Source organism: Macaca thibetana, chromosome 5, assembly GCF_024542745.1.
Source record: "Macaca thibetana thibetana isolate TM-01 chromosome 5, ASM2454274v1, whole genome shotgun sequence".
NCBI classification, from domain to species: domain Eukaryota; kingdom Metazoa; phylum Chordata; class Mammalia; order Primates; family Cercopithecidae; genus Macaca; species Macaca thibetana.
The window spans coordinates 99,647,425-99,791,603 of NC_065582.1; the positions used below are offsets into that span (position 1 = coordinate 99,647,425).

At 39.0% G+C, this 144,179-nt stretch overlaps 1 protein-coding gene across 2 annotated transcripts; it reads left to right on the forward strand.

Moving 5' to 3' along the window:
* The first annotated feature begins 2,766 nt into the window (after positions 1 to 2,766).
* Positions 2,767 to 72,420, forward strand: GPRIN3 (GPRIN family member 3). 2 transcript variants are annotated; one of them, XM_050790443.1, is made up of 2 exons: positions 2,767 to 3,183; positions 61,844 to 72,420. In XM_050790443.1, the coding sequence occupies exon 2, from the start codon at positions 61,970 to 61,972 to the stop codon at positions 64,298 to 64,300; it is 2,331 nt and encodes a 776-aa protein (XP_050646400.1). In that variant the 5' UTR covers positions 2,767 to 3,183; positions 61,844 to 61,969; the 3' UTR covers positions 64,301 to 72,420. The 2 variants fall into 2 exon arrangements, with proteins under 2 accessions (XP_050646400.1, XP_050646401.1); XM_050790444.1 differs by lacking the exon at positions 2,767 to 3,183 and adding an exon at positions 3,268 to 3,940.
* The last annotated feature ends 71,759 nt before the right edge of the window (positions 72,421 to 144,179 follow it).

Consider the following 144,179-nt stretch of genomic DNA (forward strand, 5'->3'; position numbering starts at 1 on the left):
GAAATGACAAACTTCCATATATCAGTCTTTCTACAAATGCTTTGAGTACAAAAGGCATTCAATAGCGTTTATTGATTTCGTTTGATGGACTGATTTAATGTGTATCATCACTCTGAAAACTATGACCCTGTTGAGAATTTGGTGCTGTACTCAATTCTGCATGAGTTTTGAATCACCTTGTTCATCATGGAACTGTGTACTGTTTGAGTTGCAGAATTTTTAAAACCTTTGTATTGCTAAAGAGGTCCTTTAATTGTATTCAGGATGTCCCTCAAGGATCATCTCAGAGTCAATCAGACCAAAAGCAGCTCTACATCTTACATGTCTTTTTCGTGATCATAATCCTATGTGTCCTTTTCATGACTTTTTCATGACTTTGGGGTATTTCTTGCCAGTACTGATTTGTTATTGTTGTATCTTGAATAACTTTCCTGTGTATTTTTGAGCTGTAAAAACTTCCCAGCAGTCTGAGAAATGAAACAGCGGAGAAGGATGAATAAGGTCTAGTAGAAACGACAGTGTAAGTACTAAATGTGGTTTTGATAGGCAGAATAATGACCCTCCCCAGTGATATCTACACCCTGGGACCTATGAATATGTTACTTTACACGACAAAGGGACTTTGCAGATGTGATTAAGAACATTGAAATGGGGAGATTACTCTGGGTTATCCAGGTGGACCCCATGTCATTACAAGGGTCCTTCCAGGAGGGGTGCAGGAGGATCAGAGTTGGAGGAGATGAGGCAAGAGAAGTAGAAGTTAGAGTTCTCCAACCAAGGAATGCAGGCCACCTCTAGAAGCTGGAAAAGACAAGGAGGTAATAGGTGATCCCCTCAGTCTCCAGAAAGAGTGCACAGCCTCTGCGGGCCTTTGATTTCAACTCTAAAATATCCATTTTCAGATGTCTGACTTCCAGAACTGTTAGCTAATGAATTTGTATTTTATTCAGTTAGTGGTACTTTGTTGGCAGCAACAGGAAATGAATACAGTAACATAGTAAAAACAGCCCTAGACAGAACTAGAGCTTGGTCACAATCTAGTCCCTACAACTCATATAATATATTCATTGTGTAATCTCAGGAAAATCACCCTATCTCAGTTTCCTTTCCTGTAAAGTGAAATTATATCTGCCTTACAGTGTTGTATAAAGACAAATAAAATTATTCACATGAGCACTTTGTAAAGGGTTTCATCCTATACAAATGTTAGGACTAAAATTTTGGCTTAGTTTGCTTAATGAGGGGGAGAACTGGAATAAAGACATCTGTGCTTAGCATATTTACGATATGAATACGATGATGACATAAATATTATGCCACAACCACTCCTGTAATAAAGATGTCCTTTGGGAAGCAGCCTAGTGTAGGGAAGACGACCCAGCTCCCTTCATCTTCAACCAAAATGAACACGGCTAGCCCGAGAACCCAGACGCAGCCTGAGAATCCTTCTTAACCCACCTTCAGGAAGCAGCTATCAATTAACTACACCCGGCATAAAAGAAGAAACTTATTTAAAATCCCTGATCTAGTGGCTTAGAAAGTTTGATCTTTTGGCCAGTAGCATGGGCATTACCTGGGAGCTTGTTAGAAATGCCTATCCTGGGCTGGGTGTGGCTCACGCCTGTAATTCCAGCATTTTGGGAGGCCGAGGCGCGGGGATCACCTGAGGTCAGGAGTTCCAGACCAGCCTGGCCAACGTGGAGAAACCCTGTCTCTACTAAAAATACAAAAAGTAGCCGGGCGTGATGGTGGGCGCCTGTAATCCCAGCCACTTGGGAGGCTGAGGCAGGAGAATCGCTTGACCCCGGGAGGCAGAGCTAGCATTGAGCTGAGATCACACTACTGCACTCCAGCCTAGGAGACTGAGTCTCCGCCTCAAAAAAAAAAAAAAAAAGAAAAGAAAAGAAACTAAAGAAGCGTTTCTTCAGTCCCTACCCCAGACCTATTGGATCACAATCAGCATTTTAACAAGACCCCCTAGGTGAGTGCTGTGTACTAGTTGAGAGGATATATTTTGGATTGGTTTGAATCCCAGCTGAGCAGGTTACTACTGTGCGACCTCAAGCAAAGTGTTTAGATCATCTAAGTCAGTTTCCTAGTCCACATAGTGAGGCACCTCAATGGGTTGTAGTAAGAATTAAAGAGGCTGAGGCTGTATGTAAGGCATTTTGCACAGAGCCTTCCAACAAATACCCAGTTAATAATGAAACTCTTTTCATCAGATCATTTCGCACCATCTACAGCTGCTAACCATACTACACATCCATTCAGAATTCTGGAGCTGCTCAACAAGGACGATTTCCAAAGCCCACAAAGCCCTCCAAGCCCATGGGGTAGGGGGAAAGGGGTGGGGACAGGAACACTGTCAGCAGTGCCTCTCGGAATACGCAGGATACTGTACATTTTGCAAAACATATTACTCATCGGATGATCTTGCTTTCAGATCTTCACTGCACGTGGCTTTACTGGAAACCTTCTGCTAGAGTCTAGACTCAGCCATGGAGTCTGGTGACCTGTGGGAGGGAGCAAGGGCCAGAATGCTTGTTAAATCGCTCTGGGCCCCCAGCCCTCTTCCTTAATCCCTTCTTAACTTTCCATCTATCTCTGGTCTCCAGGGGTGCAGAACTGCAACCCACCAGCCCTTTCCCAGCTCCCCGGCCCGGCGCTCAGCAGCCTGGGCTGCAACACTTTCCCCCAGGACCGGGAAGGCGGGGGAGGGGGGTTGGAGGGGGCGGAGCTCGGCCGCCTGCTGCCGCCGCTGCTGCTGCTGCCGCCGCCGCCGCCTGCAAAGCTGTCGCCCCTCTCTCGGATGCTCAGGCTGGCCAGCGCTGGACAGATGGGTGCACCCCGGGCCTGACGGATGAACAGTCGGGCAAGTGAACTCTCACCTCCAAACTGGCTCTGCGCCCGGCTGGGGCGGCGGCGGCGTCTGCAGCCCCGCGGTGGGGGCAGCCCCCTAGGTCTCCGCCAGACTGCTGCGCGCCTCCTCTGCTCTTGGCATAGTAATTTCAGTTCCTGAACGCACGGAGCTCGCTCCGGGACCGGGCTGAGAAGGACCTCAGCTCGCTGGCCCGCCGGAGCCATCGGTGTGGCGCCGAGAGACGGTGCTTGGGATATGCGACGGGGAGCCTCCGCCACAGCGCAGGCAGTGGCCCCGCCGCGCCGCGGAGCCGGGCAGAGCAGGTAGGAGACCCGCGGCCGTGGGAGGAGACGCCCCCTGCGCACCTACGCCCGGCGGCCAGCGCAGGGGACCGGAGCCTGGTGGTGTGCTCTGGAGGGATGCGGAAGGGATTCGATCCCACATTTTGCCCAGGGATCCTTTGCCTGTTGCTCTTGTCTCAGTCCCATCCTGCGCTCTAGGAGGGGCAGTCTTTCTGGCAGGTGATGAATTTCTCTGCAAGGTCATTGCTCTCTTAGGCTCTGGCTTTGAAGGTAAATGGGAGAAGACGCCTGCTGATCGTGGGCAGGGGGATTTATAATCAATCCGGTCTGCACACTGCGAATATTCGAATATGGGGGGTGTGTGTGTGTGTGTAACATTTATCTCATTTTCCTATGCTTATCCCCTTTAAGGTCAAAACACCATAGAAATATATATTACATATGCATTTATATATGTGTGTGTATACACACATACATACATTCGTATGTATATAGGTTTTCTTGAGGTAGGCAGAAAGAAGAGGAAGGGCGGGCAGGGGTTGATAAAGGGAAATCGTTGTAGAGACCTGTTCACTAATAGAGGCGAACTTTGGAACCACATTAAATCAGGGTAGAGACTAGAGGTGATAAACAGTTCTTTCAAGATGGGCTTTAGAAGAGGTCTGAAGGAGCCTGTCAGCCAACACACACAGATCTTCATGCTCTCCAGGCAGATGGAGACGATGTAAGCAACATTTCAGACGCAACAATGGATAGTGAAAGAGGAAAAAAAGGAGAGGTACTTAATATGCCACTGGGAAGTGATTTTTGGGTGGTGGGAAGGCATTGAATCCAGACCAGGTTTCAAGGGCTTGCTGGAGGGGCGTTGGGAGAAATCACCGCTTGGGGTGTAGACAGTTCAATGTTAAGACGATGTGAATGTCCACAAAGCAGCCGAGGAGATGAGCAAAAGGCCTGGAGGGGGAGGGGAGAAACGGAGCTCTGAGCAGTCACTCAAGAAGCACCCACCTTTGAGTAAGGTGTCTTCTTCCTCTTGGTTAAAGCAGTACTTGGATATGCGCCATCTAAATATTTTCACAACACATTTGTTTAAAGATCCATTGGACTATGTTTTTACTTTGTTTTTGCAAGGTATCTGGGTCATGGTGGGACTGGAAGAAACTGAAGTGTTTACAACACCAGCAAGATTTGGAAGAGAGGGTTGATTAAGGCTTAGCTTCATGAAATATTTACACATCTCCTGCGTGGGCTTTTGTTTGCTCTTGTTGGTGCTGCTGCTTGATAATGCTTTGAGTGTACTTCTCTCGTATGTGCTTATTTTCCAGTTATAAACTATTCTTTCTTTTCCCATTGTGCTCACCATTGGCCTGCCCTGAGTAACAATTGTGGGAATAAAGGTACATGAGTCACAGCCCAAAGCAGAAAATCTCTGCTGCTATCTGCAAAAGACAGGAGTTTGCATTAGAGAATGTTCTTTTGAAATAGAAGCAGGAAGAACATTTTTTGAGTTTTTGTGTGTGTTTAGTTTTTCAAGTTTTGTGTGTCTTTAATCAGGGGAATAGGTTATTGACTCAAAAGAGAAAAAAAAACCCAGTAACTGCAATTGCAAGTCTAGATGTTATATGATTGAAATTTATTTTGGAAACAGCAGAGGAACTCATAGAGAGCCATGTACAGTGTATTGTGGTGTGGTGAGCCTTCACCTAATCACTAACTAGACTTCTGCGAAAATGATTAGGACAAAATCACAAGTGCATCAGCTTCACATGGGAAGTAGAGGACTGAAGCGTTATATGAGTCAGATCAGTGTCAATTGGAGGGCAGGCTGGATTCCAGCAAGCTGTTTTGAAATTTGAGTGTTTTAATTGCCTCAAAAGAATTGCCCAATATGCTTAATTATTTGTTCCTGCAACATTTTCTTAATTATGCCTCAACATACTTAAAAGACTATATTTAGATCTAGCTATCCTTCGCCATTTGAATTTCCAGTCGCAAAATCTGCAGCCTGCAGGAAGCATGGAAATATTGGTCCTGGAATCACAAAATTATAAAATATTGGGCTCAGAGAAGGAGGACACATTATTCTAGCCACAGCTCATATTTGAGCTCTTTCATTGGCAGCTGCTCCTGCCCTTTATGCACTCATTTATTCACTTTTTCGTGAATATATGTTGATATATTTAATCCTGGACTAAACATGGTCCTAGATTGTGGAATAGAAGAATAAACAAGACATAGTCTCAGCCTGCAAAACTTGGGAGGGATACTGCCAGCAACCGCTGGTGGAGTGCCCTGACGGGGTGCTGTGGAGGCCAGGGTAGAGGTGGAGAGAATAAGGAGAGTTTCCCATGGACCTGAAAGATGAGAGGACCTAGTCCAGTGAAGAGGAGAGGAAAGGACATTCCTGGCGTAGGAACCAAAATAAGCAGAGACCAAGGAAAATACGCAGCTCCAGGTGGTTGAAAAACAGTGTGAGTACGTAAAGATGGCAAGATGAGAATGGAGAGGGCAGCAGGATCCACCTACAAACTGAAGTCCTAAAGGCCTGCCAACTCATCTGGTCAGTAAACCATTTTATCAGGGTGACTTAGGTGAATGCATTCATTTTAAGGGTCTATGGTATTCAGATTACCCAACTTTATATTCTTCAAATATCTGAAAACTGTATTTACCTTAATTTACAATAGACTGCTTAAACGGGGAAAAGTCTTAATTCTTTTTGGCTCAAATATTTCATCCACAAATGTCTACCACCTACTTTGCATATTAGAAAAATAAGAGAGAGAATGGGGGAGCAGAGGTTTGAATTTTATACAAATGAGTTATAAAAACTCAAGGATTCTTATTTTTATGAGAATAGAACTCAGGGGAAAAGAATTACAAATAGTATATATTCTAAGTATTTACTTGTCCTAGATGACTCCAAGAGGCAAATGTATGATAGTGTAAAAAACAGACTGAACAAACAAGTAACTCAGAAACACAGGCTAAAGAGACCCCAAAGGCCACATACATTTTTAAAAATTATTTTTTAAATGAGAGAAATAGTACAGTAATCCCACGGTAATCATTAAGTGCCCTTCAAGAATGGTGCTTTTCAAACCAACACACTGTGAAGTCAGTTTAGTGGGTCCGATCAGCATTTTTATTTTTGAAAAATAAAAGACTGAAACAGAAGAGTAAGTATTGTTCATGAAATTCCTTAAATATATATAGATATATGTGTGTATGTGTACACGCCTGCATAATGGACTGTGATGTAAAATGTATACCTCGTTATACATTATGTTCCAAAAAGTCTGAAAGCTCCTGCTTTAAGTGATACAAAGAAGAGATGCTCCCAGTTTGCAAGATGCCAAGAGCCGACCAAGAGATCTGACAGATCTGATAGACAAGCATTTTCCGCAATATTCTGAATAGCATAATTGCCTGATTGAGGAAGGCAAGACTTATGATTTACCGACTGCATGGCAGTAAAGTCAAAGAGCAAGATCCTTGGGTACTGAATTAGTCTGGAAAGACTTCAAGGAGGAGGGCAACCTTGAGTTAGTTTATAAAAGACGGATGGATCTGGATGGGCAGTGAGGAAGGGGTGCTGATTTTGTGTCTATAGAAGGAGGAAGCAAAGAATGAGTGGAGTAATGGCAGTTATATTGAAGAATCATTCAGAAAAGAAAAAATAAGTATCAAGTTGGGGGAAGAGAATTGCAGTAGAATTTCTGATGGACTGAAATATTACATGAGTTACTTTTTAAAAAAGTAAAATTCATTGTGTATATTTAAGGTATATAACATGATGTTATAAGATATATACATTGTGTGTGTACGTGTATATATATATATAGTAAAATGGTGACGGTGTCTGTAGTGGAACCAAATAACGTATACATCATCTTTTATATCTACTACTTTGTATCCTTTGACCTGGATGTCCCCTTTTCCTCCCTGACCATTTTCACCCGGTAATCACTGTTCTATTCTCTATCTCTGTATATTTGACCTTTTTTGAGTTGTTAATTATTTTATGACTAAGATCTATTTTCCTAATACTGCTACTTTAAGAAAATCTAGCCAGAGTGGCCATAACATCATAAATCTGCCATTTCCTGCCATCTTTTTATTTGTTTTGCAGTAATTTACTGGTTAGGCCTTGTTCAGTTGAATCTTGCTGTTGAACTATTGACATTACGATATACACCACATTGTGGCGTGATTATTTCATTTCTCAGAATGCAACTACAATCATTGGCACAGAAGGCAGAGGTGGTCATGTGAGGAACTGACAGGCTGTGAAGATGAACCAGATCGCTTGGTAGCCATGAGCTCCTGAAGGAAGGGCAGCATCTGCCATATTTTCTTTTCGTCAGTTGCTCTGTGACTTGTCCGTCTTCTTAGTTCGATATTTAAATATGTTTGTATGCATTTTTAGACATTTTATTCTTGTGTGTTGCTGTCCCCTAACAGTTATTCTGAGGAAAACAGTTATTCTGAGGAAAAGTTAGAGAAGAAAACCTTTACTTGTGTTCCTGAACATTTTCTTGGTGGGCTTCATTCAGCTCTCGCTGTCTTTTCTCTGGAATAGAACAATTTTGTGATATTGACACCCTTTTAAATGAAGCTATGCCTTTAAACAGAAGAACAATGCCAGTTAATTCAGAGATTCATCTGCTTGAATTAGTTGGAGTGCAACCAAATATGGAACTTTGCTTTAAAAAAAAAATTACTTGGACCTCTTTCTTGTCCTTATCAGCGTGTTCAAATTAGTGATAAACTAACTTTTTTCACATAAGCATCAAGTCTGGAATAATAAAAACATTTAGAGTCTGCATTTGGATTGAAATTCTGAAATTACTGAATTTCAGGGAGAAAATGTATATACTCTTACAATTTAAATCACGTACTGTCTTGAATGCCAGTGAGAAAAGTTTTCACAGCTTTTTAACTGGGCATATTGGAGTTGGCAACATAGTAACAGCTTTCTAATTGTTCATGTCGGTAATTAAATTATGGCTTTATTTTGAAGCTAGCAGCATAATCTGGGACCCCAATTATTATTACCAGGCAGTTATAAATGACCTTAATCTGAATCTGAATCTGAATCTGGAGGTGGGGCTTAGAAATCTGTATTTTTATGAAGGTCCCAAAAGGATTCCAGTACCCAGATTTGGAAACCATTGCCTTTATTTACAAAGAAATAAAATGATTACAGATGAGTCCCAAGGAAGTTAATAACTGTTTCTAGTCACTAATAGAGCTGAAGCTAAAAATCCAGAACTCTTCTTTCTAATTCCCCATTAATTCTTGGCTAAGGGGAAAATGACCAGGACCTGAAGACAACGTCCAAGAGTCCTCTCCATGGTGAGGGAGGAAAATCAGTTACTATGCACCCCTTCCTCCAAAATTGAGAGTCAATTCAGTAAGTCTGCCTAAATGACAATGCCATGATCTCATCTCTGTCCCAAGGGTCTAGTGTAGCAGAAATATCGTGGGGAACAGCTGGGTGATCTAAGACAAGACAATTTATTGGCCTTACACACCAGATTCCATTTAAAATTTTTAATTCTTGGATCCTAAATAGTGCGGATATCAAGCCACCTCTAGAAGATTGGTTTAGTCAGGATTCACAGCCTTGTGACTCTTACAGAAGCAAGAGAACCCTAAAAAAAATTCTGGAGGCTAGAGAGTAAAAACTCACAGTGTCAGGCATCTCCGGGGACCTCAACATTGTTGCTAATTCAGTAATGGACAGACGGAGATCTATCTCCAAAGCTCCTTTGACAATCACATTTGCATCTGTTAATTTTCTGGAGGAAAAAAGAGTTACAGAGAATTTTTTTAAAACTTGAATTGCAAATAGTCCATCCAAGTGGGAGATCTGGTTTATGAAGAATAATCAGATGCTTTATGTTAATAGATTCCTGATTGTTTTTCAGAAATCAGTTGTTAATGATTTCTAAATAGTGTAAAGTTAAAATAACCGTATTGTGTCTATGGGAGACTCCTCTCTTTCTTTATAATGTATAACTTTGGTTAAATGAAATGCCTGAGGGAGTAAAGTGTTTGTGTGAACTATATTTTCTGAGTAATCAGAGCATTTTTTGTTTCAATTCTTGTCGACAGTTTTTCTAAAATGTAACAGCCTGCAAATATTATCAAGATTCAAAATTTTGCATTGCCTCTGTGTCTTTATTCTGAATTATGACTGTATAGGACAGATACGCTGAATATAACATAGAAGTTTTTCTTGTATTTCTTCCTTTTTACTCTGTAATGTGAATGTGCTTTCTCAGCATACATTGAAAAAAAAAATTGTTGTTCAAAAATGCAAAAGACATTTGACTCGTTGTGAGTTCCACTTTCCTGGAGTTTGCTCTCTGCTTTTGCCATGACATCACTTTGAAATGCTCATTCCTTCACTCCACATTAGTTTCTCAATCCACTCAAAGCATGGCTTACAGCTCCGTGATTGCAGCAAAACTTTGGTAATCCTTAAGACCTGTTTCTAATTTGTTTTATACGTAGCATGATTCTTAAATTTATACTTAGTCGTATTGTTAATTAAGCATGCCTTTCTTTGAATTTTTCTACAAGGTATTTCTCCCTGAAAAATGCAGGTAAAAATGAAGCAGCTAAAATTTTAATTGTTAATTAAAATTAACAATTTTAAATTCCAGTAAAAATTTTAGTCAGGGCTAAAGTTAGTAAATGCATATTCGTTTTCACCTGCATCCTTGGTTGAGTAAAAATTGCTTATGACAAGTGGGTATGAATGATTGTTCTTATTTTCATGTCGAACATGTTCTGAAAACAGTCAGAGAGCAGAAGTCTATCATTGTCAGGGTAAGGGGCTGAGCTCTGATTAAGTGAGTGAAAATGCACTTACAGTCTCCTTTCACATGAGGGATTGTCTACCCAAGTGGATTCTCAGAGTAGAAGAAAGCTTTGCTGTGAGCATCTGAGACACTTGGTACACTTCACTTTACTTGTCTGGGCCTCAGATTTGGAGATGTACGTACCAAATCAGAATTGAAAATTGGCAGTCTGTGGGCCCAGCAGGAAAACTGTGACCTTCAGGTATTTATTTTTTAATTAAGCCATTGTTTAAACATCAGATCTATTATAAAAAAAAATGAAGCCCTCACCCACATTCTCTAGGCTGGAGCTGAACAGCAATATATATGCTACTTCATTATTTTGCTGTAGTCCCCACTTCTCAATGTCTCACTGACATTGAGGATTTATATAAGTCACTTGTGCCTAACAGCTTCACTTCGTTGTGTTACTACCTCAAACCTGTAGGTACTGAGTCTGTAAAGTCTGGACTACTTAGGTGTTCTCTAAGTACCATTGAGCTCCAAAATGCTATGACTATACTCATGAAATGGATGTGTCTACAAAGCCAAAAGGTAATGCACCAAATATAGTTAACCCCCGTGAACCATAGTGAGGGTCTCAAAATTTTACAATATCAAAATATGTAGAGTCTGTGAAAGTTTAATGAATTAAAATTGAGTTAACGTAGTCTGTTAAAGAATAACAGAGTTTTTCATCTGTGTACTTGCTTGCTTTTTACTGCACCACGAGTGGTGAGTAAAAAATATTAGCAGTTTTAACAATAATGTAATTTATTTTTTCTTTACCGTAAAGACCAACAACTGAGATCTCACATTGGATTGCTTTATGTACTTTTAAATGCACCATATCTTTATCTTATGTATAATTTTTAACATATAGGCCAAACTTGCATAGATAGCTTCCTGAAAGTCCAGAGTATATCTCAATCTTTCAAGTAATGCTGCATTTTATTTAGCAGGCCTGGCAGTTGAGATGAACTTTCAGGAGTAGCATCAACTTGTGTCCCAGCTTGTATTTCTGTATAGCCTAGAAATGCTCAGTTATTGATTGCAGTAGGCAGTGTTTGCAACCCCTCTCTGAGGCTAGGCAAATCACTGCACAGTCTGGCCACTTGTGCTATGTTAATATGGCTAAAAAATGAGATGACTGCATCAGGGTTGATTTATTCATGTTGCAAACAAAGACAAATGCCCTTTTGAGGCAACAAGATGGAAAACTCAGGCAGATCTCTTCGATAGGGAAAGCTGTCTTCCCAGCGCTCTGAAATCTCTCATGCCTTCTCAACTTCTGCTGCCACTTTCCTTCCTCATGCACACTTCGCGGCATACCACCCCCACTTCGTGCCTCCTACTTTATTTCTAAAAACATCCCCTCATCTAATTATTAATCCTAAAGTGTCGGTGCTTCAGCAACTTCACTTAAAGACAGTGCCGAGAATAGTACCGATCGAAACGAACAGAGGACACAGTGCCACATTGACTCTGCGCTTTCTTTGGAGAGAGTGGCATTTCCTTATAGAATGGTGACCGTGTTTAAGTATCAGGCGTCCTGTCACCTAAAATGAATTGATAATATATAAAAGACCATAGGTGTTAAAAGCCTTTAGAGATGAAGTTATTTTTCTGAAAGTGCCATTTAAAACACAAATTTAGTTCACTGAAATGTTTATGTTCTCTTATGAAGAAACTGTTCTGCTATTCCCCTGGTGGCTATTTTGATGTTTAGAACTATAATGATAGGTTTTTAAAAAATCCTCCCTGTGGGGTTTGTGGCTTTTGAGTGATGAAATCTGAGTGTCCGAGAGGGAGGGAAAACGTTAATAACCTGAGCTGGACTGGATTGAGGGCATCTCAGCTCCTTTTACTTTGCAGATTGAATCAAGGCTTTCCTCCAACTGGAAATAGGAATTTATTTAGGAGGTGAGAGATAGAATGTGAAATGGGGTTGGCAGAAGGCCCTGGTTTAAGAAAGGTGAATTCTTTGGATCATTTAATAAATCTGTATCAAGCACTTTAGATATATATATATGTGTGTGTGTGTGTGTGTGTGTGTATCCCTGTTCTGTGTGCTAGGGGCTCAAAATTGAATAATACATAGTCTGAACTCTCAAATAATTCCCAGATGATGGGAATAAGCTTAGTAATAAATATAGTTCAACAAAATTAGAATGAGCTCTTTTCCTGGTCATGATCTCAGAGAATTCCCCTGGTAGCCTAACAACCTGGGTCCCTCCTCTGTCCTAACCAAGAAGCCCTGTACCTCTTTCTTCCTTCCTGTATGCTGAGCAATTCAGCTTCATTTCCGTTCCTCTTCACAGCTTCACCACCTGCTTGCCACACCTGGGTTCCTTTCCTCCCTGCCAGGCTAACTTGAAAAGTATATGTCTTTCCCATACTCCACTTCCTTAATGTTGTAGAAAATAAAGTCACAGACACGTGCATTTTTGACTTAATGCTGTTAAAAACAACTAAGAAGCAGAGGGTAGCAGAAGTGACAAAAATGGAACAGATATAAGATGTAGAATTCTTATTAAGAGTCTGCTGGTCTGTGTACTACAAGCAATTTCTTTCTCCTGAGGGTACCAGAACCTCAGTGTAACTTCATTTCCACCTTCTTTCCTATTCAAGAAAATATCCACACATGCCAGTGAGATGAGTGAGAGTGACATTATTATAGAAATAACTTGATTTTTGAGGTTAATATAATTCATTAGAGAAAACGGCTCTAAATTATACTTTAATAAATAATTTGCTGTCATTGGTGCTTTATCATTGCTCATAAACTCTCTGTGATACACGAGTGTATTTTAAGACTGTTTAACGGCCACTGTTTTAGATAATTGCTTAGACTCTCAGGAAGCTCTTCCACCGTTGGGGAATGATCTTGAGTCAGATCAGTGTTGGGGAATGTACCCATTCCAATGGTACTCTAAATACCCAGCTGTTTACATAGCTGCTCTGTGAAATACCCCATGCCTTCTTGCTGTCTTTTTATCCTGAGGAGGTGCTCACCACTCTCCATTGGTCTCCCTCTCCAGGGCTTCAACTTTGGAAGTTTAAGTGGTAATTCATGCCTCTGGAATGCCTAGTAAGTGATTCCATCTCTGTGTATTTTCCCCGACTGGGAGGAGAGCCTCCTTTGCTTTGGAGCGCAGAGAATGGTGGTGTAGGGGAAATAAAAGAAATGGAGCCTCCATTGTAGAATTAATGATGATGAGTGGAAAAGAATGAAACACCAACTAAACGCATGCAGGAAGAGGGTTTAAAATTCATTAAAGAAGGAACAAGAAATAAAACAAAACAAACAAAAAAACACTTGAGGCACTTTGCCATCTTGATTCTAGAGCATAAGAGAACCCTAACACGTGTATCCTTATATATCCATCTACTTTCCAAAGGAAATGGGTGAGGGTTAGACTACAGATATGTAAAAATCCTTCAAAATTTTATTCTTCAGGCTTATCTGCCACTGGCATCTTGCTAAAACCACTTCTCCTTTAAAGAAATCTCTGAGGTTTGTACTATTAAATAATAGCACATTAATAATTCACCATTCTAGAGATGAGGAAATAGATAACTTGCCCAAAGTCCCACAGATGGTAATGGAGCTGTGTCAATTCAGTTGTCCAACTTCAAAGGCCGTGAGCTTCACCACTTTGCTGCACTGCAGGACTCTGTTGGTGATGCAAATCACAGTGGGTCAAAATGTAATGACTCAGTACGATTTTATGAACTTCTGTCTTCTATCTTGGATTTCATCTTGTGTTGCCTAAAAAACAAATGTGAAAGCTTCTAAATCAGCAATAAGACATTAAAAAAAAAACAGGATGAGTTCAAGGAAGGTATTTTAGGTTAAAATTTTATAGAGCATTGCATAGGTGATAAAATTGGCAAACATAACTTTTTATCAAGATACCAGGTAACACGTGTGTTCAGCAAACAACATTTCTTTGTTTCTCAAAAGAAAAACCAATTGCTTTTCTTATGACACATGTGCGTGCACACCCACACACATACACACACACACACACACACACACACAAACAGAAAAAACAAACATGTGTCTTTGTTTAACTGCCTATGGACTTTGGACCTAGAAACTATTTATAGAACTAGTGTTTCCGTGATTGATGTTTTAATCATAGACATTCATTTACTTATGAAAGTTAAGCGATTCCTTATTATAGCTTACAGCTAAGTGTTCTCATTGCAAATGGAATACTAAAAAATAAAAAGGTAATCCACGCACAGGAGGCCCATTTGAGACAATTCCTTCTTAAAACTATAGTTCTAATGAATTAATGGTACTTGGTAGGAGGATGAATATACCTGTCTGTCCATTTGGAAGGTGAAAATCCAATAACTGAAAAAAGCCATGATTTTTGCCTTAGTTTTTGAGTTCCTTAATAAACGATTGATTTTTTTTTTCTAGTAAAAGAAAATGGACAGAAGTCACCTAGAGGCATTAGTCTTATAACTGGATCCTTTGAATCACTCTGGAATATCTTTACCACCTCATGTCATTTCAGAATTCAAACTCTTTGTTCCCGGAGGTAACACAGTAGAGGGCACTGCTTTTCAAAGTGCAGATTTCCGGCAGCGACCTGTGAGAGGATTTTAGGTGGTATACAGACTTCCTTTTGATTTTAATACTTATGAATTTATTTAAATATAGAAATATGTTCAGAACACATTTCAAAATATATTTTTAAAAATATATGCTATGAAAAATAATATAACCAATACATCAAACCTGTAATTTCACAGATATTATTTTTTAGGACAAGGCTAATGTTTTCAACCAGTGCACTAGTTAAAGTCAATTTAATGGAAAATTGAGTTTAAAAAAAAGTGGTTTAGATAGGAAGCACATGAGGCTAAAATCATGAAATGGGTACACAAATGTCACAGTCCCTGAGAGTGGTACATGAAGTCATTTCATTGCCCATGGCACCTCAGGTTCTCTCTAGAAATGAGAGGGCTGGTCCAGAAATCCCTAAGATCAATTCTAGCTCAGATGCCCCACCACTTGTTTTTTTAAATCTTACTTGTTTTCTTCTTCATTCATGGGCTTATTTTCTGAATTTTAGGCCCCTTCTGCCGTTGTTGGAACCCAAACGGGCCCTTCTTATCTCTCCCTCTTCATCATCACCAAGCATGTATGCCTTCATTCATTTACGCATGTAGTCATTTAGCCCTACACTCTAGGGAGAGCTTATGGACTAGGTAATGTGGGCATGCAAGAAAGCTACAGAGTTCTAGACCTCTGACTTCTGGGTAAAATGAGTATATTTGTCTATGTTTCACGTTGAAGTTAAAGCTGTTGAATGAAAGGCCTGGACTTCTGCCATCATTTTGTCTTTGCAGTTCTTGAACAACTGAGAGATCTTCAATGGAAGGCCCCTTCATTGATAAAATGCATTATCAAGGCTCATGTTACAAATTTAAAATGTATGTTGAGGTCCGTATGAGTGCATAACATGTGAGAATGGAAAAAAGGGGGTTCTACATTTCATAGCTAGAAATGTCTAATTCTTGGGTCGTTTTGAATACAAAGGGAAAAAATTAGTACTTTCGTTATTTTGGAGTAGCTGTTAATACATCTTTGATCTGTTAGAAATCTTTATACGTCTGAGTCATATGAGGAATTTTAACACTTGTCAGTTTTTTGGGCTACATTGAGAGGGGAATCAAGTTTCAATACTGCTTATTGCTTTTTCATATAATTAAACTCCGAACACGTGGTTAGGGTATATGATTATTTTTCCTTGGGAATTTGTCCTTGAGAAACATTGTTAAGATGTTTTACAGCATTTGAGTGTGGTGAGTATAAATTGTCACAAACATTTATGTGATGTCAATGGAACTGTTTTATGCTTGCCAGCAATTCATAAGATTTTGCTATAGTGGTGAAAAGGATATAGCAGTGGTTTCCTGCTGGAGTTTCTATATAATAGTGAGAAAAGCATCAGAGGATGTAGTTGGTTGTGGTTGTTTGCTCATACCCTGCTGCTCTTTTCTTTTTTGTAAAAAACAGGAAGCTGAAATGTGTTCTTTACTTAGTTCAACTGATGTTTAATAAGGACTTATCTGTGTGCCAGTATGGGAGGATGTAAAAATGAGAAGATGCATCTCTGCCTTTAAAGACCATAAAATCTTCAGAAATTATGTAAAACATTAGGAATTTAAGTAAAAAGTTCGAAGTGCTTCATGGCAATATTTGTTTATTCTCAATGCACATACATTATGATAAAAATTGATTAACTGAAATTGGTTTCAATTTTCTTTCTTAGAGGAGGTGGGTCTCATTTTGTTGGCAAGGCTGGTCTTAAACTCCTGGGTCAACTGATCCTCCCACCTTTGCCTCCCAAAGTGCTGAGATTACAAGTGTGAGCCACCATGCCCAGCCTGTTATCGAAATGTTAATGTTTAGATTTCATCATGAGTGATACAACTTTCCAAGTGTCACATTAAAACATATTTCAAAGAAACAGCTAATTCACTCAGGTAGTTTTTAACTCATTTTTACACTGAAGTTCAAATTAATTGTTAGTTTTTCTGTATTCTCTGGTTATGGAGCAGATTCCCAATTCCTCAGCTTACCAGTTTTGAGAGGAATTGTGTGAAAGAGCATATTCCAAGTCCCTATTCCCAAAACAAGAGAGAATAAAATAACATACTTAGGCTCAGTACGTTAGTACTATTTCATTTGACAGTATCATACATTTTAAAAAAAGAAAGGCATGCACAAAAGAATATTTGTAACCCAGTACGTATTCTGAATAGAAATGATTTAATGGAATCCCTATCACTTAGAGAAGCAGAACCACTATGGTAATATGGAATAATGGATTTAGTTTCAGTTTTAGACCTTGCACAATTGTGGGAGCTTTGCAGTTGCTTTCACATCTGGTATGGAGCTAAAGTCATCATAGGTTAGCAGAGCTGGCAATTGGGAAGAAAAGCTGAATTTGAAGTAGAGCTGAGCAAGGGCAAACTAGAACCTGCAGGAGAATATGAAACCCATAAAGATAAACTGGAACTTGTATTTGACTCATACTTCTCCGTCCTCGATGACCCTGACTTGAACAGCCTGAAAGGGACTGGCACTCTTCACTGCAAAGCCATTCATGCACCTGGCCCAGAAACCAAAAGAGGAGATCTATGGGGAACCAAAGGTCCGGCAGCCTGGCTGCTGCCTAACATGGACAAGGTGAGCTGGGAGGTCAGTGAGCTGCACTTGTTGACTACACTGACCTTCAGGGCAGAATGCTGCTGTTTCACTTTTACCTTCCAAAGGTCACACAAATTTCCCTTGTAGCCAACTGGAATGAAGAACGATTTAGGAAAGGGCATTCTGGGAATGAGTTTCCATCAGATCTAGACAGTGATACAAAACCAACACAGAGGATGCTAGCCCATAAAAGGAGAAATATTTGCAGTCAGGAAATCTCTTACTTTTAGTTCTCCAAGAAACCTTCCAACTGAAGGATAACTAATCCATGCTGCTCATGAACTATGTCTAAGAAGTTTTCTTCTGTAGACTTCTATAGACTATACACAACTAGAACTTGTTGGTTTACTTCCATTCAAAAACTGAAGTTTCAGAAGAAGTAGACATTAATGTAAAGAAATTCCAAGATGCATGTCATTTACCACTGAGCTCATCTCTCTAAAGTATGCATCATCCTGTGATATAAGTTAATGAGATTAACTCCCATGTGGCTGGTTGATGTAGTGACAAACTTATTTTCTGCCACAATAGATTCTAATCTCCATTTTTAGATTTCTGTAGGTGCTACAGAAAGTTTACATAATATAATGTTACAGAAAAATGAAAGTTCAGTTAAGAAGTTGCCTCCCCCATGTTTCTTTTATTTATTGTTTTGTTTTGAATCTCTTGCTTGTAAGGATGTATGAATTGGTGCTGTATGAAGTAGTGAGCTTACCAATGGTGGAAGCCAGATGCTATAGCCAGGATTCTTTCAATAAATGGGAGATTGGCCTCTGTATCTTCTGAGAACCTTTCCGTTTTCAAGATTCTTTGAGTCTTCATCAGTGACTCTCAACCTCTTTTTTGCCCCAACTCACTTGACAAATGGTATGTACAGATCAAGTCCCCTCTGTAATTCCAATTCCTTCTCTCTCGCCTAAAAAACACATTGAAATATATGTGATCTAATTTGTGAAGTTAATTAATTAATAATTCTTAATTTCTTACTTAAGTACCAGTGATAGCAATCTTGTCTTCTGTATAAGCACAAGAAATTTATTACACAAACATTTCACAATCTCAAATATGTTTCCCAATTTAGCCCTTGGTAAAGCAAGAAAACAGAAATCTGTTTTTTCAGACATATAAATGAAAATGGAAAAATTCATGAAAAGGGAAGGAAGTATATAGTTTTATTAAAATTCTTTTGGTGTTCCACAATTGACAAAATTAGCCAATGCTAGGTTAGCCTTTGGATGTATTAATTGTGTCACTGTATGTATTAATCTAATCTGATCACACAGAAGCATTTATTTAAGTAGCATGTGTTATTTGCAAAACCCTGCACTTGGGATGGGGTGGCAGAGCTTCACGTATACAAGGATGACTTACCCACAAAGAAACCTTTAGTCTAGTGGGAGAGCTAATACAAATAACCAAATGAAGGGAAAGGAGGAAAAACTGAATGTGGGCTGAGTATCAAAGTAGAAATATTTTGGTTCTAAAAAGATGAAATGTTAAAATTCCATCCCACGCTATATACTAAGAATGGCAGAGAAAAAGCAAAAAAAGCCGGGCGTGATGGCTCATGCCTGTAATCCCAGCACTTTGGGAGGCTGAGACAGGCGGATTACTTGAGGTCAGGAGTTCGAGACCAGCCTGACCAACATGAAGAAACCCCATCTCTACTAAAGATACAAAATTAGCTGGGTGTGGTGGCGCATGCCTGTAATCCCAGCTACTTGGGAGGCTGAGGCAGGAGAATCGCTTGAACCCGGGAGGCAGAGGTTGAGGTGAGCCGAGATCGTACCGCTGCACTCCAGCCTGGGCAACAGAGCGAAACTCTGTCTCAAATAAATAAATAAATAAACCATATACTAAAAAGAAAAAAAAAAGCCCTGACAGTACCAAGTGTTGGTAAGGATGTGAAGCAACTGGAACGCTACTATGTTACTAGTGAGAATACAAAATATGGTAGAGAAACCATGGAAGATATTTTGGCAGTTTCTTATAAAGTTAAACGTTCACTTACTATACGACCACTCCTATTTAGCTAAGTGACGAGAAAACCTATGATAACATAAAAACCTATTTATAGTGGCTTTATTCATAATCTCCAAAAATAGGAAATAACTCAAATGTCCCTCAACTGGTAAATGAATAAACGAACAGTGGCACATTCATGCAGTGAAACAATATCCAGAAATAAAAAGGAACAAAGTATTGATATGCACAATAACAGGGATGAATGTCAAGTACATTATGCTAATTAAAGAAGCCAGACTGAAACAGCTAGGTGCTTTTATATTTATGTGACATTCTGGAGAAAACAAAACTATGCAGGTGGAGAAGGAGGTCCGCATTAAAGGTGAGGAGAGTTTGACTACAAAGTGTCATGAAGGGGAATTTCTTGGTGGGGGGCAATGGAAATTATTCTGTCTTGATTGTGGTGGTGGTTACACAGAAGCGTTTGTCAAAACTCATAGACCTGTACGCCAAAAAAGAGTAAATATAACTGAATGTAACTTGTGTTAATTCTTAAAGAAAAAAAAACCAGTCCCAAATCATGGTCAGGAATATAGCGAATTCCTACTTCTGAGGTCAGAAAAGCAGGCATATGGAGGAGATGTTAATCCTGCTCTCTGTTTATTGACTCAGAAAAGTGTACTCTCTGAACAGATTTGCACTCTGATATCCAGAAATCTTGGGTTAGTTTCTGTCTCAAACGTCTCTTTAAATGGATGGAGGCAAGTATCATGGGACCCTGGATGTCAGCTGACAGTTCTGTTGCCTAAAATAATGTTATGTTCACCATCTGGTGAGCATGTGTGGGAGTAGTGTGTGCTCACTGTGTCCTCTGCTGTTTGTGTGTGAATGGAGCATGCGGCAGGCTCTCCCCAACCTCATACTCTAGAAGCTGAGAAAAATTATTTATTCCAATAGTGTTTATTGAGGTCTTGTTAAATGAGAAGTCCTGTACTACATGCTGTGAGGGCTAAATAGGGAGCTCCATAGAGTCCCTATCAAAAATGGAGCTTATAACATAGTATGAGAGATAAGACATATGCCTCAATAACTGTAATCCAATCAGATTATGGTAAATCCCATAATCGAGGTTTCCTCACTGTTCTTTGGCTGCTGAGAAGAGAAAGTCCTCACTTCCGGCCGAGGGTGTCAGGAAAGGATTATTTTGTGGAGAGTATGGCATTTGTTCTGAAACCTTTAACACTTCCAGCAGATCCTAAGCCCTATGAGAAATGGATGCTTCCTGCCTTATTCACCGGCTTTTTTCTGTACCTAGCCTAGTCCCTGATACACTATTGCTCCATCAATGCTTTGGTGTTAATTCATGAATAAAAGAAAGAACAATCAGCATTTTCAAAGGCAGAGAAGACATTCCAGGGGGCATGGCCTAAGCAGAGGAATGCAGGCAAATGCTTCAAGCATATTTGAAAAACTAAGAGTAGGGCCAAGTGCAGTGGCTCACTCCTGTAATCCCAGCACTTTGGGAGGCCTACACAAGAGGATGCGTTGAGCCTCAGGAGTTTGAGGCCAGCCTGGGCAACATGGCAAAACTCCATCTCTACAAAAAAATACAAAAATTAGCCAGGCATGGTGACACCCGCCTGTAGCCCAGGTCTCACTCTGGCCGCCCAGGCTGGAGTCTAATGTGCGCCACTGCCCTCCAGCCTGGGTGTCAGGGTGAGACCCTGTCTCAAAAACAAAACAAAACAAAAACACTGAGAATAGTTCAGCCTGGCTGGTGTATGGGAGGATATGGGAAGCAATGTTTCAAAATGGTGTTGGAAACAAACTGGAGAGTGCCAGGTTAAGTGATTTGAACATTTTTCAGTCTAAGAAGCTACTGACAGATTTTTGAACTGAGAGCGATGTGATCAGATCTGTGTTTTAAAAAAGATATCATTTAACAATGATTATTAGACAGTCACTATTAGTGATTACATAAGCTGCATTGGAGCAGTGGAAAAACTGTGTCTGAGGCAGCTATACCTCACGCATGAAGGTACAGGCAGTTGTTGGACTATTACACCTGGAAAACAGGAATCAGAAGACCTGGGATCAAGTCCTCACTTTGCTTCTACACTGTGTAACAAAATTCATACATTTCTGAAACCTCGGTTTTTGTATCTGTGAGGTTAGTGTGGAAATTATAAGAAATAGTATCTGTGGGAGCTTCTTTAATTTTAAAGAGCTATATAAACATAACAGTTTTTGACATTTGAGTCTCAGATGTTGGAAAGATAGTTGCAAATGTTTCTGGAGAGATGCCATAGGAGTCAGTGACTCTGTGACTCTAGGAGCTAAGGGACAGAAGCTGTCAAAATGACTTCAGGTTTTGACTCGGAGAACGCTGGTGCCATGAACAGAATTAGTGATGTCAAGAGGGAAAGTTTGTTTTGGCAGAATGATGTTGAATCTAGTGGTGGATGTTATTTGGGACCCTGGCAGAATATGCAGGTCAGATATCTGGTCCGCACTTATTATATAATAGAAGAGGACCAGGCACGTGAGGAAAGGGAGATGCCTGGATTGAGAGCAATTAAGGTCAGTACCATTAGATATCCTAAGATTAGACGAGATTATCAAGGACAAGAAAGAAGAGGCCTAAAGGAGAGAATTTTCAGTAAAACCGACATTTTGGGTCCAAGAAGGGATTAGTTTGATCTCAGGCTACAAAGGGATGATCTGAAAGTGGAAAGAAGTCGACATAGGAAAATGTCAGAGAGGTAACCAGTGGTAAAAATGATGCCATGAGTTCAAGGTGGTTGAAGAATAAAATTCTGTTTCTTGATCTTAAAACTGAAAAACTAATGCCTGCCTGTGGGTTTGTTGTGGAGCGTAAATAAGGGACAGTGCTGAGTGCCATCTCTTATATACAAGAGGCCAAAAAGTAGGAGCTATTATTAGTACTGTTATTGAAATTTATTCTCATTTTTAACGTTACCCAGATCTTGTGAGGGTTATATGTGATGATTCCTTTTTATTTTAAGATAAATCATAGGCTAAATCTGCTGCATAATAATATCTCCTGACCTTAAAAGGGTAAAATGTAGTTCAGCCCCAGTTTTAGAAGAACTGCATACTGTTCTGACAAGAGCATATTGTTTTTCGGAAACTCTCATGAGAGTGCCCTGCATGGAAAAACAAATTCCCCTCGTCCGGGCCAAAGTTGAATCCTATCAAGGTACACAGATTAAGAACAACTTGCTCATCAGCTGCCTGCTGCCCTCATGTAGAATATATTAAACCTGAATTTCACTCCTGAAGGTGGCAATGAGATGCATTTATGCAAACTTAATTGACCCAGAAAATCATTTGTGAAAAGGAAAAAGGTGAAAAGAATATTGGTTTAATATATACACTTTCGACAATTTCTTATAAGTGAGTGACCAAGACAGCATAGAACGACCATCAGATCTATTTATGTCGTATTGATTATATTTTATTCTTGATCTAGAAAGCCGAGCAACAGCTAGTTGGCTTTGCAGAGAAAAAAACAAAAAACCTCTCTTTGGAATCACATGTCTTTTCTCAAATCGGCCACCTTAAAAATGTATGCAGTTAAGATGTCACAGAGAGAAAACAGACACGGCTCAGAGACAGCTGTTACTGCTTTGGGAAAAACTATCCAGCACCAGGAGCAAGATTCTGTGCTCTGCACGAGCCCTCGAGGCACCGAAATTAGATAGTACCTTATTCCATGTGTTCAAATGATCAGTCAAAACTCATGAGCACTCCCAAGAAAACTGATGAAAACAATTTTTTTTTTGTCATTATCTGGTATAAGTTTGCTGGCCTGATGCTGAAAATATGCACATTTTCTTCCATATTTGCAGGGATCAGTAAAAATCAAGATTATCATGGCATCAACCTATCAGTCTTTCTTAACTTTAGGATTTATTATGATTTTCCTAATATTCAATAATGCTTCTGAACACCCCCAATATTTCTCTCTTCTCTTTCAAATTCCACATTTTATTTAATGGAGTCATTCATGTTTTACTCATTTCAGGGTTAGAACTTTGAAACAGTTTCTGGAATTAAATATATTTCCTTAACCTGGCATTGAAGTCTATTCATAACAGGCTTGGGTCTAGAACTGAATTTCCTAGTGAGTATCCCAAGCCCCAGCCCATTTTCTCCCCACCCCAGCCCTTCCTGCATATACTCTTAAGTTCCTGGTAACAGTGTACCACAGGGACCACAGTAAGTCTGTACCTCCCTGCCTTTGAATCTTTCCTTAGCCTCTTTCCTCTGCCCAAAGGCTCAGCTTTTAAAACCCAACTCAAATATTTATCCTGTGCTAGGAAATAGCACACAGTTCAATTTGGTCAGTTTCATTGTATTAACCACAGGTTGTAACATACAACCCCAAAATTTCAATAGCTTAAGGAAATAAAACTATATGCATTTAAAAAAAATCTCTGCCAGATACCTCCAAAATACCTTTTAAATCCATCCTAATGTTAATTAACTATTTGCTTTCTTGCTCTCTCATGGCATTTTTCTCTACATGTCTAGTACAAGAGTTATTTTTCATGGTGTACCTTCTCTGAAATATTTAGTTTTGGAGGCCAGTTTTGTATATCTTGTATATATCTTTGTATAGCCCCCACAGAATTTAGCACAACGCCTTATACATAAGAAGCCTCAATAAATAGTTCTTGAATTCATTTCAGTTTTCCATTGAGTTCACTACTGAATTCCTCAAGATTCTGAGGCCAGAGTAGTTGTTTTGTTTTTTAGAGACAGGGTCTCCTTATGTTACCCAGACTGAAGTGCAGTGGCTATTCTCAGGCATGATCATAGCTCACTATAGCCTCAAACTCCTGGGCTCAAGTGATCCTCCTGCCACATCCTCCCAAGTGCCTGGGAATACAGGCACATACCACTGGGTCCAGCTGGAGTAGTAGAATTCAAAAATAATTTGCTTTCTAAGTATTTTGGGGGTACTACCTTCTAAATCCTTGTAAGATTAATAGTTGTTTCTTTTTGTGTGTTTTAAGTGTCTTGGTGTCTTTATTATAATGGGAGAAAGAAAATGTTCTCCAGTAATTGGTGACTTTTCTTCTTTGAGAGTATTGTTTTCTCAAAGGAAAAAGAGAAAATTAATGTATAAAAAGGTATGTACATAAGAAACAAAAAAATTGAAATTGGAGTCCCATTCTAAAAAACACAAAGAAAAAAGGCAAGAGAACTATAAACTTGTTTAAAGTAAGCTTTCTGAATATGATGAGGTAGATTCTCTGATGAAAAGAAATACCCGCTGTGATAAAGACACAGTGTAGGAAAGCACCAGCAAAAGGCAAACTTGGCTGAAAGGGAAATACCAAAGCTGTTCCCAAGCAGGTCCTAGACAAAGAACAAGCAATCAAAAAGTTGAGCACAAGATTTTGGGGACCATCATTATACCATAGTTGTAATGAACTCCGTCCACCTGATACCATCTGTACAACTTTAATAAGACCATCAGCAAAAAATACAGTTTAGTTGAAACATTCTTATATTTTGCAAGTTGTTGTTCCTCCTAACTTCTGCCTCCATTCACTACCATTGTTAAAACAGTCAGAGAATAACACAACTATTCAAACATTATTTTTCTTAATTTTTATTAACAAATTAATATGTCGTCTTAGTTTATGTATATGTACATACACATGTAGTTGAGTAACCTCTGCAAAAAGGAAAATGTCTAAAATTTAAAGAAAAGGATATGTTCCACAAAAGAAAAAAGTGAGAGAGCTGATAATCTGTGCAACTGAGGAAGTCAAGCTAGAAAATGACTAATCCAAATGAAGAGCTAGTATATGGCTTCTCTTTCCCCTGAGGATAAATTAAGCAGTTGGAGGAGCATAGTTAGAGATTCAGGCAAAGAATGAACATTCTAACAAGCTACTTTTCCATTGTAATTCCCTCCCAAACACCAGTTCATGAGCCAGTTCTTCTTGGATACACTGATTTACTTTACATGCCTTTCCCCATCTCTCTCAGTTTCAGTTTGTTTACAGAAGAATATTTTAGGAGTAATTACGGAGAAAGGAGATAGTAAAATTTGGGAAAAGTAAAAAGAAGTGAACTGGGTGACAGAACAGGAAATTGAGATACTTGTGATGCAGCCTGAGGCGTCCAACACATTTTCAGAATTAAAATGGCATGTTATAAAGCATGATCTTTTGGTTATTCTATATTGTGGGATCGATGGGGTTGAAACCACCAGAGGGTTCTTCCTGCCCACTGCACAAATAAAGACCATGGCACTGCAGTAAAGAAAGAGTTTAATTGATGCGAGGCTGGCCATGCCACATGGTAGACAAAGTTATTACTCAAATCAATCTCATAAAAGCTCATATGTTAGGGATTTTTCTTTTTTTTATTATTATACTTTAAGTTCTAGGGTACATGTGCACAAGGTGCAGGTTTGTTACATAGGTGTACATGTGCCATGTTGGTCTGCTGCACCCATCAACTTGTCATTTACATTAGGTATTTCTCCTAATACTATCCCTCCCCTGCCCCGGTGTATGATGTTCCGTGCCCTGTGTAGGTTAGGGATTTTTCAAAGGCAGTTTGGGGGAAGGGGTGGAAGTGGCTAGGAAATGGTGCTTGCTGCTGATTGGTTGGGGTGGAGATGAAATCATAGGGAGTCAAATCCGTCTGTCCACTTGAGTCACTGCTCTGTGGGGCCACAGGAGCAGTTTGGCAGGACCAGGTGGAGCCATCAGTGTCAGACATGCAAAAAACCTGAAAAGATATCTCAAAAGGCCAGTCTACATTGGTGATGTATTTGCAGGAGTAATTGGGGAAGCTGCATATCTTATGACCAGCCTATTAGCAGATTTCAGGCTCCTCTCCTTTCCCTGGCCTGATGGTCTCATTATTCTCATTTCAACTATAACCTAAATGTCTTCCAAAGTTAGCTAGGCCTAGGCCTAAGTCCAGGAATAATTAAGGCAGCTTGAAAGCTAAAGGCAAGGAATGGGGAGTTGGGTTGGCTAGATCAGATCTCCCCCACTGCCATAATATTCTCACTGATACAATTTTTGCAAAGACAATTTCAGGGTGAGAAAAGGGAGCTAGGGAACGGGCAGTGAACTTGGAAAGTAGGCCTGGTGGTGAGTTCCTGTTAGTAAGAAAGCCCAAGTAATTATACTACCATGATCACTAATATTATCGCTGTCACTGCTAGCTAATCTGTGTGCAAAGCTCTCTTCTAAGAGAGCGTAACAATCCTAGAGGTAGGTGTTATTTTCACTCGCAGGTGGCAAGTGTTACAAACCTTAGGCACTGGGGAGTCAACTAATTTGCCTGAGGCTACACAGCTTGCAAGTGGCCAACCAGATGTGAACCTGAATAATTTGATCCTAGAGGCATTGTTAACCACCGTGCCTCTCACACAGAGAAATGTTTCCAGAAGGTAAGGGACAGTAATTCTGAATGGCTGGCAGTCCTCCAGCATGTGGTCTTCAGCCTCCTGTCTCTGCTCATGCGTTCATTTGCTTTAGTGGCCTCTTCCACCCACCCATTCCTTCACCTGGCTGACTCCCCATCCTTCAGGGCTCATCCTGCCCAGGACACCTTTCCAGAATCCTGCTGAGGCTCTTACCTCACCAGCTTGTGGTGGGTACCCTGTGATTCCATCTGTCATAGCATTTACCTCAGCACAGTTGCTTTTCTGCCTTGTCTTAAAACCTTGGATCCTTCCATTCTTTCATCCTTCACATTCAATCAGAGGGCACAGCTGATTTGACCTTTTCAGTATTTCTAGGTCCATCCTTCCCTCAGTTCCTGCTGCCGGTGCCCTACTTCTCACAGTTCCACTTACAAAGCCCCCCGCAGTCTTACTTTGTCACTCCCTTTAACCCTATATCTTGCATCCGGAGCTGCAGCCATGCCAACTAAATATTGTTCCAGCCCCACCCCACCCTCAACCACTTCTCCAGCAGCTGCCGGTTTATCTGTTCATGCTTTGTCCATATGCACCTGAAATGCCCTTTCCTCACCACTGGTGAAGTCCTGCTCAGTTTTCAAGGCAGCATTGCTGTTGCTTACACTCAGAGGCCTTGGGTGGGCCTTCTCTTAGATGTGCCAGCATTGTGCACTCCTAATTCCCTATGCCGAGCTCTACCGAAGGGTTCACAGTTATACTGTAGTCCAGTCTCCCTTTATGTTTCTGCCTCCCCCACTAGACAGGAAATACCTGAAGGTGAGGACTGGCCGATTCTACCCACCTTGTGTGCACCATGATCTGTGTGATTACTTACTCTGTTCCTGGTATTTTTTTCCTTCCCTGTTTTACAGCAGATCTCCACTGGTTCCCCGGAAGCCTTCCCTGATTGCAAAAGTTGGAATGAGTCATTCTTCTCTTGTGTCACCATTGAAATCTGTGGCAATGAAATCACCTTTCTCCCCAGTAGATGTGAGCCTCTGAAGGCAGGGATTCAGTCTTTGTGGCTCTCTAGTACCTACCACAGGACTGGCACATTGTATATGCTAAACAATTTGGGATAGGCTAAAAAGTAATGTTTTATGTTTGTGCTACATAGGCCTGTTGTTTAGCTGCATGAGTTGAGTGAATAAGAAAAATAATTACTCTGAAGGCCTGGCTTTACTTCATCTCATAGCCCTCAATGAAGCAAGGGATTTTACAAACAAAACACTAAAGGCCTTGGCTATCTTTGTTAATATTAATAACAATTGGTCTTTTAGGTCCAAACATATGTGCATAATGTTCTTATCACTTTCAGAAAAACAGTCCTCCATTACCATCTGAGGGTAACATAATTGCATGTGTGGCAAGTCATCAAATTAGTGAATTCTTACAAGTCCAGCTTATTATATGTTTATGAGGCAAATTTCCACAGATTTGTGAGGTCTTCAATGTAAACTCTGAGACTGTGATTCATAGTTCCCATGACAGCAAAGTGGGGACAGCTCACTGAGCCACCTCGGGCCACGAAGAGGTAGTTTTTACTGGGTAAAAATCCCATACTTCTGAGAAGTGATTTGTCAGACTGATGTTCTACACCAGGGTTGTCCAGTCTTTTGGCTTCCCTGGGTCACATTGGAAGAAGAATTGTCTTGGGCAACACATAAAACACACTAACACTAACAATAGCTGATCAACTTAAAAAAAAATAAATCACATAAAGTTTCAAGAAAGTTTACAGATTTGTGTTGAGCTATGTTCAAAGCTGTCCAGGGCTGCATAAGGACAAGCTTGTTCTACACACTTTGGATCCTTCCTTTCCTAATGAGCCTTATAAACCTGTGAGTTTATCCCAATAATAGATGCACACCGCTGAAGCAGGTGACAGATTATAACCCCTTGAGGGTCAAGGTAACAAGGCATGTTGGAAACATTCCTGACTCCCAGTATCTTATTGTTTACAAAGGATATTTCTGTTTTTTAGATACTCATATGACATTGATTTTTGTTATAAACTACTATTCAAAGCAGTAAAATAAATTCGAAGCAAATAATTCATGATTTGAGATAGCATGAACATAATTCTCATCATTGCTAGTGAATATAATTAACTTCAGTAATAGAAACAGCTATTCTTTTATGTTACAGTAATTTCATTGGCAATGCATTATACACATTGGCCTTACATGAGATTTTATTTTTCCTATTAACATGTCCACTCTACTTAATGATTTGTAATACTCCATTTGAATGAAATAAAAATCACACTTCTTTTGAGGCATGTTAACATTCACCAAACAGTAACTGTACTTCTTTTTCTTCTTGCCAGTGCCATGCAGGATACTGAGACTACCAGGTAGGCACCTACTCACTCTCTACAGTACTCTTACTAAAGAGACCCAAAAAAAAAAAAAAAAAAGCTGACAGCATAGCAGTGCATTATAATAAAGATCTTCAGAATGCAATGAGACAACAGAGGAAAGACTTGTAAATAAGGGGGAATGGTTTAGCGATGGGAAAGTGCAAGGAAGGCTTCCCATAGAAGAAAATGCTGAGTCGTGTTGAGATTATTAGCAATGCAAGAAAGAGTAGAGAGGGTATTTTAGTTTCCTAGAGCTGTCATAACAAAATACCACAAACTGGATGGCTTAAAACAACAGAAATGGGTTCTGTCCTTGTTCTGTGGGCTAATGATCTGAGATCAAGGTGTCAGCAGGGTTAGTTCCTTCCAGTGGCTCTAAGGGATAATTTGTTCCATGTCTGATGTAGATTGGATCTGTGTCCCCGCCTAAATCTCATGTTGAAATGTAATCCCCAGTGTTGGAGATGGGGTCTGGTGGGAGGTGATTGGATCATGCGGGCAGATTTCTCTTGCATGGTTTAGTACCATCCTCTTAGTGCTGCCTTCACGACAGTGAGTGACTTCTCTATGAGAAGTGAGATCTGACTGTTTAAAACTATGTGGTGGCTGGGTGTGGTCGCCACACCTGTAATCCCAGCACTTTGGGAGGCTGAAGTGGGCAGATCACGAGGTTAGGAGTTCAACATCAGTCTGGCCAACATGGTGATACCCGGTCTCTACTAACAATACAAAAATTAGCCAGGTGTGGTGGTAGGCACCTGTAATCCCAGCTACTTGGGAGGCTGAGGCAGGGGAATCACTTGAACCCAGGAAGTGGAGGTTGCAGTGAGCCGAGTTCACACTATTGCACTCCAGCCTAGGTGACAAGAGTGAGACTCTGTCTCAAAAAAAAAAAAAAAAAAAAAAGGAACTGTGTGGCACCTTGCTCTCTGTCTTGCTCCTATTCTGGCTATGTGATGTGCTTATCCCCGCCTTCACCTTCCAACATGATTGTAAGTTTCCTGAGGCCTCCCCAGAAACCTAGCAGATGCCAGCACCATGCTTCCCATAAAGCCTGAAGAACTGTGAGCCAACTCAACCTCTTTTCTTTATAAATTATCCAGTGTCAGCTGTTCCTTTATAGCAATGCAGGAATAGCCTAATATAATGCCCCTCTTCTAAATTCTGGTGGTTGCTAGCAATCCTTGGCATTTTTTGGTTAATAGATGCATCACTTCAATCTCTGTTTCAGTTTACATGGGACTTTCCTCCCTTCTTGCTGTGTGTCTGTGTCTATGTCTGTGTCTATGTCAAATTTCTTTCTTATACGGACACCCGTCATATTGGATGTAGGGCCCACCCTAACCCCATATGACCTTGTCCTAACTTGATTATATCTACAAAAATCTATTTTCAAATAAAATCACATTCACCAGTTCTAGGCAGACCTGAATTTTAGGGGACAGTGTCCAACACAGTAGAGAGCATTCAAGAAACAGGAAGCAGCATGGAAGAAGGCAGAGAGGCTATGACATATTTGAGCAACCATTAATCCTTCCTTATGGTTGTATTGAAAGACTCTGGGGGACCTAACAAGAGGCATGAAGCTTAAGAGGCAACAGAAGCCTCATCTCACTTGTGTGCCAAACTCAAGAATTTGAACTTCATCTTGAAATATGTGGGTACCATAAAAGGACTTTAATTCTGGGACTTACATGATCATATTTGCACTTTAGAAAAATTTCTCTGGCAGCAATGTAGAGAATTGAAGACGGTACAGATCGGAGGCAGAGAGATCACTTAAGAAGGCTTATTTCTGGCAAGAAATGATAGAGCCTACATTATATCAGTAGGAAGACTAGAGAGGAGGTGGGTAGATATAGGAGATACTACAAAGGAAGGGTCTATAAGATTTTGTGTTTAGTTGGATGTGAGGAATGAGAAGAGAGAGGCGAGAATGGCTTTGAAGTTTCTGGCTTGGATGAGAAGATGAAGATGACATTTGCTGAGATAATTAAGAAGGAAGAACATGCTTAGAGGTGAAAACGGATCAGTTTTGGACATACTTAATTTGAGATATCAATAGGACTTCTAAATGGAGAGTTGCTATTTTGGATATCGATAGGGAGCTCTGGCTGGAGATGAATTTTGAGATTTATGAACATGTAAGTAATTAGGTCCTCCAGGTTGAGTGTATAGAGTGAGAAGAACAGAAGGTCTGGAAAATGCCAACATTTAGGAAATGAACTGAGAAAAAGGAACTGAAGAATGGTGTTAAGGAGGAGACTTCTGTAGAGAAAAGAGGAAAACCAAATAAAAGCCTAGTGCAGATAAGAGCTTCCAGAGGACAGAGTGGTCAGAATATCAAGTGCTGCAGAGAAGGCAACAAAAATAAGGAGAGAAACATGTTCATTTGTTTGGGCAAAGTCCAGTGATTGGACTTTGAGCAAGGGCAGTTTCACTGGAATGGCAGAAATGATGAAGAAACAACACGATAGTAGATTTTGGAGTGACTGTGCAAGAAGTGGGGAGTTTGGGGATTGTAGACTGTCTTTTTAAGAAGTCGAGTTGTGAGGAAAGCAGAGCTGTACAGAAGTCAGTAGCTACATGGCCCAGGAAAGACTTTTCGCTGATGATAGAGGCTTGAGCACACTGTCGTCCAACTGAGGTGGGAACACATGGACTCTATAGAGTGACCATGTTGGCAGGGCACGGGTGGTGAGACAGGAAAAAGTTGGGACATCTCTTCCAAATAAAAGAGTCTACTGAGGACACGTTTTAAAGGCAGTTGAGGAATTTCTCACACAGCTGTCATTGTGAGCTATTTGTTAATAGGAAATAAAAATCTCCTTTCCTTCATGCTCCATGTAATGGGCAGTGTTTTGCTGTCCAACCTCCCAAATTCATTGTTTTCTTTTTATAATCCTCCTGTCTTCTGTAGGGGAACTGGTTCTTCCCTCTGCGCTCAGCATTTGGTGAAACTGCCAGTCAAGGTGCCCTGCCTTCTCCTCGTCAAGGATGAATTGGGCCTCTCTCCCAGGACTTTGGATCTGGAGCCTTTAAATGGAATCAAGGGTTAGGGAGATGAGGGTGATTAGAGTTTCTTCCAGTGACAGGCCTCTTCCATGACCTGGTTTCTACCCTCTTTGAACCTGCTTCCATAGGTTTCCCCTCAATTCTGTGACTGCCCCAGATCCTTGGACACGATGTAGTGCCTCAGACTCTGGAGCTACACATCTTGGATTCAGATCCGTATTTAGCCATACCCTAACTGCACAACCTGGAGCAAGTTACTTAACTTCTATGTGCCTTGATTTCCTCATCTGTAAAGTGGGGCTAATAGCAGTACCTACTACATAGGCATTAATCTAGAAATTAATGAGTCCAGTGCTTAGAATGGTGCCTAATCAAAGTAAGTGCTATAGGTGCTGGTTATTGTTATTCTAATAAATTCTTCTTGTCTGTATGCTAGCCAGGATATTTTCTTCTGTGTGCTGCCAAAGAATCCTAATGGATGCCTCCTTTATTCCAAATTAGTAACATTTTATTGTACTGAACTTGAAAATGTAGACATAATTAATAATTTTATAGAAACTGATTATTTTTGACAATTTGGAAAAAGAAGGAGAATTTAAATATGTCATTATAGCTGTGGCAAATGAACGAAAGCTCTCATTTAAGAATCAGATAAAGGCAGTTAATGAGAGACACTAATGGCATGTTTTTACAGAATTTTGGAGAACAAAAATAAGGGAGAGATTTTTGAAAAATTTTTGAAATATGGTAGCTCATTAGCTGTTCATAGAAATGAGACAGATAATGATCGATCCTTTCTTTAAGTTCAGAACACAGTAGAAAATACAGTGAACTGGAAATCTGATTTAGAACACATGTCACTCATGTCCCCGAGAAGTTCATTTTTCTCACTGAGCCTCACTTTCCTCACTCAGAAAATGCCAACTTCTGTCTGACACTGAGTTTCAGGGTAGTCGGTTACATAGCAATATTGCAGCAATAGCTAACTGATACATGGGGTTATAAAGCGGTGGGATTAGGAGAGATCACCCAGAGAAAATAGAGGGTAGTGAAAAACACCAAGGAACGGATCTAGCTGAGGAGCAAGAACTACCCAAGATGAACCAGGTAGAAAGACAGAAGAAAACAAATAGGCTGTGTGGGTCATGGAGGCCAACAGAAGCGCATATTTCAAAGATATTTCAAACATGCACATGTTGCTAAGAGATCAACTAAGATGAGGGCAGAAAGTCCTTTGGATCCCTCCACATGAAGGTCATCAGTGACCATAGCGTGAAACTAGATGGACTCCAGTGATGAAGGCTGGACTTCCTGAGTCAAACAATGGGCAAGTGGTGACAAGACAGTGAACCCAGAAGGCTCAGATATCCAAAGGCAGAGGATGAAAAAGGAGTTTGGAATTACTAAGATGTTCACGTCAGGTGACTCAGCAGTCAGCTGACAGGGCAGACATGGCAGTCTCCTTGTTGCAGACAAGCAGCCTGAAGGTCAGCATTGTCCACTGACCCTATAAGGTCCTGTGACAAAAGAGGCAAAGCCAAGCTGTAGACCTGGTGGGTGGAATGAGGGTCAGCAGCCAGGGATAGTGAACAGGAAACATTCAGCCTGCTTTCCCTGGGGGTCCTGGTCCCTTCCCTGGCATGCCCAGTCTGTGGACTGCAGACCTCTCCTTGGGGATGGACTTTCTGCTCCTGCAGGTCACTCATGCCTCCCACCTGGACAAATTCTATCAGTTTTCTTGTGAATTTAGCCCACAAATGAAGGGAATACTGGCCACTGTGGTTACCATTTGGGCCTGGATCTAAACTATTTTGAGAAGTCAGCCATGACCCCAAAAGCTACTACAATAGAAAATAGATTGTTCTAAGGCCACAGCACCCTCCAACTTTAATAGTTCTAGGAGAAGAATTCTTTGTTTGTACTGAAGACTCCTCCCAAGATGTGTATGAGAAGCTCGTGTATCAGAATAAATAGTTGAAAAGTAAGAAAAGACATTAAAAATTATCTTTTTGATGTAAATTATTATACATAGGTCCACCTAAACCAGCATACTTGACACATATCTTTATGAGCTTTCATTTCATAGGACACATCCTCCTCCCACCCTCATATAGGAATATTAATTATGCGTTCCAACTAGAGCTTCAGGAGCTCATCACATCCTGCTAGATTCTCAGCAGGTGAAGCACCACCCAGCCAACATGCCCCCTCCACAAATGAGAGTAGGAGAAACGATGCCATCGACTTTGAACTCCCATCATGGGGTAATAGGAAAGTGGCTGGGAAACACTGTACTGTGCTAATATGCCTGACAAGAATAATGGTCTCTAACTTCTTCCTTCATTTCTTAATGGTTTGCAATGCACTCACATTATCTTCTTCTTTTACTTTTCAAAGCTTTCAGGTGAGGGGAGGCTATATGTCTCACGTGTAAAAGATTACCTGTATTTTCTGCAGAGGAACACGAGAGAGTAGCTAGTTTTTCAAAAGAAATTGCTGATGGTGTCTTTTTCAACTAGTCTGCATATATAAATGATAAGCAAAAGCAAAATTCAAAATCTAGGTGATAATTGAAGTGACTAGTGCAGTATTAACTAATAAAAGGGGTCTGTAGTTATGAAAGATTACATTAAAAGATAAATTAGAATATCATCAGCAAGAACTATAATAATCTTACTAAAATAAATATTTTAAAGACACCTAAAGAGCAGTGCATAGGCAAGTTGCAGAATAAATAAGAAGAGAAGTAAAAATTATATAAAATAAAATTGTACATGTTATCTGGTGCATAGTAGGTACTCAATAAGTATCTGTTAAAGAATGGCCAGTCTATTCAAAATTCATTGTTATCATCAAAAAATACCCTATATTATTTGCTGTGTGCCAAGGGACAAGATGGGCTCTGGGCTCAGAGAAAAGTACTACTGTTTATCCCAATTCTACTAATTATAGCAAGAATTTCTTGGAATTCAGTTCTCTTGAGGCAGGTAAAACTCGCAGAACCTTTCCCTGAAATTAAATCGGCCTGGCCTAGGTTAATTGTAGACATTATTCATTATGGAACTGGGAGCTCCACATAAAACGGGCCCCCGTTAAGGTGAGTTAGGCAGATTGGAGTTTTTTCTTTGTGAAATGTGTTGGCAAATATTAACCCATCTGATCAGTATCCCAGACTGCATTACCATGACGGCATTACAGTTCGTCATTGCTGGTGACGTGGACAAGGAGGCAAACAAAGGTCTACTTCATTAAAGGAAGGAAAAAATAACAACTGAGTCAAAGGTTACACAACCATTTCTTGGGCAGCTCTGTGCAGGGCTGGTAGGAAATGGGTGAGAGGAGGAAGGAGAGCTGCATTCTGCTCCTCCAAGAGTGGATGCAATTATTATCTTGTTAGCCAGGGCACCGAACTGCCAGAGCAGATCTTACCCAACTGTCAGGGAGTCTGTTCTGAAGAAAGAAGAGGAAAACTATCCTTTTGTCTTTTATGTCTGTTTTGATTCTCTTTTTCTACTGATTCCAAGATACCCACATAACCTAAGGTCAAGGAATGTGCTAACTCAATCCAGCATTGACTGGCTGCTGGCTCTCGGCAGGGTACTATTATTTTAACATCGATTAGAATATCTTGACTAGCAAAATATAGACATTATCGGTAAAAATTTCAAATTAGATATGCAGCTTTTGTTCTATTACCCAAATCACAGGGCCAAACCTGTCTTGCAATTGAGCCTTCTTTGCAAACAAGGTCATTGCTTTACTCTTAGGGTAATTGCTTCCCATCCATACCCTGTGTGTGGGCTCACATACCATACACTGTGCACATGCGTGCGCTTGCACACACACACACACACACACACACCCCACACACAGAGTTATTTGGTCCATTACTGGAAAATATAGAAGCTACCAGAACACAGTGCTTGTCAAAGAGGCTGAAGCTCTTCTGGCCACATCCACAGCTCCTATACCCATCCTGCCTCAGTGTTCATATTTGGTGCCAAACACCGGTCATCCACACCTCCTCGTCTACCTCATTTACCTGTCAGTAATGGGTCTTTTCTGGAGTAGGACAGCAGCTACCTGTCATCATTCCCCTCCCTCAGTGCCAATCTAATTAGCTCTGAAAGGTTTTCAGGAAGGCAGGCAACACTGGAAAGACAAGGGGTTGGGAGAGAATTGCTGACAAATGTAGTCCTTTCTACCCTTTCCCACCCATAGCATCATCCCAGAAGGCCCAATCTCTGCCTTATCTTACAAGTTCCTGACACCTGTAATTTTTTTAAAGCCTTCCAGATCATTGTGCTGCACAACTAAGTTTGGGATCCACAACCTAGGCCAACCTTCTCATTTTCCAGATGAAGACACTAAGGCTCCAAAAACATCAAGTCTGTGTCTTACTAAATAAGTGTTTTCCCCATTGCCCTGTGCTGCCTTGCTGCAAGTTTTCTTTTGGACATGCCTTCAGGGACACGGTGAAAATCAAGATGATTACTATCAAATAATTACCCTTTTGTCCAGTCAGTGCAAATATCAACATAGTCAAAAAGGCAAGTAACTTTTAGTACAATTATGAAAGAAATTTTGACCTCACAAACCCCCTGAAAAGAGACCCTGGAACCCCAGAAAAGCCCAGGAACTATACTTTGAGAACTTCCAAATAGATAATCAGCCTCCTTGCTGTTATCCTATGCCTTAGTAAGGATAGCAACAAAAATAAATGTGTTTCATCTCAATAAGCACAATTAAACACAAACATACTTCACCTTGACAACAACACAGTTAAGCAGCACTTTGGGGTTATTTTGTCTTCTATCACCAATTGTTTATTCGGCGTGCTGCTGTCTGTGCTAGATTGTTTGTCATGAGAGAAATGACACCACTCATCGGGCAGAATCTTTGTCTGTCTTAGTCAAGCCCTCTTCCCCCATTTGTCTCATCCTCTCATTGTCTGCCTTTCCCACTCTGGAATTATCATTTGTTTAGACATCTGCCTTTCTGACTTCATAATACGCTTCTTGAGGGCAGAGTCTATGTTTACTCGTGTTGTATCCTCAGTGCTCTTAGTATACAATTATTTAATTAATTGGACTAAATTACACTGACATTGGATATAAACAGTGAAGAAGATCTACCATATGGAAGGAGGGACACAGACCATAACATATCAAGTCATGAGTGTTTTACACACAGGTCATTTCTAGGGGGTTCGTGAGGTCATATCACAGAGATTTGCTTGCTGGAATAGAGCGCCTGTGAAAAAAGTGTTTCTGTAATCATGAGGCATGTTTTTGTTTGTTTGTTTGTTTGCTTGCTTGTTTGTTTTTTGAGACGGAGTCTCACTCTGTTGCCCAAGCTGGAGTGCAGTGGCCCGATCTCGGCTCACTGCAACCTCTGCCTCCCTGGTTCAAGCAATTCCCTGCCTCAGCCTCCCGAGTAGCTGGGATTACAGGTGCCCACCACCACACCCAGCTAATTTTTGTATTTTTAGTAGGGACAGGGTTTCACCATCTTGGCCAGGTCTTGAATTGGTCTTGAACTCCTGACTTCGTGATCCACCTGCCTTGGCCTCCCAAAGTGCTGGGGTTACAGGTGTGAGCCACCATGCCCGAACTAGGCACATTTTTTAACATTAGTATATGTTCTAGCAATTACCGAGGCAGGAATGGTGAGATTGTGTTGCCATACATATATTTGACTCCAGATTAACTACTTTTTGCAGCTTATTGAAATTCTGTATCAATTAATGTTATGTTCTAAATTGATGTAATATTCTGCTTTGTCATGAATATGACCTTCAGGAGACGTAAACCCCAATTTGTAGATTTAAGCTCCAATTTTTAGTGGTGATTGGATTCAAGTTATAACTGAGGTTATCAATTAACTTGAATTTGGGATTGGTAACACATTTACTAAATTTTCAGATGGCATAAACTTAGTGAGATTGCCGTGTAATGTATTTACTGAATGTTTCTTAAATTAAGAAAAATAAATGATCTAAAAAAAAAAATGTGGTTCACTCCTTCTTTCTTGTTTTCAACACTTCTAAAGCTCTATGTGCCAGTTTCTGTGATAGCAGAGAGCCCAAGCTGAACACATGGTTACCTACTTGGATGGAGCTCTGAATTAAGCTTGCTGTTTTCAATCTGTGGGTCACTATGGATGTCAATTTGGAGAGTTTCAGTGAGCATTTTAAAATGGAATAGAATTGAGTAGAAAATATGAGAAGGTAAGTGTTGTTTTATTAACACTGGATTTTGGTAAAATAGGTAGGTGGTTGAATATGAATGTGTGTACTGGGTTGTTATATCATTTTTTTTTTACACTGGATGGTGCCAGAAAAGCATGAAATCCACTGGTATAGCTGATTAACAGAGAAAGTTTGTGATAGCCTAAATATTCCATTAAAGCAAAAGTTCTACTAACCACAGTCATTTTAAAACAATCAGAAACATACCATCAGAAAAGTACCAGACAAATTCAGGGGAAATGGAAGTTTGAGTTAAAGGCTCAGAGAGTAATGGAGAATGTAAAAAGAAATTTCATTTTCATAAATTCTAAACTGATAAATGCAGTGATAATCGTGATTGCCACTCTGGTATGACTGATCATGAATCTTCAAAAGGAAATTGCTTATGGAGTCAGCAGAGATGTATGTGATATGGTAGGCATGATCCCACTCAGTACCCAACACCAGCAATTGCCATTTTGTGAGTCCATTGCCTTCCTCTTTCCACTCATTTCCTGCAGTCTTTTTCTAGAAACCCAACTTTTACAGCCTTCCCACTAAGATCCAGGCCCCGTCTCCAGGTTCTTGTTTCCTCCACCACCCTTCATAATCCGTTAGTCTGTCTTAGTTCTTTCAGGTTGCTGTAACAGAATACCACAGACTGCGTAGCTTACAAACAGCAGAAATTTATTTCTGGAGGCTGGAAAGTCCAAGGTCAAGGTGCCAGCAGTTAGTGTCTAGAGAAGGCTCCCTTTGTGGTTCATTGACAGCTGTCTTCTTGCTGCATCCTCACATGGTGGAAGGAGGTTTCTGGAGTACTCTGGGGTCTCTTTTACAAAAGCAATAATCTGAGAATTCATTAGGTCCCTGACCTCATGACCTAATCACTTCCCAAAGGACCCACCTCCAAATAACCATCACATTGGGTTTGAGGTTTCAACATGAGTTGTGGGGAGACACAAATATTCAGTCTGTAATAGAGAGCAAGTTCCGATCATTCTGGCTTCAAAACATGTATTGCACTCTTGTCTTTCTTTCTTTACTGCCCTTCTCATTGCTTGTCCAGGGGCTATTGTTTTAACCATTTGTCCATCTCCTTTATTCCACTATCCCCAATACAGCCAGCCCTCCCTATCCATGAATTTCACATTCATGGATTCCTCCAACCATGGATCAAAAATATTACTCAAAAAAATAAAAATAAAAAATAGCAATACAACAATAAAAAATACAAGTTTTAAAAATACCATATAACAACTCTTTACAGAGCATTTACATTGTATTTGGTATTATAAGTAATATAGAAAAAATGTAAAATACATGGAAGGATGTATATAGGTTATATGCAAATACTGTGTTTTGTTTAATGGGCTTGAGCATCCATGGATTTTGGTGTCTGAAGAGGGTCCTGGATGATGGTATGTCTATACCATGCACTGTCAATGGGTCTTTGATCCTGCCATTCCTATCATGGTACCATGTCAATAAGCTTACAAAGAATGCAGGCTCTAAAGTTAGTAGTATTTCTTACTAGCTATTTGACTTTGGGCAAGTTGGTTAAATTTTCTGAGCTTCAGTTTCATTGACTATAAAATATGAGTTAAATGAGTTCTACCTCCTAGGATTATTGTGAAGTTTCAATAAAGATAATGCTTATGAAATCTTTTTTTTTTTTTTTTTTTTTTTTTTTTTTTTTTTTTTTTTTTTTTTGAGACGGAGTCTCGCTCTGTCGCCCAGGCTGGAGTGCAGTGGCCAGATCTCAGCTCACTGCAAGCTCCGCCTCCCGGGTTCACGCCATTCTCCTGCCTCAGCCTCCCGAGTAGCTGGGACCACAGGTGCCGCCACCTCGCCCGGCTAATTTTTTGTGTTTTTAGTAGAGAATCCGCCCGTCTCGGCCTCCCAAAGTGCTGGGATTACAGGCTTGAGCCACCGCGCCCGGCCTATGAAATCTTTAGAACATAAAAGCACCTAGAGCATAGTAACTGTTCAACAAAATATGTTCCTACATCATAGTATATTGCTAACCTCTAGGATGGGGTGTATACTCTTCAGGCCACTAATCAGCTTCCCATAGTCTGGCATTCAAAACACTAGTCAGATCACATTGTATTCAAAACACTAGTCAGATCCTTCCGCTTCACAGCCTGACCATGGTTCCTATCCCTCAGCATTGTAGCCTTTGACACGTTTGTCTTCTCTTTCAGTCGCCACTTACACAATGCATATTTATTCTTCTAGGCTGCACCAAGTTCCAATTTCTACATAGTACTTTTTGTTTTCTGTCATTCACTTGGCCCTTAGCAATATGTCTAATTAGTTATTGTTTCTCCTATGTGTACCTTGATGCATGAAATTTATAGCAAACCAGCCTGGGCAACCTGGTGAAACCTCCTCTCTTCAAATATGAAAAAAATTAGCCAGGTGCAGTGATGTGCCCCTAAATTACCAGAGAGGTATACATTTGTCTGACAACTTTGATAAGTTACTTGATTTCAGTTAACTCACTTTTGTTTTTTTGGCTTTTTTGTTTGTTTGTTTGTTTGTTTTGGCAAAAAAGAGAATTGAAGAGAGATTGACTTCACCAGATTTTTTATACCGACCTTACAAGTCATGAACATTAATCTACCATCTTCATTCCTGAGAAGCTGTAGCATCACTAGACAAAGGGAAGTCTTCTTATCTTTATTTCTCCTGTTCCTTTTCCCCTTTTTATGGTGAATAAATTCATCATATCTGTCTTGTCACTTTCTTTATACTTTTTAATATCACCATGTATTCTGTTTTGGCAACTTTAAAATGGTAATGAATCGACAAATCATGCTAAATATTTTCTCCTTAAATGAGAATTAAAGATACTCAAGCTAAGAGAATTAATACTCAAGATTTGCATATTATTCATTGAGTAAATTAATCCAACAGTTGAAAACATTATTTTAAGTTAAAAGGGCATTTATTCTCTTAGTTCCTCAAATATTTGATACAAAGCTTAGTGTAGTGGAATCTTACTGTTACAGGAAAATATTCCAGTCTTTCCATAAACATTTTTGAGCACCAGTTATGTGCTCAAACTACACAGCAAGAGATTGGATTACTTTGTAGCACCTAATCATCTTTCTTGAAGATGAAATGGAAATTCCTACTGCACAATCCTTACTTTTTTTCAACAGTTGACTAGGCTTGAAGAACCGTATTTTGTCTTGTATAGGAGAATATGGTTCTAAATCATGGTATCTTAACCTTAATCCAAGCAAAACGTCAGTTAGATATAATCATCTCTTGTATCTTGCCTGCTCTAGTGAACAATTTCTGTAATAAATTTCACAGTTGAAGGATTAAGCCTTAGAAATGATTCATTATGAAAAGAGTGAGTACAAAATACACTAGCCTTTTGGAGGAGGTAGGAGAAAGACTGTGCAGATGGGGCTTGTAGAGGGGGCGGTGTGGACGTTGTAACACAGATCTAGTTCTGAAAAGATACCCTGAAAGAGAAGTTTAGTATTATACTACCATGGTAATTTGCTATCTCCTTCATAATTGCTTCCCACATTCAGCAGGCTAGCCTGCTGAAGATTTTCATTATTGCTCAATTTAAGTATTCATCTAATTTGTAAAGGAAACCCAGCAGGACCATTCTAACAGGAAGAATGAGAAGCAGGAACAACGGTCATCTTTGAAAAACATTATTTGTACTAGAGTATTAAACATTGTTTAAAAAAAGCAGAGGAAATTTTTTTCCTCGAGGTACCGATGAGTAACCTAGAAATATTTGGAGATCCCTTCTGCAAGGGAATAAATTTGCCATCCCACCTTTCATGAACTTTCATAGCCATGCATATCAATCATACCTCAAACTCATGAGCTTCTCCTTTTTCTCCTTCCAGCTGATATTCTTAAAGTTTATCTTAAGAGTCATTCAAGGGTTATGTAATACTTCACTATTTTTCTTGCTTTCATAGCCAGTTCCTCAAGAGAGATATAAATATTTAGCAACTGGCTTTCTAGGGGAAAAGTGCCTGAATTTAGAGGGTTTGCCAATTTCTGGGGTGTGAATATTCCCACAGTGGCCCAGTTTCAGGCTACCTACATGATGTCACTGTCATGGCGTTGGGAAGAGATGAACACAACCAGCTCTGTGAGCCAGCTCCACCACACAGTTGGTTGTGGGCCTGCTATTCCCATCTTTCCACACTTGTATACTTTAGTAGTGGCTTCGGAATTTTTACATAAAAGGGAATTTCAGGATCAACTCAGTTGGAAAGGGAGGCTTCATGGGAAGTACACTGCTTTTATTGGATTATACATCTATTTGAAGTGAGTTGGGGGGGGATTCGGGAGGGGTAGCAGAGCTGCCCAGCCTGTGCTCTTTGCCTACCCTTGGCATAGCTACCCATAGACATCTTCTAGTCTAGCCTTTTTCCCTGAGCTTGAACCATCTTTGCAACCTCTTCAACATTCTCCTAATCACTCTGCTTTGAAATCTTAGAATCATCCCTGATTCTTTTTCTAGCCTTGCTTCCTACATGCCACCAGTCATTAAATGCTGCCAATGCCACTTCTGTAATAATTTCCATATCTCTTCTCTTTGTATTCTTACTAACAACATTGATGGATTCTTTCCTATCTCTTGTATGGAAATAGCCTCATAGTTGATATCTCTACCTGTGGACTTTCCCCTGCTAATCAGTGCAACTTTAAATCTGCTTCCTCTGTAAGTTTTCTAATTGTTTCACTGGTCTGTTGGAAAACCTCTAGTAGCTTCTTATTGCCCACCACAAAAGCCCAAACTTGTTGAGGCTATTAAGGCTTTCCAATTTTGGGAAATAAGATAATTTCCCAAACTATCTTAAATTCAATTCCAAGGGGTAGAATTACTGGCTCAAAGGGTATAAATATTGGTAATATTCTTAATGCGTTGGTTAATTTGTGTTCCCATAAGCAGTGCTAAGAATACTGCACCCCACCCTTACAACAAGATAAGATGTTTGGGAGATAAGATGTTTGTTATCTCCCAGTAATAGCCACTTTTGTGTAACTACATCCCGGTTTTATGGTTTTACAAATATCACCCAATCTGATAAGTCAGGCACATCTAGGTGAGTGCTAGATGATAAATGTTTCTAGTGATACCTCTGCTTATGAATATACTATGCTGAAGCTTTCAGGACAACCCACCCTTTCCTGAATAAGTGAAATATTCCTCCAACATCTGCACCTTTCTTTGTATAGGTTTCTCTGATGTCCTCCCTCCTGTACAGTTGAAATCTTCCCTATTCAAAGTCCAACTCAAATGCATGTAGTACTTATAGACATTAATAACAAAAGAAGAAAAAATAGATCCTAAAATCAGAAGTAAAAGAAACTGTGGCATCTATATGGCTTACACCAGAAGCCAGAGATGGACTGGGGCCCAGACAGGAAAGAATGTTAAGGACCAATGAGGAGCAGTGAAAAGCAACTCCTAGAAAAGGCATTTTAATGCTGTTGAACCAGAGGCATCATGTGCCTCCATGTCAGGGTGACAGTGAACCTTCTAAAGCTGGTTAGTACTATCAAGCAGCAATGCATAAGAGTACCTCAACTAGGCAGGTCTAATCCCAGATTTCTTCCCAGATATCTAGTAGAGCCTAATTATATACTTGATACGAGTGTGTGGAACTGATTTAAACCAAGTAAGAATGGGTGTAATACTGGAAAACCCAGAGAGTGCATTGAGATAAAACAAGATTCAAAAGTGCAATTGCTGAGAGGAACACGCTTCTCAATTTTGCACCATGAGTATTCTTAGCGGTGGTTAACTTGGAAGATTTAACAAGGATTGTAAAATGGGAAACCTCTTGGCTATGGGGTTCAACTTGGTAGGAATCTTGTTTTCCCAGTCTTACCCTTCTTTACATTTCGCTACATTTTACACAGTTGAAATAAGACTATGTTTCCAGAGTTTTTCAAATACAAAAGAATAGTTTTAAAAATCACCCATAACCCCACCATATGGTAACCAACTGACATTTAGTCTACTTCCTTCTAATATTTTTTTCTACATATATATTTCTCTACATGTTATGTTAGGTATAAATTTCTTGCAGTCTATAGCATCACAATTTATTGATATAATTTATCAAAAATTAGTAAAAATGAAGAATTATAAAAATGACACATATATTCCTAAGGTTTTTCTTTCAACTTAAAACACTTGAATTTGTATCATTCACTAATGATTTAGTGAGTTTATATCATTCATTAATCATTTATAAGGCCAGATGTCTTTGAGAATGGATCCATTGGTTGGAGTTTTGGTTCATCTTTCTTACAGAAACTCACTATGGAACGTCAGTATTTTTCTGCTTCCATTTTGTTACAATGGAGAGAGGCAATCATAATTAAGAATAAGAATGTTAGGTGTTCACAACGATTTTCCTATCTTTTACAGCTGTCTCACTCACCCTTAATTCAATAGTAACTTGGTTTTAGCAGCCCGCCTTTGTCAAGTTTTCCCAAACCATTCAACTTCATTTCAAAGGAACAAGAACACTTTTTGAACTCATGCTTCATCCTCTTTATATAATATAACTGTAGTCAAATTATGTGGTGACAAGAACAAGAGTAAGTGCCATGCGTAAGTTTATGAAGAGCCACTTACTCTTGGTCTCATGCAGTATCGGTGACAGGTACTGGGCCAGCCTGCCAGAGAGAGGTCCACTAGCTACCACGATTCCTTGAGTCATGGCCTCCTCAGGAAGTCCTACCTTGGAAACAGAAAGCTTGTCTGTCTGTTAGGGGCAGGTTATTGAGAAAGTTTCTTCTGTATAACTCTGTAATGAACTTGATTGTTCATAAACTCTAACCAGTTATTTTGTTAACTATCTTAAATTCAATTCCAAGGGGTAGAATTACTGGCTCAAAGGGTATAAATATTGGTAATATTCTTAATCCGTTGGTTAATTTGTGTTCCTATAAGCAGTACTGAGAATACTGCACCCCACCCTTACAACTGAACATTATTCTTAATCTTTGACATTAAATATACAAAAATACAGAGCTTTGTGTTAATTTACTTGAGTATGGTATTACATAACATGGTGGAGCTCACCCATGCGTGCATTTCAACTTCTCCTAAGAAGTGGGTTAAAAATTGTCATATCTTATCATTTCAGTTACAAACTATATTACATTGCAACAAAGTAAGTAATGAAAAACAGCATATTGATTCTGTTATAAAATATTGGCAAATAAATTCTATTAGGCCTATGCCAAATAAAAAGGAGGGGCAAGGGAAGAAGGGAAAAAAGGAAGGAAGGAAGGGTGGAAGGAAGGAAGGAAGGAACGAAGGAAGGAAGGAAGGAAGGCAAGCCCAATAATTCATGGTATATTATAATAAATCAGCATCAGCTGAAATTTTATTGGAAGAGAAACAGTATTTTAACGTTTAGCTTTGTTCTAAAGCATAGTAGTCTGCAAGGTCAACATATGTTCCTAGCCACTGTTACCCTAATGAACTCATCACAAAGTTTTAAATGTTCCAGAAAACGTCCAAGGAGCAAATATAGTTATAATAACTATTCCCTAGGTTAGAAAGACAAATTTGAAAGAATATTATTTAATTTGGGGTATTTTTCTGTAAATGTATTTATTATTACATTTTCCAAAGTATTTTAAACAAAAAGAGGTATTGTAATCAGTTGCTTACAAGTCCCCAAATAAGATGTACCCTATCTACAAATAGAATTAGAAATTTCCTGTCTCCATAGCAGATGACTTTAGAGGAACAGAATTTATTATCTAAATTAGCCCCCCAAAACATTGATCTATATCCCTTTATATTAAAACCATATCTTAAGTGAAAATTGAGAGTAGTGTAATAATACTTATGGTGGCATTATTGCTTAGTATTTGAACTATAATTATTCCCAAAACACCCAGGATGTATGATTACCTCACCTATATATGTCCTCAGAGAAAAATCTATCTTTGAGTGCAATTAGTCAAAGCTAACTGAAAACCATAAAAACTGTAGAGTACTACAAATGCAGGCTAAAACACAAAAGGCAGTATTTATTCATTTAACAAGTGTTTGCTGAGAGCTTATCATGGGCTGTTCCCTGATCTAGGCACTTAGGGTATCAATGAGCAAAAAAGGACGAAATCTTGCCCCTTGAAGCCTGCATTCCAGCAGGGGAAGACATTTCATATATAATACTCACAATAAATGGGTAAATGTTTTGGTATTTTAGGTGATTAATGTTATGGAAAAAACTAATAAGTTCAGCTGGGCTTCAGAAGTGGCAGAGAGTGGAAGTCAATGGACTTGCAGTTTGAAATAGCTTGGTCTGCAGGAACCTCTTTGCAAATGGATGCATGCGCAAAGCCCTGCATAATCCCTCCACCTTGTGTCTCTAATCTTGCCCCTTATTCTCTCCTCACCTGGTTGGCTCCAGCTGCCATTCTGAACTCCTCACTCTTCCCCATGAGCCCCTGCACAGGGGCTTTGCACCAGCTGCACCCTCTGCCTAGAACTCTGTTTCCCAAGCATGCAGGGAAGAGAAGGCAGCCAAAAAATAACCAAGTATAAGGCTTAGTTTGTTTGTGTTGTTGTAAAGGAATACCTGAGGCTAGGTAACTTATAAAGAAAAGAGGTTTATTTCACTCACAGTTCTACAGGTTGTACAAGAAGCCTGGCACCAGTATCTGCTTCTGGAGAAGGCTTCAGGCTGCTTCCACTCACGGTATAAGGCAAGAGGGAGCCAGTGTGTGCAGAGATGAAATGGGGATGGAGGAAGGAAAAGAGGGACAGTAGGTGCCAGACTCTTTTTATCTATCAGCTCTCATGGGAACTAATGGAGAACTCATTCATCTTCAAGGGAGGACATTATTCACAAGGGATACACCCCCATAACCTAAACACATCTCACTAGGCCCAACCTCCAACATTGGGGATTAAATTTCAACATGAGGTTTGGAAAGACAAACATTGAAACTACAGAAGAGGCAATATGTGCAAAGTGTCCTGAGGTTGGTAAAACAACAAACTGATATAGAAGAAGAGAAATGGAACAATTGCTGCTGTTTGGTGTTATCAGAAAAGATCTTGGGGCGAAGTTACCTTTCAAAAATGCTTTTGAAATTTACCACTTTTGTCTGTATTTTCTTTTATCCACATACATCATGAGTTCATGTTTATTTCCCATTCTGTACTCTTGGAGACACTTAACATGAGTTTGGGAGTCAGACTTGGTTTTGAATTTCAACTCTGCTACTTAGTAAATGCACACCTTGGATAAGCTGAAATTCTCTGGGCCTCAGTTTCCTCATCTGTAAAATGAAGACCATAATCCTTCTTTGAAGCTTGTTTTCAGATACATAAATAACACACAGAGTCTGACAAATGACAATAATGCTGCAGGACTTTTTCCTTAGTTCAGCTAAAGATGGAGTTCTTTGTCCAACAGCCACGAAAATTCGGGCTCGCAGACAATTTGAATGGTTAGCAAGACAGGGTTTTACTGAGTGAAAAGGAAGAAAAGGGGGAAAAAGGGACTCTCCCAAGGCCTGAGTCCCTACTAGAGCACTTCCTGCCCGGCGTTTGAATCCCAGGTTTCACACAGGAAGAGGAAGGGCCAGGCTCCTCCCTGCCGCAAATGGTGCAGACTTCCTGGGGCTCCACCCCAGTGCACGTTCCCTGCAGTGCACAGGCTGGTTGGAGATTCTCTGGAGACCCCCTTCCCACCTGGCTATCTCAATAAGAGAACATACCAATCAGAAAATGAAATGGATCAGATAGCGAAGGACATTTTTTAAACTGTGCCAAAATATACACATCTTATTTTGTAGGTGAATGGGGAACCATTAAACTTTTTTTTTTTTTTGGTACAGACAAGTGGCATATTTGTTTGTTTTACAAAGGTAACATTAGCAGCAAGTGGAGGGTAAGTGTTTAGCATTGACTAAATGAGGGCAGTTAGTATAATATTGCGCTTTCATGAGATATGATAAATTCAGTTAAGCCCAGTACTGACAGAAGAGGTGGATTTGATAACTGGCAATTAAAATATGTTTTTCTAAATTTTGTAGGTTGACATTTAGTCAATTCCGAAAATACAGACTAGAGAAATAAAAATAAACGCCGTTTTTTCTTAATCATTTTTATTGATGTTTTGACTTAATTTCGTAGTTGTTTGTCTAGGTCATCTTTGGATTTATTGTTTGAGGAATGTATGATTTGAAAACCAACTGCTAGAGCTACCAGGAATAGGAAAGTAGGCGGGTGGCGGGGAATGGGCAGGGCAGAGAAATCAACTAATAAACAGGAGTCAGAAAGTCTGGGAAAAGTAACTTAAGTAAACTTTTATTTTGTGACCTAACAGACATTACTTTAAAAAGCATTTCTCAGCTGTTGACTTTGAAAACTACTCACATTGCCCAGCTTGGAGCTTTTAGATAACCAAGATGGATAAGGAAATTATGGTTTCCTTAGTTGCATGGCCAGGCTGACCTCCCCGTACAGCAAAGAGCAGACGAAAAGGGTGTTGAAGCATAGACCAGCACTAATCCATCATCACTGACAGAAACTTCGGAGTGCATGCTTGCTCAGTTTTGCCTAGGTGAGGAGCACCAGATCTTAAATTTTTTATTATTTTTGAGTAGGTAATAAGTTCATATAGTTTAAAATTCCAAAAATACAAAAGGATGTTAAGCTAAAACTGTTCCATCCATTCTGTTCCCCAGGCACCATTTTCCTTCTCTGATAGCAATTTTTTATTAATCCTTGCAGCAATATTTTATATATCTACAAGCAAATATACTCATTTTTCTCTTCTTAATACAAATGGTAGCATACAAAATATGTCTGTATCTTGAAATTTTGTTATTATTATTGGATTTTTGTTTTGTTTTAGTTGTTGTTTTACTTAAAAATGTATTTTGGAGATTATTCCATATCAATACTTTTTTTTTTTTTTTTTTTTTTTTGAGACTGGGTCTCACTCTATCATCTAGGCTAGAATGCAGTGGTACCATCTTAGCTCACTGCAACCTCTGCCTCCCAGGCTCAAACAGCTCCACCACCTCAGGCTCCCAACCAAGTAGCTGGGACCACAGGTGCATGCCACCATGCCAGGCTCGTTTTTTTTTTTTTTTTTTTTTTCATTTTTAGTAGAGATGAAGTTTCACCATGTTGCCCAGGCTGGTCTTGAACTCCTAAGCTCAGGCGATCCGCCCCCTCACAGCCTCCCAACCTCCTAGGATTACAGCGGGAGCCACCTCACCCAGCCCCATATCAATTCTTAAAGAGCTTCCTCATTATTGAATATGGCTGCTTCGTATTCATTACATAAAAATAGTATAATTTTTATAACTAACTCTTATTAATGGACATTTAAATTGCTTCTAATCTTTTGTTATTTCATGCAGTGAAAAACCTTGTGCATATATCAATTAGCACATTTATTTATTTTACTCACAACATTAGTACCTAAGGTGGAATTGCAGAGTCAGTGTGTATACAACCTGGTATTTTTGATAAACATTGTCAAGTTGTTCTTTATAGGAATTATACTAATTTGCATTCTCACAGGTCAAGTATGAGAAGTGCTCTCTTTGACTGGAGAGCCGAAAACTATATCATTAAGTCATATCCAGCTGGAGGAAGTTCTCTTACATCAACTCACAGGCATTCATTCTAAGGACGTTTCTGTCTATCAAAGGTGAATATGCTCACCTCCTGGATTGGTGGTTCTCTCAATCAGAGACAATTATGTCCTCCCAGAAATGTCTGGAGACATTTTTGATTGTCACAGCTGGAAGTGGGGGCACTACTGGGATCTAGGGAGTGGTCAGGGAGGGGCTGCTAAACATCCTACGGTGCATAGGACAATCCTCCTTTCTTCCCTTCCCTGCCACAAGCCATCTGGTCCAAAATGTCAAGAGTTCCAGGGTGAGAAACTCTACCCTAGATTAACATCTGGCTCCTCTTGATCATATTAAATACATCTCACAAAGCTTAGGATTCTCCACTGTAATCTAAGATCTCTGCTGAATAAAATGATAAATCCTCTGTACTTCTATAGTACATTTAGGGGAGTTGTGTTCTGTTTCTTTTATAACACTTTAATTCTGTTTAATGCAGGAAGTGTGAGCTCCTTGTAGACATAAGTGTATCTTATTTATATTTGTATACTGAATATCTGGCACAAAAAGGCAGTCCGCTTATTAAATGAATGAATGGATGTCAACAGTATTTCTTAATTGTCTTTGTGTGATTTAAGGGGTTATTTTATCTTTAATCAAAGACCATTCTTTTTCACCCTTACTTGATTCACCTTTCTCTTATTTCAAATGTTCACTTTTCTTTAGACTTACATAGGGGCAACTTTTTCTAGCCTACAGAACTTTTTCTAGCCTGCAGAATACAGGAAACATCAATTGAATTAGAAATATTGGCCTTTTCCCTGATTTGAACATCTATAAAGTAGTTTATTACCACCGCATTAAGTCACTTAATTATATACATTCTTGCTCACTTATAGCTTCTGATTGAATTTGTCTTGTCTCCTCAAAAAGATTGATATCTCCTTAAGGGCAAAAAGCAAAACCTTTATGTACTCGCGATGCCTAACTTAATGTTTTACAGACTGTAAAGCAAGAGAGTGATGGGTTCCTTCCTTCTCTCCCTTGCTTTTTCAATCACAACTGACAGACCAAACCTGAAGATTGCAGCCCCGGCAAAGAAGCTGTTCATTCTCAAGAGCAGAGCACCCCAGATTCTCTGAGGCAGCCTGGTTCTCCTTGCAAACAGCAAATGGGGAGCACAGAGCAGGTATAGACCACAAGACCCTGAGGAATCTGCTTCACAACTTTGCCTATTCCTCGGTTTCTCCATATTCTCTAAGAGTGGAAGAGCCCTAAGGCACCATCTCAGTGAACAGCTCCTTTTCCACTTCGATTCCTCACTGCATATATATTACCACCAGACATTTTTCCATCCTCCAATGTGATTAAAGACCCAAGTAGGGCCAGGCGCAGTGGCTCACGCCTGGAATCCCAGCAGTTTGGGAGGCTGAAGCGGACGGATCACCTGAGGTCAGGAGTTCTAGACCAGCCTGGCCAGCATGACGAAACCCCGTCTCTATTAAAAATACAAAAAAATTAACCAGATGTGGTGGCACATGCCTGTAATCCCAGCTACTCAGGAGGCTGAGGCAAGAGAATTGCTTGAACCCGGGAGATGGAGGTTGCAGTGAGTTGAGATCACCCCACTGCACTCCAGCCTGGGCGACATAGCGAGACTCCATCTCAATTTAAAAAAAAAACAAAAAACCCAAGTTGGGGAACTAGAGGAAAGACTTGGTGGTGTCTGATGTGAGCTAAAAGCAGAAATCACCAATAAGGTTCTCAGCCTGTTACAGCGCAGCAGGGGTCTCCCACTTAGATGTCCACCTCTGCATTTGGAAGACGCCTTTGCCAAAAGGCAAGCAAGTGGAGTGGAAGACTTGTTTTAATGAGAACCTGGAATAGTTGGGGGTGGTAGAAGGGGGCAATGTGGCAGCCAGGGAAAACGGTAGCAAGATCAGTAAGGTCAAGAATGCAGCAAGGACAAGAATACTTGTTCATAAGGCTGAATGGCACTTTACTGGTGCTAAATATATCCTGTAGAAAATTGGGATGCAGAGCAGCTTTGATCATATCTAACACAGGATTTTAAAATGCAAATGCAAAAACATGCAAATGGAAGCTGCTAGCTTACTTCTATTAGCATGTTGTTTAACCACCACTTAGCCCTGAGATCCTGTTGCATTCTCTTTGCAATTAAAATAAGCTTGCAATTGAAGTCCTTCAAAGCTGAGCTGCAAAAGAAGAAAATATTCAGATTTGAATATTCGTCAGGCAAACCAAGTAGATGATAAGATCCAGCTTGATTAGAGAAGGTAAGAATAACAAACCTAAATGTTTTCATCACCTCTTCTGGAGAAGAGTTCAAGCTTAAAAAAAAAATGTTTTTGTTGAAAACGGAGCAAAAAAGTCTATTCCTCTCACCTTATTGAAAGAGAATAAAGCGCATTGTGGGTTAATTTTCAAGTTAGCTAAATGTTACCTCTTCAAGTGATAGTCTTTAGATTGGGGTTTGGGGGAACATGTAGTAAACTTATTTAAATGTTGGACCATGTAAGATGGACTCTGCAAAATGTATTGCATAATTCCTGCCTCCATAGATAAATTATGCCAAAATACTAATTTTTAAGAATAATAACTCATGATTGTTTATTATATTCTAAGCAGCATCCTAAGTGTTTAACTTATTTCATTTGAGCTCACAACAAGTCTTTGAAGCAGGTCCATTTTATTTTGTGACGTTTTCCAGTGCCACAGAGAAAAGGATACTAATGTACAGCCGTGGAAAGGCTGCCAGTGACAGGGCTCAGAATACATTACCCCGAAATAGGGCGCCTTGGCAGAGTGACTATTTTAAGCTGAAGGAATTTGAGAAATGGCAAGTACAGGAAGGACTCTCTCGCCCCTTTCTCTCCAAAGCAGGTCATAAGACCCTCATGTGAGGGGCGCCCTCCCCATAGCCAGAGGGAATCCAAGTGAAGGAACAGGCTTTGCTAAGTTTCCTGCAGTTTACTACTCTTAGCTCCTGCCCATCTGTCTTATCACATTTTTCCATGATTTTCCATTCTTCATCAACCCTACTATAAAAATGCACAGGTTTGGCCAGGCACGGTGGCTCATGCCTGTAATGCCAGCACTTTGGGAGGCCGAGGGGGCAGATCACGAGATCAGGAGATGGAGACTGTCTTAATTTAATTTAATAATTGTCTTAATTTAATACTTAATTTAGGAGAGCTAAATAATTAAACATGAGGCCAAAGTACATAAGAAAGCAGCAGTCTTTTGTTGCAAATATGCACACACTCTCCGGTGAGGTTCTCCGGTCCTCAGGTGTAGGGGGCCAGGGAAGTCACACCGGCACTCTTGGGAAGTCACACCGGCGCTCTCGGGAAGTCCCACCGGCGCTCTCAGGTGAGGTTCTCCGGTCCACAAGTAGGAGGGGCCGAAGAAGTCACCCCGGCTCCTGCCAGCAGCTGCGGACTTTTATGCATTGGTACTGGAAGGGGGAGGGCAGTGGGCAGGATAAGGGCGTGATAGGGGCGTCTCCATAGGCGTGGCCGGGTAAGCTGCGATCTCTTCGGATTGACATCACCTGGCGCATGCTCGGTTGATCTGCATCTTGGCGGGCGGGGTAGCTGCATTTTCCCGGGCGGGGAAAGTTGGTGAGGAAGAACCCGGAAGCAACATGGATTGTGCCTTCTTGTTCACCTTCCTCCTTCTTGTCCTTTCTCCCTCACCCAAACAGAGACCATCCTGGCTAACATGGTGAAACCCCATCTCTACTAAAAATACAAAAATTACCTGGGTGTGGTGGCCTGTGCCTGTAATCCCAGCTAATCGTAAGGCTGAGGCACGAGAATTGCTTGAACCCAGGAGGTGGAGGTTGCAGGATGGCGCCACTGTGCTCCAGCCTGGTGACAGAGCAAGACTCTGTCTCAAAAAAAAAAAAAAAAAAAAAACCAATGCTCAGACTTAACCATTTCTACAAGTCTTCGTTTCCTTATGAAGGCGTCTATGTCACATAAAGCTATATTAAATACAGTCATATGCTTTTCTTTTGAAATTCTTTTTCTGGAAATTCTTTTTCCTCCTACCTTCCTGGGTTCTCAGGGCTCCAGCCAGAGAACCCAGGAAGGTAGGAGGAAAAAGAATTTTCCCTCCCCTACAACACCAAGCGTAAACCTTCTAAAATGATCTGCAAATATGTGTGTGTGCACACGTACATGCATGTGATTCTACAGGGTTCATGGTTTTCATCAACTTCTCAGAAGAGTCTATGGCTCTTAAAATGTCCAAATTGGATTAATCATTATGAAGAGCAGGAATTTCTGTATTGCCTAATTGACCTTTATTAGCTTGGGTTAGTAATAGGTTTAAAGGAGTGTTCCTCTACCGCTATGCTTTTTGAGTTTTCTGTTACTGTTCCTATTGTCTGATGATGCTGCTTGCCCAAATCATTGAGTTTGCCTCCACAAAAAAATAAAAATAAAAAAAGTCTCTCTTCCCTGTGTAAAACTGGTGGACAACATGGACTCAGGAACCAGATGGTCTGGATTTAAATTCCGTCTGCACAACTCACTAGTGGTGTGACCTTGCCTCAGATTCCAGATCTGCAAAGCAGGGCACACAGTAAGACCATCCTTATAGAGTTGTTCTAAGGAGTAAATGAGTTCACATACAGAATAGTGTCTGCAATGGAGAAAGCAAGAAATAAGTGCTTGCTGTCCCATGATTCTAATCTGTTGTGAATTTAGAAGCCATCTGTTCAAATTGTATTTGACAAAAGAGGGGGGATATTTAGGGTCATCATGCTTCTTAAAGCCCTTTTTTTTAACCTCTTAGTTTTTATCCAGTCCTGCTTACAGTGGAATTCAGTAAGATAACAGGTCATGCACTCGCTTTTCTAGAACAATGTTGAAAAGACAAACTGGATGGGGAGAAGGGATGCAGCTTGTTTCTCGTGAGCCTTTTATTAAAGTAACCATTATAATTGAAAGTCTGCATGACACTGTTAGTAGCACTAAGCAAAGCAGCCTTCCTTTCTCTTCAGCCATTCTGACTTGCTTTAGCCACAGTCTGAAAGGACAAAACAATTTTTCAGCTAGTGTCTTCAAAAAGAGCATTTTAGGCAGCTGTTAGTGCCAGGGTATGATGTTTTCAAAGAAAGAAGAAGGGACTGCTCTTCTCAGCCTGTGGGTGTTTCCTGGGATTGAATCACCTCTCCTTGAAACTCTGCACTGGCACAGTCTGCTGGGTTCAGAATGCAAATGACCCAGGCAAAAGTTCCCAATTAAAGGGAGCAATTAGATGAGATTGAATAGGATGCCAGATGATGTTTTTTCTTTACTCTTTTCTTGAGGATTAGTAATCTCTTACTTTTTGCCTTGCTGTTCTCTGGGGGTCTTTGCATGAGCTATCTGATTACTAAAAATGGCTGTCCAATGTCTGGAAAGAAAGGTGCTCACTGAGGTCCCTGTAACTCTTATTTAATATCAGTAAGGAGGCTTGGTGACATCCCGGAGGCCTTGTTCTAGCAGTGCAGTGGTTCCAAAGTGGGCTAAGGTAATTGCTGCCCACAGGATTATCACCATGACCTGCACTGCATCAGCCTCCTGTCGGTCCAGGGCCACCACGCCTCTCCCCATCCTTTCTGCTTAATGCTCTTCCCATCAGCGTGGCTTTGGGGGAAGTCACAAAGGGTTCAGATTCCCTGCTGCCTCTCTTAGTAAGTGCAGGTGTCTGTTATGAAAATAGGCAGTGTGGCATAGTAGCGGAACTCATTATTTTCAGAATGGGCAGTGGCAGTGTCAGCTTTCAACAAGCTGGCTGGACTTTTCCTAAGGTGACCAGTTATGAATGTCACTGTCGTGGATGTTAATGCCAACTAGGCTGCCCCTGGATTGCAAATAACTTGCAAATAGAAGGTTCCCTCTCCTCTAGGGAGATATATATAGATATATAGATATCTATAAAAATTTAAAAATGTTTTCTTTCTTTCCATTTTCTTCTCAGAGTTACAGTTAATAAGGAAGCAGCATAAGAAGGGCCCAGGCATTAGCATCCATTAGAATTCAGTTCAACAAGAATTACAGGTATTCCACCTTGAGTGGGTTACTTAGCCTCTGGGCCTCAGTTTCCCTCCCTGTAAAAGGTGGATAATGTTTACCCTGCAGTCTTGCTGTATTACCAGAACAAGGCTTTAAGTCTTTGCTCATGATTTGAAGGATAGGTGCCAAAAGAGTCTGCTGTTAAGGAGACAGTGCCCATTAAACTTAAAGGCAAACTCACTTAGAGTACCATTAGCTTCTGTGTGATTTCTGCTCAATTCAGGAAGAATTTATAATGTTACAGCGAGTCTTTTAAGAAAATCCTTATTTGCTGAGCCCTCCTCTCAACCAGGTCTTGACTTTAGGCATCTGTGTTCATCTTTTGCAGAGTCCAGTTTTAGCAAGAATCTTGTTAAGCCAGTTTAGAGAGAATTCCCCCTCCCTGACATCTGATCACTTTGGTCAACCATGCTTTCAGCAAGAATTTGTTAAGTGGTTTAGTAAAAATCCCCCTTCACTTGATGTCTCCTCTTAGTAATTTTAAATCCACTGACACACCTGCCCCCCACCACAACCCTCTCCTTGGCTATATATCTCTACTTGTTCTTGTTGTATTTGAATTTGAGGCCCATCTCTCTACCCTATTGCAATATTTTTGATACCCATCACAAAAGTCCTGAATAAAGTATTCTTACCATTTTAACAAGTGTCAGAATAACTTTTTCTTTAACATAGATAAAAGCTTAAATTACCAAGGTTTCTAAAAGAGGCTAACACTTATATGGTGCTAAATATGTGCCAAGATGCTGTTTGTTCTAAAGGCCAAATCTATTCCTCATGACAACCCAGTGAGGCAGTATTATTATTATCCTCAGTTTATAGATTAAACTGGGGCCCTGAGAGGTTGAGTTACTTGTCCAGGCACACAGAGCTAAAGCTAGGTAGTGAAACTGATATTCTAATCCAAGGAGTCTGCCCCAGAGTCCATGTTCTTAAACACAATGTCAGACTGCCCTCAGAGGCCTGAAAATTAGAGTGGAAAGTCTACTTTGTCAGTACTTTTAGCACAAGGTCTTCAAACCCAGCTGCACACACAACCCCAGCTAAGTAATGTTAACAAGTGTAGCAGGACTCCTGGGGAATGGGTCACTTGGAGAGTCCCCGCCCATCAAGAGGGACAGTTCTTCTCAGTGCCACCTAGTTGATGCCATCTGGAAATGCAAACCTTACAATAAATAGAAGCAAGGGAGAAATCTGGATTTGTATGAAAGATCTCTTCAATTCAAAAGAAAAAGAAGGAAAAGAAAGGGAAGGGAATAGGGAAAGAGCTCCATCACTGTGGAAAACAGTGTGGCGATTCCTCAAAGACCTAAAAAGAGAACTACTATTCAACCCAGGAATTCCATTATTGTGTCTATTCCAAAGGATTATAAATCATTCTGTCGTAAAGACACATGCATGTGGATGTTCATTGCAGCACTATTCACAATAGCAAAGACATGGAATCAACCTAAATGCCCAACAATGATAGACTGGATAAAGAACATGTGATACATATACACTATGGAATACTATGCAGCCATAAAAAAAGAATGAGATCATGTCTTTTGCAGAAACATGGATGGAGCTGGAGGCCATTATCCTTAGCAAACTAATGCAGGAACAGAAAATCAAATACTGCATGTTCTCACTTTTCAGTGGGAGCTAAATGATGAGAACACATGAACATATACAGGAGAACAACAGACACTAGGGCCTATCAGAGGGTGGAGAGTGGGAGAAGGGAGAGGATCAGAAAAAACTAACTAATGAGTACTAGGCTTAATATCTGGGTGATGAAGTAATCTGTGCAGCAAACCCCTGTGACATGCGTTTACCCGTATAACAGACCTACACATTTACCCCTGAACTTAAAAAGAAGTTTAAAAAAAGAGAAAGAAGGAAAAAGAAAGGGAAGGGGAAGGGAAAGGAAGGAGGAAGAGAAAACCATGCAGCACACACACTCCACACACACACACACACACACACACACACACTGATGCAACACACCCTTCTGTAGAAGGGACTTATTCAGTCTGGGAGCCATCTGTTTGCATCTTATTTTTAGTCCAAGTTATTAAATCTTACCATAATGGACTCTGGTTGATGATAAAGACACATACTCCCCACTCTAAACCAACAAGTAGTTATACTTTTTAAATGTCCGATTTGTCTTGTCTGACCTACTGGAGCCCATAGATTTCTGCCATTCAATGAGGGAGGGAAGGAGGGTTGGTTCAGAGCTTGGGGGAGTCTCTTCTGGGCTCGGGGAGATGCTGTGACAATTCCATTAGCAGACAGATTGGAGAGTAGTATTGATTTGTTATCTATGCATAAATACAGAGATTTCGAGTGCCAGGTGTTAGCCAAGCAGTTTGGGCTTTTCTTCTTGATCTTCAACTGATGGACAATTAAACCTCTATTAGCAAAGCAAATGAAATAAAACACTTTCAAAGTTAAACTAACAGTTAGCTGTGTGTTGGAAATGGAAGTGAACACAATGGACTTCTGAGAGTTTTGTGAAGTCATCTTCATCTAAATCTTTTAACTTTCAGTTGCTGAACTTTGAGCTGCTCATGTTTTATAGTCCTCTTTGGCGAACAAGCTTCCTTGACACCAGCCTTACAACACAGGAGATATTCTGTGTCCCTGGCTTTATGAGACCTTCCAACTTTTCATAGCAGGTGTTCAGTGTTCTTGGTTTTACTTATCTAAACCTGGATTACAGATACATAAAGTTTAATAAGTAAGATAACACCATTTTCTCACTTCCAAAAGCACTCTTCTACATTGTGTTTTTATTAACATTTCATGCCATGGATCAAATTTTCCTGTAAGTTTGACATTTGGCAGAGCTGCAATAATGGCCATTTTGGAGGGTAACAGGATCAATGAACAACTTTTTATACACAAGACCCTGCACTCTGTCCTGTAGAGTCAACAGAAAAGAATCAAAAGGCTTCTTTCTTTTCCTTCTGGGGCTTGCAGTGTTTTTGGAAAAATGAGGCATTTATGTAAGTAATAATGGAGAAAAAACAGTGCATAAAAAGAACAATGCAAAGGACACAGATGACCAACTAACCTGGAGGAGTTCTTTTTTAAGAAAAGAGAGACTTCATAACTTGAAGTCTTTAGAGGGCTTCAGAAAAAAAATGGGATTTAAGTGGGGCCTTGAAGAATGGGTAGGTTTTTTGAGGATGAGGAGGGCAGACTGTGGGAGGAAAAGTATAAAAAACGCAAATGCAAAAGAGAGTGAAAGACTGGCTGAGGCAGGGCAAATGATTTTGCAACAGAATACTGGGGTAAGGAAGAAATAGAAGAGAAACCTAGAGAAATGGTTTGAGCAGAAAGCAGGTAAGACCAGGGATGGGAAAATATTCAACCTATTCATATAAAGAATGAAGTTAGAAGGAAGAACTTGTGTAGAGGAGAAAATACATTCTATTTATTGTTAGATCTTATGTGATAATAGGTCTGCTGGATTACATTGAGCTAAAAGATAAAATTGTGTATTTTCAAAATCTGGGGCCAGCCGGATTTGATTTTGCCTTATTTTGACACTTCGTAGCCTGAGTGAAGATCATACAGTTTGATGTATTATTCATCATGTGCAAAGAAGTAGAATCCGTGAATTTTGGAGCTGGAACGATCCTCAGAAATCATTTAATTCATTTTGCCAGTGAGTCAATTTGGGGTTCAGAAAGATTAAGTGATTAGCCTAAGGTAACATGACTTATTAATGATAAATATTAAAACAAAGTCATCCACTAATTTCTGAGCCATTGCTTTATCCACATGACCTAGTGTATAGTTACCTTTCTAAAAAATGCTTATAGGCCAGGTCCATGGGCTTACACCTATAATCCTAGCACTTTCAGAGGCTGAGGCAGGAGGATCACTTGAGTCCGGGAGTTGAAGACTACCCTGGGCAACACGGAGAGACCCTGTCTCTACAAAAAAATTAAAAATTAGTTGAGCATTGTGGCTTTCACCTGTAGTCCCAGCTACTTGGGAGGCCGAGGTGGGAAGATAGCTTGAGCCTGGGAGGTCGAGGCTGCAGTGAGCCATGACTGCATCCCTGAACTCCAGCCTAGGTGACAGAGCAAGACTCTGTCTCAAAAAAAGAAAAAAACTTTATACATAAACACACACATATCATTTTACATAATCATATGCCCTAAATCATTTCAGATTTTTTAAATTCATCATTTCTCCACCTTTGGGTACTTTCATCTCCCCTCTCTGTCCCCAGCTTATCACTCCCCCTCTATTTAATAAAACCTAGTATGTCTCATTCCAAATGTTTTTAGAATTTATGTTATCATACACAAACACATGTGTGCCTGTTTGTGTGCACACATATGCAGTGTTTTAGGTCATTGTTTTACAAAAATGAGAATGTATATGCCGTTTTCTGGACCTTGTTTTTCTCATTCAGTCATACCTTGAGGAAATCTCTTCCATGTGAAAAGTTATAGCTGAATATTTACTTTACTGGTTGCCTAATACTCTGTAGTAGAAATATGTCATGACTTATCCTATCATTCTCCCTATTTATAAAGACCAGTCTGTTTTTATTCTATAAATAGTACTTCAGGAAACATCCCCATATTCATATATGTTGGTGTTTTTATTTCTGTTGATAGAGTTGGTATCATTGAGTCAAGGAAATGTGTATTTTTAGTTTTAAAAGTTAAACTGCCTCCATAAGAAAGCTGTAACAATACATATTTATTTGCACCTACAATTAATAAAAACACTTCCTTTTGCTAGGTCTCCCTAGGGCTTACTATTAAAAGTCTATTTTTTTTAAAGTTTTTGCTGATGCAACTTGTGTGAAGTAAAATTGCATTGTTACTTTATTCGCATTATTTGACTACAGATGAATTTGATCGTCTTTTCATAAGCTTGATGGTTATTTAAATTTCGTATCTTGTAAACTATGTTCTTATATTTGTTATCCATTTTTTCAATGGATTATTTGGTCTCCTTGTAAATGTTAAAGAGCTCCTGCTATATTATAGGTATTTTTGCCTGCCCTCTAGGGCTATACACTTTTTGTTTCCCCCAAACATCTTGTATTTTTTATGGCATCTTTTGTCATGCCATAAAATTCAGGTTTTGAATATTATTTAGTCACCTATGTTTATGTTTTCTCCTACAGTGTGTCTACCTTCTCAGAAAAAGCCTAGCTCACCTGTCTCTAGTTTACATTTATGATTCCTAGGTTTTCTTATATGAGTTTATTTATTTATTTTATATTTTAACCTTTAATCCACTGCATCCACCTAGGATTTATTTTTGGAATTGGTATAATATAAAGATCTACTTTTCTTTTCTTCCAGATGAATAAACAGTTTGCCAGCTCCTTCTGTGAAATAGCTCAGCCTTTCACCACCAAATTGTAATGCGTCTTTTGTCATAGATTAAGTCCCCATTTGTATTTGGATCTGTCCCTAGATTTCCTATTTCACATATCTGTTTATGCCTATTTCAATACTTACTTAACGATTTAATTAGAGTGGCTTTACAGGATTTTCTGATATCTGCTAAATCAGATTACACCAGTAACTTTTGAGGTAGTTAGCAAACTTTGGTAGATACAAGAAAAACCTATTTGCTAGACATTAGCGGGATGCAAGCAGAAACTAATATATCCGAATAACATTTTTGTAATTATAATTTTTTTCAAAATCTTTTTCTCGTCTATTTTTATTTATTTTTTTCTTCTCCCTCCCCACAAGGCCTATTTTTATATCAACAGATATAGGAAGAAAAGTTTTTAATGTGCTCTTATAAAAATGACAGTTTGGTTTATTTTTCAATCCTTAAGCGACGCAGTGTATTAATGATGCTGTTTCCTTGATTCACAGACTGGTTCTTCAGAGGAATCATCCCTGACTGTGTCATCACTCTGAGCTCTGACTGCACTCCCCCTTCCCTACCAGTGGGAACACTACCCAAGAGAGAGCTCTGGAGTGCTCCTGACGAGAAATTCCATGGGGACTGTACCTGACCCTCTCAGATCAGCTAAAACTTCCCTGATTGCAGCTTCCGGAAAAGAAGAGGATCTAGGAGAGCCACAGGCTGCCTCACCTCAGCATCGACCAGCTCACCTGTGTAAGAATGCCAATGGCTTTTCAGGTGCCCCTGCAGAGCCAGACCTCAGCCCCAGGGCAGCTGCCGAAGCCCTGATGCAGGCTTGTGAGCATGAGACCACCCAGCCAGGTATGTCTTCTCCTGGTGTCTTCAATGAAGTGGAGAAAGCACCCGCCACATTCAACTCTCCCGGCAATTCCCAGCTGCCAGGGAGCAGCCAGCCCGCAGCGCCAGCCCCGAGTTCTGCAGCAGGAAGGGATCTTATACACACACCATTGACAATGCCTGCCAATCAGTACACCCGCCAGTCCATCCCAGGTGATCAGCCCAATGCCATCACCTCATCCGCACCTGAAGATTCCCTGAGGAGATCACAGAGAACCTCAAATAGAGAGCAACCTGAGAAACCAAGTTGTCCTGTGGGAGACATCCTCAGTAGCAGCAAAGATCAGGTGTCCTGTGAGTTTCCTTCCCCAGAAACAATCCAGGGAACAGTGCAGACTCCAGTGACAGCAGCCAGGGTGGTCAGTCACTCATCCTCTCCTGTAGGTGGACCTGAAGGGGAAAGGCAGGGAGCCATCTGTGACTCTGAAATGAGGTCCTGCAAACCTCTAACTAGAGAACCTGGATGTTCAGAGAACAAGCAGTCCTCTGTCACTGCCTCGGGCCCCCAGGGCACAACTTCTGTGACACCTCAACCAGCCCCTCTCACTAGCGAACCTTCAGCATGTCCCCCAGGTCCAGAGAAGGTGCGGCTACCAGTACAGCATCCGATGTCAAGGTTCAAAGAAGCCAGTACGATGACCAGCCAAGCTGAAGGTGAAATCAAGGAAGTTCCCAGCAGGGCTTGGCAAGATGCGGAGGTGCAGGCAGTGGCGAGTGTGGAGAGCAGATCCGTCTCCACCAGTCCCAGTATCCTCACTGCATTTCTGAAGGAAAGCCCTGCTCCTGAGCATTTCGAACAAGAGCAGCTGCGTGTCATTTGCCACAGCAGTGGGAGCCACACACTGGAGCTCTCTGACGGCACGCTAGCCCCCCAGGAGTCCAGCCAGTGCCCTGGCATCATGCCACAGGTGCACATTCAGGCAGCTGCAGCTGTGCCCACCGCTTTCCAAAGGGAAAATAAACTAGTGAGCCTACCAGGTGGGGTCCTTAAAACCTCGTCAATCAATTTGGCCTCCAGTAATGCCCAGCATCTGTGTAAAGAAGATGGGAGGTTAGCAGGAATGACTCCAGCAGGGGAAGAATCAACTGCTAAAAAGCTCGCAGGTACTAATTCTAGCTCCCTGAAAGCTACCGCCATTGACCAGATTTCTATCAGTGCATGCAGTCAAGCTGAAACAAGTTATGGATTGGGGAAATCTGAAACCAGGCCATCTGAGTTTGCAGAGAAAACCACAAACGGCCACAAAACAGACCCAGGTTGCAAACTATCTGACTCTTGTGGCTCTATCAGCAAAGCTGACCATTCTGGGAGCTTGGATCCCACTAATAAAGGAGATGCAAGGGAAAAGAAGCCTGCATCTCCTCAGGCAGTAAAAGAAAAAGAGTCTGCTGGCACTGATACCTCCGATACCAAAACCCTACTGCTCAATCCTAAATCTCAAGAAAGTGGAGGCACAGAATCAGCTGCTAATCCTACACCCTCCCCAATTAGGAAGAACCAGGAGAGCACCTTAGAAGAAAGCAGACAGACCAAGACAGCCACCAGCCTGAGCCTGCCATCTGATCCCATGGGTGACTCCAGCCCAGGTTCCGGCAAGAAGACCCCATCTCGCTCGGTCAAAGCCAGCCCACGCAGGCCCAGCCGCGTCAGCGAGTTCCTCAAGGAGCAAAAGTTAAATGTGACAGCAGCTGCTGCCCAGGTAGGACTCGCTCCGGGAGATAAGAAAAAGCAGCTCGGTGCAGACTCCAAGCTCCAGCTGAAACAGTCCAAGCGTGTCAGGGACGTCGTGTGGGATGAGCAGGGAATGACCTGGGAAGTGTATGGTGCGTCCTTGGACGCAGAGTCCCTGGGAATTGCGATCCAGAACCATTTACAAAGACAAATCAGGGAACATGAGAAATTAGTCAAAACTCAAAATAGCCAGACCCGGAGATCCATTTCCTCAGATTCTTCTTCAAATAAGAAGCTCAAAGGAAGGCAGCACAGTGTCTTCCAGTCCATGCTGCAGAACTTCAGGCGCCCCAACTGCTGCGTCCGCCCTGCCCCTTCTTCTGTGTTAGATTGAAAGGGAGTATTTATGGGAGTTTGTGTATAAATTTACGGTATTCACATGTGTCCCTCTATGTCAAAGCTTGCTTAGTTTTTTGCTGCAAGACTAGGAAGAAAAAGCAAGTATTCGCTATAGGAAATTGCTATTAAAAATTGTTAGATCCTTTGACCTGGAGCTCTATAAACAAAAATGTCATTTCAGTTTGAAAGAAGGAACAAGAGAAGAGAAACAAGCTTCGCTGAAGGTTTGCAACCTTAATAAATTGAAAATAATACTCACTGGGTTTTTAAAAATATGATGTTGTTCGTAGAAATAGCATTATTATTATATCATTATACATGTATTATTTTGTATTACTGCCTCAGTTTAGCACACAATAGTATTCCCATTAAAATCCCTGCTTCATATTGAAAGTAGCAAAAACACTATTGGCAAAAACATTGTTATAATTTCTAGTCCTATTGCAGTAAGAGTGCTGTAATCACACAAATTTTAAATAGGTGATAAGAACCAGAATGAAAAAAAAATGAGAACAAATTTGACTCATTCCTAGGCCAGACAACGTTAAATAAAAGCAGTTAAATGTGTAAAATATGAAATCTGAATTGATGTTTGTAAACATCTGCAGACAACTCTTTTTATAAACCTTCTTATAGCTGTTAATAAATATAAGAAAGTTATATTAGGAACATTAGCTAAGCTTTTGACTATGAAAACTGCCTACATTAAACATGGATTTATATAGACACATTTTCTTGCACTGAAGGGGCAAGGCGCCTCTCTGTGATTCTGACCAGACATATTCATATTTTCTTACCCTAGAGGAAGTACATGGGACTGAATTCTTAAAAAGCGTCATCAAATTAGGGATAATACTAAATTGATATTGTGCAGGTGTTCTCCATTCTACTGAGAATGCTAAGGTTCTGGTAAGGAACTATAAATAGCAGATTACCAAACACTGCTTTTTCTGTGATGATAAAAGCCTCATAAGTAACAAAAACAATGTTTAATTTAGACTCCTGTAAACAGGATGCAATTTGTGATTTTTTTTTAATTGGGTTCAGTAACTTCCAGTAACAAATGTGATCAACACCAAATTAGAATGTGAGCTTCTTTACAATTTTTGTACATAGACTACTATCATCTAATTGCTTAAGTGTATACTCTGGAGTAAAAGGGTAACTTCTGCAAACTTACTGATTTTAAGAGAAATATCCATAATATCCTTCAAACCCAATGAAAGAAGAGGCCTTTACGAAAACATGGCTTGTGATTTGGGTGGATTATACTTCCTGGGACCTTGGCCCTGCCGTGTCTCCAAAAGAGATGCGTGTCCCAAGACACATGCGTGTCCTCCAAGGCACTGGCCTGGATGAGCAGCATTGGCTTGAGAACTGGAGTAGTGTGGAAAGGAAAAATGAACAACGGCCCTGGGAAGGCTTCCCTTCTGCAGACATTGTTGGGGGAGTGCTGGTCTCCATTTTGCATTTAGAAAACCAGACTTAGATGCTGGAGGGGCACTGGTTGCCCTCTTTGAACTCATTCCTCGGAATGAGCTAGAAAAGAGTATCTAACCATAGGTATTCTCTCTAGAGACTCATGTGTCCCGTGGGTACAGTCAATTCACGGTATCTGTTCTGGCTTTTTTCACTTTAATTCTGTTTTGCACATTCTGAACATATGCAGGAAAAAAATCATTCCTGAACTTTAACAGCACAACCTATACTCGGCACAACCTAAAAAGCCTTTGATTTATTCTGAAGCAGTTTAACTGTAGACAAAGCTTGCATACGTGGACCAGTATTCCTCAGAGCCTGAGAGCTGTTACAGTTGTTATATTTGGAAATTAGAAGGAATTTTTTAATAAGGCACATTTTTCAGTTTCTTACCCATTGGTGTCTATTAACAATACTATGTAATGCGAAATTTCCATCAAATTACCAAGCAAATTACTATTAATGATTAGAGATTCAGCCTAAAACTCTCTCTTTGGGCCTTAAATACCCATTTGTAGTTGTGTTCGTGTCACTTCTGTCTCAGATGCCTCTGCCAGGACATAATCTCTCTGCTAGTTCTCGCTAGCTGGCTTCTCCCTTCCACATGGGCATACATGCTGTGTATACACAGAGTACAGCCTGTGTACACAGTAGCAGCTGTCAACAGTGCCTACTCCAGATGGGTGGCCCCAGGTAATCCTCTGCTGTGAAGTGGCTAGAACAGGCTGTCCCTGCATTAAAATAGGCGAGAATAAGGAATTTCGCATCTGGTAATAATATTTATTTTCATGACTTTAGAGTAACCACATGATTTGTAAACAGTTAAATGAAGCAGAGGCCTGAGAGAGTTGTAGGCATTTGTCTCACATTAAATACATTAAAATTGCTAGCTTTGCTATTGTGGTTATGCCTCTCAAAACTTTAAGAAAATTTGTTTAATGTGCTAAGTTTAACTGGTTTTCTTTGGTGCTGGAACCAAATTATTCACTTGTACAACACTCAAGAGATTGTCACAAAATATTACAAAAATATTGTTTGTTTTGTTGCTCATTAAGTCCTATGGAACTAACAGTTTTTAAGGACAATAACAGAAATATATATTCAGATGGATAAATAAGATAGGGACCTACTCAAGACAGCAGCATTTTTATATTGTGATACCTCCCCTAAGTTACTCTCACAATAAAACCTTATTTGAGAATTTTCCTTCACTTCAATCTAGGACATAGCATTAGGCATTTAGTATACCTTATTTGTAAAACCTAAGGTTCATTCAACAGATGAAGTTGCAAAACAGTTTTCGTGGCAGACTCTTTGAACTTGCTCAGTTTTTTCCTTACTTTACCTGCATGACACACATTGGGTTGAAAGTTGTCTGGTTTTACCCTTCATTTCTCTTAGATATGATTTGGTTCTTTTTCATGCATTCTGTTGTGAAATATATGGAGAAAATATTTTATTGAATCAAGAAATAGAAAATATTCCTTAAACCAGTAGTAAAAAGATGAGTTAGAACTCCATGTCTGGAAGACAATTCAACATTTAAAATATTAAGATGCTCTGCCACTTAACAAGTGAATACTAAAATTTTTAATTTAAAGATTGATTGTTCTATTTTTATGACCATGAGAAAAATGTGGCAGCTTTAGCTGTCATTTGTTTATCTTGAATGCTTTTCTAATTATGTATTTCTGGATGATTGATTTCGAATGCCACAGACCAACTACTTTACATAGAGTAAAATATTGATTAACCTTTGTGCTTTGGGTCACTGGCAAAAGTTGAACAGATTGATAAGTCAAGGTTAACCAGAAACCTTTTTGTTCACGTCTGAAATGAAATATTTATAAAATGTGTTAGTATGTTTCCTGCCTTGATAAGTTCATCTATATTGAATGTAATTTGATCTTTGATGATTTTTTTAATCTTGAGAATTCTCTGATACTGTTTTGATTACCAGTGTTCACCGTGTTATACAGTTAAACATAAAAATTGAAATAAATTGAACTAAATATGCATGTGTAACATATACCTTAGAGGCTGGATTTCAGAACCAAATTCATAATAGGAGCTTACTGTCTTAAAGTAGAAAGCAGAAGAGGAAAATAGCGTTTGTTTGTATTATAGCGTATTGAGGTTTCACTGTTCCTAGCTTATACTAATGTTTTTCCTCTCATTTCTGGGAATGCCTGTCATTCTGGGAATCCCTATATATAGCATACCAAGAACAGAGTAAGATGTTACTTTAAAATGTGTTTACAGAGGATATGTGCAAGTGTGCTGTTAATATAAATTGTTTGGCCTTTTCTGCATCCACTTTGTTACTGTTTTGCTGCCAAAATGTGAGAAATGTGTGTCTTCTCTTCCTCCTACATATTGTGCCAAGTGTTTAAAATTTTGTCTACTCCTAGTAACACATAATTCACCACATCCCTTGTCTACTTTTATGAATCAGTATAAAGAAAAACAATACATTAGGATAAGGTTTGCATATATGTGTATGTGTTTTTATTGAAAACTGGGCACTTGTAGCCTTGTGTAGCCCTCTCCCTGCCTGATTTACTAATTATCTGTAATGCTGCCATGGAGATGATGCTGTTTACTCTCTCCTGCTTTGTTCTAAGTGGTGTTTGAGAAATGAGGCCTGTGAATTTCCCTTTGTGATAGAACAGTGAACTCAGCAGTATCTTGGATGAGTGAGTCGACTACCGTATTCCCACACTGTTTTTGTCTACATGGTGAAATCAGAAGTCAAACATCCTCTTCAGTGTTTGTTATTGTACATATGTATCTGAGCATTTTGTTTTCTGTTAGCAATGCTTCTTGATGTTGTGCGTGGCCCTTTTTGGTTGATTCTCTCCAAATTCGGGTCAGCTGCTGCCACCTGGCAAATAACAGGGGATATGCTGAATCTCCTGTCCATCCTTGTAACAATATCCTTCTTAATGAAATTCTTCAACTGGCTGAGCAATTGCAAATGTCATCTGTCCAGATACATGGGCTTAAGGATGTCTACAAAACTTGAGACATTTTTGCAAATGGGAAAAAATAGTCTTGTAAATACTGAAACAGATTTCCATGAACTTTATCCTACTCTTGGAAAGAAAACAATTCTCCTTGGCTGCAGAAATCAAATAAGCTGGGTTTGCAATGTCCAAGGACATAAATGAAGATGGATTGAAGTGGAAAAATTCTGTCTCCCAAGTGATCAGTGACATCTGCCAGAGGTCATTACAGCTACTTTTAACTGCGAACAGTCACCAGCTAAACTACTCACTTGCCACAACTAAATAACCTCTCTCAAAGTAAATCCAGTACATCTGTATATATGTGTAGAAAGCAGCAACAAACAATCCTGAAACATTACGTTTGGCTGTTAGGCAAGTAAAAGTGATGATAATTATAAACATCATTCAAATAACCATGGACCTTGGTGAAATGACTTGTAGTGGCCAGAATGGTGCAACAAGATGTTATTTACAAGTTTTTTTTAAAGACACAAATATCTCAGATACTAATAATGAGAATAAAGACTGTTGAATATGAAATTAAAGTCAAGCAATAATGTGCCAAAAAGAGGCAGTTATACCAGCAAATGCATCTATTAGGGGCACACCATTATATAATGATGGTTTGCTTTATGAAGACTGACTGTAACCCACAGGATAAAATAAGCAAAGGCATAGTTTCTGCTTTCTTCCTGGAAAAACTTGTTTAGAAGCTTCATAAAGAGGTACAGCACTAATGATCATTAGTAAGGATACAGTTGGCATCTATGTTTTTATGCGAGCCCAGAGTGAAGAGGAGCCACTCAAAGTCTTGCTGGCTTAAAACTCAAGACAGCTGCAACCAGAAGTTTTGTTGAAATGGAGACTTTAAACTTATGGTAATTACTCTTTCTGGACACTAGCATGTAGAAAGCAATTCAATTAACTCTGCCCAGGGGATTACCAGCTTTAGCTGTGAAAAAATGGGCTCCCAGATGTAAAATCACTAAAACATGAGTACTTGTATCCAAAGAGGCTTCAAATGATGCCTTACAGAAAATGATGCTCCAGATGGGCACTTCTAAATGCTAACTCTTCATCAAGTATCTTTCTGGATTCAAGCTCAAAATTAATTGGCTGCAAAATAGTAGGAATAAAAAATTTTACACTTTAGAAAAAGATACTGATGATCAACCTGCATGGTAATAATTATAATGAGATACCCCAGTGATTTAATGATGTTAGAAAGAATTAAATGGGAGAGAAATGCTAACAACTTTATCTCTTAACTATGGAGATGTCGTTCATTTATTTCTGGGGCGAAAATTATAGCTTGCTTTTTGACATCGCTGCTAGTATTGTTCTTTGTTGCTTTAAAAATTGTCTTTCTTTAGAAAAACTCTTGAACAGTTAATTCTTTTCTGATTCATATCATTACTTTTAATAACATGTAAAGGCTGTGTGTAGAGCAAACTATATAAAATGAGTAGAAAGGGCTTACTCATGTTAATGGCATCGTTAATGATTTTAGTTTAGATTCCTTAACATTTGTTTTAGATCACATCTTTAAGTAACTTATTTTTCCTAATGTTTTCCATCATGTCTTAAAATGATGCTGGTATATCCAGAGATTGCAGTATTATAGTCATACTCCCCAATCCCTAGAGGAGAGGGGAGACTAATTCTTGTTTTAAGGGCCCCTGGAGATTCCTTTTATTAAGGTTGAAAAAGGTCAACACAGCCTGAAAACAAGAAAAATATATACTAGCAATTACTAAATTTCTAAATGTGTGTATCTCTGCTTTACTAATGTGTGAACAATATGTCGTGCATAATACTGTAGCTGGTCATGGTATGTCAATACATTCTGTGAGTTTTACAGTCTGAGTGATCAGTTTTCTATTTTTATGTGTAGAAAAAAGTAACTTGTCCTATCCCATTTAAAGGCCAATTTCTGTATTCAGGCAGGCACATGTAAATACGTGAATAAAGCCAACAAAAGTGTGCACATGTATTCAGTAACAGAATTTGTCCTTTTATTTTTGAAGGTCAGAAAGGGCTGTTTGATCTGTTTTTTTTTTTTTTAATTGTCTCCTTGAGTAGGTAACATAATTATCACAAAGGCTGAATATAGTAATCAGTACATTGGCATATTATTAAATATGCCAGGGCTAATTAACCATGCCATTAGTCACAGGTAAGGTCAGTTCTTTGACCACTGGGATAATTTACATTCCTCACACATCCTCTCTGTGTTAAGTGTGTGACTAGGATGTACATACTATGGGTGTGATTGTGTACATACCTTGTATGAATTATCTAAATCCTCAAAGCAGTTGCAGGAAAGAAGGAAGATGAAACAGTTGTTCAAAAGCCTCAAAAGGGCTAATCAATATATATTTTCATTTTCTACACATAAAAATGTAAATAGCTTATCCACATATATATGCACACATAATACATTTTATTTATACTAGTATATTCAAATAAATCACAAATTAAAACCACTAATTGAAAGCTACATATTTCCATGACTGCTCTGTTTTGCAAATATTATTATTGGATCAGATGCCCCCCATTTAATGGTGTTACTCCCTGGTAGCAGATTTTGTGCTTAGAAAAGTCCAGCCTCTGAAGCACAGACTGGTAACTGAGTAGCTACAGAGAATTAATGCTGTTCTTTAAGCACCTAATTTTATATCTGGAAATGGTAAACAGTGATGAAAACCAATTATGTTTTGGAGACTCCTTTTGGACATGTATCAATGTGTTGATTTGCACAAACCAATAAAAACCCTACATTTTTTGGAAATGGATCCCTAGATTTCAAGCACGTATAATCACTCGAAGTGAATATGATCACAGGCATTCTTCTCTTGAGCTCAGCAAAACTATGCACTATGATTACCAACACCGAAGAGAAGTCAAAGATTTAAATGGAGAAAAATTGCAGATGATGTTGGTGAGATAATAGGATATGAGCAATGAACCCATGGGTGGGGTTCCAGGGCACTTAAATTGCCTCATGTCTTGAGTTCCTTAAGACGGACTCAAATAAAAAATTAGTATTATCAGTAACAGGTGATACTGTGTGGACTAGGTAACAATGTTAGAATCATTAGCTGGCAAGTGTCAACTCTGGACAAGATTTGTTAGCTTATCACAATTCCAACCAGTTAATTGATATTGTTCGAATTTATCTCATTTCTTCTGAAAGGAAGTGCTCGATTAGGGATCAAAAATTCTGACCTGGTTCTTAAAACCTAACACAATTTGACCTTGAATCCTTGACACTAAAAATTACGTTGGCTGGGTATCAGATTGAAAATACGCATGGAGGCTGGGCGCAGTGGCTCACGCCTGCAATCCCAGCACTTTGGGAGGCCAAGGTGGGCGGATCACCTGAGGTCAGGAGTTCAAGACCAGCCTGGTCAACATGGCAAAACCCCGTCTCTACTAAAAATACAAAAGTTAGCTGGGCATGGTGGTGTGTGCCTGTGATCCCAGCTACTTGGGAGGCTGAGGCGGGAAAATCACTTGAACCTGGGAGGCAGAGGTTACAGTGAGCCAAGATCATGCCATTGCACTCCAGCCTGGACAACAGGGCAAGACTCCATCTCAAAAAAAAAAGAAAGAAAAAGAAAGAAAATATGAATGGAAATACCAGAATCACCCCTGAGAGAGAATTTCATTTGGCAAAGTACAAACAACCACTTCTCAGTAGAAAGTTAAGAATCACATTTAAAAACATATTCATGTTTTAGAGAATGAATGTGCCATCTTTGTATATTAAATAAAAATAAAAGATTAACCAGATACAAGAACACTACAGTTACAACTAGAGTGGCAGTGTTTTTTAACTAATAAAAGTATAGATGTTTGTAAGTGCAGCATACCTGAAATCTTGATGTTTGTCCATACGTATGGTTGCTTAAAAGATAAATTTATTTGATTGTTTTTGGAAGATGTGTATTAATTTAAATAATACCCAGAAAAAATATACTTTAAAAATTACAGTTTTCAATATGAGAATCATTTATGTGTATAAATATTCAACTAAGAAAGATCAAAAGTATGGTATAATATTAAATCACTGAAGAAAAAATATTCAAAATGGAAAGTCCATTTATGAATGTATTAATATTAAAATCTAAAGTTATGTTTTTTATAATGTCTATATACAAAGGTCATAAAATCATTTCAGAAAGTTCTCATCCTCCAGATATTGACTAATAAAACTTATTTCCTAGAAAAAAGAAGGAATGTTATAATTTATACAAAGATGAAATAAGATTTTGGAATGGCATATACTTACACCTTCATTTTGGATTTGATTTTTGAATGGATGCTTAAAATTCTGAAATTCAACTAATGACTTAGTTTTACCCTCAAAAAATTTAGAATATGATTTTTGTGCATCTCACTTTTCATAATAAATGTAATGTAGATACAATTTATTCTGGGTTTTGTTGATGTTATTGTTGTTCCCATTGCTATCGAAATCGTTCTTTTAACCATGGATGCGCAGAATCAGTTGATTTTCCACGTGACACACTTCTGCTAGGAATCTGCAGTGGAATTGGAAGTATTTTCAATGAAAGAACATTTTTCTTTAATTAAAATAGAATTCCCATAGAATCAACAATGCCTCCTGGTCATCAAAAGCGAGGTTTTTCCTGTACTTGGCATAGCAGAGTGTGTGTGTGTTTGTGTGTTGTGTGTGTGTTGTTTGGTGAGAATGATGAGAGCTGAGCATTGTGAAAATACAGGTGGGGGTGGGGTAACAGGGCTGGGTAGGGGTCCAGGGCACTTAGATTGCCTTATTGTCCGGGCTTAGATGCCTCTTACCCAGAGCCATCTGTGTAGTTCCAGCCTTTCTGCTTACTCCTGAGAAGATAAATTGGGATCCTGCAGTCTGGATTCCTAGAAGGAGATGGAAAGCCCAGCCATATGCCCCAGTTTGACTTGACCAGTAGTAAAATTGGCACTACAATTTCATCCCTTTTTACTTCCTTGAATGTCTTCAATTCATCAAGGGTCTATAAAGAAGGAGAGGTACAAGATATATGGAACCCAAATCTCAAAGCAATGATTTAGTGAATTTTCCATGAACTTTAAATAGTGATTGCTTCAAAATTTCCAAGAACCATACTCTCCCTCCAACTGCTGTGTGTGTGTATAAATGCACACTATTTTAACCTAAAATGGTGCCCTGTGGCTGCCATTCTCTAACTCTTGCATACTTAGACATTTATTCTTGGCCAAATTAAACCTCATCATTTCCAAAGATATAAATGCCATGCATGAAGAAGTTAGATCCTGCAAGTCTCAGGAGGGCTGAGATAGTTTGTCTTATGCCTATAGCTGTATATGTCCCACCAGCAGGTGTTTGTTTCATTAGGTGCCATTTCCAGCCAAATGTTCTCATTCTTCACATCTTCAATGTTGAGTAGCAAACAGAAGAACATCCTTCTTAGCATAATCTTGCTTCACTGGACTGATGGCGAACTCAAAATACCTCTTGTTTCTTGTGAAAGATTTGCCTTTTGGAAACAATATAAGATCACTTTCGGTCAACCACCCTATCTGAGTTTATAGCACCCTGGGCTGCTATAGTAAAGGATCATAAACTGGGAGGCTTGTAAATAAATTTATTTCTTACAGTTTTGGAAGCTGGGAACTCCAAAATCAAGGCTAATTTGGTGTCTGGTGAGGGCCTACTTGCTGGCTCACATGCGGTGCCTGTTTGCTGTGTGCTCACACAGTAAAAGGGATGAACGGTCCCTCCCGGGCCACTTTCAAAAGGACACTAATCTCACTCATGAGGGCTCTGTGACCACCATCTAATCACCACCCAAAGCCCCCACTTTCTAACACCATGGGAGTTCAGATTTCAGCATGAGTTTTGGAGGGATATAGACATTTAGACCATAGCACACACATTCTTAATGAACTTCTGAATGCCAACATTAAATTTTCTTCAACACCATTCTACACAACCACTGAGCTAATTTACAGAGCTCTGAAATATTTAGACCCTTGTAACTACCTTAGCAATGTTCTGAAGCTGGTTTTTCTAAATATATCACAGAGGTCTAACATAGTTGAAATTCAGATTGTCTGGATGGAAGCTGAAAGTGCTTGCAGAGATTTCTGGTGGGAGTACTGGCATCTCAAGAATAGTATTTCCCTACGCCTTTTTTAGTCCTGATTGACACCTCTCAATCAAACTACAAAAGAGCCTTGACCTGCCGTTACAAGTAATAATAAGCAGAATATCATTGCCAAAGATATTATAGGTGTTTAAAAGCAAGATAAGACTTCTTAAAGGACTCAAAAGCATTTGCTTGTAATCTATGTTTTTTTAGCCCAAAGCCAAAACAAAAAATAACGCCTTTGTGTCAAATGGTTTTCTGGGCACTTCCACCTATGTCTCAACCTTTGGATGTATAATGTATACATGCATGGTTTCTCAATTTTTCAGTGGCACAGATACTTGAGACATATAAATTGGATGATCACCGAGATATTGTGGTAAATATCTGGGCTTAGAATCAAAGGAGCCTGGGTTCAAACCTCAGCTTCAAATCAAACAAGCTAAATTCTTTGGCTGAGTAAACCAAAACACCTCCATCCAGACCCCACGTCCAAATTTCAACATGAAATTTGGAGAGGATAAATATCCAAATTATTTCAGTGCATTCATCTGGAAACTAAGAATAATAATGCTCACTTTGCAAATTTGTGGGAAGTAAATGGCACAGGCAAAATATTGTTCTTTTCTTCTCTTACTCTGAGTTTTGCTTTCTTCTACTTGAACTTTACCACTCTACTGTTAAAAGCCTTGAATTTTGCCATTTTATTCTATTTAATAAACTTAATAAATCTAGATAATACTAAGAATTTTTCCCCCCCTCAGAGTCTCGCTCTGTCACCCAGCCTGGAGTGTGCAGTGGTGCAATCTCAGCTCGCTACAAGCTCCACCTCCTGGGTTCACACCATTCTCCTGCCTCAACCTCCTGAGTAGCCGGGACTACAGATGCCCACCACCACACCCGGCTAATTTTTTGTATTTTTGGTAGAGACAGGGTTTCACCATGTTAGGCAGGATGGTCTCGATCTCGTGACCTCGTAATCCACTCGCTTTGGCCTCCCAAAGTGCTGGGATTATAGGCGTGAGCCACCACGCCCAGCCTAAGAATGGTTTTAATGTATGACTGTGAGATACATAAAATGTGACTTTAAAATTATTTTCTCTTTTGTTTAAAACATGAGGGCAATACATTGAAACATGTAAAATTGTCAGACCTTTAAGAATTAGGAAAACATTTTAATTAAATTTAACTAGGTCACATTAAATGTGATTTCTAAAATATAAAGTTAAATACTAATAAAATATTACCAATTCAAAAAGGGAGGAAAGGGGAACAAAATTGGTAAATTTACCTACATTAACATTTAAAACTTTGATAAAAAGACTTCATAGACAAATTGAAAGAGAAGTCATGTACTGGAATCTAGAAAATAGAACACCTACAAATTAAAAAATTGAACAATAAAATAGATTACTCAAACTATATAAGCAAGCATCATAAACATATGAAAATATGCTAAACTTCACTAACAAATCTCTAATCCCCACAGTTTAATGTTGCTGGGGGAAACTGTCCAGATTCATGGGAGTTGAATTAAGAGCTTTATGTGCAAGAGTTAGAAGAGAGTCCTTCGCCTGTATTAAGAGATCTTCCAGTTGGAGATACCTGGTGATGTGGGAGTGTGTGTATTAGTCTGTTTTCATATGCTATAAAGAACTACCCAAGACTGAGTAATTTGTAAAGGAAAAAGACTTAATTGATTCACAGTTCAGCATGGCTGGGGAGGGCTCAGGAAACTTACAATCATGGCAGAAGCCTAAGGGGAAGCAAAATACCTTCTTCACAAGGTGGCAGGAAGAAGTGCCCAGCAAGGGGGAAAAGCCCCTCATAAAACCATCAGATCGTGTGACAACTCACTCATTATCACAAGAACAGCATGGGGGAAACCACCCCCATGATTCAATTACCTCCACCTGCTCTCTCCCTGGACACGGGGTTATGGAGATTACAATTCAAGATGAGATTTGGGTGGGGACACAAAGCTTAACCATATCAGTGTCTGAGTGAGGCCCATGAGAAGAGTTCAATGTAAACACCTGCCACAGGCAGAGTACAGCACTCAGGAAAGTGTGACCTTTCCAGACCCTCCTTCTTCCTCTCCCTCCCTGGTCTCCAACCAGATTATTTGGCAGAAATGGAATCTCTAGGGATGGAAAGAGAAAAGAATCAGAATCACAACCCTCTCCCCAGTGTAGGTCTATAGGGCTGGTAAGGAGGGAATCCTAAATTATAAGCAAGTATTACAGTATTACTTACATGATTATTACATGAGAGTTGGCATTTTAAATTTGAATTGAGACTATATTTGCAATTTTGAATGACCTGTGGCTGAATCAAGAAGTGTATCCAAAACTGAAATAGATGTTGTCATTAATGATGACCTTACCATGATTATGAGATCTACTTAGCCCCTAAAGGCGTGTACATTTGTGGCTCCTGCTAGTCTAGAGACCCCAAAGTTACCGTAGGTTTTAGAGGTCAGCAACAACATCAGATCCTCCACAAGGAGTGGAAAGAAAGAGGGCTGCAATGTTTTTAAGGTCCACTGTGGTAGGCAAAACCTGAAGATGCTCCCCAAGATTCCCAGCCTCTGGCGTACACACACCTTTTCCCAGTTATTCAGTCACTGCTGGATGTAATACAGGTTGTAACTGGAGAGATTATCTGGGTGGGCCTCACATAATCGTATGAGCCCTTTAAAAGACAGAGTATTCTCCCACTGGTTCCAGAAGAGGAAGTCAGCAAGATGCTTCAGCTGGCCTAGGAGAAAGCAAACATCCCTGTGAACTGCCTACAGAGGCCACATTTGCAGGAATTGCAGACCACCTCTAGGACATGAGAGTGATCTCGGCTAATAGCTAGAAGGGAAACAGGAATGCAATTATACAATTGCAAGGAAATCAATTCTGCCAACAACCATCTTAGAAGAGGACACCCAAGCTCAGATGAAGACTGCAGCCCTGACGGTCACCTTGATTTCAGCCAGAGAAATCCCTAACCAGAGAATCAAGCTAGCATGTGCCTGGACTACAGAAATTGTGAGAAAATGAATTTATAGTATGTTAAGTTGCTAAGTTTGCAGTAGTTCATTGTGTGGCCACAGAAAACTAATACAACACCATTCAACTCAATTAGGGATTCAAAATTCCCAAAGATCAATTTTGTAGTAAAGGACTTGCTTATATCTATGCTACCCAAACCAGGACACACAAATCTTTCTATCCTGATGCATCAATTTTACTGAAAAATGTGATGGTAGTTTTAATGGGTAAATGCTGAGGTCATTTTAATATTGTAGCAAACATAAATTTATTGTACTAGATATCTTTCATTTGTTCTTCTCTATCCATTCTTCACCCTTATTCATCTTGTCCTATGCACTTGGAGGCTGACTTGCATAGGCAGATTCAACAGGCTCCCTTGCCATCCTGCTATCTATTGCATTCAACCATTCAGAAGTGCTGACTAGAGATGGTGGCAGGGAGAAGAGTAAGGTTGGAGCATTTGTTTCCTGAATCCCCCCCACCCCTAATAGGATGCCTCATGTTGGCCATGTCAAGCTCAACAAAGTCAGAACCCCTGCCAGGCAGACCTATACATTAGGCTGGGTCCTGGCAACTCCTCCTTCCCCTTGATTCGTCAGACCTAAGAGTGATGTGCCTGACCCCAGTGTGTTGCTAGACAGTACTGTGCTATTACTTTGTGACTGCCCTAAAACCTACCTATACCTTTATAAATAATCTCTTTATAACACTCTCCTCAATTACCCAGTTTGAAAATGACAGCTGTCTCCTGCCAGAAGTTGACTGATACAGGCATCAAAGGACAAATTCACAGTCTTCAAATGATAAAACATGAGATTTTAGACAGATTTTTATTTGGCTGTCTTTTTTCATCAATTCCCCTTTACCCTCCAGTTTTATTAGTTTACTATTCTCACCCACCTTTAGTGATAACACTGCATAAAATTTGAAAAGCATTTCTTTGTGTAAATAGTATAGATCATATGTATATATGATTTTCGTTACTATATAATAAAATGTCATTTTCAGTAAAAGAGAAGCTACTGATGTAAAGTAGGTACTAACTTGTCACAGATGTCTTCATGTATAAATATTTCATGAAACTGTATGCCTCATTTTCCCCATTCACAAAAATAGGACAGTTAGTACTATTTGTCTCTGGTCACAACTAAATTTATATATAAATTGTATCAGTCTGTTTTTCCACTGCTAATGAAGACTGAGTAATTTATAAAGGAAAGAGGATTAATGGACTCACACTTCCACATGGCTAGGGAGACCTCACAATCACGGCGGGAGGCAGATGAGGAGCAAAGTCATGTCTTACAAGGAGGCAGGCAAGGAAGACAGCATGTGCAGAGGAACTTTCCTTTATAAAACCATCATATATGATGAGACTTATTCACTGAGAAAAGCACCAGAAAGACCCACCCTCATGATTCAATTACCTCTTACTGAGTCCCTCCCATGACACATGGGAATTATGGGAGCTACAATTCAAGATTTGGGTGGAGACACAGTCAAAGCATATCATAAGTGATTATGCTTTGATATTTTGTCCAGACTGTTTCAATTATTACTAATAATGGCCCAGGCATATTAAGTGTTTACTACACACTAGATATTATTCTATGTTTCTCGCACATAGAATGCTGGGAGGGGCTGCTGTGAAGGTCACTGACATGCCCGTGCCCTGGAGACATTTTCCTCATGGTCTTGGTGATTAACATTTGGCTCCTCATTACTTATGCAAATTTCTGCAGCCAGCCTGAATTTCTCCCCAGAAATGGGTTTTTCTTTTCTATTGGATTGTCAGGCTGCAAACTTTCCAAACTTTTACGCTCTGTCACCTCTTGAATGCTTTGTTGCTTAAAAATTTTTCCCACCAGACACCCTAAACCATCTCTCTTAAATTCAAAGTTACACAGATCTCTAGGGAAAGGGCAAAATGCCACCAGTCTCTTTGGTAAAGCACAGCAAGAGTAATGTTTACTCCAGTTCCCAGTAAGTTCCTCATCTCCATTTGAGACCAACTCAGCCTGGATTTTGTTGTCCACATCACTATCAGCATTTTGGTCAAAACCATTTAACAAGTCTCTAACAAGTTTCAGACTTTCCCACATCTATCTTCTTCTGACCCCTCCAAATTCTTCTACCCTCTACTACCCGGCACTGGGTAATTTATAAAGGAAAGGACTCACAGTTCCACACGGCTGGGTAGGCCTCAGGAAACTTACAATTATGGCTTAGGTGAAGGGGAAGCAAGAACCTTCTTCACATGGCATTAGGGGAGAGAAGTACAAGGAGAGGAAATGCCAGATGCTTATAAGATCATCAGATCTCATCTCATCAGAATTCACTCACTATCACAAGAACAGCATGGGGAAACTGTCCCCATGATCCAATCACCTCCCTCCCTCAACATATGGGGATTATAGGTCACTCCCTTGAAACATGGGGATTGAAACATGGGGATTACAATTTGAGATGAGATTTGGGTGGGGACACAGAGCCAAATCATATCAATTATTTATTATGCTTCACAATAACCTACAATGTAAACACTATTATTCTTATTATTATTATTGTGTCTATTTTATAGATGTCAAGCCAAAATGCAGAGAGGAGCATATAGTGAGTAAATGGTGGCACCAAGACTCAAACCACTCGCGCCTGGTGTTATCATCCAGGCACCTAACTAGGCACTGCATTATTGTATATTGACATGCTGATTAAAAACAAAAATAATTATCAGGATGTTAAATACTACCTGAATAAAACCTAATGGTTTTCTCCTTGTGACCTACCTGATACATTCTCCTATCGACCATTACAATGTTTTAGTAACTCAATGTTTTATTAACTCAGAGAATTATTTGATGTCACAAATATAGTAACAACTTTCCCTAAATCAAGGTCAGAATATAAAAAGGGGAATAATTACTTTTAGAAAGTAAATAAGGATCACTCAAATATATTTCCTCTAAAAAGTGGCAGAAAAAAAAAAAAAAAAAACAGATTAAGCCATCAAAATATCCACTTATACTCTATGCAAACCTTACATTCACATTAACAACAATTTTATGTCATGACTGCATAAAACATAGGAAAACACTAAGAAACTATGTAAAGATATAAAGAGAAAGGCTATAAAATTACTTGTCCTTTTCTTGGGAAAAGAAAACAACATATGAGTGTATGAAGGGATTTTATGTTCAATCTGAAGTACGATTGTACAAATTAACTAAAGGCTATGTATTGTCTCATGTAGCAAATAAGATTGTGGCAAATGGGATTACTTTCTACCCTCACTAGTGTTTTGATAATTAAGTCAAATTTTTATAAACTTTATATATGCAACCCATGAACAAGCCTTGAGCATATTTGAAAATAATTAATAAAATTATTGGAAGGTATAAATAAATTTTTAATTTTACCACTAGGCTCCCTGATGAAAGAACTGAGACCTAATGTAATTTCCTTTTTCCCTCGAAGGAGAACTGCTCATTTAAAGATACTAATCTTAGTAACATTGGCCCAAGGTAGGGCTTTAAAGTAATTATGAATTTATAGGTGTTGCAATCATTTCATTTTGTGACAATTTTTTATCTATTTTCAAAGGCGGCACATTGCAACAAGACAGGAGCCAGCAACACATCTGACACAGGTGAAGAAGGAAGGTTTGATTGCGGTCATCACATCACAATGCATATGTATCTCAAAACATGGTGTGCACGCTTAAGATACAAAATTTTTATTTGTTAATTATATCTCAATAAAGCTAGGGAGAAATTTTTACAAATAAACATTTTTATAAAGGAAGGAAAGGAAGTCACAAACACAATGCATTAATACTTACTCTTTGGGAAAAGTATCAGAAACACTAAAGAAATAAGCACTGACACAGATGACTTGCTATATAACTGGTCAATTTAGAAAAAACAAGAACAGATCATATCTCCTTCTGAAAACTTTCCAGGGCATAATAACCAGCTCTGCCTATATTTGGGAGAATTTTTCTACACTAGATCAAATGTCAACCTGAATCTGAATTCTAGAACCCAAAATGGACTCAAACAAAATGAAATTAGAAGAACCACTCTTTTACTCAATAGACACATAGTAAGCACCTGCACTGAACATGTGTTAGGAATTTGAATGACCCTCAGCTCTTACCCTTCTGAGGCTCCCAGATACATAAACCACTAAACACAGCAATATGAGAAAGGCGATGGCAGAGCCATTATCAGTTACTTTAGGAGCCCAGAAGATGAGCACTTGTCTGCCTATAGAGTTCAATCATGAAAATAAAGAATGGAAATAGAAGAACACAGTACATACTGTCTGTGTGTATATTTGCACTCCTATATATTTATAGTTTCTTATATTATAATGTCATAAATTATTTGTCACTGGACACATAATACCCACCACATAGATAAATTTTTACTAATGTAATTTTTTCAGGTCACACAATTGATTAGATGTGATACTTTTAAGTGGACTGTAATGTGAAAAATCATTGCGTGAATAAACACTGAAAAGAAAAAATGTATGTATTATATAATATATATATAATATGAGGAGATGATACAGTATGATATATGACATGAAGAGATGAACCTTCGTTATTCAGAATCCCTGAATCATATTTGGAGCCAGTAGTTGAGGAAGGTGCTTTTTTTTTTTCCTACAAAACGTATAAGGCTCATTGTTTCCTTTTGCTTTCACCTATTGTGTTTGTGATCTATGGGATATACACATAACAAAGAATGCCAGATGTCAGTACAGGAAAAAAAAATGGCCTCCCAGTGTTCAATGTTTCCTAATACAAAAACAATAAATCACATTATATTCTTGAGTGGAGAAGTCATGTGAATCAACACAAAATTGGTCTAAAACAGGAATCTACTTCTCATCATGCTCATCTTGGGGGTCCTCTTACTTGGTTCGCCTTGAAGTGCTCTGTATCCTCACATCCCCACACTAGGAACTACAGTGTAGAAGGAGCGTTCTCACACAGCCATCAGGAATTTGGTATGTCAGGATTTGAGGCAGACACAATTTAGTGACTGCACTCTTGTGACAGCAGATACCAATGCATTAGCAGCCCTGTTCAGACAACAGGGCTCCTCACTGTCCATGTCTTGCCTGGTTATTGATGAACATTAAAGAAGCAACAGGAATGAATAAGAAATTATGCCATTGGTCTAAATCTATCCAACACATCCTTTCGAGTTCTCAAGAGACAACACGTTTATTTTTCCAACCTTGTTCTACATGGTCAAAGGTTGTACAGTTCTTTTTCATAATGCTTATCTGTGTTTAGTGCATGTCTTAGTCATGGAAAGAAGCAAGGTTATGGTGGCCTGGATTTTCTTTTTTAGTCTCTACTATTCTCTTGGGATATTGAAGAATCTTCAAAATCAAAATTATCCCAGTTTAATTTAAAAGAGCCAGAGAGAAATCCTCTTTTCACAGTTTGACTATTCAATCTATAGATTTCATAGGGTTTCTATCCCTGTAACATGAATAGGAGTAATGTTAAAATCTTCTAAGCCCACATGCTGCCTATAATATAAGCTGACACCTTAAAAGTGTTAGCATTTGTAGCTGTCAACACCACTCCTTGATGTCCCCTGCACCTGGCACAGCACTCCTATAGGTCCCTCCAGTAGAGACAGGCAGAAACTACATCCCATTTATGAACTAGCACTAGAAATTGTATAGCATCCCTTCTGAGATACTCCATTAGTCAAGGCAGTTACAAGCCCTGCCCAAACTCAAGGGGAGAAAACAAACCCCACTCTGAGGTGTGTTAATCGCCTTGTAAGGAAAGCATGCAAGTTTGATAACTATATTGGTGCCGCCATCTTTAGTACATAAAATCTATGCTGTCATGCCCTTCCTCCAAAGGTAAGGCGGGCCCAGTTCTTAGAAATATAATGACCTTTCTTTCCTGGTTCAGTTGGAACCAAAGACTTACTTTACTCAGCTGTAGTATCAGTAACTAATAACTTTATATCATTCATGAAAGTTCAGCTAGAAATGAATAATATTTAAATTAAGAATGCACTGTTTAAGACTGTCTTCTTGGCAGTTTATTGTGAGGTTAAGTCTCTCGAACTAACTTCCCTAATGAAACGGGAAAAAAAATTTTTAATAATTTGGCAAAAATAAATATTGAATCCTAAATTTAAATAAGAGAAGAGAAGGAAACAGTAATTAACTGAAATCATTTATACCACATCGTTATCTAAAACCTAGTTGTTGATAAGAATGGCATAACATTCCATTTTAATTTTCAAATATAAAGTTAATTAACAGAGATTTCTGGACTATGGACTTTAATAAATTATCAATAATCACTAACAAAATAAGTATTTGAATATAAGTGCCTTCTAGGTGTTTGAAGTTCCTCAAGCCGGTGGAGGGGGAAAGGAGTGTCCTCATATATTTCTTAAGTGTCTTAAAGTTTTCCACCTTCAAATGTCTAAATTTTTTCTCTTTTACAATAAACTTTCAATTAAGCAACCGTAACTTCAAGCCTTTGTCTAAATCATATTAAATTCTGAACAGACACGTTCCAACATGATCGTTGATCCAACTCGAGAGCAGGGAAGCAAAAAGAAAATCTACGTGGATATATCTTCATTTCTGTACCCTGCATGAAAAAAAAAATGTAGTTACAATATCACCAAGGTCTTCTCTGGAATTTGAGACCTCAATAAAAGTCTTCTTCGTATCCATGGATTAGAGAAAAAGAGAGGGAACTGCTCTACCCTAAGCGTTGGAACCTGGAGTTAGCCTTGCCCAGGGAGTGAAACCCAAGAAACGAAGCCTGGGGTTGCCTGAGAAAAACCAAGCTGTGACTGCCCTCTGCTGGACAGGTGTGAATGACCTGTCTCTGAAACTCCTTGGTAGGCCCTAGAGGTAGTTTCCTTCCACGCTCGCTCCTGCCAACTGTGAACAAAAGTTCTCTGAAAAGGAATTTAAAGGAAAGAGACTTTATTCCAGTGAACAGTTTGCAAACTGTTGAGACACAGCCTTAGGTGTAAAACAAAGGTGGTTCCAGAGAACAAAGAAAGAGTGTGAGTTTTGTAGCAAAAGTTTCAGCCCAGCTTCCCGAGCAGGTCCTTTATGCAAACAAAGGATTCAACCCTTCTTATTTCTGATTGGCTGGCACAGCTGAGTTCTGATTGACTGATAAGAGCCGGGCTCTGACTGGTTGGTTCAGGTGAGTTCTGAAAGTCCCAAAGTTTAAAAAAAAGTGTGGCTTTTTGTGCAACTCAGAGTATGTGTGTGACCTTTAGTCAGCAAATAGCTCCTTGGCTCTATTTTAAATTTAGGTCCAGTTAGCCACTTGGGATTCATTTTGAAGGACTGACTCTTTCAAGTTCACATTTGTTCACACAACTAAGCCCATAAATGCCCCATCGGCTAGTTGCTACAGCCTCCACCCTGTCTGCTCCAGCCTGCCACCATGCTAGATCTTTCTTCTCCTTAGGTGTGTACTGTGACTTCTTAATTAGTGGTAAGTAAGCCGTAGATCTTTGCTTTCCCTATTAATTGCCAAGGTGACATTCTGCCACAAGCCTGAGACATCTGTCTCTTCACCAATTCCACCCAAAACACTAAAGTAGTTTATCTGTAGAGATGAGATGGGCAAAATAGGCTACAAGCATAGCTGATCACTGTACAATCCACTCATGCCTCTGAGTTATCTTCTTTAACACACAGCTATTCTAGAATGGAATAGAAAGGATCTGTGCCCTACAAGAGACCCATGCATGAATGGTAATGTGTATGCTAACTAAAATAACGTATTTCTAAAGAATTTAATTATAATTGCATAATTATAATTACTTTTGCCCTAGATTGATACATTTGAAAAAATAAATTATTTACATAATTCAAAAACCTTGAGCTCTTACCTCTCTTTGGATTTGAATGACCATACATCATGTTTTAAGCCAAAATTTATCTGATTTATCACGCTCATCTGTACAATTATCAGCTACCTCCTTAATCATATTTCCCATAGCTACTTCCGAGAAACCCTGGGGAGTTACACAAATGACCACAAAACGGTAAAATTGTATTCTTCCCCGCCTAGCTTTTAGATGGTTTCTGCTGTCTGCAAATCCATCGTGAATACCATTACCACAGCTCCAGGTACTTTCTGGGGATTGTCTGCCAAGCCCTGAAGTTGTCTCCCTGACTTTCCAATGCTGCAAAACTCTTGAGCTAATGAACCCTGTAGTTTCACTGCACTTAAGTTAAACTCAATTCAGCACATAAGGAAAAACAATGGTGTCTCTATGTAAGGCTCAGAGAAAGCCCATAAACATTGGCCAAACTCAGAGCTAAAAGTCCACCTCCTCTTAACCTCTCTATCTTATGGTCTCTGCTGCCCCAAACTCATCCTCTTTATTATCTGGAGAGAAAAAGGAGAAAAAATCTCTCCCCCTCCAAATTCTGTTCTCCCACACACATTACTTATTAATTCACTGATAGGTCAACTCTCTTGGTCAACCAATTTATTCAATGAAGTAGATGGAGGAAAAAGTAATAAAAGAAACTCTTGCTGGTGATCAAATTTGAGAACCCTGAGCTATGTTATGCTTAAGCCCCCCTACACGACTTTTTTTCTTGATGATACAACTTCTGACATCAACTTGCTCACCAGGAATGTGGAAGTTTTTCTTATCTAACTTTCCTGGAGTACTTTCTCCCTATCACCATTCCTACCACTACCACTTCCAACCAATCCAATACTTATTCTCAATTTTTCCTCCCTTGTCCTGTCTAGTAAGCATTACATATCTTATCTATGAAGTACAGTTTGTCTCTAGGTAGTTCTAAACTGCAGGGATTTTTTTTTTCAGCTTGCGAGACTAATTTTTGTATTTTATTGTCTAAACTCTTCTTATTTTTCCTACCCTCAGATGTCACCAAATAGCAATTTAAGAGTTTGATGCTGATAAGCCTCTTTATGTATTAAAAACATAATATTTATAACTTATTGAGTGTTGCAGGAAGTCAGGGACCCTGAATGGAGGGACTGGCTGAAGCTGAGGCAGAAGAACATAAATTGTGAAGATTTCATGGACACTTATCACTTCCCCTGTCAATACCCTTGTGATTTCCTATGCCTGTCTTTAATCTCTTAATTCCGTCATCTTCGTAAGCTGAGGAGGATGTATATCACCTCAGGACCCTGTGATGATTGCATTAGCTGCATAAATTGTTTGCAGAGCATGTGTGCTTGAACAATATGAAATCTGGGCGCCTTGACAAAAGGAACAGGATAACAGCAATGTTCAGGGAACAAGGGAGATGGCCTTGGACTCTGACTGCTAGTGAGCCAGACAGAACAGAGCCATATTTCTCTTCTTTCAAAAGCAAATAGGAGAAATATTGCTGAATTCTTTTTCTCAGCAAGGAACATCCCTGAGAAAGAGAATGTGCCCTGAGGGTAGGTCTATGGATGGCCCCCTGGGGGCGGCCATCTTTCACAGTAGAAGCCAAAAGGATGAAATAAGTCCCAGTCTCCTGTAGCACTCCCAGGCTTATTAGGAAATTCCTACCTAATAAATTTCGGTCAGACAGGTTGTCTGCTCTCAAACCCTGTCTCCTGATAAGATGTTATCAATGACAATGCGTAGCCAAATCTTCATTAGCAATTTTAATTTCACCCCATCCTGTGTTCCTGTGATCTCGCCCTGCCTCCACTTGCTTTGTGATATTTTACTACCTTGTGAAGTATGTGATCTCTGTGACCCACACCCTATTCATGCACTCCCTCCCCTTTTGAAAATCGCTAATAAAAACTTGCTGGTTTTACGGCTCAAAGAGCGTCACAGAACCTACTGACATGTGATGTCTCCCCCGGACACCCAGCTTTAAAATTTCTCTCTTTGTACTCTTTCCCTCTATTTCTCAGACCAGCCGAGCCACTTAGGGAAATAGAAAAGAACCCATGTTAAATATTGGGGGTGGGGTTTTCCCCGATAATTGAGTGCTTTAAAGATATCATCTTATATTGTGTCATACTGTGATCAATACATTCCTATCCTCATTTAGATAATTTTTTTAATGGAGTGATTTATTCTTTAAAAATATCAATAAGATGACAGAGCAAGGACTCAAAACCAAATTTGTTTGTTTTCAAGTCCATACTCCCACATTTGTGCTCAGTAAAACTTGAGAATAAGAAAGGAAACAAAAAGAGGTCTCTGCAACCAAAATAAATGTCACAAGGTCCATGTGCTAAAGCTCATTAACTTATCCCAGAGGGAATTCCTCAGACTCGTAATCAGAGCCTATTCAGTCTAATCCTTATCACAATTCTAGATTATCTGTTTTCTAAATCTGTGTCAGATAGGAAACAGCATGTTGAAAGCACTGAAATTAATAAGAGATATAATTAGGCCAGGCGTGGTGGCTCAAGCCTGTAATCCCAGCGCTTTGGGAGGCCAAGGCAGGCAGATCACAAGGTCAGGAGATCGAGACCATCCTGTCTAACATGGTGAAACCCCGTCCCTACTAAAAATACAAAAAAATTAGCCAGGCGTGGTGGCGGACGCCTGTAGTTCCAGCTACTCGGGAGGCTGAGGCAGGAGAATGGTGTGAACCCAGGAGGCAGAGCTTGCAATGAGCCAAGATTGTGCCACTGCACTCCAGCCTGAGTGACAGAGTGAGACTCCATCTCAAAAAATAAAATAAAATAAGAGATATAATTAACAGATTTGGCATAAGGAAGAGACATGAAAGCTACAAAAATTAGTCTCACAAAGTGAAAAACAAAATCTCTGCAGGAGAGACCTACCTAGAGGCAAATACCTCTACACTCTAATATCAAATGAGTGTAATAGTTGATGTTCATAAGTCCTAAGAACATCTTTTTGGTGTTCTTATACCCCACTTACAATAACTCCATTAAATCTTCCAAAAGACAAGAATCAGCAGCCCTGTTTTCCCATTTGTAATCTTTTCTTTCTTAAAGATAACTTTCTGCTTTAAATATCGTAGTACCATTGTTGGGAAACAATTGTTTTCACCCAACATGAAAACTTAATATAGGAAGACACTCAGGATTTTATGTTAAAGACTCCATGCAATATAAATCCATTTTTTATAAAGCTCAAAAAGAAGCAAAACAAAACAATGTGTTGTTTAGGAATACGTGGTGGGTAACAATTTTTTAAATGCAAAGGAATAATGACCTTAAAATTTGACATAGGGCTGGCAGGGCACGGTGGCTCATGCCTGTAATCCCAGCACTTTGGGAGGTCAAGGCTGGCAGATCACCTGAGGTCAGGAGTTTGAGACCAGCCCGACCAACATGGAGAAACCCCATCTCTACGAAAAACACAAAATCAGCCAGACGTGGTGGCTCATGCCTATAATCCCAGCTACCTGGGAGGCTGAGACAGGAGAATTGCTTGAACCTGGCAGCAGAGGTTGCAGTGAGCCGAGATCGCGCCATTGCACTCCAGTCTTGGCAATAAGAGTAAAACTCCCTCTCAAAAAAAAAAAAAAAAATTGAGATAGTGCTTCCATCCTGGAGATAAAAAGGAGATGAATAAGAGAATAACCCAATTTAAAAGGACTTCATATCTAAAACACCAAAAGCATTGGCAACAAAAGCCAAAATTGACAAATGGGATCTAATGAAACTAAAGAGCTTCTGCAAAGCAAAAGAAACTACCATCAGAGTGAAAAGGCAACCTACAGAAAGGGAGAACATTTTGCAATCTACTCATCTGACAAAGGGCTAATATCCAGAACCTACAAAGAACTCAAACAAATTTACAAGAAAAAAACAACCCCATCAAAAAGTGGGCAAAAGATATGAACAGACACTTCTCAAAAGAAGACATTTATGCAGCCAACAGACACGTGAAAAAATGCTCATCATCACTAGCCATCAGAGAAATGCAAATCAAAACCACAATGAGATACCATCCCACACCAGTCAGAATGGCAATCATTAAAAAGTCAGGAAACAATAGGTCCTGGAGAGGATGTGGAGAAATAGGAACACTTTTACACTGTTGGTGGGAATGTAAACTAGTTTAACCATTGTGGAAGACAGTGTGGCGATTCCTCAAGGATATAGAACTAGAAATACCATTTGACCCAGCCATCCCATTACCAGGTATATACCCAAAGGATTGTAAATCATGCTGCTATAAAGATACATGCACACGTATGTTTATTGCGGCACTATTCACAATAGCAAAGACTTGGAACCAACCCAAATGTCCATCAATGACAGACTGGATTAAGAAAATGTGGCACATATACACCATGGAATACCATGCACCCATAAAAAAGGATGAGTTCATGTCCTTTGTAGGGACATGGATGCAGCTAGAAACCATCACTCTCAGCAAACTATCACAAGAACAGAAAATCAATCTCCACCTCCCAGGTTCAAACGATTCTCCTGTTTCAGCCTCCCAAATAGCTGGGACTACAGGCGTGAGCTACCACACCCAGCTAATTTTTGTATTTGTAGTAGAGATGGGGTTTCACCATGTTGGCCAGGCTGGTCTCGAACTCCTGACCTCAGGTGATCCACCTGCCTCAGCCTCCCAAAGCGCTGGGATTACAGGCGTGAGCCACCACACCTGGCCAGCAATTTCACTCTTTAGTGTCATAAAAACGTGCACACAAATATTCATGGGAATATTACTCACGTTGGTCAGAACCTGGAATAACCCCAATATCAATGAGTGAACAGATAAAATGGGATCTATCCACAAAATAGATAATTATTCAGCAATGAAAAGGAATGAAGTGCTAATATACTTCATTATATGTGGATGGACCTCAATAACATTATTCTTGATGAAAGAAGCCAGACACAAGAGAACACCCACTGTATGATTTTATTTAAATGAAATGTCCTGGAAAGATAAATACCGTATATAGAGACAGAAAGTACATTAGTGGCTGCCTAGGACTGCTGGTGGAAATAGCGAGTAACTGTAAATGGACACAAAGGATTTTTTTTTTAATAATGGAAATGTTCTAAAACTAGATTGTGATGACTGTACAACTCTGTAAATATACCAAAATTCAAAGAATTGTATGCTTAAAATGGGTGAGCTTTATGGTATGTAAATTATACCTCAATAAAACTTTTTAAAAAACATAACAGTTTCTAACTTTTTCCTCTTTAACATTTTAATCACCTACCCACATTACTCAAAATTCTTATGAAATGCTTCTTAGTTGAAGCAACACATAACTATGCTGTTCATCTCCTTCTAGTTTGCATAACTGTCAGGTGGAAAGGAGAGACTTAATTACCCACAAATTACTCTCATTATCATCCCCACCTATTTAAACAATCACAGTGTGCTTATGAGTAATGTCACTAAAAATGTGCTAGTTTGCAATCCCACCGATGACAGGAAATAGTGATGACTAGTGACCTGTGCACCATTGTCCTTGATCACAGGGGCACCTCTAGCTTGCAGCCCTGCCTCTACCTTAGGTCATACCACAATATATCCACACTTTTTAATCTCAAAGTCAAAGAATGGAAATTGGCACTAGCTTTTTTATTTAAAAAAAAAAATTAAGAAAAACAAATGCTATATGGTCTCACTTATATAGGGAACCTAAAAAAGGAAAACACATACAAATAGAAAGCAGCATGGTGTTTGCCAGGGGTAAGGGAGTGGGGGAAATAGGGAGATGTTGTTCAAAGTGTATAAACTTTCAGTTATAAGATGAGTAAGTTCTGGGGATCTAAATCTAATATACAGCATGGTGACTAGAGTTAACAGTACTGTGTTTTTACTTGAAATTTTCTAAGAGAGATCTTAAATGTTTTCACCACAAATAAAGGTTTAAAAAGCCTTACTTAATCTATCAATTTTTCCTGACTCTCTTTTAAAAATATATAGATAGTCCACCTATAGGACAGGATGGAAAAGTAGATGAACATGGTTGAATGTCATCAAATCCTATAAGAACAAAGAAGATTAACTTGGAGAACTTGGCCAGGTTTAAGATTTTCTATCATGAATATTTCCCCAGAAACTCAGGTGCCTGTTTCTGACATAGCTGTTTTTAATGGAGATATACTCTTTAAACGTATGTCTAGTGTACTATTGTTCTATGGGTTTGTGGGTGTTTGTTCGTTTTTAAAAACAGGCTATTTGGAAAGCCTTTTAGAAGGAAGGCCCTTGATGAAAATGCCTTTGTTTTTCCCTTTTTATAGAGCACGTTATCATCAGTTCTTTCTACCCTGCAAAATAAAAAAGTTGTTTGGGAAAACACAGCACAGACTGGCATATTTTTCTCCAATCAGTAGTGTGATGCAATGAGGCGAAAGCTGGAAGACCAAGGCAGAAAAACCATTGGAGTGCATTAGCACTGAAATGCTGCCTAGTTTTCTCTTACTGGTGGTGCAGAAGGAAAATGCAACAGTGCCGCAAGGACACAAAATGAATTATTTTCCTCTTTATTTATCACCTTCTATTCAACCTGACAGAGCTGACTGGCAGGATAGAAAACAGCAATCTAGAGAGAGAATTCTCTACTTGTTAATAGGGTAATTTAGATTGAATAAGTGTTATTGATCATCTTCTATGTATCCTGGACTGTATTCATTTTCAGTATTAGGTACTTCCCCTTCTCTCAAATATCCTCCTCTTCCACCTTTTAATAAAATTCTATTTCTTGGAGCCCAGAACAGAAAAAGAACATTAGTGGAAAAATGGAGAAATTTGAATAAAACCTATAGTTTAGTGATAGTGTTGCATCAATATTAATTTTCTAGTTGTGCCAAGGATATATAAGATGAGGGGGAAATTGTTAACATGAGGGGAAATTGAGTGAAGGATAGATATAAATTCTATGTGTATTGTTTGCAAGTTTAGGGGGGAAATCATAACTCTCATACATTTGTGGTTGGAACACAGACTTCTGTTACAAAAGACAGATTAACAAGAAAAAAACAAACAGAAGTTTATTAACATGTATATTTCATATACACATGGAAGACACCAGAAAATGAGTAGTGCTCAAAGAGGTGGCTTTGAATTCTGGCTTATATGGCACTTTCAACAAAGAATAGTAAATTCTAAGAGAAGAAACAACACAAAAGAAAATAACTCTGAGTTTCTATGGACAGCAAAGTGGGAAAAGGTAAATATATGTCAGATAAAGACTAGTGAGTAAAGCTTGCTAATATAAATTCCTCTGGTATCATCTCCAGGCAGATAAGGGTCTAAAGCTCTCTTCAGGGATAAACTTTGCTCTTGCTCGGGGGAAGAATAAAGGGTACGGGCAGAATATCTTCTGTGTTTATAAATCTATGTCCTGCTTTCAGGCAAATAGAGGGAGGCAGAGAGCTCTGCTATATCTGTTTCTTCTTAAATGCCTTCAACTCAACAGTCCTTCATGCTATGGTAAGGCGTATTCTGGTCTCCCGCACAAGTCTTCTCTAAATCCAAATATACAGCCATGTGTCATTTAATACTGGGATACATTCTGAGACATGCACCATTAGGCAATTTTATCATTGTGCAAACATCATAGAGCTCACTTACACAAATCCAGATGGTATCGCCTCCTGTACACCTAGGCTATATGGTATAGCCCAGCAGTCCCCAAACTTTTTGACACCAGGGACCAGTTTCATGGAAGACAATTTTTCCACGGATGGGACTAGGGGTGGGAATGGTCTTGGGGTGAAACTGTTTGACCTCAGATCATCTGGCATTAGTTAGATTCTCATAAGAAGTCTGCGACCTACCTAGATCCCTCGCATGCACAATTCACAATAGGGTTAGTGCTCCTATGAGAATTTGATGCTGCCGTTGACCTGAAACAAGAGGTGGAGCTTAGGTGGCAATGATGCTCGCGCACAGCTCACCGACTGCTCTGCGGCCCGGTACTGGTACTGGTCTACGGTCCAGGAGTTGGGGACCCCTGGTCTAGCCTATTGCTCCTAAGCTACAAACCTGCATGGCATGTTACTGTACTGAATACTGTAGGCAATTGAAATACAATGGTAAGTATTTGTGCATTTAAACATAGAAAAGGTACAGTTAAAATATGGTATTATAATCTTATGGGTATAACATTTATGTGGCCCCAAAGACATCATTGACCAAAATGTCTTTATGCAGAATATAACTGTAATAAATACTTTCTAAAGAAAAAATTTCAGGAGAGTTAATAAACTCAGAACAATGGGAAAAATTACTCCTCATGTTAGATTTATTAACCGATATTACCTTCCCCATGATGTCTGCTTCTACACCCTTGGTTATAAGTAAAATTGTATAGTACATTCTCTGATGGACTTTTTAAATTTCTTATAGCACATTCTAAATCTTATCACTATATGGTTAATTTCACCTATTAGGTGACATTTGTATATGTTTAATTTCACCTATTAGGAAGGCAGAATGGGTTAGAACCAGAAAAATATGAGTTTAAATCCTAGTTCTACCAACCTGGGTCAAATGACTTACTTTCCCTAAGCCTTGGGCACTTCATCTAAAAAAAGTGAGGATAATAAGTTAACCATAAGTTATCGTGAAGATTAGATGACATACACACGTAAAGATATTTGGACAATATCTGGCACATAGTTGATGCTCAAAATATGTATTCTGTTATGGTTCCCATTACCATTATTATTAACTAAGTTTCTTGGCACCGGGACATTCTTGTTGAAGTCCACAGAAACTTGAACTGTGAATGCTCAAAAAATGGGTTAGTGAATTGAAGTGCTTTCAGAGTATGGTTTTTCAGGTTTATATGTTTGTCAAACATTCTCATTTTACCAATATTCTGCCCTAAATTAATGTTGTCCTTTTTATACAATTTTCAACTCTCAAAAGTACATATTTATATTCTATCTAGCCCATCCCTTTGAAGTTTCTTGTCAACCTACAGCAAGTAAATGACATTTTTTTCTACAAAATACTGAGTAAATACTAAATGTTTCCCTTTTCTATTTCTCTCTATGAGGCAGGACCTTACCTCCCATTGCCAGCTCACTAGCTTGGGTCCCATTCCTGGACCTGTCCATACCTTTTCAAGGGGACCCTGCTCAAAACCCACAGTGTGTGCACACCTTTGTTAATATCTTCTGTATTAGTCTGTTCTCACATTGCTATAAAGAAATACCTGAGACCAGGTAATTTACAAAGAAAAGAGGTTTAATTGGCTCACAGTTCCACAGGTTGTACAAGAAGCATACTGCTGGCATCTTGTCAGCTTCTGGGGAGGCCTCAGGAAACTTAGAATTATGGGGGAAGGCAAAGGGGAAACAGAGTCTTACTTGGCAAGCTCAAGAGCAGGTTGGGGGAGGCACTACACGCTTGTAAACGACCAGATCGCACGAGAACTCGCCATCACAAGGACAACAACACCAAAAGGATAGTGCTAAACCATACATGAGAAATCCACCCCATAATCCAATCACCTCCCACCAGGCCCCACCTCCATCATTGGGAATTACAGTTCAACATGAGATTTGGTGGGGACACGGATCTGAACCATATCATCTTCATTCCAAAATTAATAGAACATACTTTATTTATTCCAACCTTATTTTTTATGCCTGTGTGCTTTGGAGTTTACAAAAAAAGTGAACAGCACTGGAGAGAAACAGGAGGACAGTTTCATTTACTTATATATGAATATTCTGAAAATGTTTATTAGCTTAAGCTTAGTTGTTCTCTCATTCATTTGTTCTTTCATAAAGGCTGGTTAAACATTTGGTACCTACCAGTCACTAAGCTAAATACTGAAAATACAAACTGTGGTGAAAACAGCTCCTACCCTAAAGGAGCTCATATCCTCTAGGGAGACAAACTTGTAAACAGCTCATTATAATGCATTCTGGAATGTGCAATAATAGAGATGTTATAGAACATTATGGTATCATAAAAGAGCATTTCAATCTGAGGAGAAAAAGAGTGTCAGATCAGATAAGGCATCCTTGGAGAGAGGATGACTAAACTGACTCTAAAGCAGTGTTCTCAGCCATAGCTTCCATGGAAGTCACCTGGGAAACTGATTATTCAAACTCTGATTCTTATATTTTTTAATTCACTCACTTACATTCTGTAGTAATTGACCTGGGGTGTTGCCTATGCATAAGGACTTTTTTTTTTTTTTTTTTTTTTTTTTTTTTTTTTTTTTTTTTTTTTGAGACGGAGTCTCGCTCTGTCGCCCAGGCTGGAGTGCAGTGGCGTGATCTCGGCTCACTGCAAGCTCTACCTCCCGGGTTCACGCCATTCTCCCGCCTCAGCCTCCGAGTAGCTGGGACTACAGGCGCCCGCCACCACGCCCGGCTAGTTTTTTGTATTTTTAGTAGAGACGGGGTTTCACCATGTTAGCCAGGATGGTCTCGATCTCCTGACCTCGTGATCCACCCGCCTCGGCCTCCCAAAGTGCTGGGATTACAGGCTTGAGCCACCGCGCCCGGCCTGCATAAGGACTTTTTAAAGCTCGAATACTCCAAGGAATCAATGGAAACTACCCAAGATGAAAACAGAGAAGGTGGGAAACGGCACGGAAAGAAGCTATGCCAAGCAGAGAAGAGCGTGAGCAAAGGCACTAAGACAAGAAGGAGCTTGGTTAGCAAGAAAGGCATTCTAAAAAAAGGTTTTTTTTTTAAAAAAAAGGCCCGGTATGAAAGTTCAGACCACAGGAGTGCGGAGAAATGAGGCATGGGAGATGGGCAGGGATGCCAGTGTGCTGCCGTTAGGACAACGCATTTAAGGCTAGGAAATGACATGGTCAGATTTACATGATGGATAGCTTACTGTGCTAGCTGAGAGGAGGCAGGGAGGTGAAGCAGGAGAGCCAAGTGAAGTACAATCAAGAACAGACTCTTGACACAGCATTTGGGAGGGATTCCTAAAAACTGTTTAGGAAGTCACATTAGATGGCCTCAAGTATTGTTTGGAAGTGCCAAGTGAGGTAGAAAGAGCAATCTGGTGAACAGGTGGAAGATTAACACCTACTGAGATAGAGAAGATAATAATAGCAGTATGTTTAGGAGGAAATATGACATGCCTGTTTGGAACACAATGCATTTGAGATGCCTGTGGAGTGTTCAGGTGGATGTATTGCATTAGGCCACCTGGTCCAGATTCAAGAATGGGTGAGAATATTGACTTGGACTCATGCAAGGTTGCTTCTGTTTGGCTTGCTTCTGAAGCAGCAAATAAGCAATGCAAAGATAAGGATGCAAATGGCTGACATATATCCTCCTTGTCTCCTTTTTGTCTTAAGGAGATATTAAAAAAGCACTGTCTTAGCAATGTATATGGAAATTTTGCCCACTAAGACAAAAGAATTATGAATCTATGGGCTTGTTGGCTTTTGTACTCTCAGCCATGTCAGTACCAGCAACTTATGGTAATATTTGAAGCCACAGTTCTGCTATTCCACAAACCACATCACACAGGCCTAAGAATTGAGCTATGGACCTTGAAATTCTTGCTCTGTTAGCACTGGGGAAAAATACCTTATCTTCCCAAGTCAACTTGGTCATGTACAACTCTAAGGTTCTTTTTACCATATCTCAATGACCAAGAATGTTTAGAGGTAGATGATAAGGACTAAATGTCCCTAAAACTTCAATGTTCGGTTATAAACAGAGAAAGTCTCACGTCAAACTCTGTAGCACAGACAGACATTTATTAGTGTTCTGGCTATCCATTCTCATAGCAAACCACCCTAAGACCTAATGGATTGAAAACAATTTGATTATTACCTCTTAAAATTCTGACATATGACCAATCTCAGCTGGATTATTGAGGTCTTTCAGGGGTCATTCCAGTTGGGGTTCTGGAGGATGGATTGAACTAAATATGCAAGATGGCTATTCACATGGCTGGTTTTTGATGATGACTTTGACTGGGAGCTCAGCTGGGGCCAGGACACCTATGCACATTCTCTCCATAGAGCTTGGACCCCCCCACAGCATGGCAACTGGAAGCAGAAACTGCCAGGCCAGTTAAGGGCTAGGCCCAGAAATGGCACAGAGTCATTTCTGCCATATTCTAACACCAAAGCATCCACAGGCCTTCTCCAGATTCAACAGGGTAAAGAAAGAGGCTCCTGTATCTTACTGGGAGAATGACAAGGTCACATCTTTCTGGGGAAAATCAATCTGTGCTGGCTGGCTCTGGCACATACAATCTGCCACAATTAGCAAACAGGCACAGCACAGTCTTGTAACCTGTTCTTTAACAATGATGAGAAAAGAAAATGATGAAGTCTCAGCTCTTTATCCTTTAGCTCCAAAAATACTTTTCATGAAAAGCTTCACCTGAGGCAAGTGTAAAGCCATTCCAAAGATAGGCTTTGGCTAGCATTTGTTTTAATCACATGGTATCAAAGAATCCAGATTGCCTGAGGACCATGGGACACTTCAGGCCCATGGGATCCAGCTTAGAACACCATTACAAAGGTTACAGCCTATAGAACTCATTAAACTCTGATATTCTATTCATGCAAGATTGGTGAATGTCTCTAAAATATTCATATATATACTTTTGTACTATCTATGAGACAATATTTTAAATCAATATGCAAATGTCATAACAAGGTGGTAGGACTTTACCATATATGTCTACTTGAGGGTTTCTGAGAGTAAATTTGTTTCTCACCCAGAACAAATGCCCTGTAAACCACTGGACATGAACATCTGAACCTTTGCAGAGAGCTTAGGGTTGGAGTTTTTGATTTAATAGATCTCTGGATATAAATTTTTGACCCAATTTTTACCTGTTTAAAAAAAGAAACATGGGAGTGGATGAAATAACTCAGGAAAGTTGAGCACAATGAGGAAAGCAGTGATTCTTGGTCAGTCCCTTGGAATCACCAATATGTAAAAGGACCCCAGAGGAAGAGGAGCCCTCCAAGGGCTCAGAGAAAGACTAGAGTTAAGCAGAAACCATATAGACAGCCTCCAGATAGAGGGCCAATCAGTAATTTTAAATGGATTAAGATAGTCTAGTGAAATCAAAATTAATTTTTTTATCTAACTGGCATCAGCAACTGGAAGTCACAAGTCATCTTAGCAGATGTACTTTCAATGAATCGTGGTCAGAAGACAGATAAATGGGTCTTAAGAAGTGAATGCAAGACAAGGAAGTGAAGACTGAGAATGTCTGGATATAAAACAGAAGAGAGAAGTGGAAAGCCTCAAGAGGGACATGGGGTTGAAGGACAATTTTTTGACAGGAAGAGGCTGGAGCATGTTTCCAGAGTGATGGAAGAAGGGAGAGAAACATTGAAAATGCTGTAAAAAGAAAATATATTTCTTATTAATGTTTCAGAGGAGAAGAAAGGGAAGAGATACAGGTAAAGTTTAAGAAATTGTCTTAAGCCTGAAGAAAGAGGGGAAGGAGATAGATGCAATTAAGTGTGGCAAAATAAGTGACAAATTTATGAAGTTGGAATCTGATCTTATTAAATTTTTCTCCACAATAAGGTGGCCAAGCATTTGTGTTCTCTTCCTTAGGGGCATTTGCATAGCGGAAGCAGAAAGCAGAATTTTCTTGAAGACAGAGTGCCCCAGGTTTTTGTGTTTGAAAGCTAAAATGCACTGAGAGAATCAATACTAGGTCATTTCTTTGGCAAGTAGGGAGACAGGCTGAGTAACTTTGAGAGGCTGAAACAGAGAAGAATGGTGATGGAATTTTCCTCAACTTGGAAGGCATGGAGGTGTCGGCTTGTCTGGAGAGAAACCTAGATGATGCTCCCCACCACCACTGCCACCCACTCCCACTACCCAGTCTTTGAAAGCATCTCAGGAGATGGTTTAAACTCAGAGGGGAATGGGATGTGGCCAATCTAGGGATGCTGGACATCAGGCAAAGAAATACTCCACCTCTCAGAGTACAAGCAGAGGGTAGAAACAAAATAATGGGGCTGCCAGGCCTCAGGTTTGGACCCTGAAGTATCAACAGCAGCCATAACAGATGAAGTCCCAATGGGCCAGGCCCCACACAAGTTCCTAGGATCCTTCATCAATCTCAGGACAAAAATGTGATTGGATTTTTCACAGTCCTGGTGAATGGGAAAGCAAAGGCAAGTTTAATTTGTAATTTAGTTTCAAAACACAAAGGAGAAAATTTTAAAGGGGCAAAATCACGCCTTCTGCTGCCTGTCTGTCTTGAGTATGGTTCAAAAGTTTATAGTTAAAGGAAGTTAGAGGAAGATTCTTCATAGAGCATTTTTTTTTTTTCCTGAAAAGAAAGCAAGATTCTAAGATTAAGTGGGATAGGGACTGAGTAGAGAACATATGAAAGGGATAAACTGGGAAAAGGTTTTTGAGGTAATTGAGGACGATTCTGACCCAGGACTTCCAGGCAATGCCAAAGACTCCACTGAGAATGGAAATCATGACTTTTTAGTGATGTTACTCAGATAAATTGTGTGATTATCTCCAGCAATCCTCAGCCATTCTGGCACTGGTGTCGAAAAAATGGGTTGCTGAATTGCTCTTGAGCTGGGTTTTGCTGAGAGAACACAGCAGGAGAAAAATGTGCAAAGCAAATAAAGGTGTAGATGAAAGATTGCTTTTCATCAACTATTATTTGCTGACTAGCTTGGGAAGGCAGACGGCCAAGAGGAACTGACAGCTTTGGGGAAATACAAGCAGAAATTAAAAGCCTGAAGTTTCCTGGAGGGTATTATGGAGTTGTTTTGATTTGGTTTGATTTAAAGTAGAAGAGCAGTGCTTCAGTCACTTTCATCACAGTCCAATATGGTAAACACAGTTCTCCATCAAGGTTTTCCTCCAAAGGTGAGTCAGACCTGAGCTGCTTCTATCTCGTAAGTCTGCCCAGTCTTGGAGATCTTCATAGCCAACCAATGGAGGAAAAAAAAAAAAGTAGGAAGCACCCATATCCACACTTAACTGTCTCAGATGGGAAGTGGCACTTTATATCCATTTCTATTGACAAGGACTCTGTTTCAACCTAAATACAAAGAAAATGTAGTCTGCCTTTGTCCCCAGAAAATGGAGTTATATGGTGAACATACATCAACTCAGCCACAGCAGTTGTGGAAGGACATGGACATGAAGATTTCTCATATAAAGCAGGGTCCCTGCAATGACAAAGTGCTAAGGAATGTTTTGAGGTTATTGGATGAATGGCATTTGAAAAAGACCTACAGTCTAAATTGTTGAATGGATAGTTGAAGTGGATGCTGTGGTGCACTGCCAACATTACCCTGGCTGCTGAGACAGCCTTCAGCTGTAAGCTGCCTTTGGAATTTCCTTGGCTGAAAAGAGATTCAGCTCTCCCAAGGCCATGTTCCTTTCTTGGGAAGTCCCATATCCAATGGCTGGGTAACATAGTCGTTTAATTGCTTGGCTCCTTTGCCTCAATTTGGAACAATTCTGAAAGGCCATCCTAGGATCAGAGTTTTTTATGGGGTTGTTGAGGTCTCCATCAAGACCATATCAGCACTCAGCTCCTCCCTTTGTTTATATCAGAATATCAGCTCCTCCCTTTGCTGAATGCTCTTCCTTCCTTTCACTTCCACAAGTGGCAATACCAAGAGCAATGCCCAATAAACCTCTGCTAATCTTCATCTCAGAATCTCCTTCCTGGGAAACTCGTAACAAATGTCAAGACTGCCTATATAATTTGTGGGGCCCAGAGCAGAATGAAACTGCAGGCACTTTGTTAAAAAATTAAGAACTTCAAGATGGCAATAGCAGAGCATTCTACCATGTAATGGGTCCCTCTAAGCACAGCTCTGTGTAACTGCACAGGTTGCATACTCATGAAACTGGCCCTATAATAATCTACCTAGCTAGCTATCTATATTAGTCCATTCTCACACTGCTATAAAGATACTAACTGAGACTGGGTAATTAATAAACAAAAGAGGTTTAATTGACTCACAGCTCTGCATGGCTGGGGAGGCCTCAGGAAACTTACAATCATGGCGGAAAAGGAAGAGGAAGCAGATGCCTCTTCAAAAGGCAGCAGGAAAGAGAGAGAGCAAAGTGGGAAGAGCCCTTATAAGATCATCTCATGAGAACTCACTCGCTATCACAAGAACAGTATGGGGGAAACCACACCCATGATTCAATCACTTCCCACCAGGGCATTACAATTTGAGATGAGATTTGGATGGGGACACAAAGCCAAACCATATCTCTATCTAGAGATGAGATTTGGATGGGGACACAAAGCCAAACCATATCTCTATCTATCTATCTACCTATCTATCTATCTATCTATCTATCTATCTATCTATCTATCTATCTATTTATCTATCTACCTACCTACCTACCTACCTACCTACCTACCTATCTATCTGTCTCTCTATCTATTTTTCAATCTATGTCTCTAACTATATACTTTGAAATTTCCAATTGCATGAATTGGGGCAGATGGGTCAGCTAGACCCCAAGATGTTGAATAAACATGGACAAAAGTTTAGAACATCAGATAATTGGCAGAAATGGGATTTTGGAGGCTCTAGCTAGATGACTAAGCTTCACAATGGTAAAACAGCCAAGGTCTGGAAGCAAGGGGCAACTAAAATAATGCCCTTTAGGTCTTTTTGGTACATGAGATCTGGGAGAACAAGTTGCTGCATGGAGCACTATCCTTTGTCAAGAACCAACCCCAAGAAAGACAATGAAGAAGAAAGAACACCTTGACTAGCAGTTATGTGCACTTTTTACAGTTATGTAGACCTTATCTAAAAAATAATTGGCTAAAATATAATTAATCTTGTTCAGCTACATGGTGTCTGTTTTCTACACAGATACTAGTGTAACAATTGCAATGCCATCATCTCGACACCTTGACATCTGGAATCATGACAATATCCAGTCTAATAGGCTTTGATCCATTAAACTGATACACCACTTTTGTACAAAAGGCCAATTAATTTTTCATAATAAATGAGACTTAATTATAATTACAGGATTGCATTTAAGAGTGTAGATTCTTAACTACCAGAAAGATTTTGGAGAGAAGGCTATTATTTGCTCTTCAGGATATGCTCATCCCAGCCTCATCTGTTGTTTACTTTTTAGCAAATGTATAATACATTGAAATTGCAGCTTCCAAAAAATGCTATTAAGCTAATTATGAAAACAGTCTGTATAATACTAGAGTGTTGCCTCTACACGTTTTTTATCTACATTACAAAATTAGCACCCATTTGAATGTCTTCGTTTGGCCCAGACAACCACAACCTTTGTGAGAGAGATTAGGTAAACAGCAGGCATGATTTCTCATCATTTTGAAGATAAAACAAGGCAACCAGCAACTAAATAACCTGTCCAAGGACAATGTCAGGAACTGCTGCAGTGCTTAGAATCTCAAATTTATAATTCTCTTAGCTAATGTCCACAGTGTCTACTTGGCAAACTTTTCAGTTTCTCCTTCACTGGAGGGGAGGGGAAAACAGTTGACTTTCCTTCCTCCAAAAGAAAATACTTATTTGCTAAACATGCTGTCTAAAATTCATACAAGTTTTTAAAATTGATAATATGGAAGTACACAGCAGCATGAGTGCCTAGAAACTGCACTCTTGCTAAACTTGAGGTTAAATTTAACTTTTTAAAAATTTGGGACAAACTGATATTATGTGCTCCTATTATGAGGCACTGGGAATGCAATACCAATTTTGTAATATTCCTGCAAAAATGATTAACCTGAATATAATGTTAAATAAGCAATCAAACAAATCCTAACTGAGAGACATTGTGCAAAGCAACTGGCAAGGACTTTTAAAAAATGCCAAAGTCATGAAAGAGGAAAAAGTGGCTGGAAAATTGTTTTAGATTAAAGGAGACTTAGAGGAACATTACAAGCAAATGCAAAGAATAACCCTTGAGTAGATCTTGGATTTTTTTAAAGACACTATTAAAGAACATGGTTGGGACAAGTAGGAAAATCTGAATAGGGGCTATGATATGGTTTGGCTGTATCCCCAGCCAACTCTCATTTTGAATTGTAGCTCTTATAATTCCCATGTGTTGTGGAATGGAGCCAATAGGAGATAATTGAATCGTGGGGGCAGTTTCTCCCATACTGTTCTCATGGTAGCGAATAAGTCTCATGAGATCTGATTGTTTTGTAAGAGGAAATCCCTTTCACTTGGTTCTCATTCTCTCTTGTCTGCCTCCATGTAAGATGTGCCTTTTTTCTTCCATCATGATTGTGAGGCCTCCCCAACCACGTGGGAATGTGAGTCCATTAAACCTCTTTTTCTTTATAAATTACCCAGTCTTCGGTATGTCTTTATTAGCAGCATGAAAATGAGTTAATACAGACTACAGTTATATAGTATTACTATATTAATGATAATTTATCTGAGTGTAGTTTTAAATAATGATTATGTATAAGAATTTCCTTTTTCTTACAAGCTACAGGCCAAAGTATTTAAAGATGAAGGGTCATAATATCTGCAGCAAATTCAAATGGTACAGCAAAATAAATGAATAAACACACACACACACACACACACACACACACAGAGATTAGGAGAGGGAGATAGAGAGAGAGAAGCAAATTTGACAAAAATTCTAACAAAGGCAAATGCAGCTGAAATTCAGCTCATTGTACTATTCTCACAACTTCCCTTTTAAGTTTAAAGTTTGAAACATATGCTTGAAAAAGTATTAATTTGACAGGGCAAAATGGTCTCATGTAAATTTGTATTTTTATCTCTAGATAGAATAATTTTTTTGTTTTTCAGATTTTTCTGGGCAACTTATATTTGCTCCTCTGTTACCTGTCTGCTCACGTAAGAACATTAATTTTTTTCATTTAAAAATATGTATAATTTTTTTGAGAGCTATATGGTTTGGATATTTGTCCCCTCTAATCCTCATGTTGAAATTTGATCCCCAGTGTTGGGGATGGAACCTAATGGGAGGTGTTTGGGTCATGGGAGTGGATCCTTTACTAATAGATTATTGCCCTCCCTCAGGGGTGAGAGAAGTTCCCACAGGAGCTGGTTGTTAAAACAAAGGGGCCAATATTCCCCCATCTCTTTTCTTAGCTCACCAAGTTATCTCTGCACACACTGGCTCCACTTCACCTTCTACCATGAGTGGAGGTAACCTGAGGCCCTCACTAGACATGCCAATACTATGCTTCTTGTATACATGTATACAGTCTACAGAACCATAAGCCAAATAAACCACTTTTCTTTATAAATTACCCAGCCTCAGATACTCCTTAATAGCAACACAAAACAGACTAGGACAAGAGCCTACCACAAACCAAGAGCTGTTCTTGGTACCAAGGCCACTGCAGTAAACAAAACAGAAAGTAATGCTGCCTTCAGAGAGCTTGCATCCTAGTAGAAAGGCAGAGAGGTTTCAAATAAAGAGATAATATTCACTTATTTGTTCAACAGGCATGTTTTGCATGTTCCTGTATAGGCACTGGGCATGTAGTATTGAATAAAAGAGCTTCCCTCCCTTTTGGGGCTTACATTCTGGGGATGGGGGAATAGATAATTTAAAAGAGATAAATCTCCCTTCTGGGTACATATCCAAAAGAATTCAAAGCAAGCTCTCTAAAGATATTCTCACACCCACATTTATTGCAGCACTATTCACAATTGCCAAGAAGCAGAAGCCACCCGAGTGTCCATCAACAGATGATGGGTAAAGAAAATGTGATGTATACACACAATGGAATATTACATAGCCTGAAAAAAAGAAAAAAATCCTATTACATGTTACAAGATTGATGAACCTTGAAGACTTTATGCTAAGCAAAATGATCCGGCCATAATAGGTAAATACTATATGATTCCACTTATATTAAGTACCTAATGTGTTCAAAATCATAGAAACAGAAAATAGAAAGGTGGTTGTCAAGGGCTGGAAGGAGGGACAATGAGTGTTTAATGGGTTTAGAGTTTCTATTTTGCAAAACTAAAGTTCTAGAGATCTGTTGCACAAGAGTGTGAATATACTTAATACTACTAAACTGTACACTTAAAAATGGTTAAGATGATTTTTAAAAGAGACAAAAAACATGGTCTAATATCCAGAATCAACAAAGAACTTAAACAAATTTACAAGAAAAAAACAACCCCATCAAAAAGTGGGAAAAGGATATGAACAGACACTTCTCAAAAGAAGACATTTATGTGGACAACAAACATATGAACAAAAGCTCATCATTACTGGTCATTAGAGAAATGCAAATCAAAACCACAATGAGATACCATCTCTTGCCAATTAGAATTGTGATTATTAAAAAGTCTGGAAACAACAGATGCTGGCAAGGATATGGAGAAATAGGAACTTTTTACACTGTTGGTGTGAGTGTTAATTAATTCAACCATTGTGGAAGGCAGTGTGGTGATTCCTCAAGGATATAGAACCAGAAATATCATTTGACCCAGCAATCCCATTACTGAGTGTATACTCAAAGGATTATAAATTATTTTACTATAAAGACACATCCACATGTATGTTTATTGCAGCACTGTTCACAATAGCAAGGACTTGGAACCAACCCAAATGCCCACCAATGATAGACTGGATTAAGAAAATGTGGCACATATACACCATGGAATACTTTGCAGCCATAAAAAAGAATGAGTTCATGTCCTTTGCAGGGATATGGATGAAGCTGGAAACCATCACTCTCAGCAACCTAACCCAGGAACAGAAAACCAAACACTGCATGTTCTCACTTAGAGGTGGGAGCTGAGCAATGAGAACACATGGACACAGGGAGGGGAACATCACACACTGGGGCTTAGAGGGGAGTTGGGGGCAAGGGGAGGGAGAGCACTAGTACAAATACCTAATGCATGCGGAGCTTAAAACCTAGATGATGGGTTGATACGTGTGGCAAACCACCGTGGCACATGCATACCTAGGTAGTAAACCTGCACGTTCAGCACATGTATCCAAGAACTTAAAGTAAAATTTAAAAAATTTTAAAAACATAAAAATATCAAGTGGTAATATGCGGTACAGGGGAAAATATAATGAGTAGAGAGCATTAGGAGCACCCACTGGGAGGGTGAGTGGAAGAACGTGCTCCAGAGGACAGGGTGCTAGGAAAGGGTTTGCTATATTTAGGGTGGTCAGAGAAGGTCTCACTGATGAAGTGACATCGGAGTGACATTCAGTCCACAGAGGGAAGAGTGTTCCTGGTAGAGAAAGCAGCAAATTCCATGCCCTGAGGCCATTCATGGGTGATATATTCTAGAAAGAGCAAGGAAGTCAGCATGACTGGAGCAAAGTGGGGGACTGTTGATGAGGTGGGAAACGAATGGGGGGAGGAGAAGGACACAGATGGTGTAAAACCTGGAAGCCATTTTACGGAGTTGATTTTTACTCTGAGTGACATGGGAAGCCATGAGCAAAGGCAGCAGGCAGAACAGTCTGGCAGCTATTTAAATAATCCAGGCAAGAGATGGTGGCAGTGTGGCAGTGATGGCCAAAAAGTGTTTGGATTGAGTCATGACCTCACATGTTGGAAAGGCTGCCATCTACCATCCCACGGTAATTTGTTTTCAGTCTCAGGGGGCCTATGTTCCTCTCAGTATCTAAATGGTGTGAACTGCTCAGATCCATCCCACCAAATTTACTACATTTCAAATCTTTTTCATTTCATTATCCTACTTGAATAGTAAAAATTCTTCAATGTAAAGAATATCTTTAAAACCCCAACTCTTCATGACAACCATAATCCAAGATTAAAACTGATAAAATCTGAGATGTCCCAGCAATCAGAAATGTATTTTGCTGAGCTACCAAAGCTAGAAAAAGCAAGCCCAATCCTTGCATTTTCCTGGGAATTAGTCACCCGTAACATGCCAAAGGAAATAGTCCACACTAACATCTAACCCTGAAGCATATGTAGTCAAGTTCAAACATCTAGTTTCATCTCCAGCTTTCATATTATTTGTTCATACAGCAACTTGTATTTTTGGCATCGTTCCTTCTCTATAGTGACAATGGCAGGAGGAAAACAGAGTGCGTCATTTCAAAGCTGTTTATTTTAAATGTATAGCTAATCGTTAAATTATTCTAAAATAAGTGGTAGCTGTCTTGGCACATTTAAAGAGCCTCCTAGGACATTTAAGACAACATATCTTACTATAAGAAATTACTGGATAATTTCTGGTACAACCCAAAAATCTTAGTGGTTTAGCACCATAAAGACTTTTGCATATACATATAGTCCCAATGTAGGTATTCCTGGTTGTCTGGGGGTCCTGAGTGACTCTACTCCAGGTGATGACTAAGCAATCCAGATTCCTTCCATGAGGTTGTTCCACCATCTCATAGTCCTCCATTGCCAGACATATGAACAGGGAAAGATACAGAAGAAGATAGCACAAGATATTTTATGGCCAAGTCTAGAATTAGCAAAAATCACCTTCCCCAGAACTCAGTCACATATTCACAAGCAGTAACAAGTATGACTGCCAACATAGTCTCCCTGTGTACATTACAGGAGAAAGAAATGATTTGGTGAACATATAGTATTGTCTGCAATAATTTCCTCTTTTGGTCTTTAATATATTTTTATTTGACTGCTCACCTAAATTCAAAGTGCATTGCTTAATAATTCTGGCCTTGTTATTAAGAATCATGAAGATATGCAACGCAACATAAAATCTGTAACTTTTTATTTCTGAAATTTCTCAGAAGAAAATGGAACAAACATGTAGTCTAGTTTTGGGAACCTCCTCCCATTTCCAGCACCTACACCTTCAGCTCCAAGTCCTTCAGTTCCTCACAAAATGCCTGGAACCTAAAATGCCAGTGCCTAGGAGGAATTTTGATGAAGATATTCAGTAGCTTAATGCACGGAAACTGGAATATCAGAAAGTCTTTCACATAAGATAGTGATAAAAAGCCAAATGACAAGTGGTTTACACAGGCTGAGACAACATCCCTTCAAATCAATATTCTTTTATTTCAAATTCATTTGTGTTTAAATATTTCACAGACAAACCAAAAATTATATAAAATATTCTAATGAACTTCACCATATCCTAATAGTACCAGGCTTTTAATTTTTGACTATGTAACTAGTATGAAACAATATCTCTGGTTTTAATTAGCATTTCTCTGATAACCAGTGTGGTTGAGCATCTTTTAAGGTATATATTTACTTCATGGGTTTCTGTTATGTGATCTTCCAACTTATATCTTTTCCCTGTGTTTCTGTTGGGTCATGTATGTTATTTTTATAGATAGTCACACTGATATTTTGAAGCATTTGTCTAGTATTTATTTTGAGGTGATGCCAAAAGCTTCATGGAAAACAGGTGAAGATGCATCACTGCTGCAGTTTGGCCTTTCTCTTATTATCTCTAGCAATTCCACTCTGGCCCCAAACTCACATACCCTACTTAGCAAAATAAAACTCTGCATGCAATCAAGACCACCCTTCTGAAAAGCAGCCTGGCAATTGCAACTATGCATTGCTACTAGAGAGTGCAATATCAAAGTACTCCTTCCAATTGCACAAAGAACATCTCCATGAGAAGAACTTGAATGAATATCATTTTCTCCATTTCATTATATTTCCAGAGGAATTTTCATGCCTCAATGATATTTCAGCTTCCATTATAGGCTGGCATTTAGTCAGATCCCTTAATCCCTATTTGGATTGCCAAAATTAAAGTTTGTATAAGGACTTAAGGACTCACAAAAAACAGTGTAAGAAACAAGAAAATATGTAAACAAAGAAGGGATCTCATATGCTGCCATTTACTGGTGATGTGATCTCACCATGCTTCCTGATAAGTCTGTTGCATACCAGGGACCACGGTTTGCAAAAGAGTTAATAAAATCTAAATAGAAAGAACCCCTTACTCCAAATGTGCTTAAAGCAAAAGTGATTAAGTTATCAAATGCTTACATTCTATTAATGTCATTGGAAGTCAATAGTAACTCAGATTTCTGCATCAAAAGATGCAAAAAACGGCAGGTGGCACAAAATACTTGATAAAGCAATTGCCCTATCAAAGCCTGTTTTTATTCTCTTTTCATATGCCCAGACATCATTTTATATTTGCTTTTCAGCATGAGCAGATAATACGGTAACATATTTGCTTTCAAGCCAAGTAACTTGTCTAGTAAGACAAACTTCTACTCAGCAAATCAGTGAGGATCACACCACTTTAGCTCTATTGCAAGAATTCTGTTGTTACAAAGATGAGCCTCACTTTTGATAGGAAGACTTAAGGAAATGCATAACAGAATCAGAAAGTACGTCATTTCTACAGATACCCATCTGACTTAGTTGCCTAAGGCAATACAATAAAACACAACCTTTATTTATTTCAATCCTTTTTGCCTTTGATGGTGCCATTGGAAAGAGGGAAGAAACAGGGATGAAGCCAGTGTGCCCTTAGTGCTCACTTGTGTACAGCAGTGTTTCTTAACAAGAAGAGGAGATGAGGCAGGGTTTTAAGAGGGATTTTAAGTTCAAAAAGCTCCACTTAGATGTAAAGGGTACCAAGGAATCTGCAATTTGAATTGACATGCACCAAGCCACTGATATGCCTGTGAATCTCCTGTCGATCCTCCTAAGATTGGGTCTCCTTCCAGAGTACTCCAGCTTTAGCATTCTCTGTCCTTCAACCACTGAAAGAGGACTACTTAGATTCAACAAAGTGGACCCTGGAAACCCTGGCCTGGAGCCACAGTCACCCTGGGACTCATCAGTACTCATGACAGTGTAACTGGTCTCTCCCTCTCTCCATGACACTATTCAATACTGGATGGATGCCAGATTTATAAGAGCAATCAAATAAGAAGTAGAGTTTCATCAGGAGAAAAGAGAGTAGGGAATCATGCATAGTTTCATATCATTTTTCTTTGGAGTATTATGTTTGTTCACTTGTATCTCAGTTAAGTAAAAACTTTGTTCCGTATGTATTCATTGGCAAGGGGTCATAAGAAGGTACCACTGAGTGGGTGGCAGAAGCAACAGAAATTTTATTTTCTTGCAGTTCTGGAGGCTGGAAGTCCCAGGTCAAGGTGTCAGCACGGTAGTTTCCTCTGAGGCCTCGCTCCTTGGTTGTAGATGGATGTCTTCTCCCTGTGTCTTTATGTGGTGTTTCCTCTCTGCAGTCTGTGTTCTTATCTTTTCTTCTTATAAAGATACCAGTTATTTTAGATTAGGGTCCACCCATATAATCTCATGTTACCTTAATTATCTCTTTAAAGACCCTGTCTCTAAACACAGTCACATTCCCCAGTCATAGGGCTTAGGACTTCTACATACGAATTTGGGAGTACATGATTTACCCTGTAACAGTTTCCAAGTGATTTTTTTTTTAAATACAATGAGTTTAGAAGTTTCTTTTTTAATCCTAGCATTAAGAAAATCATTCTTCACAGTTCTACTTCTTACTTTTCTGACTTTTTCTTTTTTTACTTTTCTGACTTTTACTTTCTCTTCAGATTCTTTGTTTTATTCCATCACGTAAAGTTTATACTTTGTTTTATACCATCACGCCAGGAAAAGATGACAATACCCGCCCATCATGCTAAGAGGAAACTAAACAATTATTTCTCCAACTGAAATAAATTCATTTAAGTGGTGACTGTGAGTTCTATACCACCAATGTCAATAAATACATATTCATCTATCAAAATACTGCAAATGCTCTGTTCTTTGGCATGAGGATACTGGCTTAGCAAAATTTTTCAGTGCACTAAATTAGCTGATGTTAACTCTTCTAAATTAATTTCATTTTTTAAAATTGATCTTGCAGGGCTTACAAGTAAATGAAAGAATAGATATTTATCGAGAAAGCTAGAAATATATCCATTTTCTCAGAAATTTCAATTTCCTAAGAAGTAAAGCTCTAAGTATTTTTTAACTTAACCCACTTCTCCAACCTCTCAGCTCTCCTCCTGCCAAGAGAAAATAAATAAGTCATCTGGCCACCTACTATAACTGGATAATCTGGTAACTGTATTGCAATTAGTCCAACTAACTTAGATAACTAAACTAGACTTTGGATCTGAATGGGCCAATGGAAAATGACAACCACAAGAGGTGTCTTGGAAAGTGCTGCCTAACTCAGTCTCAATTATGCTCAGATAACTGGCAGTTTTCCTGCTAGAATTAATCTGATTTAAACTTAAAGCAGCAGATAGAAGTTTAGAAGCTGTCCGTGAAATTTTTATTTCTCCAAGCTGATACTGAATCTTTGACATGGTTTGGCTGTGTACCCACCCAAATCTCATCTTGAACTGTAGTTCCCATAATCCCCACGTGTCATGGGAGGGAACCAGTGGGAGGTAATGGAATCATGGGGATGGTTACCTCCATGCTGTTCTTGTGATAGTGAGTGAGTTCTCACGAGAGCTGTTGGTTTTATAAGGGGCTTTCCCCTCCCTTCGCTCTGTACTTCTCCTTGCTTCCACCATGTGAAGAAGGATATGTTTGCTTCCCCTTATGCTGATTATAAATTTCCTGAGGCCTCCCGAGCCATGCTGAACTGTGAGTCAATTAAACCTCCTTCCTTTATAGATTACCCAGTCTTCAGTATGTCCTTATAGCAGCATGAGAATGGACTAATACAATATTGTTTTAATTTTTTTTTACAAAACAAGATTCTTGCTGGAATAAAGTAGTTTTCACTGTTTGTTATTTGGTAGGTTAAAGATTTAGTACACTCCACCATTTTAAACTTCTGGGTCCTTTGTCTTGATGGCCCATCAGAGCATTTACCTCAGTTAATTAGCCCCCAGATAGTTACATTCAAAGTTATTTAATACATAGGAAATGTATGTATCTCAGCTTTTGATAATTCAGATTTCTTTTTTCACTTTTTTCATTTCTGCCTTTCCTTTTACTTCTAATTGATCAAATGTTGACTTTAAATAGCTAATCAATTATTTAAATCACTTTTCTTGAAACCATTTTGTTAAGAGGTTTTTAATTTGTTACATACTGAAAGGATCTACAGGAAATTTCTTCAAAATGAAACCCTTAAATCTCACGCTATGTTAAAAAAAAAATTAAAAGTATACTACATCATGCCATGTGGAGTTCATTCCAGTAATATGGTGATAGTTCAAGATTATAAGATACATTTAAAATAACTGACCAGACCTTTAAAAATAACTCAAGATCTAGCAAACAACTGGAATCATGCTATATGGCTAAAAGCTGAATACTGATTCTTGACCAAAACCTTCAGCCCCAGTCTGCCAGAGTCTATAGGGTGGGAATGGGGATAGATGGGAAAGAGATACATTTGAAAAATATATATATTCAGTTTACAAATTGTTTTCACAGTTTTAAAAAGCACCAGGAAGCAAAATTGACAATATTTTCTTCAGTATGAGATATACAAAATATAGAACAATAAGGTATTTAGGAGCTATGACTTTTAATCACTTGAAAAATGCTACTATAGTAAAATCTGATTAATATCAAATTAATCAAAAATTTCAAGCTGTAAAAATGGCTGCTCACTTACAGTAGACTTGGAAATGCTAACTAATATAATTATACTCAAAAAGGTAAAGGATATATATGAAAGTATATATACACAAATATACATATAAGGCAGTAAAGTACCATTATGGTAGGTAATATATTTGTTGATTTGAAAACCCCCCAAAAAACTACTGAAAAACGTTTAGAAATAAAAAGAGGGCTCAATAACACAGTTAGTTATTATTCAAAATAGTTTAATTACTATTTATTTTAAAACACTAAAAATCAGAAACTTGCCTTTGTAAACAACAATCAGAAAATACAAAACAGGAAAAGATATTGTCCACAATAACTGGATAAAACAAAATCTATGAACAGATTTAGTAAGAAATGTGAAATACTTATGATTAAAACTCTATTAAAAGACTTGAATGAATGAAAAAACTCATGTTCTTGGATGACAAAATTTGATAATTTAAAGATTTCAGTTTCATCCAAATCAATCAACTTAATGATATCAATGCAGTTCTTATAAAAATTTCACTGGAATTTGGGTAGATAGGAGATCTTGTTTCTAAAATTACTCAAGTTTCCCTGGAATAACACATTTATAGAAAGGGCAGTCAGTATCGTAGTTTGGGATGCCACAACAAAGTCCTATAAACTGAGTGGCTTATAAACAGCAGAGATTTATTTCTTACAGTTCTAGAGGCTAGAAATTTGAAATTAGGGTGCCAGGCCGGGCGCGGTGGCTCAAGCCTGTAATCCCAGCACTTTGGGAGGCCGAGACGGGTGGATCACGAGGTCAGGAGATCGAGACCATCCTGGCTAACACCGTGAAACCCCGTCTCTACTAAAAAAAATACAAAAAAAAACTAGCCGGGCGAGGTGGCGGGCGCCTGTAGTCCCAGCTACTCCGGAGGCTGAGGCAGGAGAATGGCATAAACCCGGGAGGCGGAGCTTGCAGTGAGCTGAGATCCGGCCACTGTACTCCAGCCCGGGCTACAGAGCAAGACTCCGTCTCAAAAAAAAAAAAAAAAAGAAAAAAGAAATTAGGGTGCCAGCATGATCAGGTTCTGGTGAGAGCATTCTTCCATGTTGCAGACTCCCGACTCCTCATTCACCCTAATGTAATAGCAAGAGGACTAGAGAGCTTTCTGGGGTCTCTTTTATAAGCACACTAATCCCATTCATGAAGCCTGTACCCTCATGATCTAATCACCTGCCAAAGTCTCCACCTCCTAAGACCATTACGGTGGGGATTAAGATTTCAATGTACTAATTTGGCAAGGAACACAAATATTCAGTGTATTAGTCCATTCTCACATCACTATAAAGAACTACCTGAGACTGGGTAATTTATAAAGAAAAGACGTTTAATTGGCTCAGGGTTCCACCAGCTGTAGAGGAAGCATGGCTGGGGAGGCCTCAGGAAGCTTACAGTCATGGAGGAAGGTGAAGGGGAAGCAGGTACGTCTTACACAGCTGGAGCAGGAGCAAAACAGAGAAACAGGCAGGGCTACATACATTTAAACAACCAGATTTCCTGAGCACTCACTCACTATCATGAGAACAGCAAGGGGGAGTCTGCCCCCATGATCCAATCACCTCCCACCAGGCCTGTAACACTGGGGATTACAACTGGGCATGAGATTTGGGAAGGGACCCAAATTCAAACCATATCATTGAGTCATAACAGGCAATTTCTTTCCAGAAAGGAATAATGAAGTAGGGACCTTTGGTACTGGCTATTATAGGGTATAAAACTAAAATCATGACATAATGCATAAAACAATGCAGTTTAAGTTTAGTCAGATAGTATTGACAGAGACCCAACTCTGTGAGAGGATTTAATATATGACAAAAGCTGTAACATAAATCAGTGTTAAAAGATTTATTAATCAATGAACTTATTTTTTGACTACTGCATGGTCATTTGAGAGAAAAAATTCAGTTGGAGATTTATCTTTTGCCAAAATGAATTCCATACAGATTTAAGAATTAAAGTTAAAAAAGGAAAAAATAATTTATAAATGAAAAAGACAAATAAATTTTTTGTGTGATTTGAGTAGATAAAATGCTTTTTTTTTTTGAGACAGAGCCTTGCTCCGTTGCCCAGGCTGGAGTGCATTTGCGCAATCGTGGCTCACTGCAAACTCTGCCTCCCGGGTTCACACCATTCTCCTGCCTCAGCCTCCCGAGTAGCTGGGACTACAGGTGCCCACCACCACGCCCGGCTAATTTTTTGTATTTTTAGTAGAGATGGGGTTTCACCGTGTTAGCCAGGATGGTCTCGATCTCCTGACCTCGTGATCCACCCGCCTTGGCCTCCCAAAGTGCTGGGATTACAGGTGGGAGCCACCAGGCCCAGTCCCTAAAATGCTTTTTAAATGTGTCAAAAGGCTGATAGACAAAAGGCTCAAAAACGTTTTAAGTAATAAAATTTTAAAACCCTCAAAACATATAACACATAACAATGTAAAGCATAAAGGACAATCTAGGAAAACTATTTGCAACAAGTACATGGCAAAAGTTTAACATTCCAAGGACTCTTACATATCTCTGAGGAAAACAGAATAATGGGCAAAGGGCATGAATAAGCAACTTGGAAAAGGTGAAATGTAAGTGTAAATAGCAATCAAACAAACGGACGGCACAATGGTCAAATCAGGGCTTAGAGCCAGACTGTCTGAGTCTAAACTCACGCTTTGCCAGTGTTTAACCATATGACTCTGACCTCTCTTTGCCTCTATTTTCTCACCTGTTTGTTTAGTTCAGATTTTCCCATGCTCTATCCAAAAGGCAGACTTCTACAGAACAAATAGAGATTTTAGTTTAACATGAGGCTCTTCAAATGTTCATTTCAGAACACTTAGTAAAATATCCTTTCCTGGTACTTTAATCAGGTCCAATAGAGAAATATGTAAGTGTTCAAAGATAGTAATTTGAACAATTACAGGAATAGGGTGTTTACATTTTTCTTTTTGAGAATTCTGATATTTGAACTGTCAGTGATTCTATGTCAGCAGGGCCAGAGCCACGTAGTTTCATTTCTGCCTTTCTGTGTTTCTTAGACGCTCATTAGAGTACGGTTCCATGGTGAGGGTGAGAGATGAATGCTGAGAACACAATCCTCAGGAAGGAGGAGCTTGTGAGAAGCTGATGCAAAGGTCTGCAAGTTAAATGAGCTTTCCTCCAGCTAGGTTAGACTTGGACTTGGTTAGAAACCCTGGGGATTTATTCTATTCCACCCAGATAACTTCTGCTCAGAATAAGGCCTCAAAGCTCAATGATAGGAGCACAGGGAGAAACTCACAGGTCTGTTTACTGTCTTACTCTGGAATCTCTAACTCATTGACGTTAGCATATGCATTGGAATCTTGGTTGATAATGGAGTGATAGCTCCATATAATTGACAACTCCCATTCCATATCTTAACATTCTTAGAACACTCAATTTAAACTGGATGTGATACACATTCTTACGTGCTGCCACCTGGATGCCATTGTCCATTATACAATACATGAGGGCACATGAACAACTCAGATATTGGTGATTCATGTAGCACAGGAAGCTTAACAACCTTTGCAAAACACCTACAACTTTAGAAAGATAAAGTAATAAAATGTTTTCTATGGGAATTAAAGATGCCATTATAATAGGTGTCATTTATTAAGGGCTTACTATTTGCCAGGTACTGTCTTGAATGCTTTATATACATGTACCTGCTATTTGGAAAGTTATATATACTTATAGCCTTGAAATCGAATTAAATTATATGCCAAACCCGATTCCTGCCAAAATGACTAGGAATTCAATCTCAGTAATTATTGATGGGTACTTCTTTCTTCCCAAGATCAACAAAAAATATGTAAGGTTTATGGGATTTCCAGAAAATGAGGACCAATCTCTATCGTCTGGCCCACTTTTATGACTGCTATTTACTATAAACTCTTATAAAATTGTTCAAACATTTTGGTCTTTTGAAAACAGGCAGTTCTAGCATGTCCATGCCAAACCTGGTTGTAGGGATGTTGAGAAGCTGGAAGTCTGGGTGCTGGACCCCGCCTATGGGGAGCACTGTGTGAGTACCTACCAAGGTCATGCCACCTCTGGCCACTGCCACAGATCTGGACTCAAGTTCCTGCTCATCATGGGACCCACATATCTCTGGGCTCTTCCCAGTCTAGGAAAAATCTTTCTCCTCCTTCCTGTTACTTCTGTTTTCCTTTTTCTTTCTATAGTATATTTCCCACTATGAGCTCAAGTTTACATATACACAAGTAAAGCCATAAAAGGAAATTATCTTCACACCCCATCCCACATCTACACCAAAATATGTAGGCTGCTTTGGAGAGAAAGAGGAAGAGGACAAAAGAGGGAAGAGGAGGGAAGGAAATGAGAAGAAAGAGGGAAGAAAAAAGGAAATAAAACAGTAACCATTCCATTCCTGCTGATTTCTAGGCATGAAGGAAAATCAAAAAAAATTAGTGTCTTGATGCCATATATATTATTTCATTTAAGTCTCACAACAACCCTATGAGGTAGGAACTATTTCTGTTCTTATTTTACAGATGAGCAACCTGAGGCTTAAACAGTTTAAACATCTTGCTCAAGGCCATACAGCTAGTAAATATAAAACCTGAATTCAAACCCAGATCCATCTGATTCTAGAACCCGTGTTATTAACCACCACAAATATGGCCTGATTAACAGAAGCATCATATAATTCTTTGAATACTACATTGGATCATGAATGTCATATTATTTGAAGAAATTGCCTAGTATCTAATCACATGCCCAGCTCATGGCAGGTACTCAATAAGCATTTACCAATTCAGTAACAAGTAAATAATAGTTTCTTAACACAATTTCATTTTTCCTAAAATGTGTTTTTTCTCTGTATGATTCCCCAAAACAGCATACCTAAAATAATATATTTTCAAAGAACAACCTGACAATATTAAAATTTATATAACACAGTTTTTCCTGAAATTCCAGCACTTTTAAAGCCATCAACTACTAAGGATCAAAAGATTATTCTTAAAATGCATTTTTGTTCGTAAAAGGAGTACAAAAAGAAATCATTTTTTCAAGTTCACTGCAAAAATCTGGGCTGAATGGAAGGAAAATTGAGCTCAAAACTATGTTTCTCTGTGCACTGTGAATAAAGTGAAAATGTTGTTTATTCACAAAGGGAGAGAAAGATACGTAATTGCTCCAGGCTTGTGGTAGCTATTTTTTATTCTCCCTTTTAATTAATGAGCACTAGTCTTTTGAAAGAGCTAAAGTGAAACTTGATAACTTTACATATTTTTAAAAAGGTAAAGACAGAAGAAAGTAGATCTGTGCTCTTTGAATTTTCTGTTCATTTGTATTCTCTTGGGAAGAAGCCAGTAAGTATCATAAGTTTATGCTGTTCCTTAGTTGTTACTCCTTTCCATAAATTTAGTTCCAATCCAGGCAGGAAAATTCCTTTTTCCTGTAGCTCTACTGAGACTTCTGGAATTTCTCCAGGTGGCACTGGAGAATGTTTTATTGTCATTTTGGTGGCTGTTCCTGATTGATGAGCAAAGGCTGGAATTGTTAATGTCGATAATTTACAAGGCATTTCCTACAAATTTTTCAGAAATTCTTCATACATATTCCAATAGCTGCTGTGTCAGACACATCCAGTCAGATTGCAGCCTGCTGATACCATGCAGCACTCATATCCAAGTGCTTAGCAACTTCCCTAGCATCTTTTTTATTTTAATTTTGCTTTTAGCATTCTCACAGAAGGAAACCAAGTAACAAATGTTAATAAGGGATTACTAACTTTCAAGACCACTCTTGGGCTGAAGTCCAAATTTATGCCAAGAAAGAAAGAAGTAATAACCTACCCTTTGAAAGGATCTTGTGATTTTTGTTGTTGTTTACTGTGTTGGTTACATAGGTTGAGGAAATTGACTCTAAATCTTTCTCTCTCTCTCTTTTTTTATCATTATTTCTAAAATACCTAACGTGCCATCAGAAGCACAACCTGTAGAGGCATCATTCTATAAGGATGGTGCTTAATTGAACTGTCAGTTCTGAGTAACAAAGTCAGGACTGCCATGTTCCAAGGTATATCTTTAATTATATCTGACAAGTTTCTATAAGGACAAAAAATTAAATGAGAATGATCACTAGTTAAGAATTTTTACAATAGGGCCAGGCATGGTGGCTCATGCCTGTAATCCCAGCACTTTGGGAGGCCAAGGCAGGCAGATCGCCTGAGGTCAGAAGTTCGATACCAGATTGGCCAATGTAGTGAAACCCCAGCTCTACTAAAAATACAAAAATTAGCTGGGTGTGGTGGCAGGTGCCTGTAATCCCAGCTACTCGGGCAGACAGAAGAATCTCTTGAACCCGGGAGACGGAGGTTGCAGTGAGCTGAGATCGTGCTATTGCACTCCAGCCTGGACGACAAGAGCAAGACTTCATCTGAGAAAAAAAAAAAAAAAGAATTGCTACAATAGCCACAACCTTTATGTAGTTTACTATTAAATTAATTTTGGATATATTTATATTATACACAACAAAGCACAAATAAGGTTCTGCTATTAACTTCCAATTATAAGGATCTCAGTTCTGTTGCTTAATTAACTAAATAATTTTGGGAAAATTACTTTATCTTGTTAAGCTTTACTTTTTCTGTTTTAAATGAATAATAGCACCTAACCCCTTATAGAGGGTTAAAAGAATTAGCAGATGTAAAGTAATACATTCAATATCTAATGCAGTAAAGTACCAAAAAAATCCAAATAGGCTATAAGAATTCTGCTGTATGAAGTGTTTCACTGAATACTCCTACTTTGGCTTAGTTGCATTTAGAACTATTTTGTATCTTATGTGTTTCAGCTGGAACATTACTTTGCTGTATGATTGTGCCAGTTATTTACCTATTTGCTCTCTGATTCATTCGCCTTCTCTCCCAGTTCTTCTCTGTACCATAGGAAGCTAAACTCTGGGAACATTTTCCCAAATTCCCTTCCCAACTTCCTTCTGTGTAGCCTTAGACAATAGGAGGCACTGAGGGAAGACAGAAAGGTGAGAAGAGAAGATAAAGGGAGGTGACCAGTCTAGTAGGATCTCTTCTGGATTCCAGCTGTTGAGGCTGCTGGCCTAGGCTTTGGTAAAAACACCTTTTCCCATTGTCTCTCCAGTGCTGGGTTAAGAACAGCTTTCTGAAGTTGCAAATCTTAAAGCTGCCTCACCTTCCCCTGTGTGTGCTTTCTATTTTAATAGAATGTAATGTTTTTGGAATAAATGGTTTTTGTTTGGGGACTCAGATGTGCATTAAAAATTTACAGAAATCCTTTAACAGTAATTGGAGTTTCAAGTTAGGTTTTATTCTACGAAAGGGTTTTCAGAAACAAATTACTCTGTTAAGGAAGAGAAAGTCTATATATAGTAAAAGCCAGAAAATGTTAATTTCTTCCTAACTAAAGAAAAAGAAAAAAATTTGGCACAGAATCTCTTCATCCACCAAAATCAAACTATCTTTGTTTCTCCATTGCATGAGATACAGTATTTTTTGTTTTAATATAGAGATGAAAACTACACTAAAAAAAATTTAAACTTCATATTATATGATCTTTAAAGAATATGTGGAGAAGTTTGAAGAAGATAGAATAGAGAGCCAGGAAATAAATCCATGTGTTTATGGCCAATTGATCTTCAACAAGGCTACCAAGAACACAATGAGGAAAGGATAGTCTCCAATATATGGTGTTGGGAAAACTAAATATCCACATACAGAAGAATGAAATTGGACCTTTGTCTCACACCGTATGCAACAATCAACTCAAAATAAATTAAAGATTTTAATGTAAGACCTGAAACTGTAAAACTACTATATAAAAACATAGGGAAAAGGCTTCTTGACATTGGTCTAGGCAATGATTTTTTGGCTATAACCCCAACAGCACAAAAGCAAAAATAGGCAAACTGGATTACATCAAACTAAAAAGCTTCTGCATAGCAAAGGAAGAAATCAGCAGGGTGAAGAGACAGCATACAGAATGGGAGAAAATATTTGCACACTGCATATCTGATAAGGGGATAATGTCCAACGCACATTAAAAAACTCAAACAACTCACTAGCAAGAAAACAAATAAAATCCAATTTAGAAATGAGCAAAGAATCTGAATACACAGTTCTCAAAAAAAGATTCAGAAATGACTAACAGGTATATAAAACAAATGTTCAGCATCACTAATCATCAGGGAAATGCATATTCATACCACAATGTGATATCGTCCCACACTTGTAAGAATAGCTATTATCAAAAAGATGAAAGACAAGATGAAAAGAGAACCCTTGTGCACTGTTGGTAGGAATGTAAATTTCCATGACAGTCATCATGGAAAACAGTATGGAGTTCCTCAAAAAATTAAAATTAAAACTCCCATGAGATCTAGCAATTCCTACTTCTGGGTAAATATGCAAAGGAAATGAAATCAGTCTATCAAAAACATAGCTGCACTCCCATGTTCATTGCAGCATTAGTCACAATAGCCAAGATATGGAATCAACCAAAGTGTCCATCAATGGATGAATAAATAAGGAAAATGTGGCTCATATACACAATGAGATATTATTCTGCCTTAGAAAAAAAGAAAATTCTGTCATTTGCAACAACCTGGATAAAACTAGACATTACATTAAGTGAACTAAACCAGGCAGAGAAAGACAAACACTTCATGATCTCACTTGTATGCGAACTCTTTAAAAAGCTGAATTTAAAGAAGCAGACAGTAGAATAGTGGTTACCAGGGCCTGGAGGTGAAGGGATGGATGGGAAGATGTTATTTAAAGGATACAAGTTTCAGTTAGACAGTATGAATAAATTCTGGAGATCTATTGCACAGCATGGTGACTACAGTTAATAAAAATGTATTGTGTCCTTGAAAACTGCTAAGAGTAGATTTTAAATTTCACCACGTACACACAAAAAAGAATAACTATGTGAGGTGATGGTGATGTATATGTTAATTAGCTTGATTGTGGTATTCATTTCACAATGTATACATATATCAAAATGTGTATACCAGAAATATGTACAATTTTTATTTGTGAATTATACCTCAGAAAAGCTGAAGAAATATCTATATGTAAAGAGATCATAAAATTGAGAAGATATTTCATCATAATGTTAGCATAAGTTAATTAGATTATGCTGACATTTTCCAAATTGTACCATCTGTACAATGTTGTCAAAAATTTTAAACTCACTTTCCAGCTACTGGAATTAGCACCTCAACTGTATTTTTGGACTGTGGCCAAATCTGCTATCTACAAGATTGCTTTACCTTGTGACAGTCGACCATTCACAATTTCATCCTCACTCAAGCCCACTTTTAGCTGAAATTGCTACTACAGAGGTTTGAGATGAAATGTCTAATACTTCAGGACATTGTGGAAAGTAACCCAACACATTCAGGAATATATTACTTCCTGTGGAATTGTTCTGCAAGAAAAAAAACTACATTCCATACTAAAATTTCTGATAAATTTTCCATAATTTATCACTAATAGTAAAAAAAAAAAAAAAAACATTGTTTATACTACCTAGAAGCTTAAAATCCAAACATTTACATATATTACTTTATGAAGTATATATTATTATCTTCATTTTTAAATGAGGAACTAGCTTAGAGATTTCATTAACTTGTCCATTGCACTATTTGTAAACGGAGGAGTAAAGATTCAAACCCAGATATCTGAAATGATTCCAAAGCCCTTGCTTACCACAACTATATGGTTTCTGGGATGGCAAATGCCCTTAATTTAAGATAATACTTCAGCACTGCCCAAATCAATATCATCCAGTACCATCCTTGGATTGCCAGTGTATTAACTAAGGTGAAATTCCAGTCTACCTTGATTTATGAGTTTGACCTATTGATTTACGTAAGAGCTCAGAGGTTTCCTAAAGGAAAAGGTTTTGACTACTCAAGAGTTCAAGCACTAAAAGACATTTGAAATACAATATACCACTACATAGTATTAGAATGGCAAAAATCCAAGACACTAACAATATCAAACATTGGAGAGGATGTGGAACAAGAGAAACTGTCATTTATTGCTGGTGGAAATGCAAAATGGTACAGTTACTTTGCCATACAGTTTGACAGTTTTTTAAAAATAAAACCACACATACTCTTACTATACAATCCAGCTATGATGACCTTGGTTTTTATCCAAAGGAGTTGAAAATTTATGTCCCCACAAAAATCTGCACATGGATATTTATGGCAGCTTTATTCGTAATTGCTAAAACCTGGGAGCAATCAAAATGCCCTTCAGTAGGTAAATGAATTAACCATGATACATTCTATACAATGGAATATTCTTCAGTGCTAAAAAGAAATGGAAGGCCTTGAAAAACTCTGAAAAAAAAATGCGGAGGAAATTTAAATGCACATTATTAAGTGCCAGTCTGAAAAGCTTACATACTGTATGATTACAGTTCTATAACACTCTGGAAAAGGCAAAACTACGGAGATAATAAAAAGGTTAGTGGTTGACAGGCATTACAGGGGAGAGAGGGATGAATAGGCAGAGCGCAGAGGATTTTTAGGACATTGAAACATTTTATAAGGTACTACAATGTTTGGTGTTTGTCATTTTACATTGTTAAAACTCACAGAATGTACAACACCAAGAGTGAACTATAGACCCGGCATGGTGGCTCATGCCTATAATCCCAGCTCTTTCGAAGGCCAAGGGTGGCAGATCATTTGAGCCCAGGAGTTCAAGACCAGCCTAGGCAATATGGCCAAGCCCCATTTCTACAGAAAACACAAAAATTAGCCAGGCATGATGGTGTGTGCCTGTAGTCCCAGCTACTCAGGAGGCTGAGGCAGGAGGATTGATTGAGCCCAGGAAATTGAGGCTGTAGGGAGCCATGATGGCAACACTGCACTCCAGCCTGGGTGACAGAGCAAGACTCTGTCTTTAAAAAAAAAAAAAAGTAAATTATGGACTCTGGGTGATAATGATGTGTCATTGTAGGTTCATTTCCTATAACAAATGTACCACTCTGGTGTGGGATATTGATAGTTGAGGAGGCTTTTCATGTGTCAGTACAGGGGTTATATGGGAAATCTCTGTACTTTCTGCTCAATTTTGCTGTGGACCTAAAACATCTCAAAAAAAGTAAATCTATTTAAAAAGAGGGAGAGAGAGATGTACTGAGGAAGCCAAATCAAAGGAAGGAGAAATTTGAAGCTCCAGCTTTGCTTTTGAAGTAGAAACACATAGATTAAATTTACATTGATAGAAACAGGAGGAAATTAACACTGGCTTTAAAATAAAAGCCTCCTCACATAGAACTCTCTGTACTTCTTTTGCAACTTTTCTGTAAGCCTAAAATTAACTCAAAATAAAAAGTTTTTAAAAATCTACAGTATGCTAGGCAATGTGTGTAATAACCCTATGGTATAAATATTATTCTCATTTTACAAAGGCAGAAAGGAGGCCTGGGATGGTTAAGTAGCATGCAGAAGGCCTGCTAGAAAATGGCTGAACTAGAATTCTAAATATTATGTCCTCACTACAAAGCTTCTCTGTTCTTCACTAGATCACACTGAGTCCTAATGGCAGCATTACAGATAGGGCACAAGTGTGGGAGCCTAGGAAAGCAATAGTGGAGTTTATTTTCACACTTGCCTCTTTTTCACTCAGATGGTTGATCAATAGAAATAAAAAGTATTTATATAATTTCATGCTTTATTGAGCAGACATTAACATATGATCATGCCTTGAATCCCAGAAAGCACATCATGGCATTTTAAATGATTGAAAAACAAGATGTTCTCTAAAGATAAAACAGATTTACGTGCCTTTTCAAAAATACTGACTCCAAAGACTTGTATAGAAAAGATTACAAGATTAACATGAAAATCTTCTACTTATTTTATTTGTAAAGCAAAAGCAGCATCTTTCGTTTTCTTTGACATGTTTTATCTACTTATACAGAAATAGGGTATACATTAATTAGGCCTCTTCATTGAAATGTGCCCAATTTGAAGAGCATCGTTGATGGCAACATTAACTGTGAACACTCCTCCTTCGGTATCACAAATGGCACCTCTGACGTATTCCAGTATTTGTTCTCCTTACCCCTATATTCATTCCTAGGTCTGTAAAACTTAAATGTATTGATTCAAATACTATTCAGTGAGCACCGACTGAATGCCAAACACTGTGCTGTCATATTTCTTAAAATAACCATAAGGTACTTCCTGCCTCTGATGTTTGAATGATGTCAAGACCGCCCTGAATTTATAGATGTTCATAATAAAATAGATCCAAGAAAAGGATTCAGCAAAAGAGGCTCTCCCAAGATTTGTGAATGTCAAAAAGATTGGTGATGAATATTTCAAAAAAATCTCCTTTATTTTAGTAGCAACTTCATAACAGTAGAGTCAATTGTCCCTGAAGTCACAATGGGTCACTTGCAGAATAATACAGTAATTGGAGACAGCATACATTCTTGTGAGGAGGAAGATTCCCTGGGAGGTTCTGGAGCCTGTTTCAGCATTTGGTATATCAGCCAACATTGGTGAAAGTGCCTTATGCGATGTGGATGTTCAAAAAATCAGTTATTAGCCAGGGTTGGTGGCACATACCTATAGTCTCAGCTACTTGGGAGGCTGAAGTGGGAGGATCACTTGAGCCCGGGGAGGTCAAGGCTGCAATGAGCAGTGATGGGGCCACTATACTCTAGCCTTAGGGACAGATTCTGTGTCACAAAAAAAAAAAAAAAGAGAGAGAGAGAGGGAGAGAGAGAGAAAGAAAGAGAAAGAAAAAAAAAGGTAAGAATTTTATAGCTGAAAGGGATTTCTCAGATCAAAGTAGCTGATTATGACGGATGTTTTCCCTCCTGAAAACACAGTGAAAGGAAACATTAGTAAAATGGATTCTCACACATTTATTACCATCAGAATTTTAAAATCTGCTTCTGGGGGTATAAAGCAGTAGTTTTAGGGATACTCCTATAATTCAAAAAATGATGCCTCATCATTTCATTGCCTATTGACTGGAATATAGTCGTACAAGTCTGATATTGCTCTCTATAATTTTAGATGATTCATTAAAATAAGTGATATCACAGAAGACAGTTGACTTTTTAATCAGTATTATGAATCTCCATCTACCTGCAATCACATCTATTAAAATCTATTTTATTTTACTAATCTTTTATCTCACTAATACTTGAACTCAATGTTCTTCATCAAAAGCTTCATACCGCACCAACGAGAGCTAAATTATTGTTCTAACTCAGCCATAAAAACAGGATCAGAGAATGAGGCATAGAGCTCTGTTGACTTGTGTGAGTCATGCACATTTTCAAATAAATGGATAATCAAAAGCATCTCTAAGATGCAAGAAGGAAAGGTCAGAGTTTCATTTTAAATGCCCTGAGCCCAAAGACTAAATGCGAAATGTCACAAAATTCATTGCATGTAGTATTTTACCTATTATTTTAGTAGCACAAAGGCAACTAATTTCATCTTATGGTTTCTAATGTCATGCTGGAAAGGATGCATACTAATCAGAGATAACATTTGCCAGCCAGGAGTTTACAGCCAGTTCTGCCTAACTCGATTAGAGGAAGAACTTCCTAAGGAGTCACCATGGCTCCCATCCCCAATCCTGATGGCATTCAGATTGTCCGCTAGGAAACAAACACTTGTTTAAAGGTTTTGAGGCCAGGCACAGTGACTCATGACTGTAATTCCAGCAATATGGGAGGCCAAGGCAGGAGGATCAGTTAAGGCCAGGAGTTCAAGACCAGCCATGGCAATCTAGGGGACCCCATTTCTTAAAAAAGATACTGAAAAATTAGCCAGCCTTAGTGATACATGCCTGTAGTCCCAGCTACTTAGGAGGCTGAGGTAAGAGGATTGCTTGAGTCAGGATTTTGAGGCTGCAGTGAGCTGTGATTGTGCCACTGCACTCCAGCCGAGGTGGCACAGCAACATTCTGTCTCTAAAACAAAACAACAACAACGACAAAAGAAATAAAAAAGGGAAAGTTTTGAGCAGGAGGTGCCTTAAAGTAAGTAAAAGTAATTACATTTTAAGCTGCTAATTTTTAAAAGTTTTTTTTATTTGTTTGTTTAAGTATATTCTGGCCTTTGCCCTCTAATTAAAAGATGATCTGAGTATTTAATACCACCTGCCCTGAGCTAGGCACTGTTCTAACAATTTATTATTAACTCATTCATAGCTAACAACAACCAAATTTGGTAAATACTATTATTATAATCCCTATTTTACAAATAAGGAAATTGTGCCGAGAGAAATTTAAGTAATATTCCCAAGGCCGCATAGTTAAGAAATGGCAGAGGACAGTTTGAACCCAAGAAGTCTGCTTCCAGAGCTAGGACCCATGCGAACTCCTTCATGTGCTTTGCACATTACAGGTACAACATATAGTTTATAATAGATCATTTACTGTTTGTTCACTGAGGGTCAAATGCTACACTAAACTCTGTATGCGATAGATGTCATTTTATTCCTATCACCCCCTGAGGTAAATAATGCATTTTACTGATCCTCGTCATAGGCTCAAAGAGCCCATATCCTTTGTTCATAGTCACACTGCCAGTACATGACAGAGTGGACACCTATTCCAGGTCTAGTTCTGTCCAAAATTCACAATGTAATAGCTCCACTGAAGAGTTTTTCAAGAAAAGGGCCAAGGAATCCCTTGATAAGGTATGAAAGGACAGGACAAACACCCAAATTTTAGGCTAATTACACTTTGATGATGCTTTCTTAGTACATCTTAACAAATAAATAATTCTAGAACAGGAAGGACTTTGAGATGATCTAAGCCCCAGCCCCCTCCTTTTACTGATGAGGACCTGTGACCCACAGGGGTTAAAAAAAACTCTGAAAATCACAGAGATGCAAGGACAGAACCACTCTCCACTCAAGCTCTGTTCCAGAATTCTATGCCACTTTCTTCAGAACGCTGCATCTCAATTCATAGCAATTTATACTATAAGTGGATGCAAGTGTATCCACTTCTAAGATACTTTTGTTATCCCCTGTAGAACCCGGCAAATCTCTCTTCTTTACTGAAATTGTCTTTTTTAGCTGTATTACGATTGCTTAAAGGCCACTTTACCCATGCTTATTGAAACACTTTCAATAACTGGACACAAACATTTGTTTACATTGTTTCCTGCTTTCTAATTTATCCTCCTGCATTTCTTTAAAAGTATTCATTTGCAGTTTCAGTCCTCTTTAAAGACATTGTTTTATTTGGAAAAAAAAAAAAAGATACTATCATTAAACAAAGGCATATATTAATAAATCCTCCATGCTTTTTGTGATTTTTAATTCAACCAAAAGAAGAAAAGCACTTTCAACGTAAGACAATTGTCCCTTTTTTTTTTTTCCATTTATTGTGTGGCCCAAGTTTATTTCTGTGTCAGTTCTCAGTATACCTCTTGAGTCTCTACTTTCTCTGTGTATCCTTTGTGATTCTTAGCTTGTCGGCTCCCTGTTCCAAATCCTTTCTGGGCCATCTGCCATGTTCTTCTGTACCTTGACCCAGGGTTCTTGACTAGGTGGGGAGAGTGGGTATGGGAAGCCACCTGCTCCTTTCTCTGTGTGGCGATGTTTCTAATCCTTCAGCAGTAAACAGAGATAGCAAACAACAGCAGTACATCTATCATAACTGTGCAAAGGCAGACCAGCTCAACTGCCTGATCACTCACCTGATTTTCTTTCTTAAGATGTAAGAATGTGGTCCCATGGTCCTTCACGGGCAGCTTGCTTTGTTATGAATGTGACTATGGAGTTTAGGATTATAGCCTGGGGAGGCAGAGTTTGTGCCTAGATAGTATTGCACCCCCTGATTTCTCAGACATTAAACTGACAGACAGACTATTTAGGTTTCAGATCCTAGAGAGAAGGACTGAGGTTGAGAAAGAGGGAAGATGGATAACAGGAGGAATTTCTCAGGGCAAGGGAGGTAGTTATGAAGGATTCCAGAGGTTTTGTGGACAGGTGATGGTAGACGTGTTAGGGGTGGACAGTATCTGAGCTACCGGTGGGTGAATGGGTCTGCAGCAACCTCAGTTCTTGCCTCCTCAGAAGAATTTGACTGAGGGGCATAAGGCAGAAAAAGAGACCAAGGCAAGTTTCAGAGCAGGAGTAGGAGTGTATTAAAAAGCTTTAGAGCAGGAAAGAAAGGAAGGTACATTTAGAAGAGACCCAAGTGGGCACCGTGAAGGTCAAGTGTGACGTTTAACCTTGATCCTAGGACTTCATACGCTGGCCCCCTCCTGACGTTTTGCGCCTCTTTCCCACGTTTCTTCCCTTAGGGCGGGGCTGCCCGCATGCGCAGTGCCCTCCTTAGCTTGGGAGGTGAGACCGCCAGTGTGTTTACGAAGTTGTACTCATGCCCAATTGAGGCTTTCTTCCCTTTTCCAGTAGAGTGGCCCCGGAAGGTCATACTTCTCCATTTTGTCTCTTAATGGGCATGCCTGGGCTCACTCGGTCAATATCTGAGATTTTATTGGATGACCTTTTTGCTTCTCCCTGGCACCTGTATTCAATTAACACTTTAATGTAACAGCTGTGGACCATCAGGAGATTGTCTCTCCCTGGCGCCGGCTGCTGAGTTATCATGTTTAGAGAGGCAATGTGGTAACTGAGAAACCATCACCGATGATTGCCCGACATTCCTGATGGGTGGGGGCAGAGCCCTCTTCTGCCCTGCCCATGCCCGGTTAACTAACTGTAACAGACGGAAAAGGAAAGAAATGAAGGCGTGATTGCTCAAGAAGAAGGGGTCAGAGTGAGGATCGAGAGCATCTGGTCTCTCTCTGAGGCTGATGAAAATGAAGATCCTATCTGCTTCTGTGTTCAGGATGTACCCGGAAGGCTGACTGGTCCCCCTCAGTGTCTCCCACAAGCAAGCGGCAGCCTCAGTGGCCGCTTCTCCTTGGGCCTCCCATACACCAGCAACCAGAGAGCTGAGTTGGAGAGTGTGAGAGGTTCTGTTCCCCCCAGCTTTTTTTTTTTTTTTTTTTTTTTTTTTTTGAGACGGAGTCTTGCTCTGTCGCCCAGGCTGGAGTGAAATGGCGCAATCTCAGCTCACTGAAACCTCTGCCTCCTGGGTTCAAGTGCTGCCTCCTGGGTTCAAGTGATTCTCCTGCCTCCTGCGTCAGCCTCCTGAGTAGCTGGGATTACAGGCACCACACCCAGCTAATTTTTGTATTTTTAATAGAGATGGGGGTTTCACCATGTGGTCAGGCTGCTCTCGAACTCGTGACCTCAGATGATCTACCCGCCTCGGCTCCCAAAGTGCTGAGATTACAGGCATGCGCCACCTCGCCCAGCCCCCTTTGGCATTTTCTAAGTGAACTTAGACTTGGAGGACTCTGTGTTTTCAGTACGTCTCTGACTACCTAACAGGGGATGGGCAGGGCTGTCAATCAGATGGCATTTGTCAGAGTCACAAATTACCAGCAAAGCACCTCACAAGAAAAGCCTCGTGTTCCCTCTGCAGAGGTGTCCCCATTTAGGAAACGTGAACTGAAGTAACCTTGCAAGATAAAGTTCTCACATATCACAGATACTTGATCATTTTCTTTTTAAAACTTCAGAGAATTTTTTTCTCCTTCTTCACATGTTCTTGCCTATTACTAAGGAATTGAGACTTTTGAAATGTCATTGTCAGCATTTTCAGGCTATGATTTTCCTGTCTCATTAACAAAGGCCTCTTGTACTTTCTCTCCCTGCTTTCAGAAAGGTGAGAGCACTTGACTTATTCTTGATGTTCACATGAGGCTTCCAACCTCAACCTCCCACTGCTGACTTTCTGAACTTGACCTTGGCAGGGTCTGGAAGCTGGCTTGTCTGTTTAGATAAGCCAAAAGATAAGTGCCCTTTTGTTGGGCTGCTCCTATCAAGAGCACTTATCTACAAACTGGATAATTTCTCCTGCACTCCTAATTTTTATCTTAAAAGCACCTCTCCCTCACCCTTCAGAATTGGCACACCACGTTCACCAAATGACCTTTTTGCTTTAGTCCGGAGCTAAAGTATTTGGAAAGAATACCCATCAACTGGAAATTTAGACTAAAACCAATGTCTGGAATACTTAAGGAGAGTAAGAGCTCCCTTCCTTGGATAATTGCTGTGTTAAAGTCAAAGAGATGAAAGTTTAATGTATATTATCTCCCTTAATCCTCACAACACCATAAGGTAGGTAGCCCATTTCACTGATGAAGAACTATGGCCCAAAGACTGTCTTATGCTTACAGTGTCACACAGGTACCATGCGAAGGAGTGATTTGAGTATACAACTCTTTGATTCCAAAACTGCAGAACACGTTGATTCTGCCTCAAGCAGAATGTGCTTAAATAACATATTAGGACTATTAAAAAGGAGAAGATTTCAGTAGTAAAATGTGTCCTTTCCTCACACAGTAATGCCTCCTCTCAGAGGAAAGACACTAAGATATTAATAGGACTGGGTGCGGTGGCTCACACTTGTACTTTCAGCAATTTGGGAGGCCAAGGGGGAAGGATCGCCTGGGAAGAGTTTGAGACCAGCCTGAGTGACATAGCAAGGCCCCAATTCTGCAAAAAATAAAAAATTAGCCAGGACTGGTGGTGCGTGCCTGTGGTCCTACCTACTCAGGATACTGAGATGGAGGATTGCTTGAGCCCAGGAGTCTGAGACTGCAGTGAGCTGTGACCATGCCACCACACTCCAACCTGGGTGACAGAACAAGATCCTGTTTCAATAAATAAATAAATAAATAAATAAATAAATAAATAAGAATTGGCAGGATTTCACTATTTGTTGAATGAGACTGTTAGATTTAAGTGCGACATAAAATAGTGTTGGGAACTCAGTTTCTTCAAAGATATTATTGGCATTATATCAATATTTCAAAGACGCTAAGAGTCATGGTTACCAAAGATTTCCGTTTAAATTCTAAATACTACCTCTTATCCTGTTAGACTTGGTTTGTATGAAAAATGCAGAAGCTGAAGTAAAGGTTCTCTCTCTCTCTCTCTCTCTTTTTTTTTTTTCAGAGACAGGCTTTCACCATGTTGCCCAGGCTGGTCTCAAACTCCTGGGCTCCACGCCCAGCCTGAAGTAAAGGTTTTTACTCCATTTAGGAATCTGTGCTTCCCCTCTTTTCTTTGCCAAATCGCTTGACTTCTAATAACATCTTGGTGTTTATTGAGTGTGAGTATGCCACAAAAATAACAGGAGAAATGACAAGTAGGATCTGTCAGTATCTACCACGTACTGGGCACTGTGGCATTTCATATGTTCCCTATTAAATTCCACATCAACCCTGCAAGCTCAGTGATGTTGTCCTTATTTTATGGTCCAACAAACTAAGACTCAGAGAAGTCAAGTAGCTTCTAAGTGTCAGAACTTGACTTCAAACCTAGGGGAATCCGTTGTTAAATCAAGGAGGAGGTAAATATAAAATATGGTTCATAAAATGTGATGTTAGGTCAGTATTTACACACATGATTTTCAGAATGCAAGAGCTATCATATCAGGCAAGATCTTATATACAGTACTTTATTTATTTGGCATAAGGTGGTCATACTTAATTTTTTAAGAGTCCATGACCTTGCTTTCTAATAAAATGCTTTGCTATTAAAGCTCTGGAGACCCTTGTTTAAACTTTAATTAAACAGTTTACTTGAAACATGAGTGTAATATTTTACGCCTGGCACTGAATATTACAAATTGAAAACATCACCAAATATGTTGTTATAAACCAGGCTGTTTGTTTTGGGGTGCTGTCGACATTTATAAACCACTTGCTGATAAAAAGAAATACTGTTTTATATGACAACATTGAAATATGTGCAATAGACATTTCCACTCTTGCTGTCTATTGCCAGTAAATGAAAGCCTCTGTTCATTCATGTTGTGCTTGATAGCTGTGAAAAAATCATTCCTATCCAAACCTCAAGCACATGGGGACAAAATAATTGCCAGTTTCAAGAACAAAAGAGCAGTTTGTAACCATCTGTTTAAGAGTGGACTTGTTATATCAAAGAGTTCCTACTGGACAAATTTCTAAATGAGACAAAGGCAGCAGGAGATAGAAAGTATGTATTTTACATTACTGCGTCGTTCCAAAGTTTGTCACTAGGATTCTGAAAGTAACAAAAGTTGATTTTCTGTCCCCATTTTTTTTATGTATGTTCTAAAAGGAAGCGATTTTACTGTTTCTAGGGTTATTTTTTAAAATTCTCCTCAACTATATTATACATGAGCTTAATAAGCAAGAGAAAAAGGCTCAGGGCAGAAGGCATGAGGTCAGAGTTTTAATTCCAATTCTTCATGAAATTTTAAATGTAAGGTATGATTGTGACCCTCAGACATCACAAACACTACCATGATACATGCTACCCTGGCATCTTCTAGCTTCTTGGACTGTGAAAATTGGTAAGACCCTATGGATTCAGTTTGATTTTTTAAGCCTGTGGATTTTTAAATCAGAGATTCTGTCTGCTAAACTCAGAAAATGACCTGTGAAGCAGAGTTGAGAAACAGTGATATTTTCCATGGTAGTTCCTCTAGTTATCTTGGATTTCACTTGCTGGATATCTATTCTCTTATTCTTGGCGCACTTGATTCCATGGAGTCTAGCAGATGCAATGAAATAATTACATTTTGCACTACACTAAATTTAGGGAACAAGAAGACCTTGAATTAGCATTTGGGTTATATACATATATTTTTCAAATAACATCATGCAAAATACACAGTGAATAATCTCCCTCCCATCCTTGCCCTTATCCACTCAATTTACTTCTTCTGTAAATAGTTTACTGTACAGGTTGAGCATCTCTTGTCTGAAATGCTTGGGACCAGAAGTGTTTTGGATTTTGGACTCTATTTTGAGATTTGGGATGCTCAATCTGTATATACTTTCAAAATTTCTTTACACAGAAAAAAGAAAATACAAATATATATTCTTATTGCCTCCTTTTATACAAAAGATAGTATGCAATGCATAGTGTTCTGCACCTTACCTTAGAGATCTTTTCCACATCCAAATGGCTTGAGTATTTTTCTTTGAAGCTTCATAATGTTGCATTACATAAGTTACTATAATTTATTTAACCAGTGTTTTGTTGATAGGCATTTAGGTTATTCCCTATCTTTTGCTTTTACAAACATTCTGCAATGAATAATCTTTCATATGTCTTTTGGAGCAAGTTCAAATATATGTGAATGACATATTACTAGATGTACAATCTCTGGATCAAAGGATTACATTTGTAGTTTAGATGCAATCACCAAGTTGCCCTCCATGGCGCCTGTAACAATGTACACACTGTGTTATCAAACATTCACATATGTTATCTAATAACATATGTTATTAGATACGTAACAATCTAATAAATGGGAAAATGGTATCAGTTTGGTTTAATTTGCACACCTTTTATGAGTGAGTGAAGTTAAGCATATTTTTATATGCTCACAAGCTGCTTGCTAGTGGGGCACGCTGGTGTGTGCCTGTATCCCAGCTACTTGGAAGGCTGAGGTAGGAGACTCTCTTTAAATCTTTTGTCCATTTTTCTGTAGGATTTTTTTTTTTTTTTTTTTTTTTTTTTTGAGACGAAGTCTCGCTCCTCACCCAGGCTGGAGTGCAGTGGCTGCATCTCTGCTCACTGCAAGCTCTGCCTCCCGGGTTCACACCATTCTCCTGCCTCAGCCTCCCGAGTAGCTGGGACTACAGGCACCCGCCACCACGCCAGCTAATTTTTTGTATTTTTAATAGAGACGGGGTTTCACCGTGTTAGCCAGGATGGTCTCGATCTCCTGACCTCGTGATCCGCCCGCCTCGGCCTCCGAAAGTGCTGGGATTACAGGCGTGAGCCACCGTGCCTGGCCTGCTGGATTTTTTTTTTTTTTTTTTTTGGTCTCTTCCTTATCTATTTCTAGTTTTGTATATAATAGGAAAATTATCCCCATCTCCAATATGAATTATATATGTTCTTATTTCTTTAAATATTTGGCTTTTGGTTCTGCTTAGGATATTTTGCCATATGTTTATTTCTATGTAGTTAATTTTCTGAATGTTTTATTTTATTCTAGGTTATAAATAATCGAAAGACTCTTCCTCCAAGATAGCAAAATATTTTTTTCAAATATAGGCACATTTAATTATATATTAATATATTATTGGTAAAACTATATACCAGATAACATAAAAGATAAATTTGGGTGTATACCAATATGGAAACAGTTTCCACAGCAAAAACATTAGTATAGTATGTAATATGTATTAAGTAAAATAATGTCCCCAATTTTCTTTCTTTTCAAAATTCAGTTTTATTCATAATTCAGTATAATGTGAGTATTGTATTATATATAAATATAAAAGAGAAAACTTTGTGTATAATAACATTCAACACAAATTTAATAGTTTAGTAATTTATGGTATGGAATAAGAGTGACGTCACCAAAACAAATGTCCTGAGATTCAATTATCAAATTTCATAAAAAATAAAATTCAAAAGATAAAAAACAATGATAAAGTTATTTAGCACATCATCCTCCCTTTCATAAAGATTGGAGTTATTTGCTTCTTTTTAATTTTCGACTTTCTGCTTACATGCATTTTAACAGGTTATTACCTTTTAAAGCTATTATTATTTTACATGGGCTAGAACTGTTCAAGACAACAGAGTGCATACCTATCTGGAAGCTACCTATTGGAGTTAGAGTTTGCTAATTCCAATGGGTAGCTTGCTAATGTTGGTTTTCTTTGCAAATCTTACACACTCAGAATAAAAGAGCATTGTCATTTAAATGAATCAAATGTAAAGAGAGGCCCACCAACTGCTTGACAAGGCTTATGAGCGGTTGAGACATAGGTCCATGGGTCCAGCAGCCCTGGTGTTCACTGCCAGGGACTCTGTATCAGTAAGTGAATCCATTCCCACTGGTCAGTACCCATGCCATATTTTGAATATTGCCTCTGCTCACAGGGGAAGAAAGTACTTTGGTAGCCATGGGTCTAGGATATGGCTTCAGTTTTACAGGATCAAACACTCAGTTTCTCTAGCTCATTAATAGTGAACTTTAGGAAATGGATTTTTTGATATATAAACTTACTAGATGTTTATTGTTACTGTAGAAATTAAAATTATCTATTTACTGTAATAGTCGTACCTACCAAGGAACCTGGCACAAAGTGATGCAGCCACATTGGAAAAGAGTTTAGCAGTTCCTCAAAAACTGCTAAACATAGAATTATCCTAGGATCCAAGAATTCACTCCTAGGTATATGTCAGAGATAATTAAAATGTATGTATGTACACACCACAAAACCTGTACATAATTGTTCATAGTATCATTATTTATAATAGCCAAGAGTAGAAACAACCCAAATGTCCACCGAATGGATCCATAAAGTATTATATAGCCAAACAATGGAATATTATTCAGCAACAAAAAGGAATGAAGTACCGATACCTCCTACACCATGGATGAACTTTGAACACATTATACCAAGTGAAAGAGGTCAGTTCCAAAAATCCATATAATATATGATTGCATTTATATGAATGGTCCATGGCAGGCAAATCTTTGAGACTGAAAGTACTGAGTGGTTGCCAGAGACTGGGGGAAAGATGAATGGGGAGCGATTGCTAATAGATAGTGGTGATGGTTGCACAACTCTGTGAATATCTAAAACCATGGTAATATGCACTTCTAAAGCACGAATTTTATGGTATTTAATTAATCTCAACCTATTATATAAATATATATTATATATATATGAAATAAGACTATTCTCAGTACCAGTTTCTGAAATACTATTAATGGTTTTTTTTTTTTTTTTTTTTTTTATAGGATGTCACTGAATTTTTTTTTTCTTTCTTTCTTTATTTATTATTATTATACTTTAAGTTGTAGGGTACATGTGCATAACGTGCAGGTTTGTTACATATGTATACTTGTGCCATGTTGGTGTGCTGCACCCATCAACTCATCATTTACATCAGGTATAACTCCCAATGCAATCCTCCCCTCCCCCCTCCCCATGATAGGCCCCTGTGTGTGATGTTCCCCTTCCTGAGTCCAAGTGATCTCATTGTTCAGTTCCCACCTATGAGTGAGAACATGCGGTGTTTGGTTTTCTGTTCTTGTGATAGTTTGCTAAGAATGATGGTTTCCAGCTGCATCCATGTCCCTACAAAGGACGCAAACTCATCCTTTTTGATGGCTGCATAGTATTCCATGGTGTATATGTGCCACATTTTCTTAATCCAATCTGTCACTGATGGACCTTTGGGTTGATTCCAAGTCTTTGCTATTGTGAATAGTGCTGCAATAAACATACGTGTGCATGTGTCTTTATAGCAGCATAATTTATAATCCTTTGGGTATATACCCAGTAATGGGATGGCTGGGTCATATGGTACATCTAGTTCTAGATCCTTGAGGAATCACCATACTGTTTTCCATAATGGTTGAACTAGTTTACAATCCCACCAACAGTGTAAAAGTGTTCCTATTTCTCCACATCCTCTCCAGCATCTGTTGTTTCCTGACTTTTTAATGATCGCCATTCTAACTGGTGTGAGATGGTATCTCATTGTGGTTTTGATTTGCATTTCTCTGATGGCCAATGATGATGAGCATTTTTTCATGTGTCTGTTGGCTGTATGAATGTCTTCTTTTGAGAAATGTCTGTTCATATCCTTTGCCCACTTTTTGATGGGGTGGTTTTTTTTTTTCTTGTAAATTTGTTTGAGTTCTTTGTAGGTTCTGGATATTAGCCCTTTGTCAGATGAGTAGATTGCAAAAATTTTCTCCCATTCTGTAGGTTGCCTGTTCACTCTGATGGTAGTTTCTTTTGCTGTGCAGAAGCTCTTTAATTTAATGAGATCCCATTTGTCAATTTTGGCTTTTGCTGCCGTTGCTTTTGGTGTTTTAGACATGAAGTCTTTGCCCATGCCTATGTCCTGAATGGTACTACCTAGGTTTTCCTCTAGGATTTTTATGGTAATGGTTCTTCTTTTGGTTCATATTGTCAGCCAAGTAATTTATATAAGAAAAAGAATCATTTCCTAAACTAGATAAATTTGGAATTCTCATTAGGTGTAGTTCTACCTAAATTTAGCAGCGGCAGCAATAAGAACATTATGTTATAGGAGAACCCGAAGCTAAACATGAGGCATGTTCCTGCCTACACTGTATTTGCATTCTGGTCCAAAAGTAATGAGACCTTTTTCATTGACTCAAATATCCTACATTTCTTATCTCTAAAACTTCAGATTAGATTAATCCAATAGCAATAATAGTAAAACCAAATAGAGGAATAAATAATATAAATTAAATGTAAGGAGAAAAAAAAAGCCAAGGCAAATTCAAGAGCTGGACTCATCACTCAAGTAGCAAAAAGGGACTTATGTTGCCTTCAAGGTCACATGTTTCATGTCTCTTTTTCTCTAAAACATAAAACTTGTTACAGACAATTTTCTCATGTTCCATAGTGTATTAGTAGAAAGGTGTATCTGGAATCCAAGTTTCCTGACCCCTAGTCCACTGTTTTTTCTGCCCACAATAATTTATCCTTTCAGATTCTCTGTTTTCTCATGTATAAGATGAGGATAAAAAGCTCTTTCCCAAGGCCTTCCAATAGGAATTAATGAGGTAACACATGCAAACGCCATGGTGGCTGGCACATTGTTAGCCATTGTGTATGACTGTATCACACTTTATGCGTCCATTCGGTGGATATTTGGGTTGTTTTCACTCTTGGCTATTATGAATAATGCTACTATGAACAATTGCATACAGGTTTTATGGTGTGTACATGCATACATTTTAATTATCTAAGACATATACCTAGGATTGTATACAAATACAATAAATATCTGCTCGATGAATAATCAAATGAAGGGGTAAATAAATGTTTTGTTTTCTTCCCTTTCCCTTGGGTATAAGCTCAAATTTCCTTCCTCCCCAGTATCAAATAAAGAAGATACAGGAAAATGTCTTCCTAGATAGGAAGAAAAATCAGGCTTCGCTTATTCTTTTTTCCCAAATATATTAAATGATTTGTCTAACATCTCATAGTTATCAAGTGGTTAAGGAAGATTTTACCTGATTGCAATACCGTTAAGTTTACCCCATTAAACTACCGTACCTTTCAAGAGATAGCTATCTTTAGCATATGAGAAATTTAAATTGTGCCTCCTTTTAGTCAAAGACTAGATATTTTGTACATCATAGACATTTTAGAGCTGGAAGTACTGAGTGGTTGCCAGAGACTGGGGGAAAGATGAATGGGGAGCGATTGCTAATAGATAGTGGTGATGGTTGCACCATTTGAGATGGAAAGAAACCAGTGAATCTCGGATACATCTTGTACACCCGTTTCTATGTAGAGGATATAGCTGAAAAAGCATTAATGCTGAAACTTAGCTTCTCCAGCACCTCAACAAATGTACTTGAACACAATGTATATCTTGTTTTTCCAACTCAATTTGGGTTTCTCAAATTCTAAAAGTAGAAAGTTTACCCGATTAATATGACCACTCAATGTAGTGCAGAGAGATAGGCTTTGGGAATTACCCGTTATTGGTTCTGAAATATAACCCCTATCACTTATCAAAAGTGTGATAGGAAAAGCCACCTAATCTATTTGAGGGATACTCCTGTCTCATACAGTCATCGGGAGGATTAAATGATAAAATGCACGTGAAAAATTTAGCAAAGTCCTGGCACATTCTAGGCACCCAAAAATTATTAATTCCCTTTCTTATCGCTTCTATGGAGTAAAAGACAAATACAGCATTTTAACCATTTGCGTTTGTTTGTCTCTCTCAGTGTTTTTATGGCTTTCTCCTATATGTGAGCATCTTGTAGCTTGTCTTACTGAGAGCTCTAGCAGTCTTCCTCTTTGAGAGTTGAAACTATATCTCGCCTTGAGACAGAAGGTCTGTGAAGATGAGGACTATGGCTTTTTTCCCCTCAAAGACGTGGTAGTGCTTATATCTCTATCAGGTGGCAATTATCTGAATGTTTCTATTTTTTCCTCTGCAAACCTTATTTTGGTAGTAGCCGCTATGAGTGCCACTTTAAGAAGGATTTTGCAGTCATTGGGAAGAGTTTTGTGGTCCAGTGCCACCATGGCACAAAGTTAAGTAATGGCATTCATGCCACAAATTAGCCATGGACCCCTGAGGGAAGGGAGTTATGCCAAATTAATCTTTGAAGCCCTGAGCTTGCACCAATACCTAATGTAGCTCTTTATATGTAGAAGGTCTTCATTCTGTATTTCTTGACTGTATTAATAAATAAACATACAGATGAAACAATCTGTGCCTGAAAGTGATGAATAGCCAGAAAAACTGGACAACAGTGAAACACAGATCCTTTGAAGACATTATCTGTTAAGTGGGTCAGCAAAAATCAAGGGAGTAAAGAGGAGAGACTGTCTATGAAATTTGATTTGAAATTTGGTAGATAAAGTATTCCCTCGTTTAGTCACACAGGAACACAGGAGTAAATGACTCATTGTTTCATAATGCTCTTTACCCATAGCATTAATTTCTCCCACTGTAATGCAGATCAGTTTTATTTGTTGCATCCATCTTGAAAAGGTTAACTCTGAGCCCACTTTTCTCTATAATAATCCCTCCAGGATACCACCAAGAATATCTCCTGGAACCATATGGTACTACTTTAGATATGGGATTACGTATGGGAACATAATAGATCCATTTAAAATTAAAATAACTCCCCAGAGTGTTGTCCCAATGAGCTATTCAAGATAGTCGACTAAGAAAAATGAGGTGAATATTTGTTACTGAAAAGACTCTATATAAATAGAATGAAAAAAGAGGGGGAAAAAAAACGTAGTAGAGAGGATTCGTATCCCTGCCCTTAGATAGGACTTTGGTATCTCACAAAATGGACCTTTGTAGATGTCTGATAAATTGAAGATATGCCTAAATCTAAAGGATCTTCTTTTATGTTGTCTCAGTGGGTGGCTTATGTGACTACATCAGAATTTATTTAGACAATCTTTATATGGAACTATTTCTCTTATTTTACTTTAATATAGCCAAGAACAATGGTAAGCTGTTTAAATGGATGAGGATTTAGTTTTCTGACTTGACAATTATTTTTGGAATAAGTTTAGAAATTGAGTTATCTTACATGTATTGAGCTTCTAGTTGCACAGAAGTGCCATCAATAGGTTGGGAATAAATTACATGAATAGCCGTGATTCTCTACTCTTTCAGAATCATACAGTTAAAGAACCTGTAGTCGAGTAATGACTATGTGAAAAACTGGGTCATGATCATCAAATTCATTATATTAGATGATGGGTAGTTAGTGATGGGACAGGAAACCACATATTCCAACACTAGACTAAAGTATATTCAGACTTTTGCTGTACCTACTGTTATTATGTGAAAATACTCAAATCATTTAGCTTCTCTGAACTTATTTCTTCATCTGTAAAATGACTTTTAAGAATCATTGATCTTTCATGTTTCACAATTAGAAATGTTATATAAAGATCTGTACTAAGATCAGTGCCATAAATAAATACAGTGCCAACACATATTAGGAACTCAATAATGGTAGGGAGTGTTATTTTATCAGCATCATCATTATTATTCTCCATCTCATAAAAACAAAATGTTAATAATTGTATGAGGTTTTAATTTTAATATTGTATTTTAAAGCAATAAGTAATAGTTTTCAAAGTTATATAATAATTATACAAGAAATATTGTGGTGTGACTGGCATGGGCAACATGGCAAAACCCCACCTCCACAACAAATACAATAATTAGTTGGGTGTGGTGGCTCGAGCCTGTAGTCCCAGCTACTTGGGAGGTTGAGGTAGGAGGATCGCTCGAGCCCAGGAGGCAGAGGTTGCAGTGAGCCAAGGTTGCACCTCTGCACTCCTGGGTGACAAAAGGAGACCCGTCTCAAAAAAAAAAAAATCGTGGTAGCCAGCCTCCAAAAGACCACAATGAGCTTCAACTCCTGGTATTTTCTTGTGTAGTCCCCCCCTGCATCATACCAGGGTTGGTCTATGTGACCCATAGGATATGGCAAAAGTGATAGTGTGTGTGGTAGGCAGGATAATAGCTCCCCAAATATGTCCATATCTTAATCCCCACATCCTAAGCCTGTGAATATGTTGAATATTATATTACATGGCAAAACGAATTTTTCCAATGTGACTAAATTAAGAATTTTTGTAATAGGGAGATTATCCTGGATTATCTGGGTGGGCACAATGCAATTCAAAGGATCTTTGAAAGATGGAATAAAGTCAGAGTGAGAGAGATTTAAAAATGCTGTGCTGATGGCTTTGAAGGTAGAGAAAGGAGCCACAAGCCAAAAAAAAAAAAAAAATCCATATGTCCTCTAGAAGCTCAAAAATGCAACGAGCCTCTGGATTCTCTCCTGAATTATCTGAAAGGAACGCAGTCCTGTCAACACCTTAATTTTAGCACAGTGAAACCCATTCTGGACTTGGGATCTTCAGAAATATAAGATAATACATTCACGCTGTTTAAGCCACTAAGTTAGTGCTATTTGTCACAGCAGCAATAGGAAACTAATATAGTATGTTACTTTCAATATTAGGTCATAAAAGACCATACCTTCTATCTTGGGCTCTTTGTTTCTGTCTTTTGCATTGCTCATTCTGGGGAAAGCGAGCTGTAGTGTAATAAGGAAACCCACGCAGCCGAAGGAGAGGAACCTATGGCAAGGAACTGAAGCCTACTAACAAATGAGAGAGCTTGGAAGCAGTTCTTGAGCCCCAGCAGAACTTCAGATGACTGCAGCCCTAACTGACAGGTTGACTGCAACTGCATGCAAGATCCTAAACCAGAACTACCCAGCTAAGCTGATCCTGGATTCCTGATGCAACAGAAACTCTAAGATAATATTAATATAGGTTGCTTTAAGCTGCTAATTTCAAGGTAATCTGCAACACAGCAATAGCTAACTAATACAATATCCTTGTGTAGTTTCCACCCACACAGAATCAGTCTGGTCTATGTGACAGGTGGAATCCTGCAGAAGTGACAGTATGAGACTTCTTAAGTTAGGTCCTAAAAATTATTGCAGCTTCTGCTTTAAACTCTTGGATCATTCACTCTGGAGAAAAGCAGCTGACATGTCATGAGGACACTCAAGCAGCCCTGTAGAGCAAGCAGCTTGTCAGTGATATGAGAGAGTCACCTTGGAGCATACCCTCCAGCTTGTCATGCCCTTGACAATTTCAGCCCTTCAGCCTTCAAATCTTCCAGCTGAGGCCCAAACCCTATAGAGCAGAGACAAACCCTGCCAATTGTGCTCTCTTTGAATGCTTGACCCACTGAAACTGTGAGATAATAAATAATTATTATCATTTTCACCCACTTTGTTTTGAGTGATTTGTTATGCAGCAATAACTAATACAAATGCATTAAGTATTTAGTATCTTCTAATTGTATTTTAGAAAAATAATTTTTCATGTTCATGATGTAAGTTTGTTAGTACCTTTTCAAAATGATGATTGACATGTGTATAAAACTATGTCAACACTTCTTTTCCTCTGATCAGAATCTCTGTCAATATTGTATACAGAAAATATCAGAGAGAATTTGTGAAAACAAACAAAACAGATTACTGTTGCAGGGTATATAGCAGACTGAACACTTGGTAGGAAAGCAGCTTGTGTTTTGGATATATGGCAGCTTTATTTTTTG

Coding starts and splice junctions, on each gene's coding strand:
- GPRIN3 (XM_050790443.1), top strand. CDS start 61,970: ATGGGGACTGTACCTGACCCTCTCAGATCAGCTAAAACTTCCCTGATT.